The 144,179-nt window shown below is 42.5% G+C and overlaps 6 protein-coding genes across 7 annotated transcripts in view; 2 read left to right on the top strand and 4 right to left on the bottom strand.

The window, feature by feature from the left end:
* Window positions 1–30,606, bottom strand: part of LOC135520225 (OTU domain-containing protein 7B-like) — a 32,427-nt gene extending 1,821 nt beyond the window's left edge. Inside the window, 13 exon segments of the mRNA XM_064945624.1 lie at window positions 1–1,218; window positions 1,221–2,175; window positions 3,030–3,108; window positions 5,838–5,952; window positions 6,720–6,869; window positions 7,006–7,133; window positions 7,347–7,453; window positions 7,558–7,685; window positions 8,081–8,182; window positions 8,369–8,596; window positions 8,840–9,022; window positions 9,442–9,654; window positions 30,388–30,606. The exon segment at window positions 1–1,218 is cut by the window's left edge and continues 1,821 nt beyond it. Of these exon segments, the coding sequence (XP_064801696.1) occupies window positions 716–1,218; window positions 1,221–2,175; window positions 3,030–3,108; window positions 5,838–5,952; window positions 6,720–6,869; window positions 7,006–7,133; window positions 7,347–7,453; window positions 7,558–7,685; window positions 8,081–8,182; window positions 8,369–8,596; window positions 8,840–9,022; window positions 9,442–9,526 (2,763 nt within the window). The 5' untranslated portion in view covers window positions 9,527–9,654; window positions 30,388–30,606 and the 3' untranslated portion in view covers window positions 1–715.
* A 9,668-nt stretch (window positions 30,607–40,274) lies between these two features.
* Window positions 40,275–43,896, bottom strand: LOC135520224 (RNA-binding protein 8A-like). 2 transcript variants are annotated; one of them, XM_064945622.1, is made up of 6 exons: window positions 43,790–43,896; window positions 42,938–42,997; window positions 42,727–42,804; window positions 42,364–42,500; window positions 41,045–41,181; window positions 40,275–40,809 (listed from the first exon to the last, which is right to left on the bottom strand). In XM_064945622.1, the coding sequence occupies exons 1-6, from the start codon at window positions 43,854–43,856 to the stop codon at window positions 40,761–40,763; spliced, it is 528 nt and encodes a 175-aa protein (XP_064801694.1). In that variant the 5' UTR covers window positions 43,857–43,896; the 3' UTR covers window positions 40,275–40,760. The 2 variants fall into 2 exon arrangements, with proteins under 2 accessions (XP_064801694.1, XP_064801695.1); XM_064945623.1 differs by having other exon boundaries at window positions 43,796–43,893.
* Window positions 43,897–46,001: 2,105 nt separating this feature from the next.
* Window positions 46,002–47,691, top strand: LOC135520223 (type-4 ice-structuring protein LS-12-like). Its single transcript, XM_064945621.1, has 4 exons — window positions 46,002–46,105; window positions 46,459–46,527; window positions 46,829–46,946; window positions 47,285–47,691. Exons 2-4 carry the CDS (start codon window positions 46,482–46,484, stop codon window positions 47,556–47,558), a joined length of 438 nt encoding a protein of 145 aa, XP_064801693.1. The 5' UTR covers window positions 46,002–46,105; window positions 46,459–46,481; the 3' UTR covers window positions 47,559–47,691.
* Window positions 47,692–70,103: 22,412 nt separating this feature from the next.
* LOC135519679 (high affinity nerve growth factor receptor-like) lies at window positions 70,104–98,239 on the top strand. Its single transcript, XM_064944914.1, has 18 exons — window positions 70,104–70,116; window positions 73,793–74,033; window positions 77,635–77,709; window positions 78,278–78,349; window positions 83,319–83,387; window positions 83,742–83,896; window positions 84,156–84,298; window positions 84,602–84,740; window positions 89,212–89,544; window positions 89,741–89,761; window positions 90,017–90,075; window positions 90,204–90,306; window positions 91,236–91,388; window positions 91,548–91,678; window positions 91,794–91,966; window positions 95,005–95,260; window positions 95,502–95,660; window positions 98,054–98,239. Exons 1-18 carry the CDS (start codon window positions 70,104–70,106, stop codon window positions 98,237–98,239), a joined length of 2,481 nt encoding a protein of 826 aa, XP_064800986.1.
* Window positions 98,240–103,034: 4,795 nt separating this feature from the next.
* Window positions 103,035–116,739, bottom strand: LOC135520222 (membrane progestin receptor delta-like). The gene is given in 8 exon segments (XM_064945620.1): window positions 103,035–109,397; window positions 109,680–109,703; window positions 109,706–109,823; window positions 110,090–110,186; window positions 110,345–110,471; window positions 113,554–113,759; window positions 113,945–114,072; window positions 116,508–116,739. Coding segments are annotated over 8 exon segments (1,161 nt in total). The 5' UTR covers window positions 116,703–116,739; the 3' UTR covers window positions 103,035–109,131.
* A 9,423-nt stretch (window positions 116,740–126,162) lies between these two features.
* Window positions 126,163–140,607, bottom strand: LOC135520221 (nonsense-mediated mRNA decay factor SMG5-like). The gene is made up of 22 exons (XM_064945618.1): window positions 140,169–140,607; window positions 139,200–139,298; window positions 138,985–139,108; window positions 137,122–137,278; window positions 136,952–137,041; window positions 136,717–136,806; window positions 136,203–136,281; window positions 135,503–135,628; window positions 135,314–135,382; window positions 134,877–135,097; window positions 134,568–134,705; window positions 133,582–134,460; window positions 133,144–133,313; window positions 132,866–132,941; window positions 132,259–132,434; window positions 131,991–132,149; window positions 131,808–131,867; window positions 130,160–130,319; window positions 128,499–128,589; window positions 128,021–128,095; window positions 127,718–127,856; window positions 126,163–127,395 (listed from the first exon to the last, which is right to left on the bottom strand). Exons 1-22 carry the CDS (start codon window positions 140,231–140,233, stop codon window positions 127,312–127,314), a joined length of 3,327 nt encoding a protein of 1,108 aa, XP_064801690.1. The 5' UTR covers window positions 140,234–140,607; the 3' UTR covers window positions 126,163–127,311.
* Window positions 140,608–144,179: the final 3,572 nt, after the last annotated feature.

Here is a 144,179-nt window from a genome sequence, read left to right as displayed (position 1 = left end):
CTGTAACATAATACTGTAGTTTCAATTTGCATTACAAGAGCAAGGACCAACGCAAAAGAAACCCAACTACTCATCAGGAAAGAGCACTGTTCATTCCCAAGTCATACATGAGCACCCGGAAACAGTAATGCCCTGGGCTAGTCCGCCTGCATACATCTCTAACCCTCTGGTTGAAAAGACTAACAAGACATTGAAGGGTTGATTCGTATGTTAAAATACCACCAATTTACAGGGCCAAATATAGGTCGTCTCCACATATGGAGAAGAGTGATAATCAAGAAGTTTCTGGTTGTGCTTGTGCAGTGTTAGTTTGTGTGTGTAATGTAAATGTCGGTGTGCGTGTATCGCCTGCCATATACATTCTCTCCACCAGGAGGAGACAGCTGCAAGGCGACAAGGGGACAAAGTGGAGGAGAGCCTGCAGTTCTCACACACACACACACACATACAGCCTGCATAAGAGCCACAACAAATGTAAGAGATGTGCACAGTCCTATTGTCTAACGCTCGCCGCAGCCACAGCCACCTTCTCTCCAGTCTCTGAAGTCACTGCACTGATCCTGTCCAGGACGCTCTCCACACACAGTGTTGCCTTTAGAGAAGGAAGTGATGCGATAAGAGGGCCAGGCTCTGTATCGTCCTATAGCAAGAAACCTTATCCATCAGTTTCCTTGTGGTTGGTGGCCACAAAGCCAGTTCTGGTCAGTCCGTCTGTTCAGAACCTGTGGATGGCTGGCTCCGTCTCCCTCCTCTTCAGCTCCTCTCGGTAGCAGCAGGAGCAGTAGTTGCCCGTCTCGGGGTGTCCGTAGTAGTTGCAGCTGGGCGTCCGGCAGCGGCTGGACAGGCCTCCGGCGCTGCCCAGGGAGTAGTGTCTGACCGGGAGAGGCCCGCAGCGAGGAACATCCAGGGCAGCGCGCAAGTCCCGGAATCCGTTAGTGTAGCCCCCGCCTACAGGCTCTGAGGTGGGGTAGTCTGGAGGGTCGTGCTCGGGGAGGTATGAGGGTGAGAAAGAGGGGATGAGGCGAAAGGGGCTGAGGGGTGCCGGTGCCTGCGGGGGGTGGTACTGGGGGTGAGGGGGGCCCTGCGCCATGGGGCAGTGGCGGGGGAGGGTGGCATAGGAGGGCAGCCCGGGATAAGACGAGGCTGGGGAGCCACCTGCAAGCTGGCGCCGCGTCTCCATGTAGCCGTGCATGTGTGGGTGCTGAGTGAGCGGGGCCGGGAGGCCGGCTGGTCCATGAAGGTTGGCCGGGGGATGGGCACCACGCCGGAGTAGAGTGAGGGGTTGAATGAGGACGACTTGAGGTGGCTGAAGTTGGGCGGTGAGCTCTCAGCCGGCTCCTCTTTCGGTTCATAGGTGCGGTAGCCCACCTCTGTGCCTGCCGTTGCCTCCTTCTTGGGCTGCTGGATGCCGTTGGTGCTTCCTTTCCGCTCTGCATCTCTCCGCTGCTGCTCCTGCTCTACCCGGAAGCGCTCCTCAGCGTCAGACAGGTAGCGCTGGATCATCTCCTCCTGGAAGGGCTGGCGGTTGCTGGTGATGAGCAGGCCAGCGAAGATGAACTTCCTCTCGCCCTGCATGGCCGCCCGCAGGATACTCAGGCTCGCCTTCACGTCGGCACTGTACTTATACGGGTCACTCTCGCTGCTGCCACCGCCCGTGCCATTCTGACGTTCACTGCCCGACGACGGCGAGCCCTTCCCTGAGTCCTCAGAGGCGTGGGCCGAAGGCGAGCTGTCCTTGCTGCCCTTCCGCCCCCTCAGCGAACATTTCTTCTTCTCAGTGCCATCCTGCTTGGCCCCGCCGCCTCCTGCATTCTTCCCCGTCATCAGCCCGCCCACATTCTTTTTAAGCTTGCTGCCCAGGCTCTTGCCGAAGCTGCCCAGCTTGTTGGCCACAGAGTCAGCCCTTTTCTTGTCTTTGTCTTTCTCCTTCTTGGGCTTTTCCTTTCCCCCCGTACCCATCGTCAATGTTGCCGAGCTGTTACTGGACGAGCTGGAGGAGGAGCTGTTCTTAGTCGACACACCTCCACCTGCGCTGGCAGCCCCTGCTGTCGTCATTGCATCACCGTTGGAGCTGCTGCTGACCGACTCCTTGTCGGATTCTCCTGAGTCGGGAGGGGTGCGGGCATCCTCTCCTGCAGAGGCGGTGGGGGACTCGGGCTGAGCCAAAGGTGCCTGCTGAAAGAACAGACACACCGATGATGAATTATAGAGAAATAAAAAAGAAACAGGGAGCGGGTGTGAGTGTGTGATGCAGAGAGCAACAGAGAGATTAAGAGCAGGAGTGAGAGGTGCAGATGACTCTGTTCAGAAAGCTTTCTTGCCATTTCTATAGGAAAATATACATGCTATAATTGGAGAGGGTGGGACCTACAATGAAGATAATGATGACACTAGTTCACGCAATGGACAGTTATCAAAACGGTCCTCTCTGCCAAGCCCCATAACCGTGACAACCGAAGAGTTGTAACACCAACGTCCTCGTTTTTATTGGAAAGTCAGAATACCTCAGCTCTTCAACAGCGATCCGTCTATTGCTACTTCTCACTAGAGGTTAACGGTGAAATTGCCATGAGGTTGATATTCTTTCTAACTCCCAGCATTAGATTGGAATGCACGAAAAGGCCCCTCAAACCATTTAGTGTGAGGTCATTTTATGGGTGGTTTGTTTTCAACATGGGGATTGTGAAGCAGAGGGAATGACTGCCGACTAGAACAAAACAGAAAATTACAACCCACACAGTTATGTAACACAGTAAATAGCCTATCTACATTTTCATTTCAATTTAACCATCCATTACAACATGCTAAAAACGTAACCAGGTAGGTAACATATGATCTAAGCTTCACATTCAGGAACAATTTAGAGGGGGTGTTCAGGTATGCTATTGTTACAAAATTATCTGCAACCAGGGCTGAATTCAAACCGACAATTCAAATGGTCACAGTCTCCCATTGACATCAATGCATGACTGAGGGAAGTGTGTTAAGAGTTAGGATTCCCCCTTAGCGAATGAGAACACGAAAGATACCTCACAGGGCAGGGGCAGCCAGGTGACAGTCATGTAGCTGTGTAGCAGCTGGAGCTTTGCCTCCAGGGACAGGGTCACACTGAGGGAGGAAGACACAGGTCAAAGTTCAAAACGGAGGGTGAAATCGCCTTGTCGTGCCCCTAACAGTAACACCATGTTGGGTGAAACATTTAGAGAAAGGGCTGCTTCCCAGAATATTACATGCATCATTTAGAGAAAGGGAAATATGAACTAGGCTACATAAGTGATGTCTGGAAACATGACAGTTATTCAAACTAGGCTAATGACGTGGCATCTGTTCAAGTCTTGAGGCCCAAGCGGCTCACTTGAAACTATGTAACCTTTGATAATGGATAAATACTGTGTCAGAAATGTAGCCAACATGAATGCATAATTGTGTAGAGCTGAAATTCTAATTCCCCATACAAATTGTTCTATAATCCATTTGACAAACTATGTACAGTGCCTTCAGAAAGTATTCATACCCCTTGACTTATTCCACATTTTGTGCCTGAATTCAAAATGGATTAAATAATCTCACCCATCCACACAAAATACCCCAATGGTATACCCCACGTTTTTAGAAATGTTTGCTCATTTATTTCCGTAAAGTATTCACACCCGAGTCAATACATGTTAGAATCACCTTTGGCAGCGATTACATCCGTGAGTCTTTCTGGGTAGGTCTCTAAGAGCCTTGCACACCTGGATTGTACAATATTTGCACATTTTATTCGTTTATTCTTCAAGCTCTGTCAAGTTGGTTGTTGATCATTGATCGACAGCCTTTTTCAAGACTTGCCATAGATATTCAAGCTGATTTAAGTCAAAACTGTAACTGACATTCAATGTTATCTTGGTAAGCAGCTCCAGTGTATATTTGGCCTTGTTTTAGGTTATTGTCCTGCTAAAAGGTGAATTTGTCTACCAGTGTCTGTTGGAAAGCAAACTGAAGCAGTTTTTCCTCTAGGATTTTGCCTGTGCTTAGCTCTATTCTGTTTCTTTTTATCCTAAATAACTGAATAGTCCTTGCTGAATACCAGCATACCCATAACAGGATGCAGCCACCACCATGCTTGAAAATATGAAGAGCGGTACTCAGTGATGTGTTGTTGGATTTGCCCCAAACATAATGCTTCGAATTCAGGACATAAAGTTAATTTCTTTGCAGTTTTACTTTAGTGCCTTTTTGTAAACAGGATGCATGTTTTGGAATATTTGTATTATATATAGTCATCCTTCTTTTCACTCTGCCATTTAGTTTACTATATGGGAATAGTGCTGAGAAATTAAATACAAGTTATTTTTTGTTTTTTAAAAGAACTAATCGTGTTGTTGGTTCAATTATTTGAAATCCATTTTTCCCCGTGAGCTCAATGCGCACATTGCAGTTTCTCTAGAGATAAATCTGATCCAGCCTGAACTGTGCGATGTAGTAGTGAGTTGTAGTTTCCAGCAGACAAATATTTACATATTTTGGAACTTAAAAATGTGGTAATTAACTACAATGACCATAATCCATTGCACATCTACTTTTCCGGTCTTTCTTTTACACCTGCTACAGAAGAGACACGAATATTTGATCGTGATTGGACATAACTAGCGAAGCAACAGCTGCTTTCTATCTCTACCTGAAAATACAGGAGTCATAAAAGTATGCCTTTGAAGAACTAAAACAAATTGGTATTTTGTCAGACAGCAGCTCTACAGAGATGAGGACTTCAAATGAAATAAAGCCATAAAACAAATGTAATATTCACAACTGAAATATTATTAAAGTAATGTGAATAAATGATAAGCAGTAATGGACAGTCCACTACCATCATGGGACTTTTATTCATTGTTTTATTCAACTCAAATAATCAAGACGTGATTATTTTTATATAATCAAACCAAAACGACCTAAAAAAAAACACCAATCGCTCAGCACAATTGTGGAGTAACTACAATGTTGTTGATCCGTCCTCAGTTCTATCACAGCCATTAAACTTTAACTGTTTTAAAGTCACCATTGGCCTCCTAGTGAAATCCCTGAGCGGTTTCCTTCTTCTCTGGCAACGGAGAAGTCACTGGGTGTATTGACAAACCGTCCAAAGTGTAATTAATAACTTCACCATGCTCAAAAGGGGTATTCAATGTCTGCCTCTTTTTTTATAAAATTTTAAAAAAATGTATCTACCATAAGGCATTCTTCCTCGCAAGGCATTGAAAAATGTCCCTGGTCTTTGTGGTTGAATCTGTGTTTGAAATTCACTGCTCGACTAAGAGACCTTAAAGATAATTGTGTGGGGCACAGAGATGAGGTAGTCATTCAAAAATCATGTTAAACACTATTATTGCAACATGTTTCCTCCTGAACTTATTTAGGGTTGCCATAACAAAGGGGTTGAATACTTACTGGCCTAAGACATTTTAACTTTTCATTTTTTTAATTAATTAGTAAAAATGTATAAAAACATAATTCCGCTACAAAATGTGGAAAAAGTCAAGGAGTTTGAATGCTTTCTGAAGGCACTGTGTTAATTCCATTTAAGTTATTTTTGTACACCATTCCAGTTGAAACAACAGCAAATCTTAATCCTGTGGAATAAATATCCAGTTATTTTTATTTCAGGCTATTTCTGTATTCCCCCTTGTTCCAATCATAGAAGGCATTTAGAGCTAATCTCACTCTGACTGACGAGCATTTCTCTAATCTGGAGCAGGGGCCAATACAGGATATTAGGTCCTACGAGGACATTGTGACTGCGTGTGTTTTTGGAGGGGGTAATGCAGACCCAATTTGAAGTGTAATGAGTCAGATCATACCTTGCCAACATGACATTGTCCGTGTCATCCTTGCCCCATTCCCAGTCCTTCCCAGGGTCCACTGCAAAGTGTACAGGCAGCATTTTGTGTTCTGAGTCAGTGAGAGGGATCACAACTGTGGGGGAGAGGGAGCAAAAATGTTCAAAGTAAAATTAAAAGTATTCTTCAATCCAGCAATTGTCATTCAACTGATGCAAAGTACTAATTAAAGAGGGACCATAATGGCCAATTTCTATGCCTCATTAAGAATGCAACTGAAAAGACTAGATTCGTGTCTTGGAGGCGTACTTTGATGTTGGTCATGGGGTGAGTTCGTAAACACTGGCAATCTACTCCAATTAGTACTCTGGTTTGAGAGACCCAGAGTGCAGAATAATTGATGAATTTACAAATGACATACACCCAGTTGACATGTTTCAGTAAAGACTGGCTAAAAATTTTATTGCTACAGTCATTAACCCTTTTTGATAAGAGAAGTCTAACCAGCTTTTCTAGGGTGAGTAAAATGGTCAGAGGGAGGTGTTCTCTCATTTGTGTCTGGAAGTAACTAACAAGCTAGCCAACTTCTGTGTGAGTGCTTGACTGATGTTGTGAGATCAGAATGCTACTCTTCAGTCGGAGCGTCAAGTGAGTGATACTTTACAAACAAAACACTGTCAGTCAAGGGAATTACTTGAATCCAAAACCGAACCTTCAAATATTACAAAGAAATCAGATGTCACAGGTACCCCTGTTAGTCCATTTTGGGACTATGATTGATGTGCAGTTCCTCTAATTTCGACCTTGGTGAGGGAAAGTCTATTCATGTGGTCCACTTCACTATGAAACGTGTTGGTTTTGTTGTAATAGGTAGCTAAGAGGATGATGAACACGTAACATTACCTTGCTCTTTCGAGCCGTCCTTCTGCTCCATGGAGACGAGGGCAGAGAAGTGGGCCTGGTCGTACGCCAGCACTAAGGGCGAGCGATGGCACTTGGCCGCTGGCACCTCCAGGGGCAGATAGATCCCTCCGAATGGGATGGGGGCAAATGCTGGTGAGGGAAAGAAGGAGGAGGAGAACAACATTCAGCATAAAACATCACAATCAGTTACAACACTAAAGTTCATAAAGCACAGCTTATGGATGTAAGGCGGCCAAATTGGTAATATCAAAATGTGTCACCTTACCCTCTCCTCCAGAGTCCCTGAGCATGGTGTCTGCCACCACTACTATGGGCCTCCTCAAGACATGGGCCAGGACGAACACATGGAACTCCTCCAGACTCTCGTACACAGGCTCCTCTGATGACTCCGTCCTGCACATAGGAAACGAATGGGGTCAGATCAGGAAACACGCAGGAAGTGGCATAGGTAGCCACTATCTAACATGTTCCTCTTACTATCTTAGTCTTTGTTCCAAAACAGAGGCTCGTGATGGGCCATAACTCCATTTGGCATGCCTCAAACTTAATATAATAGTATACATACTTAACATAAATAATGCGAGAGGTGTCCGAGACAGGTCTTACCCATTGCTGCCATTGGTGCTGTAGTGTATCCTAGGTTCACTGGAGGCCAGTTTTAGCAGCTCATTCCACTCCTTCTGCCACTCCTCCTCTGTGTACACCAGACCAGACTGTGGACACACACACACACTTCAATACACTGAAATGGAAGTTTGGACTGTAAACAATCCCTTGGACTAAGTTTCACATGGCTCCAACCTAGTGAATTCCCCACCTCTTTGTTCTGCAGGGTCTGCTGCCACCTCCACCTGCGTCTCAGCGACTCCCTCTCCTGGCCGTGGTCCATCAGTGCATACAGAGACTTCCGCAGCATCAGGTCACGGTCATGAAAGCCCCACATACCTGCAAGGCCGTACAAGCACATCGTATAAACAACACCATCTCAAAGAAAGGAAAACCAGTGGTTACATCCAAACCTTACTCAAGGCAAATGGCAAGTTGTTTGATGTGGGAGTTTTGTTCTTAATTAGCCTAGTGTGCCATTATGGGCTGTAGCTTCAGGAATATCACAAATAAAGCCCAAATTCTAAGGATGGATTACAAGGCATTTTAGCTACAATGCTTAGACCTCAATTGGATCCTAATTAACTGCTCTGGGCTAAGCCTCTCCAGTAGGACACTGACGCTTAGCTATAATGTGTACCACAATTATTCAAGGCTCTCATCATTGATTGACATAGCCGAGTATGACCTAACACGTTAGATTTGGATCTTGTTTGAAAAGCTATGACACTCACCCAATGACGCTGCATGTAACAGGCAGTTTCCGTCCCCACTCGTCGCCAATGGCAATAGACTCTGACAGTTAGGTCCCACCCGTGTCCACCAATTGAGTCGGCCTTAATGTAAACAGAACACTTGCGGTTTCATTCACACTGAAAACAATTCAGCATGCATGTCTAGTACTGAGAAGCTATGGTGTAGACGGTCACCTACACGACACAATTAACAAAATTGCCTCAGAAGTGAATAAAGTATTTATTTGTAATTGGTGGCAGCAGTGGGACCCGTGCAGTTAAACTCACCGGCGTGCTCTAAGGCCACCATCATAGATTGCTCGATGAGGTCCCTCTCGATGAAGCCACGAAAGTCGTCCCGGTACACGGTGAGGTCGGGCAGCTGGAATGTGCACAGAGGCGTGTCCAGAAGGGGCTCACTACTACAGTTGCCCGTACTGGAGACGTGTGACCGTGCCAGGGACACAATGGTAGAGCTGGCATGGGAGATGCCTCTCGATAGACGCTTCTCTGTGGCTGCGGAGGGAGGTATCACAAGAAAGAAAGAGGTTAGTTGTGGGAAGGGGTAGGAAAGAGAAATTGGACAAGGGGAAAGTATACAAGGCTGACTTGAGAGAATTGACAAAAATAAAAAGTGAACTAACAAAACAAAAGGAGAGGGTTCTAGTTTATCACAATGAGGAGAACAAGAGGAAAACAGATAAGTGGTTGAAAATAAGTGACATTATGCCCAAAATATATATATATTTTTTTACTTACCACTGTTTTCACCTTGCAGCACCTCCTCTTGACGGTGAAGAAGGGGGCGCCCTACTCTGGCCATCTCCTTCTCCGGGCCTGGGTACGTCCTCTCCTCAGCAAAAGAGTACGACAGGTTCCCAGCATGCACTTGTCGCAGCTGTTCAAAGTCACTGAGGGCAGCGGTGAGATCCCAGTTCTTCCCTGCAAATGGAAAGGACAAGTCAAACCTGACCGAAAAAGCCAACACATTCTAGAAAGGTCAGATCCACTCAGTCATTAGTATAAATATTTACCATATGTCAGAACCATAGCGACTTATGTAAAGGCCACTGACACATTCCATTGCTTGAGTAAATATTTGAATTTTGAGCACGTCTTGTCTCTCACCACCGTATAGCTATTGCAGTGCATTACATTTTTTGAACCCATATTCTTACCTGCAACTTGTGCTGCTGCTATGCAACAAGAGTTGAGTCTCTTCTGGATTTAACTTCCTCCTTTTACATGATAGCTTACCTAACCAACAGCTCTAACTGGGAGGTGCACTGCTCAATGTATACCCCTCACTAGCAGTTGACCATAAAACCATCTATTTTACCCCAGAATGCCTTGCAACTCACCCTCTAGCAGGTCTCTGGCTAGTCCTGGTTCGGCTCCAGTGGAACGGACAAAGTCGGACAGGACTGCGTCCATATCCAAGGTCATGTGATCATGAATTTACAGGGCGGCATCAGGGTAGGAAAAAAAAAGACAGGGGATCCTCCCTCCTCGACAAGACCACTGGACCAAGGGGAAGGGGGACTCTTCAACTTGCCTTACACGTCCAGCCAAACCTAAATAGAATCAAAAAGAAGCAAAAACGGATGAAAATGTAAACCTGAATTGGCATCAAACTATGATCCATTTGTACAGCAGGCAGGTATTGTGAAATGTAACATTATAGGGCAAGGAAAAATGATTCAAGTGTGTTAAATGTAATCTTAACAGCTAACACACAAAAAAAAAGATGGACCATAAACCCACTGACCCTGTCATAGTGCCCATGTGGAAGCCTGTTTTTGTAAAGGGCAACACCTCTGTGGAAAATTATTTTCCAGTTGACCCTTCTGCCTGGCCATGTCTCACTCACCCATGACCACTAGTGGTAGGCTGCTCACAGAGCCGTTACACAAAGGTGTTCACATTTGCATTGAATCATGGCAACAAGATAACATGTTGGGATGACGCAGATGGGTCTCCTACACAGCACACTCCTTATAGCAAATCTTTACTTGTGCATTTGTGCACAGCCACAGATTCAGTTAACTGGCCGTCACTCCTATCACGATGGGCAATAAAGAATGCTTTACAAAAAGCACCACAGAAAAATGCTCATTGCAAAAAGTGCTAGCATTGAATTAGGGAACCTTGACAGCCCAATTATAAAGTTGGCAAACATTTAAGGCCAGACATAAGACAGAAAAGCTCTACACAAGGACATTATTGAACTCGCCTTCAGTTGGAGGCGAGCCTTCCCTTTAAGAAACCATTCTGACTATAAACATGGCTCAGTCAGTGAACCTCCAAACTACAGGGCACAAAGAAGTCTCAAACAATGACCAGGGTTTAGAAAAAGTCCAAAACTGCAGCATTCCATGGGTAATAGAAATCACATTACTGAAAAGAATCATTGCTGGATCAGGCAAAATGTAATTTTACTATGGTAAGTGTGATAGGTTTTCAGTGTAGAAAATAGCAATGACTCCCCCCAATCGAGACTGGGGAACAATACATTTTCTACAGATGGGCTATTGAAAGGAGAGATGCAGAGGGCAATCAATACAAGTGCAAGGATGACTGGAAATGTCCCTGACAGAAATAAGATGGGCTTCTAGTGTCAACATCTCAGTCCATAAGGTAGCCTAGTGTTTGGCTGTAAGCACTGTGCCAATGTGACCTATAATACATTTAGCAAATATATAAAAAACACAACATGCAAACTGTTGGTCCCATGTTTCATGGGCTGAAATAAAAATCCCAGAAAAGTTCCATACAAAAACCTTATTTCTCTAAGATTTTATGCACAAATGTGTTTACTTCACTGTTTGTGAGCATTTCCCCGTAGCCAAGATAATCCATCCACCCAGCAGGTGTGGCATATCAAGAACATAATGCCACACACTCAAGTTGAGGGAGCGTGCAATTAGCATGCTGACTGCAGGAATGTCCACAAGACCTGTTGCCTGAGAATTGAATGTTCATTTCTCTACCATAAGCTGCCTCCAATGTCGTTTTAGAAAATTTGGTAGTATGTGCAGCCAGCTTAACAACCGCAGGACCTCCACATTTGGCTTCTTCACTAGCAGGATCGCCTGACGGAGGTGCTGAAGAGCATTTCTGGCTGTAATAATGCCATTTTGTGGGGGGAAACCAATTCTGATTGACTGGGCCTGGCTCCCCATGGCTACACCCCCTGCCCAGTCATGTGAAATCCATAGACTGGGGCCAAATGTATTTATTTTCAATTGACTGATTTCCTTATATGATCTGTAACTCTGTAAAACCTTTGAAATGCTTGCATGTTGCGTTTTATATTTTTCATTCAGTATAGATATCTGAATTGAGATTATGCTCTCTTTGAGCATACACTGCCTAAAGCAGTAATTCAAATTCCTTTGGAACCCTAGTGTACATCTTAGAGTCTAAAACCCCATTTCCCTTCTATCCTCCTTAAATGGTCAAATGTTCCACCTCTCATGTTATGTATTTGAGATAGTGAAGTTCAAGCTTCAAGCTGTGACTGGACTACTGTCCTTGTTACCTGCAGTCATCTAGCCCCACCCATGCCTCAGTGAACTCTTCACCACCGCACCTGATGAATCATGAGTTCTCTTTCTTTCTTTTTTACACCCATACCTCTCTCGCTCTCTTGACCCAGCCTCACTCGCTCTCCCCTCCTTACAACAAAGGCACACTGGCAGGCAAGATAAGAAAGAAAGACCTTTTGTCCAGTTGCCTAAACCAGTGAATTTCCAGTGCCCTCATTCCAATTTCGGCCACAAAAAAAGAGAAAAAGACTTCCCTCTGCAGGGTCTCCAACACACTTGCGGTGTAGCAATTCACATCTCTTGTAATAGTCTTTTCCCAAAGCCGCTGTAACACACAGCTAGGAGCTGTGGATAGGGGCCAGCCTACCCTTCAACAAAACTATACAGTGCCTTTGGAAAATATTCAGACCCCTTGACTTTTCCACATTTTGCTACGTTACAGCCTTATTCTAAAATCGATTAAACATTTACATTTTACTCAATCTACACACAATACCCAATAATGACAAACCAAAACCAGGTTTTTAGAAATGTTTGCTAATGTATAAAATCTATTAAACTGAAATAACACATTAACATAAGTATTCAGACCCTTTACTCAGCACTTTTGGCAGTGATTGCAGCACTGAGTCTTCTTGATATGACGCTACAAGCTTGGCCCACATGTATTTTGGGAGTATCTAACACTCTTCTCTGCAGATCCTCTCAAGCGTTCAGGTTGAATTGGGGAGAGTTGCTGCACAGCTATTCTCAGCTCTCTCCAGAGATGTTGATCAGGTTCAAGTCCGGGCTCTGGCTACTCAAGCCACTTCTGCATTGTCTTGGCTGTGTGCTTAGGGTTGTTGTCCTGTTGGAAGATGAACCTTCCAACTCGATCTCCCAGTCCATGCCACTGAAAAATATCCCCACAGCATGGGGATATCCATGATGCACTGTAGGGATGGTGCCATGTTTCCTCCAGACGTGATGCTTGGCATTCAGGACAAAGAATTCAATCTTGGTTTCATCAAACCAGAGAATGTTGTTTCTCATGGTCTGAGAGTCTTTTGGTGCCTTTTGGCATACTCAAAGCAGGTTTTCATGTGCCTTTTAGAGCAGGGTGGCTTCCGTCTGGCCACTCTACCATAAAGGCCTGATTTGTGGAGGGCTACAGAGATGGTTGTCCTTCTGGAAGGTTTTCCCATCTGCACAGATGAACTCTGGAGCTCTGTCAGAATGACCATCGGATTCTTGGTCACAATCCCTGACCAAGGCCCTTCTCCCCTGACTGCTCAGTTTGACCGGGCGACTAGCTCTAGGAAGAGTCTTGGTGGTTCCAAACTTCTTCCATTTAAGAATGATGGAGGCCACTGTGTTCTTGTGGATCTTCAATGCTGCAGACATTTTTTGGTACCCTTCCCCAGATCTGTGCTTCGACACAATCCTGGCTCGGAGCTCTATGGACAATTTCTTCGGCATCATAGCTTGGTTTTTGCTCAGACATGCACTGTCAACTTTGGGACCTTATATATAGTCAGGTGTGTGCCCTTCCAAATCAATAGAATTTATCACAGGTGGACTGATGATCAATGGAAACAGGATGCACCTGAGCTCAATTTCGAGTCTCATAGCAAAGGTTCTGAATATTTACATATATAAAGGATTCTAAAAACCTGTTTTCACTTTGTCATCATTGGGTATTTTCAGTAGATTGCTAAGGATGTTTTTTTTTTTATATAAACAATTTTAGAATAAGACTAACGTAACAAAACGTGGAAAAAGGGGTCTGAATACTTTCAGAAGGCACTGTTGACAAGAGGCGGTGTGAGTATACTCAGAATTCAAAAGAGATAGGTGTTGACTTGAGTGGACAAGTACTTCTGGCCCTGGAGGTAAGTTAGTGTTTACACTAGTGAGAGAAGCAGAAGCCAGCAACACAATATCTTCCTAGGGCCTGGCTGCCATACAAAGCCTCTTGTTGTGTTGACTTTACTGCATCTCATAAAGATCATTTTATGACCTGATTGGTGTGAGACACTATTACACCAACTGCTGGGAGTTGAGCAAACTAAGTCCTGCAAATAATGATGTATCAACGGACAAGCTAGTGCCAATGCCTGGTAATGTGTCGCTCTGTGGACAGAATGTACGCTGACAGACCAGTGAAAGGACTTTGTTATTCCCAGCCTCTAACATCAACCATTCCTGTGGACGCACTCAGCTTCTGACGCATCAACCAGCAGGAGCTCCTGACAATGGGGTGAGGCGAGGTCCACAAAACTAGGGAAGGGTCCCACTAAATTATTAGTTGACAGCTGCTAGGGGTGATAAACCGACAAAGACAACAAATTAATGTCAATGTTGTGTCTGCAAGTATTGACAGCAACGTAAGCGATCCGGGGTTGAAACTGTCAGAATTTCCCAAAAATAGTTTCATTCAAGTTTAGGTTTTGTGAGAGACACACCTAAGCGATGGCCTGACTAGCATAATGGCCCTGTTGCCAGCAGAGAGCAGTCAGTTGTGTGTGCAGGCCGGCCATGCTTTTGTCTGAAAGGTTACATAATGGGAGCCGCTGCTAGCACGTGGGTGCTGAGCCTGGGAGAGGCCTGGATCACTGAAGCAGACATGGTCACCACAGCCTGCTGCAGCCATTGTGTGGGCCCCTGGAAGATTTATGAAGGTAAACAAAGGATGGAGAGACAACCTCCATTACAGTATAGGCTTCCAGCAGTGAAAAAACTGCAGGCTAACCAAAACAGAGACTTCCACGAGACTGAGAAGTCTAATTTAAGCATGTGAAGAACAGGCCTACTGCAAGTGATTTAGGAGAAATGAGAGTTGAGTGTAAGCACAGTCAATGCGGTGCTAATCTGACTTGGGCTACAGGTTAGTACAAAGTTAAATGTCAGCAACCCAGAATCTCTGGCCAGCTACTCCATTAGGTTCTGCGTGGAGGACGGGGAGATGTTGGACTAGTGCGAGAAACAGATCCTGTTTGGTAGCTTCCCACCCCAACCTCACTATCTCGCTTTGCAAGCCTATGGGCCAAATATACCCTCCTGTTCCAAAATAATGTATGGTCTGGTGTAGGTGAACCCTTTCAAAAATCGTGATTCTTCCAAATAAACCGAAATGCTTTGTCTCCAAATGCTTTGCCATGTCACATTGTGCATTCATGTAAGGTCACTTAATATGCCCTACAATACTTAAGTAGGCTTACACCAAGCCCTAGATGTGTTTTTTGCACTTGCTCCACTATAGGTCCATCACTTAGAAAACCTTGCCTATCAAGGCCTACAAGACATCCTGCTCCAACTTCCATCAAGCCTGGACAATAAATTAGGTACAGCTGTGCCAGGCACTCTCATGATAAATCTGCATAGCCTGTGGTAGTGCACATAGGGAGTATCAAGTATCCACAAGGCAGTCATAAACTGGTAGGCCTACTGCTAAGATGGATGTACAGGTCTGGAATGACCAATATTTCAGAATTTGTGACCTCTGCCAACCCTTTACATAGACGCAATCAGAACCTCGTTAAGCAAACAGACCCCATTTTGGGGCGACTATTAAAGGGAGTTCAACTTCCTGATTTGGCTTTGTTTAGCGACTTGGTCATTACATGCAACGGCCATGACTGAAGCCAAAGTAGAGTTGTCTTGGTGGGTGGTTTAATGTGGGTGTTTTCCCACGTGGCAGGCGTTTGTACATAACTTAAAACAGTTTAACCAGGTCGTGTCTTGACGTTGCCTAGGTTAGTTAGTGCTAGCCAACTTCTTTAGTCAATAAGCAGGCTGGTGTGAACTGTGGCAATGTTGGTTTGACATTGGATAGCCCATATCTGGGGCTAGTTAGGCACCGTCAATAGATTACACAATGTAAATGGGACAATATTTACATGTTGCACATCTTTTAGTTGTCTCATTTAATGCCTCAATATTTGTATATGCATTTTTATACAAAGTTAATTTGAGGTGAAGTCATTCAAATTGGGAGCTACTGACATTTTAAAATAATTGTCCCATGTAGGCCTACGTTATGTAATTTACTGATATCCCTATGGTGTTAGTTGGGGACTATCGAATGTCAAACCAAATTGACCATGGGCATTACGAAGGGGCTCGAGCAGCTACACGTACCTAATTGATGATTGCTTGGGTCCTGCCAGCTGTGTACAGGATTGAAATAAACTCAACCCAAGTAAAACTGATACAGTACCCTTTATTCTGTGACATACAATTTTTTCCTTTAGAATCTCAGTTTTGGACCAGATTGACTTTATGACCAAATTAATATGTGCTTTTTAGGGGAGCCTTTTTAAAGTGAGCCCTCTATGCATCCTTACAAAATGAGTGATCTGCACTTCCAGTGAAGGGGGAGCATGGTTGTTGCCTGTCACTAGTACACAGCAGAAGGACTTGCCATTTCATCTTTAGACCACTAAGTCATTCATCATGTGAAACATGAACCTCACTTTCCAGTCGAGAGGGAGAGTAGCTAGAGCCTGAGGCCCAATATGAAAACGGTAAGGCTAGCCACTATACCTGAAGAGACTCAGGCTTTACAATTATATTGTTCCATTATCATCAACATATAGCCTAAAGTCAGTATTTTCCAAAGATGGACAATTGGGTTGTTCAATTCCCATTTCATGCTCAAGATGGATGACCACACCTCGAAATGAATCAGTTCTATTTTAGTGTAATCAAAGTTTCCCTGTGATCTCAGTGAGTGTGTAACACCCTCACACCACTGCTAAAACATGAGTGATGATATAGAAGGGCTGATAAGACAACCGAGGCTGTGTGAGTTGCGCCAGCGATGATAAATGTTGCCCAGTGGTAGGCCCATACCACTGGGCTGGAGGAAAGGTGGAGAGGGGTTAGGAAATGGCACAGTAGTCCGAGGCACAGCAGCTCAGAGATGGCCATAAACGCTGGAACAACAGCTTAAGCTATTTGGTTTGACTGATTTATGAACTTTATGAAGTTGCATACTCGACCGTCGACTATAAATCAGATAAGCTACTACCGTACATGGAAAACTTTTAGAGCATTATGGCTAGCCTAATCATTGGAATAATTCTGATTAACCACAGCTTGCTTGCTTGAATAAATAAATAAATAGCAGCTCATATATATATATATATATATAGTTTAATAGTCCCAAGCCTTCCATGTTTTGTACTAATAGTCCCTCATTCTGAGCAAGTCAAATGTACCAGGGATCAGTCAGAATCAGGATCAATAGATCATTAAGTGACTAAACAGAGCACAGACACTTCACAACTAGAGGAAGTCAAACAATGTGGTGATTACTGACTGAAGCTGAGCCCACTTGCTCATTACATACTGCACCGCTACGTCTGAGGCGGCCGAGTTTGTCTGGCGGAGGAATGAAGTCAAATCAAGCCCATTTACCCAGTTCCTCCTGAGCTTCAGAACCCTGCAACTACAGCTAAGCATACCGCACAGCAGCAACGGTCTTGTTGTACAAGTCAGCATAACGCAGCTCAACTGAAGTAGCCTACTTCTTGCTTTGCATAGCTGCAGAAACGTAAAAAGGCAGGAGCCCTGGACAAAGAAGCCCAATCAAATATTACAGGTTACACACTGCAAGGCAACGAATCGCAGGACATCATAAGAGACATAGCTGCCCAACATAATGCTACGCAACGTAACACCATGGTAGTCAACACAATGCAAATCATTGAGTGCCCATTCAACACTGGCGCAGGAACACAGCAATGTCTGTGTCCAGTCAGGAGCCGAGAAGACACTACTGCCCATAAGCTCCAGTTCCACATGTTGCCTTTACGGGGGGGGAATACAAATTAAAATACTCCTGTTCTGCTAGCAAATTGGTGTGTTGCTAATTGTACCGTCAATGTTTTGTCCATTTGGTTGAGTAAATGTGCTTAGTTCAGGTGGCGAGACTAATGTCTCCGGTTTTCAATGCCTTCCAGCTCTTAGCCAAATCAATATACAACTGCTCAAAAAAAATAATATGGAACACTAAAATAACACATCCTAGATCTGAAAGAATGAAATGTTCTTATTAAATACTTTACATAGTTGAATGTGCTGACAACAAAAATCACAGAAAATTATCAATGGAAATCAAATTTGTCAACCCATGGAGGTCTGGATTTGGAGTCACACTCAAAAGAAAAGTGGGAGAAAAAAAACACACTACAGGCACACTACAGCTTTGATGTAATGTCCTTAAAACAAGTCAAAATGAGGCGCAGTGGTGTGTGTGGCCTCCACGTGCCTGTATGACCTCCCTACAACGCCTGGGCATGCTCCTGATGAGGTGGCGGATGGTCTCCTGAGGGAACTCCTCCCAGACCTGGACTAAAGCATCCGCCAACTCCTAAACAGTCTGGTGCAACGTGGCGCTGGTGGATGGTGCGAGACATGATGTCCCACATGTGCTCAATTGGATTCAGGTCTGGAGAACGGGCGGGCCAGTCCATAGCATCAATGCCTTCCTCTTGCAGGAACTGCTGACACACTCCAGCCACATGAGGCCTAGCATTGTCTTGCATTAGGAGGAACCCAGGGCCAACCGCACCAGCATAGGGAGTCTGAAGATCTGAGGATCATAGAGGGTCTGAGGATCTCATCTCAGTACCTAATGGCAGTCAGGCTACCTCTGGCGAGCACATGGAGGGCTGTGCGACCACCCAAAGAAATGCCACCCCACACCATGACTGACCCACCTCCAAACCGATCATGCTGGAGGATGTTGCAGGCAGCAGAACGTTCTCCACGGCATCTCCAGACTCTGTCACGTGCTCAGTGTGAACCTGCTTTCATCTGGGAAGAGCACAGGGTGCCAGTGGCGAATTTCCCAATCTTGGTGTTCTCTGGCAAATGCCAAACGTCCTGCACGGTGTTGGGCTGTAAGCACAAACCCCACCTGTGGACGTCGGGCCCTCATACCACCCTCATGGAGTCTGTTTCTGACCGTTTGAGCAGACATGTGCACATTTGTGGCCTGCTGGACGTCATTTTGCAGGGCTCTGGCAGTGCTCCTCCTGCTCCTCCTCGCACAAAGGCAGAGGTAGCGGTCCTGCTGCTGGGTTGTTTCCCTCCTACGGCCTCCTCCACATCTCCTGATGTACTGGCCTGTCTCCTGGTAGCGCGTCCATGCTCTGGACACTACGCTGACAGAGACAGCAAACCTTCTTGCCACAGCTCGCATTGATGTGCCATCCTGGATGAGCTGCACTACCTGAGCCACTTGTGTGGGTTGTAGACTCCGTCTCATGCTACCACTAGAGTGAAAGCATCGCCAGCATTCAAAAGTGACCAAAACATCAGCCAGGAAGCATAGGAACTGAGAAGTGGTCTGTGGTTACCACCTGCAGAACCACTCCTTTATTGGGGGTGTCTTGCTAATTGCCTATAATTTCCACCTGTTGTCTATTCCATTTGCACAACAGCATGTCAAATTTGTCAATCAGTGTTGCTTCCTAAGTGGACAGTTTGATTTCACAGAAGTGTGATTGACTTAGAGTTACATTGTGTTGTTTAAGTGTTCCTTTTATCTTTTTGAGCAGTGCATTTAATTGGATTTGGACCATTTTCCCTGGTCAAATAACATTTGTTTAAGTTGGTCATTGGAGATAAATCTATGAAATGCACAACTTAAGCCTGGAACATTTTCTGAGATGTCAGCCAATTGAACCATGAAAACCACTGACTTGAGTTTATTAGTGAAAACTTGGTTTTCCATAGCAAAACAAGCTTTAGTTCGGTGTCAATGGCACAAACAGCCATTCTGTTACCAAACTTTTCATCTTCTCTGTTCTCCCTTCTCCAAATACGGTAACAACACAGGTGCAAGAGTTTGGGGAAACAAAGGATTGTTACTGGTTTCCCCTTTGAATTAGGCCTGGTCTTTTGGTCATCTTCTATTCATTCATGAACTCGGAGATTCCAGTCTTGAACAAGGCTTGGACACCAGCTGAGGTAAGTAGTGTCACTGAATACAAAGACACTGCTCATGCGCTAACCAAAAGAGAAAGGGGGAGAAAGAAAGAGTTGATGTCAGAGATTCCATGGGATGACCACCCTCCAAGGGGGCATGTTGCTGGTGTCAGGGCTTAGAGATGTCCAGTCATCACCCAAAAATCTGGCCCTTTCACCCTTCCCAGGAATGGGAAGTTAAGGCCGGGAATTTTACTCAAATTCATCAACAACAACAAAAAAGTTACCTTATAACAGTGAACCTTTTTTTGTGGGATACACATAAGGCAATTCTAGGTCTTGCAGCATATTTTGGTTAAACTATCCCCAATTCAATATAATTGCAAGCCTCTGCCTGCACAGTGCATTCTTCCATCATATGTGCAGTGCACTCTTCTTATTGAGCCCACACTACTACACTCTCTGAGTCAAGGACTAAGTGCTTTCTGGTAAAATTTGATTACAATACTGGGCGGGGTGAATATATTTTATATGACATATGATTTTTTTGTTAACTAGTAAATAGTAGCCTACAGCAAAGTGTGTTTAAATCATTTGTAACTTGTTAACAATTTCTGCTAGTTAGTTTTTGCTACCATGTGGGTTTTAGCTTGCTTGAGCCTGCTAACTGAGGTGTGTTAACGCACCTGTTTCCATACAGGTTTCATTTTAAGACATTTATCTTACAAAGGAGGTATTTAATCTAACTGCTTAACTATTTATCTCTACATGAAATTGTATTTGGGGGTTTGTCTTTTTTTTCTAATATTTACAGGAAAATGCCAGGGGCACTATCTGATGTGTGGAAACATTTAATTGCAGCTAATGTAGACGGAATAGCTGTGTACATTTGCAAATACTGTGCCAAATCATATGTGAAGAATGCAACAACAGATGCAGAATCATCTGGCCAAGTGCATAAAGTTCCCTCAGCGCTCACAAAAAGCAACCTCTGATAAAAGTCCCTCTACTTCTATTCAAGGTGCAAATTATAAATCAGATACCTTATCAATAGCAAAAGCTCATAGTCCTCCTGGAATCAGAAGTTTTTTTGACTCAATGGAGGAATGCTGATGGATGTCTTGCTCAAGCTGTGTATGCAACTGGTGCACCTCTGGTGGTCACAGGCAATGTGTATTGGAAAGAGATTTCTGAATGGAGCGGTGTATGCTAGGCGAAGAACAACCAGACATGCTTTATCTACTAATTTGCTGGATGCAGAGTTCAACGGCTCAAGTGAAGGTCAAGCAAATCATAGAGAACGCAGTCTATAATGCAATCATCTCTGGTGGGTGGTCGAATGTTCTTGGGCAAGGAATAATTAACTACATCATCTCCACACCTAAACCAGTATTCTACAAGAGCACAGACACAAGGGACAACAGACACACCGGTCTCTACATTGCAGATGAGCTGAAAGCAGTCATCAATGACCTTGGACCACAGAAGGTATTTGCACTGGTGACAGACTATGCAGCGAACATGAAAGCTGCTTGGTCTATAGTGGAGGAGTCTTAACCTCACATCACACCCATTTGCTGTGCTGCCAATGTATTGAATCTGCTCCTCAAGGACATCATTGCACTGAAAACAATGGATACACTCTACAAGAGCCAAGGAAATGGTTAGTTATGTGAAGGGTCATCAAGTTATAGCAGCAATCTACCTCACCAAGCAAAGTGAGAAGAATAAGAGCACCACATTGAAGCTTCCCAGCAACACCCGTTGGGGTGGTGTTGTCATGTTTGACAGTCTCCTGGAGGGGAAGAAGTCTCTCCAGGAACTGTCCATATCACAGTCTGCTGATATGGACAGCCCCATCAAGAAGATCCTCCTGGATGATGTATTTTTGGAGAGAGTGGTAAGCAGCCTGAAACTCCTGAAACCTATAGCAGTAGCCATTACACGGATTGAGGCAGACAATGCCATCCTGTCTGATGTTCAGACTCCGCATGCAGATGTAAGAAGAAATCTGTACTGCCCTGCCCACTTCAGTTGCTCCAAGCAGAGGAAACTGCAGTTCTGAAATACATCAAAAAGCGTTAAGACTTCTGCTTGATGCCCATACACGCCCCAGTGTACATGTTGGACCCCAAGTATGCTGGCAAGAGCATCCTGTCTGGTGTAGAAATCAACAAGGCCTGTGGTGTCATCACTACCGTGTCTCACCACCTTGGCCTGGATGAAGGCAAGGTTCTGGCATAGTACACTTCCAAGCAAGGGCTTTGGGGTGGAAATGCAATATGGCAGTCGTGCCAACATATCTCATCAGCCACCTGGTGGAAGGGACTTTGTGGATCTGAGGCTCTTTCCCCTGTTGCCTCCATCATCCTCCAAAACCCAACAGCATCAGCCGCCTCAGAGCACAACTGGTCCTTATTTGGGAACACACACCAAAGCACGCAGCATGCGGCCCAATACAAGGGTGGACAAAATTGTGGACAAAATTGTGGCAAATTTGAGGCTTTTTGAGCCTGCAATGAGCCATCCCCAACAAGGCTGGAAAGTGAAGTGCAGATGAGGCCTCAGTCTGATGTTCAAGAGGTGGACATTGAGGTTTAGGAAGAAGACATGGAAACCTGAGAGTAAGACAACCAAAGCTTTAGTTTCTACACTCAATTTACAGATGTACGTTGAAAACGTTTTGGGGAGATGCGATGGCTCACTCAATATTCCCTTTTGTTGTTCAGTGAAATCATCCCATGTGAAGAGTCAAGTCATTTAATTTGAGTTCAATTTGTAAAAAAATATATATATATATTCTATTGGAAGTATTTAATAATTTGCAATTATGATAAGGTAAAATGTGTATGTCTCGATATGATAAATATATCCAATGCAAAAAAAAACATTACATTTAAATGGTATTAACATTCATTTGCATATATTTCCATATATTCCTGTTAATTCCCACAGAAAGTTTCCACCTCTGAATATTCCCCAAAATGTGAAACCCCCAACATCCCATCCGAAGGAGGCTATAAAACAAAGTGGCATCAAACATTGAATGGCATAAGGGGATCCCACGTGTTGTCTAAGCCTGCTGTAAGCATTCAGTGACGCTTGTTCCCAGTCTTCCCTCACTCCTTAAATACTCAAGCTTCTAATTCCATGTGATAGCAAACTGTCAACCCTGTAAATTGTAAAGTCTCCTTTTTTCACCGTACATTTGTACAGTTTGTTACCATAGCTAGAAATGCATACAGAATGCCAGCCCCTCATCTGCAAGGTGTCAAAATTACAACAGACTTTTCACAGCCTAAAAATACCACTCCATGAACCAAATATAGCACCTCCCCTCAGTGCAAAGTTTTTAAACAGCAGACAACTGAAAGAAAACAGGCGGGAAATAGACAAAACGTTCTGGCGAGCAAACAAGACAGCTAAGCTATGTCTGCAAGTGTCATGGCTCGGGAAGCTTGTCTACAAGGAACACAAAGCATCCATGATAGACTACTGCTCTTTCTCTCTGGTGTATCTGCTGAACTTCAATGGGAAAATGGGTTATGCCACCAATAAGGTGTGCAGTGTTCTCTGACACTGTAGGACTAGCTACTGCAGGCTTTTCACTAGCAACTGACAGTGTAGGCTAACTCCAGTAGGGTAAGAAGGTAGGGGGCCTGGTAGTCAGTCACTCTTTTTGGCAGCCAGAGGCCCGATTTCCTCTTGTTGACATGCACAGCGGCGTGGTAGCAACTGCCAAGTTCAAGCAGTTAAAATGGGCAGAGTAATAGTTTTCCAGAGAAACTGTTTATCAAGTGTCTTGAGAGCCGATGTCATGGCTAAGCCAAGCATTTTGTGGCCAAGGTCTCAACAAAGTTTCATTTACCCACAAACTGTCTTTCTCAAGTGAGGAAAAGGATGTCTCGGTTCACAATTGGTGGTGTGGGTCATGTGCATGGAGTATTTCTGAGCAGCCTGTTCTCTCCTCTCCTGCCACCATGCTCCATTGGGCACTTTATTAGAGCTGCCCAGTACCTGGCTTCAGAGGTAACCCTGCCCTGTGCCCAGGGTCTGTCGTTGTAGTCACACCCAGTCATCAACAGTCAAGCGGTGCTAATTAACAGCCACTCATAGCAGACGGCTTCAGATGGGGATGTGGGGTGCCGAGGCAGCAGCCAACAGTACTGACACCTCCGACCAGTGCTGTGTGCCATGCAGTGCCGTGCCATGCTGTGTCATGCCACACCGTGAACGGTGGTGCTGACCCATGCCATATTGTGCCTTGCTGTGCCATGTAGCAACGTAAGAGGACACACGGGTAGTTCACAGAGAATGGTTGCAGAAAGGGAGCAACAGGACAATTTACGAGGGCATGTTTCATTTGTGTGTGTTTTGTAATGAGACTAGGCCTACACTTTGTGCCCATCTGCATACATGTCAATGCTCTTCAATGCTGTGGATAATCAAAATAATAGAGCTTGATTCTGTCAGCTGCAGTGAGCGAGCAGAGCGCTGCTATGTCAATGAAGGACTGCGGCACAGAGATATGCAGCAGAAGTGTTTTCGTTGGACTCAGGGAACAATCTGCCCTGGTTTCAGTATTCCCGGAGCACTGCCAACCTAAACTCAGCACACCGTGGGCGGGAACTCCTCATACAGCACAAGCAGATTTTTATTGATGTCTTGTCTTTGTGCAGAAATGCCAGCTTCTGCATCATCTGCACAGCTAGCCTATTTGGATGAAATTTGCAATCAATATGAAATTAAGCAGTAAGACACGAGAGGGTGTGGTATATGCCCAATACACATAGCTATGGGCTGTTCTCAGACACGACGCATCGCAGAGTGCCTGGACACAGCCCTTAGCGTGGTATATTGGCCATATACCACAAACCCCCAAGGTGCCTTATTGCTATTATAAACCGGTTATAAACGCAATTAAAGCAGTAAAACTAAACACTGTCATACCCGTGGTATGCGGTCTGATATACCCCGGCTCTCAGCCAATCAGCATTCAGGCCTCTAAACACCCAGTTTATAAAAACAACTAAAACCCTATGGACAGTAAAACCTGAGGGCAGTAAGAGGAATGAGCCTGAATTCAAACATTTGTACCAACATTTGCTTTCCCCAGTAGCTCAATATGCAAAGGCCATCAATGTCTTGTGGATGCCAATGAGACTTCACAAAACAATGAGCTAGGGCTTACATAACTCACATTTAAAAGGGTGGGAGTTCGCTTTTGCAGTAATTTATGCATTACTCCTTCACGCATATCAGACATTTCTTAGAAGCAAACCTGCATCTTTGGCTGCACTGCTCTGTGGAAACAACCACAAGACTAAGCAATGACAGTACACATCCTGACCATGTTACAAAACTTGTAAAGTCTTAAAGTAAAAAGTCTTAAAGTAAAAATACCATGAAACATTTATGGTATATATATATATATTTATTTTTTTAAGGAGTTAACAATAGCCTTCTTGTAGAAAAACACTGAAAACAAAAAGGTCTATATTTGCAATTGTTTAAAGACATACCATTATGATCAGAATGGGCAATATTGAACTTGATATCTTGAATGTTATATATTAATGCAGAGTTGCGCTTATGGATCTCAAGTCAGAATACCATCAGCCCAAATTGAATTGTAAATGGTCTATTTTGCAGTTATAGAATTAGCCTTGCACTCTGAAAACACACATAAAATAACTTATTTTCAACATCAGGTAGGCCATCCTATGTATGTGCAAGGCCTACCGAACCTGTATGCAGTCCGTGGCTAGGCTAACGGCAGTGGTTAAACGAGCATTAGCAGCAACAGGCCTGGGCACTAATGCTCATGCAAATCCCCACGTGGTGCTGGCTTGGCAGTCAACGCAGTGAGGTGGCTTTACACGCCCAGGGCGAGAGGCTCCTCTCCTTCGGGGACAGGATTACTGCGGTCCTGGATCTAGAGTGGGAAGGACTGCTGTTGTGTAGTAACGGCATGGTGAGGAGCCAGCAGCCATGTGATCTTACCATGGCTTTCTTCCGTGTAGAGGGCCCAGTCAAGGGGGATTGTGGAGCTTTTGTTTTACATGAGAGAGCAAAAGCATAGCCTTGGTCTCCATTTACCCCTCTATTAGGCTTTACCCATCAACTGTTTGACCCAGTTGGCCCATCCGTAGAGCGATGCTGAGATAATATTGGGATGCTTCAGAATGGAAGAATCGGGGCGCATGTGTCCCATTGTTTTATATCAGTCGAAATCAATGTATTCAACATCCTACAAATCAGTGATGCATCTGTGAAAAGAGTTGGCATAGCAAAGTTGAGTACAAAAACACATAAAATTATAAAATAACCAGTCAGAGTATCCCAAAGCATTGGGCACACTCACCCAGTCTCTGGTTGAACACAAAGGAAGTAGGTACTAGGTAGGGCCGAGGTGCAATTGCTGATGCTTGGTTTTGAAGGCCTCGCCACCCTGACACAAACAGCCCTGGGCCCTGGCTGCTGTGTCAAAGGGCTGGCAGGCATCCAGGCATGCAGGGGAGGGTGGGCTGAACAGGGTTTTATGAGTCGCTGTCTGTGTGCACAGCCTCTCAGAGACAAGCTTCCTATTGATTGCCCCTCTGCTGAGGAATCATGGGGATGTTCTTTTCTTCCAAAGCACATCTGGTACATTCTTGTTTTGACCATGCTGTATGCTGGCAAACAAGGATGCAGGGGTGCATGGTGGTGGAATTCTAGATGTCATGGTGATAAAGTCTTATGAAAATGTATGGAGTAGACTATATGTGCTGTGTAAAGGAGTAAATTGTGACCAACAGAGATAATCCGAAGAATAAATCTTTGCCTAGTTAGAGAATTTATTCAGAGGCTAGCAGGATGTTTCCATTCATGTTAACGTTTACATTACATTTGACATTTTAGCAGACACTTATCCAGAGTGACTTAAAGTTAGTGCATTCATCTTAAGGTAGCTAGGTGAGATACATACAGTATCACAGTCATTGTAAGCAACAAGGCCCAAGCAATCTCGGTTAACCCAGAACTAAAGTCTTGCGGAATTGGTCAGCTGCTCAATTAAGTTCTCCCAACATGATGAAATGCCCATGTAGGCCACCTCTAACCTGTTATTTTCTGGAGTCCAGGTTAACTTTGGTAACCAAAGGTCTGACCTTCCTGATGAAAGCAATGAAATGCCTATGTTGCAATGAAATGCCTCTGTTGGCTAGAACATTAAGCGGTAAACAACTAGGGTTGAAGGGGTGATTCCTGCATGCCTACTAAAAGCCTAGATATGCATTGCATTCCCTTCCCTGTAGCATATGGTCGTGGTAGGACAAATTACAATCCTTGAACACAGACTAGATAGAGGCAATAAGACATGCATGGTCATGCAGTTGTCCCACTAACCTGGAGAAGCACTCAACTATTTACTTATTAATCTGACCTTGTTTGCGGGGGTAGAGGGATCCTATGGAGATAGTTTTAATCTACATGGGCCTGGCACTGAAGCTGACACTGGATCCTTGAAACACACTCTTACTGAACAGCTGTTTGGGGGAGCCCAGCGAGAGACCACTAAAATTGTATCTCTAGATTAGGCATTGCTGCGGAAGCAGGGTTCCACACTGAAATATAATATTCAGTCTCTACTACCACACAGAGGCAGTCAAGATGGCTAAAGCCAAACACAATGGTAGGCTAAATGGCTCTGTGTGAGAGATAGAAGGTTTCGGCCTAACTCCACTTCACGTAGGTAGGGCTTGATCATTTATAAACTGTACAGTGACACACCATTTAGACTAGAGCTTGGAGAGTGCTAGCTGTAGAGAGTGGAAAGAGGGAAAGGATCCTGAAGGACAAATGGATGGACTCTGGGGGTTTTTCTCCAAAGAACTGTCCGAATAAGACTTGAGTGCTCACAAAGGAACTGCACACAGATCAGTCATGTGTGGATGACTTCACTGTGTGTCTCACACAGGCTAACGGACACCAATAAATTAGCCAAGCACACCCTGAAAACTTCCACAATGCTCAACTGGTGATAAAACCAAAGCGAATTATGACGTCAATAGGATAATCCCTTGCCTTGATGGATTATGGCGATAATGCTCTCTGTCATCAGTGTCATGTTTCTCCCACCTGTGATTTAGCCAGCCATCCTGTTTGACATAGTGTAGTGTTTATACATTGCAGGGCTTCTTTAGAGGCAAAAAAACAAACCATTTGAATGTTGGTGGAGAAGCATGAAAAGTTGCAAATTAAGCTATGAAGCACAGATTTGCCATGATTCATTGTCAAGAGTCAAAGGGCTCTACGCAAAACAATTAGTGATCACTGTCAAACAAATGCCATCCGAACACCATTTTGTTCTATGTGATAATGTCGTTTTTAATAGTTTTTTTGTGTAATGTTGGGGATTACCCTGGGGGTCGGTGTGGGGCTACACCAGTGCCATGATTACTGTATATATGTGATAACCTTTGTATGCCTGCAATGCGCAATGATGGAAAAGTACTGGGTAAATGGAGATGTCCTGCGTTAGTTCTCAGGCTGAGAATTGTCTGCACCTGCTGATAGTCACCCAGCCTCAAGGCCGAGATAGTAAAGTGAGAATCCACAGTCTAGACATGTTTTTCTCATCTTAGATACTTTATATCTAATCCAATGCAACAATATTAAGATATGATTGACGATAGGGTCTGTGGTCGCCTGTTTCGCCACACAGATCTTTACTATAGACTACTGAGGTACTCTGTATGTGAATCTCTGTTTGCAATTGCATTTTATTACTAAATAGTTTTATACCAAGGTTCCTGTGTCAGCTATCTGGAAGACTGATTGTTAAAGGAAACTGACATCACCCCATGCAAAGGACCACCCAACACAAACATAGTTGATATTTACTGCTGGATAATTGACAAAAAACAGTCATTCACAGTGTCTTAGTTGTACTAGAGAATCTCAATATCACAGAGGGACACTATACAGGCTCCCCAAAAGATGACCTCAGGTGTTCTGTGTGACGCTGCATGGATCAATGCGTTCCTTGAAAAAGGAAAGACTTGCGTAACAATGCAAACTTGCACTCACACCCTAGCAGTCTGCTCACTGAGGAACACTCCTCTTGCCATTTAGCCCTTCCAGTTTGCCTTTCCAGCATCCCCCTGCATTGCCATTGAAATGTGTAGAGGTAGGAAGGATAGATGCATTTCTTCCTCCCACTGCAAAAATATATCCCTCAGAATTCCACTGTGCTTGTGCGCTCCCTCTGAATTCTACTTGTACTAATATAAAGGCATTTGCTGCATTTGTCCCTTTTGTTCTCTCTCTCTCCTCAAGTGGTAGGCTCGATCAACTAATGTTTTAATGCAAATGGTCACAACTTGAATGACACCACAATCACATGGTCGTAAGTGAAAATGTCCTGCCAAATCACATAACAAATCCCAAAATGATGCTTCATCTGTTACATGCATCATGTTATAATGCATAGTGTACTTATAGTGGGAGCAAGACAAGCATGGGTTCAGGTTCAAGTGCATACAAACAGCAGTCAGAAAGCTACAGGGAAGGTAGAGTTGATAAGGGTTAGTCTTCCTCATTTTCTAACAATGTGCCTTCTTTACATAATGAAAAAGAGAAAAGGCCCTGTATGCCTAAGCAGTGAAGAGCCTGTCGCTCTGTCCTACTTTTATGTTGCAGGTTGTCTGCCTATACTAGACTACAAGCAAACAAACTAAATTGTAAATAAAGAGCTGAATAATTCAAGTGTAATGATACCCTTTCATTGTAGTGGTGTTGGCAATGGCGCAACGCATAGTTTACATAATGACGAGAGGTCTTTAAATAAACCCACTGTGGAGCTGTCAAAGCCTATGTCACTGGTTTCAATCATCCAGGGAAAAATATATTAGTGACCTAAGAGTGTCATTGAAATGTATTATCAATGTTTTACAATTAACTAAGCAATAGCCTAAATACGGGCAGGTATTAAACTCTCTGGGGTAAATAACTATAAAGCAGGAGTCCTTTGCATTGATTTAACGTTAACTTTAAACGTTAATTATAGCAAGCAACAGGGCTACGACTTGCTGAATATTTCACCAACAATTGACCGGCAGAGGCCTCCCGTTTGAAGTTGCTCATTCCTCAAATGGATTCATAGGCCTAACGTTAGATGGGGAGAGGATGATACCAGGAGAGAGTAGAATGGCTAACTAGTCAGCTCACTCAACATACCGTTAGTTAGCCCAATAATGTAACCTCAAAGGATCCGACTGATGTGTGTGTATATCGTCTATGAATGGGCTAACGGTTAGTTAGCTAACTAAGCATAGTACATTTTCGTCCTATCCTTTCCTGGCTAACTAGGCAGGTGAGCAATAGAGAGAACTAGCCAGCTAGTTAATGTTAGCAAAGTTGTCCTGAACGTCGTTAACTAACGTTAGCTAGCAAGGCATAGTAACCGAATCGACATTGTTAACGCGACTCGAATTAAATTGGAAGCTAACGTTATAGCTAGCTATCCCGTTAATAAGTTACGGTAACAAGTCTAGCTAGCTTGCTAGCTAGGTTGTAGCTAAATTAGTTAGCTAGCTGGGCTGACTAGCTAACATCAGCTAGGTAACTTAGTTAGCTAGTTGGTCAATCGAACCAGCTCCGTTTCATGTTTTAGCCGTCTAGGAGTCTCCCACTTAAAACTGACCATTTAATGAGTTAACGAGCTAGTTCCTTCCAACTCATTAGAAATGTTCATATAAAGCCAGCTACGGGTCGTCCTGTCTAAAATGTTTCCAGTTAGCTATAATGTTACAAGCTAAAGTCGCTAGCTAGCTAGCAGTTGAGTGTCCCTTGTCTGCTTACCTTGAGCGGCCTCGCAGACATTTCTTTCATCGTCCCATAATGGTCATCCCTCTTGACAAATACTGTGAAAACCTCCACCTTTATTAGACCAGTTTTTCCTGACTTTGAGCTAATCCAGAGGTTGCAGTCTACTGTAAATCCAAAACAGGACTCAACGACAAAGTAGTTTCTTACTTACAACAACAACAATGTCAACCAAGGCGCTTCTGAGTCGAGCCAGCTGAGGTAGCCAAATTATGTCGCCTGCCAATCGCAAAACAGACAGAAGTTGACTGCCAATCTAAAACACCAATGACCACACGATACTTTTTGACTGAACTGTCCCAGTGTAGCTAACGTCAAATGGAAACGGGAGAGGGGGAAACCTTCATACCCGATTGGCTGCAGAGAAAAGAGAGGCAGGCAATCGATTCAAGGCTATGGATGGGACGGGAACTGTTCCTTCGATGAGGTCATCTGGGTGATGTTGCTAATGTGCAAACTTGTGCCTTCAGAAAGTATTCATACCCCTTGACCTATTCCACATTTTGTTGTGGTACAGCATGAACTCAAAACGGATGACATTTACATTTTTCTCACCCATCTACACACAATACCCAATAATGACAATTTCTAAAAACTGTTTTTAGAAATGTGTTTGCACATGTATTGAAAATGAAATACATTCATATCTAATTTACATAAGTATTCACACCCCTTTTCTATGACACTCCAAATTGAGCTCAGGTGCATCTAATTTCCTTTGATTGTCCTTGAGATATCACTACAACTTGATTGGAGTCTACCTGTAGCCAATTCAATTGTTTGGACATAATTTAGAAAGAAACACCCCTGTCTGTATATGGTCTCACAGTGGACAGTGAATGTCAGAAGATTTTGAGACAAGACAAGGGTTTCCACCGGGCGCTGAGTCGAGATGACCTGTAAGATGGTGGACAGGAAAGAAAGGAGGAAAGTGGAACATATTATGAGTAAATATGGAGTGGGGGATTTCACAAGCCTTCTGGAAGATATGATGACGGAGAAGATGGCGGGTGAAGAAGAAAAAAAGGAGAAAGGTGTAACATGTTTTGAGTGAATATGGAATAGAGGATCACACAGAACTTTTGGAAGAGCTATAGAAGGAAATTGAACGTGACAAGAGTGAGGATTAATTCAATGTGGTGGCAGGTGCAGTGGTAACCGCCGAAAAGGAAGTGAGTGTAGAGGGAAACGATGTTGTGAGGAAGGTTGCCATCAAGTGGAAAAAGAGGGGTATGTGTTCTGGTAGCTCGGAGATGGAACCTGACGAGTGAGGGTGAAGCACCTGCGGCGAAATTCGTTCCTCGTCCCGATGATGACAGGGATGGTTCTGTTCCAGTGGGAGTGAGATTTGTGGAGAGAATGGATCCTTGTATTCTAGATGATCCATATGTGGTGTCAGGTTGGGTGTAGAAGAGGTTGGTGAAAGTAACTCGAAGTGGACTTTATTATGTTTCTTCTTTCCAGGAGCCGGCGCCCTGGACTACGGTACTAGGGACAATAACTGTGACTTGCTTTGCTCTTCAGAGCAGGGCACCGTTGAAAGGAGTGATAACGTGGGTAGTATTAAGTGTTGAGGAAGATCAGCTTTAATGGAAGATTCCTAGTGTCTGTGACGCCCGTCGTTTGGTGCGACGCAGACCCGGTGGAGAGCATGGGGAAACAGAAGACGTTGCCTGACCTGCTGAGTTTTGAGGCAGAGTCTTTGCCTGACAAGGTCAAGTTAGGATGTGTTAGAGCTTTTATTCCAAAAATAGTACAGTGTTTTAGGTGACAAGCTAATGGTCATGTTGCAGCAGTGTATAGGAGGGAGATTCCTAGATGTAAGAAGTGTGCAGTAGGTAATGAGATAAAGGAATGTGACGTATCGGTGGAGAAAGTAATGTGTGTAAGCTGTGGGGGTGCCCATGGGGCTGGTGATCGGATGTGTCCGGTGAGAGAAAGATAGGTTGAGGTTGCCAGGTTCAGAGTAGTACAGACTGTGTGTGTGCACGCTGAAGCAGCAAAAACAGTGGTAGAGGAAGATGGGTACAGGGTGAGGGATACTGAAAGGACCCAATCGAGAGAGGGCTGGGAATAATATGTGCTTCAGTAAGGTGGGTTTTTTAGCATTCATAGCCATGGTTGTCAACTGTACTGCATAAATGGAACATAAGTCACATAAAATAGTTGTGTGGTGGCAGCTGCAGAGAAGTACTTGGGATAACAACCTCTCCCTCATTGTGATCAAGACAAAGGAGATGATTGTGGACTACTGGAAAAGGAGGACCGAGCACGCCCCCATTCTCATCGAGGGGGCTGCAGTGGAGCAGGTTGAGAGCTTCAAGTTCCTTGCTGTCCACATCACCAACAAACTAGAATGGTCCAAACACACCAAGACAGTCGTGAAGAGGGCACAACAAAGCATATTCCCCCCTCAGGAAACTAAAAAGATTTGTCATGGGTCCTCAGATCCTCAAAAGGTTCTACAGCTGCTACATCGAGCGCATCCTGACTGGTTGCATCACTGCCTGGTACGGCAACTGCCCAGCCTCCGACCGCAAGGCACTACAGAGGGTAGTGCGTACGGCCTAGTACATCACTGGGGCTAAGATGCTTGGCTACCAGGACCTCCTATACCTAGAGGTGTCAGAGGAAGGCCCTAAGAATTGTCAAAGACTTCAGCCACCCCAGTCATACACTGTTCTCTCTTCTACCGCATGGCAAGCGGTATCGGAGTGCCAAGTCTAGGACCAAAACGCTTCACAACAGCTTTTACCCCCAAGCCATAAGACTCCTGAACAGCTAATCAAATGTCTACCTGGACTATGCATTGTGTCCTGCCACCACCCCAAATTTCTTTACTTATCTATTGTTTACCTAATATATGTTGGTTAAGGGCTTGTAAGTAAGCATTTCACTGTAAGATCTACACCTGTTGTATTTGGAGAACGTGACAAATAAACTTTGATTTGATTGTGATGTATTACTGCTGAAGATTTGCAGGGGGTATTGAGTGGTAGTGTACTGTTCTCCCAGGCTGTTGGCCTCTAGCAAAGATCAGATATGGTTAAGTAGAGGAATAGGGTGGTGTTGTTTTTAGTGAGGGTTAAAATTGGCAGGGTAATTTTCATTTTTTCCCAATCTGTATTACCGGACGTTCATGTAGGTAGTCTGAGACTGGCCCCACACTCCAGTACTGTAGGTGGCGGTGTATGCACCTAAAAGTTGGATGCGACCTGCCAACCCAATCCCAAAGACGAAGAAGAAGCGCAAATCAGAGCAGTAACTGTACCATAAAGTTCAAGGAACTGTCTGTAGATGTCCAACATAGAATTGTGATGAGGCCAGTGGCGACCCGTCATTCTTGGCAGGTGAGTTAATAAAGCTGCATACAAACATGGTATCTTTTTTGCTTTCTTGAGTAAGGCAGCTCCCAAATACAGGTGTTTCAGCCGAGCTCAGTGCTTTCTGTGATGGTGAAGCAGCCAGAGGAAAATACGAAGTGTAGGAGTTGGTAATGTTCTCTAGTTGCGCCGTGTTTGGCTCAGTGTTCTGTCACTCATGGGGATACCATGTCGCTGCAAAATCTACAGGTGGAGCTCAAATATTCAAGCCCCTTGGTTGCTGCCATAGAGTTACATTAGAAGTGCCCATCCAAGAAGGCTCAAGGTCATTGGCCAGAGATACAATTATGTCAAATAAAGTTATATCTACCGTAGCTTTGATTGGACTGATCATGTCAACATCATACTTTCAAAATCTTAGCTAGCAGTCATCATCATGAATCAAGTCGACAATCTACTAGCAAATCCTTTTCAATCCTTGTCATATGAAGAGAAATAATGAAGAGAAATTATAGATAAAATGTATCGGTGCTCATCGGCCATTGGACATAAACACTACACAACAAGTTTGAAATCGTGAATTCAACAATGAGTGGTTTGGGAGGAATCAGTGGCTAACTGCAAGCATTGCAAAGAAATCACTAGCCTGCTATTCATGGGAGTGGGTGTGTGGTCCAAGTCTGGGTTTAAGGGTCTCTTTTCCAAGCTTAAAATTATAAACATTCAACATTGGCCATGCTGTCAATCCAGCAAAACAACTGCAAACTCTCAACTGGAAACTCGGAAGAAAATGAGTACAGACTGGAAAAATACGTTTTGAACGGTCATCCAACTCGAAATTGCAAGTCGGGAACTCCGGCCTCTTTCTAGAGCTCTGACCTGAAGATCACTGACATCATGTTTCAACCTTGTTGTCTTGAAAGCACCATAAATCCAGAGAATGCCAGATATTGATGACAAAGTTTGATGACAAAATTTGCCCACGATGGACTGCCGCGCCACCTTCCTGTTCAAGTGAGCACAGCACAACAAGGTGAGTCCAAAAATATCTTATATGCTGCTGCTTAAGTGATGTAATATGCCAGGGAGATATGTATACTGTAGCTAAGAAAGTAATACTAAGTGTATTTTGTGTAGTAAGCTGTTAGTAGCCCATGTGCCCCACCCTAATAATTTGGTACCTTTTCCCGTCATAACGTAGCCTACTGTTCAGACTTGTTGCTGCACATTTTTTCTATAGCCTGTTTTATAGAAATGTCATCGATTAGTGTAAGAGCTTTCATTGTCTGCTTATATGCCCCCCTTTATTTATCCTACGGTTCTGGCTTGGTGTACAGGGAGAATAGGGCCCATATGCTGAATTCGGTCACTGTACATTTAAAAGTGCTGAACAAATAGTTATATCGACGACGTCCGTCCTAGCTCACTCATTAATGTCTTAATCGAAATGACGGATTGCTTCTTATCCCCTCGTCGTCCCCTTATGCCATAGTTTGTACTTCTCTATTGTGAGTAGAAACCACAATTTATTTAAGCAAGTCAGCCATATCAGATATGTTTTTTTAAAGGCAGTAAATAAGGCTGAATGAACTGTTTCACTGCCAGACATGGCTCCACTGATAGCCAGGTGTAGAAGTGGTAAGGTGTTGGGACCCTGCTGTTGGGACCCTGCTGTTGGGACTCTACTGTTGGGACTCTGCTGTTGGGACTCTGGTGCTGGGACTCTGCTGTTGGCCCTAACAGTTTGTGGGCACCGTTAGTCATCATTACAGTGCAATTAATGTATTGTTTAGTGTTGTGTAGTGGCTTTGCTGTCATACATCTAAGTGGTTTGCCCCACAAAGATTGACAAGGATAAAGCATATAAATGGGGATGGGTATAAAACAACAGTGGTCTCCATCATTGGAAATGGAACAAATATGGAAACTACCCAGACTCTGCCTAGATCAGGCCGTCAGACCAGACTGAGCAACCTGACAGAACTACAGAGTTCATTGGCTGAGATGGGAGAACCTGCCAGAAGGACAACCTTCTCTACAGTACTTCACCAATCTGGTCTTTATGGGAGAGCGGTCAGATGGAAAGCACTCCTGAGAAAAAGACACATGACAGCACGCCAGGGGCCTCATTAATATACTGTGCATACTGTATGTACAAAATTTGCAAACCTCCATGCAAACTTGGAAAGTAAGTATTTTGTGCAAATGTGGGATATGATGAAAAGCTTTAAAAAAAAAAGGGGTTTAACCGATTAACAAGAAAGCAACCATTCTTGTTTTAGATTTTATTTTTAGAATCTAAAATGATTATATATCAATATGGTCCTTATTTATTTTATTTTCACAACCATTGAAAAGATATTCCTCACTTTTTCTGGCCATGATGGGTTCATATTCCCGTAGGACCCATACAACAAATTACCATGTGCATCTCTGATTTAATTTGACCAAGTAGCCTAGTAAATATATAGGCTATATGTATTTCAAGTTTTGCAATATCATAGGCAGTGCGGTTTATAATGCCGGTATACAGTTGAATTTAATATTTTACATTGAAGTAGGCCTATGTATCAAGTTTATATTGTGCAGAAGAACATTGAAAGGCCTTTCTTTCTTGCTCTTTCCCAACGATGCAGTAATGAATATCAATATTAGGCCTTCTATATAACATAAATAAAAAAGTAAACTAGAACAAAAACACAAGAGTTCGGCCTATATTATTTAGGTTTGGTGGAAAAGTCGATGCAAAACGTTGTTGAAATCCAACGATCTGCTGACAGGTCCACGACAATTTGCCATGGTTTTCACTTTAAGAAACGCATACATTCCTTTTCCAGATACAGCATAAATTACTGATAAAGATTAAAACATTCTGCCAACACAGTAAATAGGCCGATAGTTTATGTAACAGACTGTATTTGACAGTATGGGCTGCAGTATTGCTGTGCCGTTTCATCTTACCAATGCTAGTTCACGCAGGCAGTTTTATTATAAAGGAAACATGCCTATGTATGATGTGTGCCAAGTTTATAAATGTCAATATTTGTATCTGCACTGACTTTTCAAAAATGGAGCAAGCACATATTTAGTGTGAAATTTACATAACTGTAATGAGGCCCCTGGAGTTTGAAAAAAAGGCACTCGGAAAGACTGAGATCATAAGACAAATTGAACTTTGACCTGAATGCAAAGCACTATGTCTGGAGAAAACCAGGCACAGGTCATCACCTGTCTAACACCATCCCTACCGTGAAGCATGGTGGTAGCATCATCAAGCTGTGGGGATGTTTTTCAGTGGCAGGGACTAGGGGACTGGTTAGGGTAGAGGGAACAATGAATGAAGCCAAATACAGGCAAATCCTTGATGAGAACCTGCTTCAGAGTGCAAATGACCTTAGACTGGGGCAAAGATTTGCATCTCAACAGGACAATGAACCTAACTACACAGCCAAAGCAATGCTGGATTGGCTAAAGAACAAGAATGTGAGTTCTAGAGTGGCCCAGCCAAAACCTAAACGTGGATCCCATTGAAAGTCTTGAAGACTGCTGTTCACCGCCACTCCCCATTTAACTTAACAGAGCTGGAGAAAATCTGCAAGGAAGAGTGGGAGAAAATCCATTCTAGATGTGCAAATCTGATAGACATACCCAAGACAACTCAAAGATGTAATCGCCACCAAAGGTGCTTCAACAAACTATTGACCAGGGGAGTGAATACTTAAATTAGCAAAGATTTCTAAAACATGTCTCCAATTTGTCATTATGGGGTATTGTGTACAGATGGGTGAGGAGAAAAAAAGTATTATTTTGAATTCAGGCTGTAACAAAATGTGGAATAACTCGAAGGGGTATGAATACTTTCTGAAGGCAGTGTACCTGTACATTTCATTATCTTGCATAAAGGTTGATAGGTTTATATACATATACTGTACATACATACCCCATAGGAGGCTGCTGGGGGGAGAATGGCTCATAATAATGGACGGAACGGAGCAAATTGAATGACAAACACCTGGAAACCATGTGTTTGATACCATTCCACTAATTCTGCTCCAGTAATTATCACAAGTGCCACCAACCTCCTGTGAAAAACTTAAGCAATAAGGCACGAGGGGGTGTGGTATATGGCCAATATACCACACCCCCCCGAGGTGCCTCATTGCTATTATAAACTGGTTACCAATGTAATTAGAGCAGTTAAAAATAAAGGTTTTGTCATACCCATGGTATACCACAGCTGTCAGCCAATCAGAATTCAGGGCTCGAACCACCCAGTTTCTAAATATACATACACTGCTCAAAAAAATAAAGGGAACACTAAAATAACACATCCTAGATCTGAATGAATGAAATATTCTTATTAAATACTTTTTTCTTTACATAGTTGAATGTGCTGACAACAAAATCACACAAAAATTATCAATGGAAATCAAGTTTATCAACCCATGGAGGTCTGGATTTGGAGTCACACTCAAAATTAAAGTGGAAAACCACACTACAGGCTGATCCAACTTTGATGTAATGTTCTTAAAACAAGTCAAAATGAGGCTCAGTAGTGTGTGGCCTCCACGTGCCTGTATGACCTCCCTCGAACGCCTGGGCATGCTCCTGATGAGGTGGCGGATGGTCTCCTGAGGGATCTCCTCCCAGACCTGGACTAAAGCATCCGCCAACTCCTGGACAGTCTGTGGTGCAACGTGGCGTTGGTGGATGGAGCGAGACATGATGTCCCAGATGTGCTCAATTGGATTCAGGTCTGGGGAATGGGCGGGCCAGTCCATAGCATCAACGCCTTCCTCTTGCAGGAACTGCTGACACACTCCAGCCACATGAGGTCTAGCATTGTCTTGCATTAGGAGGAACCCAGGGCCAACCACACCAGCATATGGTCTCACAAGCGGTCTGAGGATCTCATCTCGGTACCTAATGGCAGTCAGGCTACCTCTGGCGAGCACATGGAGGGCTGTGCAGCCCCCCAAAGAAATGCCACCCTACACCATGACTGACCCACCACCAAACCGGTCATGCTGGAGGATGTTGCAGGCAGCAGAACGTTCTCCATGGCGTCTCCAGACTCTGTCACGTGCTCAGTGTGAACCTGCTTTCATCTGGGCGCCAGTGGCGCCAATCTTGGTGTTCTCTGGCAAATGCCAAACGTCCTGCACGGTGTTGGGCTGTAAGCACAACCCCCACCTGTGGACGTCGGGCCCTCATGCATGCCACCCTCATGGAGTCTGTTTCTGACCGTTTGAGCAGACACGTGCACATTTGTGGCCTGCTGGAGGTCATTTAGCAGGGATCTGGCAGTGCTCCTCCTTGCACAAAGGCGGAGGTAGCGGTCCTGCTGCTGGGTTGTTGCCCTCCTCCACATCTCCTGGTAGCGCCTCCATGCTCTGGACACAGCAAACCTTCTTGCCACAGCTCGCATTGATGTGCCATCCTGGATGAGCTGCACTACCTGAGCCACTTGTGTGGGTTGTAAACTCAGTCTCATGCTACCACTAGAGTGAAAGCACCGCCAGCATTCAAGTGACCAAAACATCAGCCAGGAAGCATAGGAACTGAGAAGTGGTCTGTGGTCACCCCCTGCAGAACCACTCCTTTATTGGGGGTGTCTTGCTAATTGCCTATAATTTCCACCTGTTGTCTATTCCATTTGCACAACAGCATGTGAAATTTGTCAATCAGTGTTGCTTCAGTTTGATTTCACACAAGTGTGATTGACTTGGAGTTACATTGTTGTTTAAGTGTTCCCTTTATTTTTTTGAGCAGTGTACAAACTGAACAAAAGTAAACTCAACATTCAATGACTTACAGTTCATCTAAGGACATCAGTTAAAATAAATAAATTAGACTCATCTATGAATTTCACATGAGAATACAGATTTTATTTAACCTTTAACGAGGCAAGTCAGTTTAAGAACATATGCTTATTTACAATGACTGCCTACCCCGGACAACGCTGGGCCAATTGTGCACCACCCTATGGGACTCCCAATCACAGCCAGATGCTATACAGCCTGGATTCGAACAAGGGACTGTAGTAACGCCTACACATATGTTGGTCACATATCTTTTAAAAAAATAGGTTGACACACTGCCAAATTATCTAACAACAACATTGGAGCAGCTTATGGTAGAAATTAACATTAAATTGTATGGCAACATTCTTGCAGTCAGCATGCTAATTGCACACTACCTAAACTTGAGACATCTGTGGCATTGTGTTGTGTGACATAACTGCATATTTTAGAGTGACCTTCTGTCCCCAGCACAAGGTGCATCCGTGTAATGATCATACTGTTTAATCAGCTTCTTGATACACCCCACCTGTCAGGTGGATGGATTATCTTAGCAAGAAAAATATTGTGCATAACATTTGCGAGAAATACATTGTGCAAATGGACAGTTTCTGGGATCTTTAAATTCAGATCATGGAACCAACACTTTACATGTTGCGTTTATACTTTTGTTCAGTGTACACACAAATATAGAGAAATTAAAACATTTGTAACAAAACAATGACCATGGCACACACGATTCACTTAAATGTTTTATTCCCATGTAATACATTAAAAAAAGGCCACACAAATGCCCAGATTTCCAAAAGCATCTTAAGGCTAAGTTCATCATGAAAACCAAGGATCCTATGGTTCTAACAATGAACTTAGCCTTAATATGTTTTTGGAAAACATGGCCCAGAACATAACCAAATTAAACCTTGAAACAGAATAGAGGGATCCATAAGAAAACACATACCACTACTTTAAAAGTTTGTTGTTGATGCAAAAAAAGTTTCACTGATCAGTGTATTTGGTGCTTGTTTCAGTAAAAAAAGAAAAAAAAAAAAAAAAGGCAGCCCTGTCATTTTGCTGGAACAACTAATAATTTTGGCTCTAACGCACACTTGTCAGGGCCATTTGCAATTAAACAGTTAATTACCATAGACATCAGTAACGTTAACGCTATTACAGAACGCAAATGTAAGAAAATAAAAATAACCCTTTCAAGAGCAGGTGTGGGGAATCAACGTCGTCTCCTGTCTGGACTCCTGCTGCGTCTCCGTCCACCACTCCTGTGGGGAACAGAGGGAGGGTTAACTCAAATCATTTACAACATGTCAAATTTACACTTGAAATCAGTCATTTCTCTTTTTTCCACCCTTTCAAGTCATGCCTCTGCATCCATTCTGTTCCCCTCTACATATTAGACCCAAACAAGTCATCTTATACTTGAAATGGGTTTATGTTTCAAGTGTTCGCACAGCTCAAAACCCCTACAGTTACCCTCCACAGTAGACTACCACTCACCTCCTCTTGCTCTTGGGTGGTCCTCTGACAAAGCCCCAGTCCACACTGATAGGCTGGCCCATCATGTCCTGGCCATTCAACCCTTCCATGGCTGCCTGGGCTTCTTTGTATGTCTCATACTCCACCAGCGCATAACCCTGTGAAAGGAATTAATGAGCAAATCCATGAGAAAGTCCAATTCTAGTCTTAATATTACGACGAGAAGGGCTTACCCTTCTTGTCGTAACGGTCGCAGGTCAACACGAGTACCTGTCAACCCAGACTAAAAAGAACAGGAAAACATACTGCAATACAGAAATGGCAGGTGTTGCTGTATTCCTAATTATCCCACAATGTAAAACAGCAGATCGAGGTGATCGAAATGCAGCTAGTTTTTAATTAAACAGGCTTTTGCGTTGCCATGCTAGGTAGCTAATGCAGCCCATTGGATTCCCTGAACGTGTGATGCCTAAGGTTGAGATGTGCAGCGGCAGGAAGTGTTGTGGAATTCAATGTCCTGCTTTATTCCAACCACACCATACTTAATAACCAGTTAATGACTGTACAGATACTGGAATGGCAAAAATGGATGAGGAGAATGCTGGTCAAATCCTAAATTAAACAGTGCTTCAATTGATTAAAAACAATAACACAATTTCAGTGATGGAAAAAGTACTCAATTGTCATACGTGGGGAAAAAGCAAAGATATCTTAATAGAAAATGACCCAAGTAAAAGTTACCCAGTAAAACACTACTTCAGTAAGTCTAAACATCTCTTGTTTTAAATGCACACTAGTGGAAAAAGTACATAATTATCATACTTCAGTAAAAGTAAATGCTATACATCAAGACTGCACTTTTTCTCTCTCGGAGCAAACAAGACTTAATTTACAAATGCACATAGCTTTAGTGAGTTCGCCAGATGAGGCGGTAGTGGTGACGCGTTATTATTGATAGCTGTGTGCATTGGACCATAAGTCAGTCCAGCTTGAGCATTCGAAATGTAGCAAATACTTGTGTCAAGAAAAATGTACATATTTTCTTTAGGAATGTAGTGGAGTAAAAGTGGTCAAATATAAAGACACCGCCCAAAAACCCACTTTACACCACCCTATAATTTTGTCTGCTTTGCAGTAAAGTAACAATTTCAACAAAAACACACATTGTCATTTGCCCATGTTCAGTGTAATGCTGCCACATTGTGGCTTAAGAGCAGTGCACAACAAATTACACAATTATAAAACTCAAGATTAGCCAGGCAAATTAACCCTGGCAAAACTGGCCAAGCAACAAAACCCAAATTAATATGTACTGTGTAGACATGGGGATTCGGCCTAACCTTGAGGTAACCTGTTCTTCGGTCCAGGTTCAGATGTAGGTTCTTGATCTCTCCAAACTCTGCAAACTTGTCATGGATGTCCTCCTCAGTTGCCTCTTCATGTACCCCAGTCACGAAAAGGATCCAACCCTCCACAGCTGAGAGAATCAAAAAACAAACATGTCTGTGTTAATTAAATAACTGCCTCTTTGGTTAACTTGGGCTACCACCTGCTATAACACAATATTTAAATTAAACTCGTATTATTATGAGCATTTTAAAACTTGGAGTGATGTACAAAAACACAGTTTCAAATCACCCCCCCTCCCCATTCAGAAGTGACTGACAAAAGAATGTCCACACTAAATTCATTATGGCACTTACATCTCTGAGGACCTGGCTCGTCTCCATCCTGCTCCACTGTATCATAGTCCTCTCTCACTCTGGACCTCGCTCCCTCCTCTAGCACAGCAGAGAACAAAGGGAATCATGCATCCCACCCCAAACATACAATTGTACACTCTCATACACTATTGAAAAATCGGAGAAGCAGAATACAGCCAGGTTAGGAATCAGAACTGCAGTGGTAACTCACCTGAACCAAAACCTCGTCCCTTTCTCCTCTTTGCCTTCTCTTTTAACTTGTGGATGCTGTCTGGGGAATGAAGACATTACAGACACACATTAGTGAACTGAAAGTACAGACACTGACTTAGCTAGAGCATACCTAACTAATGAATAGCCCAACGCGTTTTAAGACAGCTAGCTACAGTAGCTAACACGACAGAAATAAATATCTAATAACTACGTTAGTTGACAAGTTATTACCTTGACCTCACAGTTGACAAACAAATGAATTAGCTAGCTTGGTCACATACAAGTTGAAAGGGTGTTAGCTAACGTTAATGTTAGCTATCATACGTTAATTTTAGAATGGTGCAACGTTAGCTAGTAAATTAGCTGAGCTAGTTTAGCTAACGTTCAGTAGCTCACACGCGCATCACCATCGGGTTACAATAGTCGACAGAAGAAATGCTGATTATGTAGTTGGTGAGTTATTAACACTGATCTCGCAGTTTCCAAATAAATTAACTGCCTACCTAGCTACTACTTGTGTTAGCCAGATAGCTTGCTATTGCGTTAGCGCAACCTACTCGCCATCTTTTAACAATGCCAAACAAACATTCATTGCAGTAACTGAAAGAGTGGCAACTGTTCACATTCACTAGCTAACACCTATTTTTTCAAACGACATTAAGCACAATTCAAAAAGGTATTACACTACATAAGCCAACCAGCATGTTTGAATGGTTGCAACTAGGCCCAACAGTCAACACGCATCCACGATTTACGGATACTATTCACTCAGTTCGTCGAAAACTCCCCAAATACGCTATATTAGCGAGTCCATAGCAAGCACACAGAACTACTGTTTCATAAATTTTACCATCACCATCCTCATCCATAGCAAAGTCCTCGCCTCCCGCTTCATGAAGATCTAGTACGTCCGCCATGTTGTTAGCTCCTGTTTTTTTTGCGCTAATGCGCGTGAACGTTGATGATATCCGGGAAGTATCCCTGCCTGGTGTGTATTCATTAGTTGGTTTACGATTTCAAAACGTTTCGTCTTTTGTTAAACGTTTTGCAACGGAAATTAGAGTTTCTATATGACAAATGCAGGTTGGTCCCTTTCTGTTTGTTTGGTTTGTTTCCCTTTGGTTTCTAGAGTAAACAGTAAACGGTTTATGTTAACGGAATCCGACTAATGAATAGACATACCCCTGTTTATCAGAGACGCTATAGAAAGCGTATAAATATAATCCAATATATTATAACTAGAAATGTGAAATAAATTAATACATTGGTATGGGCGTGTATTGTTCACATCGAATTATTTGTGTCAGTTAGTTTCAATTTATTAGTTGAATTTCACTGATTTAAATGGCAGGTAGCCGAGCGGTTACGAGTATTGGGCCAGTAAATTAGCTGACTGGCTGAACAAATTTCGTTGTGCTCTTGAGCAAGGCACTTAACCCCCAATTGCTCTTGTAAGTCGCACTGTGTAAGAGCATCTGCTGAATGACTTAAATGTAAATTATTTGAGCAGGCACAGCACCTTGGGAAAAGGTCATCATAAAAAGTCATACATCACATAACCTTGTGATGTTAGGTTACTTGGCTAGAGGTGAGTTAAGCTGACTGCGTCCATGATCCACCAAGCTGCCAGATGCCTAGAGAGAGAGAGAGATCTTCCTCAACAAAATAGGCTATGCCTTTCTGTAAAAAAAAGTTGCTGAAAGTACCTCAGCACAATCTTTTCCCATTCCCTGTGGTGAATCATAGACTCCATACAAAGAAAGATGCAGAGATGGAAAAATAATGAAAGAACTTGGAAATACAAAAAGTACTTTATCCACGAGTCGGAGGGTAATATTTATGAGAAATTGCTCAATCAACATCTAGGGTACATGTCACATTGGGATCTCTGGTCCAGCCAATTTAATTTGCTGAGATAATTACATTCCTAGGAGAGATTCAAAATAATGAATGAAGTCATATTACATATTTTCTCTCTTAATGATGGGTCTTTCTATATTCATTCATGCAATGTGCAATTTATTTACAGTATGTCAGAGGATCATTCTTGCTGTATGTATGAATGATAATATGTATCATCATTACTTTAGATTACCCAGTAGAGAAAAAAAATCCAACAGTACAGAAAAAACTGGACATTGACCACATTAAACTATTAAGCATGCGACTATAGGAGCACATGCCAGTATCTATGTTCTCAATCTACAAAACTGAATAGGAAATGTCAGCTCTTTTGCTGACTCTAACTGATTGTAACCAAACCATAAAACAATGAAATTACCATTAGTTTCACATTATTACTGAAATAGATGTCCTCAGCAATAACAAGTTCATATACAAGCAATGTATCTACTATTCCCCTGATGTGATGGGTTTATCTGAGGCCCTCTATGTTTCTGGCTGATACTGTAACACTAGTAATGTGCAGTGAGGCAATGGCTGATGGAACGTCCAACCTGGAAAGTAGAAAAGGTGTTGTCAGTCATGTTACCATCAGTCTTTTTCTAATGTGCGTTTAATGGCTGTGTAATAAAGACTTGCTCTTCAGAAGAGGTCAATTCAAATTGAAGTCAGTCAATTCAGGAAGTGATTTGAATTTAAAATCCCCAAACCTTTTGACATAAACAGCATCCCCTTTTCAGTTTATTGAGAACTCATTGACAACAGAGGCCCTTTTTCAATTGTTGTGAATTGGAATTTCCTTTTACTGGTATTAGCCAGACTAGAACTTATAGCCTTCAATTCGAATGGACCCCAACCCTGGTTAACACGCACACTACCAAGCTTTTCTCATTTGTGTTGCTGAGAGTTACTTTCCCAAAATCGACGTTATTTTTCTATAAAAATGCTAGCTCTGCCAATCCTTAAGAAAATAAGTTAATAAAACCCCAAAACATATGAGGGAAAATGAAATTATGCAACTTAAGCACCTTATCTCGAACCCAATCAGTACCCACACTTGGACTTTGTGTCTTTATTGGGACAGGCACCACATCAAGGTTCATCAGCCAACGCTACACATTTGCACATTCCACCTCAGGTCACTCCCTTACATCTTGTAGCCAATAAGATTTGGGCCAGGCCCCTTTAGTCCAGCAGGAGCTATAAAAAAAACTTGGCCCCAGACACAAGGTACCGTTAGGTCCAAGAACCCCCAGAAGTAAAGGTAAGTCTTCCATGGTTTTCTCTGTCTGATCCCAATGCCTCAGTATATTGGTTTAACGCTTAAAGATTAGCCTCATATTTATTGTGTGTCTTTTTGTTAGTGTAGTAACCTCAAGAGAGATACATCAAAGTACTGTAGAGTTTTCATTATGACTACATGGTTAAATATGTGGCCAATTTCTACTGCGATCTTAATGTGGTCAGAGTTTCATCACATTTACCTGGTTTCACCAAGGATAAGTGCAACTTCTGAAGGTGAACAGAATATCTTTTGAGTGTCAATCGTCATGTAGTGTACGATGTTGCATCTGAAACTCCCTGTTGTCGTCCTAATCCTCGTCTCCTCTTCTGTAGATCCACCTTGCCCATCAGCAATCATGAAATTCTCTCTCGTCGCTGCCCTTGTTGTTGTGCTGGCCATTGGTAAGAATCCATTACATAAATTGTTCCGCAACAAAGAAAAATCTTTATGACTTTCTATCTTATCTGCATATATACTTAATACTACTCATGAATAGTAATTGAGTAACACATAACTGATAAACAAGGTAATTCAGAGGATAAATATTTATTTGAAAATCAAGCCCTTTACTCCTCTGCTAATCTATAACCTCTTTAATCATAACTACATCCATCCTTGTTTTCAGACTGAATTAATACTGTGCGTTATAAACACAATACTGTGTGTGTAACTAAGTGTGTTTTCTGTGTGTGCGTATGACAGGCTGTGAGTCCGGTTCCCTGGTGAAGCGTGACATCCCTGCTGAGATCGAGACTCTCACAAAGTACTTCCAGGACGCCATTGAGACAGTGAAGTCTCATGAGCTGATCAGCCAGGCTCAGTACGTCACTGACCACCACACTCTTCCAATATAATATAAAATAATAGAATACTTCTCTTGAGGAGGGATTCAATTGCAGATCAACAAAATAAGTACCATCAACTCTGTATGGAGTTGAATCTCTTCACGTTTAAGATATGAAGTCATTCTAAATAGAACACTCATTCAAATTGTTACTATTCATTTTATTTATTCGTAACATTGTACTTGACAGGGATATTACATCTTAAACATGTCTGTTTTCACATCAGTACCATACAGTCGGCTTTAAAGCTAGCTGCTCCCTGAACCTACAGCTGTTGGAAAACGTCTCTCTAAGTGTGTCTCTCTACCCATAGGGGTTACCTGGAGGAGGGTAAGACTCAGATCACACCTCTGACCGACAAGATCCAGGAGCATGCTGAGAAGATCCAGGAGCAGATGAAGCCCTTCGTCAGTGACATCGAGAAGCAGGTGCGTCCCCTGGCTGATAACCTTCAGGCCCAGTTCATGCCTCTGGTCGACAAGATGCAGGCCCAATTCAAGCCTCTGGCTGATGACCTGCAGGCCCAGATGGAGCAGCTCTTCCAGACCGTGGTTGACCAAACCAAGGCTCTCCTCCCCCCCCAGTAAAGCTAACGTACCTTAGAAAGGAAAAACCATCTCCACTCTGTCTGTTTCACCTGGGTCAAGTCCAGCTCACTCCTTCTCTTGACATCATCTTGAAATTATGCTGAAATTTCACCAATAAAGGGCTTGAAAGGGGGCCATTTTGTCTGTGATTTTTTAGAGCGTTGGACTAGTAACCGGAAGGTTGCAAGTTCAAACCCCTGAGCTGACAAGGTACAAATCTGTCGTTCTGCCCCTGAACAGGCAGTTAACCCACCGTTCCTAGGCTGTCATTGAAGATAAGAATTTGTTCTTAACTGACTTGCCTAGTTAAATAAAGGTAAAAAAAATAAATAATTAAAAACATGGGCACATTGCAGATTAAATTAATACACTGTGTACTGCTCTGTAATTTAATTAAGGTTAAAGGTCAAATTATGGGGTTGAAATTAGATACATTTCTGGGCGGAATTTGATGGGAAGTGCTTATTGAAGTGCAAGTTAATATTTGTTTTTGATATACTGACCTTTGGGCCACTCTATCATATAGCCTATAAGCAGAGTTGGGTAGTTTACTTACTAAATATAATCTGTTTCAGTTACTAGTTACCTGTCCAAAATTGTAATCAGTAATTTTGGATTACCCATACTCAGTAATGTAATCGTATTAATTTCAGTTACTTTTAGATTACTTTCCCCTTAAGAGGCATTAGAAGCCAAAAAGGATCCATCAAACGCATTTGGTGTGTCATCATAGTGGTCTCTAATTTGTGGTCAGTCTCGCTCAGGTGGAACGAACTAAATTTGCCCTTTTTTTCAAGGCTGAATTGAATGTCATTGAGGAAAGGAAAAGTGTTAATGTATTTTGTCGCAAGCAAGTAATCCAAGAAGTAATCATCTAGTTTTTCAAAGTATCTGTAACCTGATTACACAATTTTAGCTGGAACTACTTTTTTTGTAATCAGATTACATGTACATGATTACATGCAATTAGTTTCTCCCCAACCTTGCCTAGGAGCCTGAGTTGTTAATATTCTTAAATAGTCGTTTGTATTGGATGGAGTTTAGCATCTGCTAAATTTAGATTGTTATATTAAGATATATTCATGTCATTGATTGTAACCTTGTCATACTACACACACTCATTAATGCATAGAATATAATGTCTTAAAGATGACAATGAAAATCTGATCTGACTGACTAGATAAGTGGGGAAGTAGTATTGCTTGTCCTTTGTCTTGATGATATCATAGTTATGTTGAATTGCCTGGGCAATAGAGACATGCAGGGACTACAAAGTGCATAGAAAAGGAAAAGGTTACACAAAGTCAGAAAAAGTCACTAACATACAGTCACGATTACACATTTAATAGGCTATAACTGATTTACACTGTGGACAGGGACTTGAGCCAAGCCCCTAGATGTCGCGGAAACCATCATCTATGATCTGATCCATGCACTCACGGCAGAAGTGGTGTCCACAGGGATGGCGCCAAAGTCTCCAGTGTTGAATGAGACCGCAACGCTGACAGCCGCGCAGCATAGTTGTGTATCCGAGAAGCCTAACATGAATGACTTCCGAGGAATAGCCTACCACGTAACTGAAGGGGGTCAAAATAATAATATATATATTTGTATAGTGCAATTCATAGGCCTAATCATCATCACGACATTGCCATTACATTCTTAAACTCTAATCCCACGGAGCTCGACAGTTTGTAGTCCTAAAAAACAGAAATGATTTACATCTGGTTCGTTCAGCCAGTACTATGGGCAAAATTAATGGGGAAAGTATAGGGTTTTGGAACAAATGCCGAACATAAGGTATGTGGTTAAAACAGGTTTATGAGATTTTATACGTTTTGTTCTATGAGGTATCAGTCAGTTATCATGAACTTTATGAATTACAAATCCTTTATGTGCGTTATGTTTTTTGAAGTTACATACATTTTTAAAAATTCACAAAAAGTGATGTAAACTGATTAAGATGACCTCGTAGAACATAACTGTATAACATCTCCTCAGCCTGTGTTTACCACAGATCTTATTTTCGGTGTTTATCCAAAAACCCTACAAAAACTCCATTCATTTTCCCTTAGGCTTTGTTCAACGAATCATGGCAGAGTTAATGCATACAAAAATAATTCATCACTGTTGCTTTCTATATCACCACCACCACCTTCTTCTTCATCATCATCGTCGTCGTCGTAAACAAATGCTCTCCTTTCAACCAATCAGCGTGCCGGAATGGACATTTGGGACGCTGGTCCCTCCCACTTCAGGTAGACTAGACGAGAGTGTTGTCCGTGCATCCATAATGTAAGTTTATGGTTCCATATTCATCATCATTGATACAATAGCCTAAATAAAAATGGTTGCAGTTTTAGACGGAAAGTTTATTGAAGTTTACCTAATTTAAATTTGGTGTAGGCCTACCTGTCTTTCGAATTTTGTCCTCTCAACTGGCAGCGCAGGAAGATGGAAAACATCACTCTCAAAAATCTCTGCAGTCCCTTCCATACCCTCATTGCTTTGGAAAATCAATGTAAAAGGGTGAACGGGTCTGAAAATGAACGAGACAAAGAGTTAAGGAATGAGGCAGTGGTGTTTGTTCAGCCCAGGCTACAGCTTCGCAGATATTGTAACTTGAATTTAGGCCTGCCTACATACATATATCTCCATTTTAAATAGCCAACAAAAAAAACGACAGTACATCATAATGGAGAGATGGTTGCAATCTGGAGAAAGTTGTACATCCTTTAAAAATAACTATTAAATAAGTGTTGATATGGGACCTGCATATGAGGGTTTTTTGTCTCAAAGCAATGAGGTAGACCATGACTTGCTGTCAATTTTGACACATAACAACAAAATCACTAGTCTTCCACACAGCTATGGACCCTTAAGATGAGAGGCTGCATGATTTATTGGTTTTAGGAGACAAAACTCACATAGAGATACATTGGGTGTGCTGTAGCAACCCATAGAATCAAATAATCATTCATCAAGTCAACGTTGAGTCTGATTTGGGAATGAATAATATGTGTACTCTCCTTATCGTCTCATTATTAGCATGATGGCAGTGCATCTAAGTGTAAACAATAAGTAGGCCTATGCCCCCCTTGAATACGCTATGCTCAGTAATTTGATAGCATGATCTCATCTCGCTTCACTTTACTGTACCCTTGCCTATTCAGTTGCCAGGCTACAAGATGTACTCAAGGTGGCCTCCTTTAGCTAATGTTTAAAGGACTGAATCATATTTTCAGGGAACCTCAGCCTCCTTCTAGCTGAACTAATCTCTATACATCACAACAACCTTCAGGCTGAAGGCTAAAGGCATTTGAACGAGGTAATGCCAGTTCTAGGTGACCTTCTCCTTGTAATAGAAGATTTAATGAAGACAACTTATCAAGTGCCCTTACTTGCAATCAAAGAAGCGCATGACAGAAAGTAAAAAATTAAAATTACATAAGTTTTATACCGCTGCTCATTTTGATATGGCCAGATGTCTTGTCAGTTCTGCAATGTTGCCTCCTTGTAGTGAACATAAAATAACATTTATGAACCATATTAAACTTAATTCAAATCTCGACTATGGGGTAACCAGGGATTGCCTCTGAGCTGTTTGTATAACATATGTCCACCATATGTCTGTCTGACTTCTGTACTCATAACATAAACGTATCAGTCAACATCAGATATCAAATGTTCTAGCGACCACTGTTACGAAGCAGCAGCAGCAGTAGAGATGTTTATCAGACCATTAACTAATGACTGCATGTCTCATCGTGGTGCATCACATCATTTTTCATAAACTCACCGAACATTTTAGAACTGCATTTGGTAACACAGGCTTCATATCAGAGGGTTATGAAGGCGTATGAGGGACATGATGCTTAACAGATGTTATTTCCGTAGTGTTAAAGAGACAGTTGGTGGTGTTGCCACCTTGCTCTACAGCCTCTAAGACCCTGGGGTGGTAGTGGAAGGACAAGGCCAGGGTGATGTAGATGGGCACACCAGCTGGATGGAGAGCCAGTGATAAGCCCCAGCGATAACTGGGTATCAGGGCACACTGTGTGCCACAAAGGTTGGCACATGCAGTTACTGCCCTGTAGTTAGGCATAGAGAGAACCCCTAAAGATAAGCTGTGTCTTTGAGGTTCCCTTTGAATTGATCTGTTTCAATAACGTGTGCATAAAGTTGGATTTGAATTGTATTTTTTGAGCTCCAATTCAGTTTTTTTATACTGGAAATATAGACATGAATAGCATAACAAAAGCAAATGGTCATGTTTGTGCAATGATGTGATGATTAATCCATTTATTTGACTATGTTCTGTCAATTATGAATAACTATTAGAATCACAACAACATGTATTTTCTTCCCTTAACTCTTGTTGTTGCCCACTGAATATTTGGAACATCAAGGTATTGTGTAGTATTGTGTAGTATTGTGTAGTATATTCTATTATTCCCCCCCAAACATCTCTTACTGTAGACTGGTGAGGGATTTGGAAAAAGACTCCCTTGCGGTGCAAAATTCATTTCCAGAATGTCGAGGGTATTTGTAATCACGCAGCTGACCAAATTACACAATATTTACATTCTGGGTTAACCAAGATAAATGTTTTAGGCATCTGAAGTCTGTTTGTGAGGTATGAAATATTGTGTGACATTTGTAGCTGGTATGTGGCCGTTATGTTACTGACTCCAATAACACATGTATTGATATTTACACATTAAACACATGTAGTTAATGCCTAAAAACTATTTTAGCTATTTCAAAGTTATTGCCTATTCTATACTGGCATAGGCTCTAATCTAATGCATATTCTCCTCTGCATATTAAAGGCTATACTGCATGTGCATTATATTTATAGGGGTTTCCATCATATGTACAGGTCCTGCATGGTTAGTTGAGTAACTCGATTGTCACGGACATGACAGGAAACACAGTTACAGTCAATGTTGTGCCCAGTTTGAGCCTGTATAACAAAAATAAATAGATTGGTATAATTTCACTACACAAGGAGTGTTTTGTGTGTGTGTGTGCGTGTGTGTGTGTGAGTGTGTGTGTGTGCCTTTGATAACATGCTCTGTGTGTCTATAGTCTTTAGGAAAATGTTATGCCCATGATGTCCATGCACTCTTCCTTAATAATCAAAGGAGAGCAAGTTAGACATGCAGATTTTTATCTAACAAATCCAATGAGAATAAGCTGAAGGATACTAGATAACCCAGAAGCATATAGTGCATAGAGATATAATGCACTGGCTCAGAGACAAACCATAATTGACTTTGATTATGCAGGTAGAGAGCAGGTTAACATGATCAAATGTACCATTTAAAATCATGACATGTCAAGATCATAAATCATACATACATCTGTATGCACCCACATAATGACAGGACTACATTCTGCCCATTAGCAAAATGGAAGGTACTCACCATGTTTCAATTTAGGCACCTAGAAGGGTCATCCAGACGGGCTTGATCTGCGTGTGGAAAACAACGAACCCTGACAGAAAAGAAACGGTGGGCTATTATGGGAGCCTGAAAAGCACTTAAGAATTGGACAAAAATGTTAGAAAAGAGAGGAATATAAGAAAGCACTACATGGAAGTCACACTTCAAGATGGTTTTGGGCTGTAAAAAGTGGGGGCCAATCCAATATCTACAGTTCCAAACGCCTTGTCTTTAAGAAGAGTGCTGTATGCTTTGGTCTCTAAGGAGTAAGGACACAGGCTGTCTCAATGGGCAGTGGGGAATACTGATGGATATGTTTTTGCTGGCATGGGTTATGTTTTTTTACTCAAAGCTGACAGACAGACAACCCCCATGCACACAGGTGCTAGCCTATTCAAGGGAATTGTGTAAAAATGACATCACTGAAAATCTGCTCTGAAAGCCTTTCAACATAAAAGTCCTTCCTTCCACTTTGAGTTGCTCTACAGTACATTATTGTCTTTCTTTCTTTCTTTAATAATGTAATGCAATACTATACAGTACATATGTAGCAGCATTATATATTTTCACATATATATAGTCACCATGCAAAAATGCAGAATATTTGTTTTCACAGTAGTTGCCATTTTCTGTGAATTTCTTCAGAAACAAATGACCAAATGAAACATATTTTTCCCAATTGTCTGATCCTCCTGTTATTTTCGGTCTCTTCAATGTTGAAATACCACTTTGTGAAATTACAGTACCATTTTGAAAAGTAGACGCAGGCAGCCAGCAATGTAGAAATAGAATGAATAGAACAAGGCTGGTAGCTCTAAACCTGGTCAACTCAAGGGTAGACTTGCAATGACTGCCTGGTATTGTGATGCAATAATTCCCATGGTAATTTGTAATGTTCTATGAACTGATGCTGGATTGCCATAGTAATCTAGAATGTTCATTTAAATTATGCTGACTGATGAGGCTCATGCAATGGAATGTATTTGTTGTAATGTCAGTTGAGTTGACTCAACAAATGACAGCATAGATTGAAAGGTACACTTCCTGTTTTTACTTCCTGGCATGGGTCTAGGTTGAAGATGACAAAGGTTAAGACAAGATGGTTCTAATATCTATTTGCAACAATGGGGCCAGCTACTGTATGCTAGTAAACAACGGTCTGGTAGCCTAGCGGTTAAAGCTTCTGGGCCAGTAACAGAAAGGTAACAGTAACAGAAAGGTCGTTGGTTTGCATTTCTTAGCCGACATGGTGAAAAATCTGTTAATGTGCCCTTGAGCAAGGTATTTAACCCAACTTTTTTAACCCTATTTGGCAAAAAATATATATATAATAAAATAAAGTCATAACTTGTCCTCCTAACCTTTTATATTCAACCTAGGCATGGGTATACTCAAAAGGGCTGCCAGTCCACCGGTTATTCCATAATTGACTTGAATAGGGATGTGCGTTCTGTTCATTCTATTTCTATGGCTGGCAATTCATGTGCAAAGCCTCAGCAACAATGGAGTGCTGGCCTTGGTGATGGTTGCTAGGCAATGGAGGAAATACAATGGCCTCCTTGGAAACCAAAGGCCCTTAAGTGGACTAAAAGGAATGAAATCACACAAAAAAATATATTGATGAGGAAAACAGTGATGCTGTGCACCTTAGAGAAGACATAGAACAACATATTGCTGTGTTGTAGCACATAGGGAGACAGGAAATAGTAGGTACCCCTGAAACGTACGTTGGACTTGAATTCTAGTTCCACGCAGAGCCTTATGGCTTTGGTTCCATGTTGGCTAGACTTATCAATCAATCAATCAAACATACTAATCAATATAATAATCATTAAATGTCCGACTTGTTCTTGTGTTCTGTTTGTCTGTGATTCATGTAAGATGTCTCTTGTTTGACTAACATTTCTTAGTCTAGATGTGGTTACTGTAATAACAACAATCACAGTACAAATAGGGGCTAGCCGTGTAAGTTTACACAAAATATGGAGTTTGTTGTCACTGTTGTGTAATCGGTTACTTCCTCTATCAGATCACATCTGACCTTTACACGATCAAGACATTCTGTGTAAGATGAGGACTGGATGAACCAATTGATCCACATACAACACATTTAATGATCCTTGTGTATTTTAGACAGGCATTGACAAAGTGTACATGCGAAGGGGCTGAGGCTAGAGTGTAGCAGGCTTTACACATATAGATGTTGGGTTTGGCTACAAAATGGAAGCAAATTAGAGAGCGGTCTTAAAAACAGCAGCAGTACACTTGGGCTTGACAATAGTGCTTCTGCTGTACAATATTGTTCTTTTGTGTGGCTAGATGAAACAGGTGCACTTTGCAAGTGGTTGACAGCGGGAAAAGAGAATTCCTAGCCTGTATTTTTAAGAGCTAGTTTGTTAGGAGCTCGTCCGAATAATGAAAATATGGGTAGTTCTCTCATTTAATGAAGGTTTATGCAACTGCAGAATAAACGTATTATATGTCCATTGTCATGAATATATCGAGATGCCTCAATTGCAATCAAACATGAATTATTATCACACAACAAAGCCAACAGGGTTTGATCAAAAGGAGCTTAGGTGGTGAGCTAGGCAGGAGGCGTGGCAATGGGTGTGGTTGCAATTGTAAAGGTAATTTCCTGCGATTTAACATATTCTGCCTTGGAGCTGAAAGTATTTTTCTGTTTTAAATCAAATTGCATTTCTAAGCATTTTTGCCATGGCTAATGCTGTGTTCTTATGCTCAAACAAAATAACAAAATCTATACTCCTAAATTCATAGTTTTGGGAATTTTCGATTCTCCCTGAATGTCTAGCTTTCATTTCGATGAGTTAGCTCTCAAAGACTATATAATGCAATATATATAGGTCCATTATCGTTTCTACATACATTATATCTGTTTTTAGTCGCTTAAGTTTACACTGAAAGTGTTTTTCCATCTCAATGTTTTTCTTCTAAAAGCAGTGTTTGGACCTAGACGGCTCGGAAAAAAACACTTAGGTGGCTCGCCCAATCATTTTCTATGCAGAAAAATCCCTGTCCAGTGTGAAAAAAGTAAAACAATTAAAATTAGATTTCAAGTTCCGATGACTAAATTGTTTTTTAGTCCACAACCAGACTGCATTATATGCACTGCACATTTGACACCTAACGTGATAAATTGTAGACATCTGTAGCCATTAACAAGGTAAACACACTAAAATGAAGGAACCCACTGACCTTCTAAGACCAAACCATAAACTCAACTCAAAGATTCTAAGAGCCATGATGTCCTATTTCTCTGAAAATGCTCCTCCTCCTCTCAAATGAAACGTCATCTCTCCCCCAGCTCTGTGCAGTCTGTTGTGGAGAAACTGAAGCACCCACTCCAAAACAACACTATTATTTGCTCCTCCTGGGGCCGACCCCTGAAGTGTTCTACTCAGTTAGAACTCCTAATGCAGATTCCATTTCAGTAGCTATTAGGCATCCTCCCTATCTACCAGACCTGCCTATTGGAAATACATTCTGCCCCCCCCCCCCATCCCTCCATCCCACCCCTGGGATGCCCTGCAAACTGCTTATTCAAAAATCACATAAATATATGTAATGACATTTCGGAGGCAAAGAGGCCTGTGTGGTTTTTAATTCATATTTAATGGCTGTCAGGCTAAATAGCGGGCCCACTATCCTAAATGGGAGCTGCTCTGCCACTCCCCTCCACTTAGGACTGATAGTTGTCTGCTTTGCTGCTCCTCGTGGCGCTCTCTCTTCCATCCTTGTTCTCTAGTTGAAACAGAGTAGTACACTCTTAGAAAAAACGATTACAAAAGTGTTCTTCGGCTGTCCCCATAGGAGAACCCGTTTTGGTTCCAAGTAAAAACCCTTTCCGGTTCCAGGTAGAACTCTTTTGTGTTCCATGTAGAACCAAAATGGTTCTACCTGGAACCAAAAAGGGTTCTTCATAGGGTTCTCCTGTGGGGACAGCTGAAAAACCCTTTAAGGTTCAAGATATAACCTTTTTTCTGTAGCATGTTCCCTTACTTAGGTTGTTAAAAACAGCCATCTGAGTAGATCAGCCTGAGAAGTGAGGATGGCAAAAATGACCATTGTAACTGAAAAATGACCGTTGTAACTGATTCTATACTACTGATAGGACAGTTGAATAAACGTGACCATCCTCAGACAATGTAAAAGTGTACTTCATAACATCATAGAAAATATACACAAATAACTCAATGTGCAGACAGTCTGTGGAAGAAAAACATCTCCCCAAAATAGTTTTTCTTTATTTAACTAGGCAAGTCAGTTAAGAACAAATTCCTATTTACAATGACAGCTTACCGTGCCAATTCTTACCGGCCAATTCTGCTCCGCCCTATGGTACTCTCAATCACGGTCAGTTGTGATACAGCCTGGAATTAAACCAGGGTATGTAGTGATGCCTCTAGCACTGAGATGCAGTATCTTAGACCGCTGTGCCACTTGCTGAAGACAAATACAAGAAGACAGCAGGAAATAATCGGTAGCAAATTTTTAGATGTCCAGATAATGTACCTATTCTGACGACATTGACAAATAGAAGTAGGCCTACATTACTTTGCTCACAGCTAATGACTGATCAGTGCAACAATACACACTGTGAAATAAAACGGTACCCAAAAGCCAAGAATAGCATTAAGTCATCACAAACAAAGAGGAGGGGTGGGTTAAAAAAACATAATCATAATCACTACTACAAATATTGATGCCCGTCCAGCTTCTTCTTTTTTTTCCAGAGTTGGGCTGAAATGTAAATAAATCTATCAGGGCAAGGAGCTGGAGGCTCGTGTTACCACTACTAACAGTCAAGAGCCTTTTCATGCTGCCCAGGAGGGCCATTCCTGTAACGCAGGCACACTAGAGAGGCCCACAAATCATCTCTCTCTCTCTCTACTTCTCTCTCGTCTTTCTCTCACTCTACCCTCTGTCTCTTGCTTTCTCACTTTCCGTTTCTCTCGCTCTCCTCTTTCATCCCTTTTTTGTTTCTATTCAGTTCTTGTTTGTATTAATCTTCACCGCATTCCCGGCCCATGCCCCTTCTACTATCTTATTCTCCTCCTCTTTCTTCACTCTCTCTTTATACTCTCCACTCTTACACAGCTGCTTACATGTCTGAGAATAACACAATGGACCAAAGACAAGCATAAGAAATGTAGTATTGTGTAGTACACATGCATGTAGAAAGACGGGCTCGGGGTTGTGCTCTGACCCTCATCATATACTATTCTCTTATCATCATATCCCTTATCTCAACAAACAGGTTGAAGCTGATCATTGATGAGCGATGATACTATCTCTGTCCCTGATCAATGCTGGGCTCAGCCTCTATCGATCTGTCTGCATGGAGGGATAGAGCTTTTCTAGTTCTGACCCACACAGGCCAAGTGGGTCACATGGGTCGCGACCACTGTTTGGACAGATCCTAGTAGAGTTTAATAACCATGGCAGAACAACAACACACAATAGGGAAGGGTCATGTCAATGTTCATTCAATATGTTTCTTCATTATTTCTTCAGCAGATGGTGAGATATAATTTTCTTTAACATTGACCTACAAACTGAAGAGCTTTGAGAAAACATCAAGACTGTGATAATACGTCACATTTTATATTTTATAAGAAATTGTGCAAGATATGACTTTATCTGATTTCATTTATGTGGAGCAGTCAGTCCTCAGCTTTACACAGTAGTAGTGTCCTAAGTACTCATAGATGAGGGGTAGCGCTTCCCTTTTTTGGCCCAATTCCAAACCACACCCTAGCCCCTATTCCAGACCCTTGGTAATTCCCTCCTGTCAGATCCATGACAGGGAATCAACATGGGGCCCTAAGGGTATGGGGCTGGAGATCGGTTTGGTATTGGGGCTTTATCTCTGACATCTCCTGTCTCAGGATCAGTTAGTAGCACACTCAACAGTCATACACTTGCTGTTCCCATTGCCGAGTCCAGGTGCCTTTTTTCTGTATTGCTTTCTTTCTATGATTGTCTTTGTTTTTCACTCTGGCAGATCTCCATCTGATGTTTGGAGTTGACTTAGCTCCTGAATCAGAGCATCAATCAACGGTAATTACTGTCAGGCTTCCGGTAGGCCAACCCTCACACCCATATGGACCCAGTCTATCCATCCTGGCCAGTTGGCAGCTTTATAGGCTGGGGCCTGTGTGAAAGTGGGACTCTAACAATGAAACACATTTGACATGTGATTGAGGCATTGAGCCCCAGGGTTTGGCACTCCATTCAACGCCTCACTGCCAGAGCCAATTTACAGTATTCACAGTCTGCCACTCATTTTGTCTACTGTGGATTATCTGCTGTCTGCTTATTCCTCTATTATAGTGTCATCACTATCAGAGTGTATGAGTGATTCCATAGATAGAACCATTCATAATGAATCAATGATAAGGCAAAAGAGAGTTTGAACAGGTGCTTTATAATATACATCATGCTGAATGATTCATCAATATTCTCCGTTCTTATGTTGATCAGAAGCCTCATTGTATCGTGATAGGGTTGATGGAACTACACGAGTGCATGGGATGTGTGTTTTTGTCAAGACCAGGAGAAAGCAATGTGAAGCCTCAGTGGGCGGCCATCCCAGGTGACTCCAGTCTGTTCCTGCCAGTTCCATAAGGATGCTTGGTGCGTAACTTGGAATGAGCTGCATGTGCATTCATGAGTACTGTAGGTCTCACCTTGTGTCTTATTCAGTTATAGAGTGTGCTGCTGCTCACCCCAGGGCACAACTATCCAGATAAAATACATTAGTAATGATGCTCACAAAGATAGAGGTGGAGATCTGGGCCGAGGAATCAATAGAATGAGGGGCAAATGCATAACAAACTTTAAGGAGAGCACTTATGTCTAATTGAATATATACAGTAACTATCAGAGGGGTCCGGTGGGTTGTGATTTTGCTAGGTTAAAAAATATTAGGGAATAGGTTAAAAGTATATATAGCAGGACAAAAACACAATATTGGATTGAGATGGAAATACTTTAGATGGTAAGATTATCAGTGTTTGATTACTTCTTTCTTGGGACATAACAGGTCTCTCTTGTGAAATAGATTTTCAATGTGAAACGGAACATCTGTATGAATAAATGATAAATGATTTGGTTAGCAAAAATGTATTTTCAGAATAGATTAGAATGGGTTGAAAACATCTGTGTTGATTTGAAAGAAGCACCGAGGTTCATCAGCGAGAGGAACATATTGTCTGTCGATGGGAGACAATTGGCCTTGGACCTAAAAATGTGAGTTTATATCAAATAAAATGTAATTGTATTTGTCACATGCTTTGTAAAAAAACAGGTGTAGACTAACAGTGAAATGCTTACTTTACCAACAATCCAGAGAGGATGAAAACAGAGAAATAATAGGAAAGTAAAACATGTATTAATAAATACACAATGAGTAATGACAATTTAGCTATATACACGGGGTACCAGTACCAGAGTCGATATGTAGGGGTAAGAGGTAATTGAGGTAGATATGTACATATAACTAGGATTATTACCTGATCATCTACCTACACTCAAAGCCCACCCAAATATGTTATCTTCCGTTTTTTTAATTTGGTGTCAGCTACCAACTTTGTGTCAGTACACAATACATTTTTTTCACTGCAAATTCACTTTACTGTTGGTAAAAAATGGGGGTAAAAACTGTTGAGAAGCCTTTTGGTCCTAGACTTGGCACTCCGGTACCGCTTGCCATGTGGTAGTGGAGAGAACAGCCTATGACTGGGGTGGCTGGGATCTTTGACAATTTTTATGGCCTTCCTCTGACACTGCCTGGTGTAGAGGTCCTGGATGGCAGGCAGCTTAGTCCCAGTGATGTACTGGGCTGTACACACTACCCTCTGTAGTGCCTTGCGGTTGGAGGCCGAGCAATTGCCATCCCAGGCAGTGATGCAGCCAGTCAGGATGTTCTCAATGTTGCAGCTGTAGAACCTTTTGAGGATCTCTCGAAACAAAATCTTTTTAGTTTCCTGGGGGGAATAGGCTTTGTTGTGCCCTCTTCCTGACTGTCTTGGTGTGTTTGGACCATTCTAGTTTGTTGGTGATGTGGCAACCAAGAAACTTGAAGCCCCAACCTGCTCTACTACAGCCCCGTTGATGAGAATGGGGGCGTGCTCGGTCCTCCTTTTCCTGTAGTCCACAATCATCTCCTTAGTCTTGGTTACGTTGAGGGATAGGTTGTTATTCTGGCACCACCCGGCCAGGTCTCTGACCTCCTCCCTATAGGCTGTCTCGTCATTGTCAGTTATCAGGCCTAGCCCTGTTGTGTCATCTGCAAACTTAATGATAGTGTTGGAGTAGTGCCTGGCCATACATTCGTGGGAGTACAGGAGGGGACTGAGCACGCACCCCTGGGGGGCTCCAGTGTTAAGGATCAGCGTGGTAGATGTGTTACTACCTACCCTCACCACCTGGGGGCGGCCCGTCAGGAAGTTCAGGATCCAGTTGCAGAGGGAGGTTTTTAGTCCCAGGATCCTTAGCTTAGCGATGAGCTTTGAGGGTACTATGGTGTTGAACGCTGAGCTGTAGTCAATGAATAGCATTCTCAGATCCCTTATCTCGCTTGATCCTTGTACTGATGTATATAACATGAATAAGAGGGATCAAAGCAACGACTTGTACAGACAATGGCCATTTATTATAATTTTTCAATCTGCTAATGGAGTTATAACTTTATGTTTATCCCTGTTAACATTTGAATATTAGCTGTGAATAACGTCATAGGTAAGAGGGAGAGAAAGAGGATTGGAGAAGGGGCTGGAGAGAGTGAAAGTGAGAAAGAAAACAGTAAGGGATTTTTGTTCAAAGTTTTGATAAATTGTATATTCCATCTATTGTACCTTAGTCCAAACATTAAACCTGGGCCTGTGCTGTATGTCCAAGAGGTGCCAGAGACAAATAATGAATGATACAGAGCAACAAATGTGTGAAGCAGAGACAGAGAGAGACAATGGAATGAGAGAGAAAACTAGAACGAGAGAGAGATAGAGGGAGAGAGGGAGAAAGCGAAAGGGAAAGAGAGGGGGGAGCGACAAATAGAGGGAAGAAAGAGAGAATAGCGAGACGTGTGTTCATTAGTCCTGGAGCTAACTGCTCCTCTCTCATATAGCTCCTTGAGTTTCAGCTCATCTGCATGAGACAGCCAGGGCCTCTGCTGTCCCTGGTCGGCCAGAGCCCTGGTCTTAATGAGAGGGAGAGGGGGATTTGGGTTACACTCCCCCTTACCTTGCCCTGCTCCAGCCTGGGTATCGATCCTGGGTTTACCCATGTGAGTTTCACTCATACACATACTGGCGAGGGCAGGGCACTACTGTCTGGCTGGGTGGGTGTTGATGTTGGGCCGCTACCATGGAGAGATGCAAATGGAAAATAAGATAATATGGCTAGGATAGAGAGAGGAAGAAAAAAGAGGAGAGGAGTGATGAATTTGAGACGGCTACACCCATCGATCGAAGGAGAGACTTTGTCCAACCAGAGCAGTGATGTCGATGGTGTTGTTCCCACTACCCTCAGATCTGGAGATAAAGATATAACCATGTTTTCAGACACCATGTCTCAGGCTGTGCATTCTGATCTAACAGTAAGATACTGGCAATGAGGCTTCACATAACAACCTGGGGAAAAACAATCAATAACAATAATTTCTTAAGAGGAATGAAATGAAAATTTAAATTGGATTCTTGTAGGAGCAAGGACAGGACATACAGTATCTGGGTAGGATGTCCCTGAAGGAAGTTTTAGAATAGAACAATCCCTTCCCCTGTTGATCAAACCAAGGACGCATTTCACAAGCTACACAGGGGAGACAGATTGTGGGCATTCTATAAAACCTAGTCAGAGGAGGGAGAGGAGAATACAAGTGGAATTGAGAGTGGGTGGTCTAGTACTGAAGGTAATGAAGTACTGTCCAGGGCACTTTCACAACCTAAGTGCAGTTATGCTGCCTTTCTCTGAGTTTTCTCTGTTCCACTCAACCAGTAGCATTAAGCAATTTAAAATCCTACCCTATATGCTGCTTCAGTGTAATTACTCATTAGTGCCAATCAAAAATCCATATGCTCCATTTTCCTTTTCAGAATCCTGCATTTCAAGCTCCTCGTATCAAGGATAGGGTTGGAAAACTACCAGTAATTTACCAAAGTTATCAGAATTGTCTGTCATTTTGGAAATGAACATACTTTTTGGCAACCTATGGAAATCTTGGTAATTTAAACTTGAATAACTTTTAAAAAATCATATAAAAATAAAAATGTTCTAAATCTTGCGTCCATATTGTCCATGAGTTTCTAGTCTATATGTTTCAAGAGAATATAGCGTAATTAATGAAAAAAAGCATCTAATCAACAATGACAACAGTTTGGCCCCAAAAGATTTACAACGAAGACATATAGACATAAATAAATCAAAGTGTGTTAAAATATAAAGGATATCCAACGCTGAAACCCTCATATTGAACACAAACCGTATTCATTAAGTTGATGGGTTGGATTTAGGATACTATTTTACAGCATATTTATTTATCTTATTTTATTGTTTTGTACCTTTTACATGTTATTCACATGTTGTTTACATGTAATTACCTAAACTCCTTAAAAATTTCCCCAAATTCTGTACTTCTGTACTGGTATATTTCTAAAGTTTTGCAACCCTAATTGAGGAAGAAAAAAGGAACATATGGACAATTTACTGTCAATGTCTTGGCTGGAAGGCCTAAGCTACGCCCTCTCAGGTTTCTTTGCCTGACATCTGTGCGATGCTACACTGTTATTGGCCATTTTGTTGGTGGACTGTATGTGAGTGGGTCAATGTACAGCAACTGTAGTGTAGCAATGTAGGCTGGACATGGGCACTGTGTGCATTAACCACTCTCTGTGTAAAAGCCTTTCCTTGTACCTGGTCCAAAATAGCTTTTACTCACTCTCTCTCTTTACTCTGCGCTCACTCTCTAGCTCCCTTCCTCACGCGCTCCAGCTATAGGACATTAAAATGAAGTGGATTGGCTGTTGTTTTAACGTTTGACAGGTATAGCCTCTCTTAGCCTACTCTCTCCGCTCTCGATCTTTCTCCCTCTCTTTCTCTGTTTCTCCCCTTCTCTCTCTCTTTCTTTCTCTCTCGCTCTCCCTTTCTCTATCTCTCTGCCCTACATTTCAACAGCCGTGAATTCATCTGTGCTTCGGTAAAGTTTCAGAGTATGTATGGGATTGCTTTAATAACCCAGGAGAGATCAAGATATAATAATGGATTACAGATGCATATTAATAGTTAATATACTGTATATTGCCATACCTTTCATTGCTTTTAATTATTGTTGCTTATGGTTATGTCTTGGATCGTGGCTATTCATTTGAGTTTCAAGACAACGTGTCATTCCACTCAATTAGCTAATGCTTCCCAAAGAATATGCAAAAGCTTTGGTAAAACTCTCATTTACATGAGAGCACTTAATTAGCAGGTGTGAGCCTGTGAGGCTTTCAAGGAGCAAGCATTTCATAATGTAATTGAATCTAATGGAACAGTAATTTGTAGAATAATGGTAAAAAGCTAGAGGGAGAAAGAGTGTGTGAGAGAGACAGAGTGGGGCTGTTCAGGGTTGGTCTAACTACACATGGTTTCATGGATAAGGTGATGGTTGGTCTAGACCTGGGTCCAAACCTACAATATGCACCACAGTGACCAAGTCCATTTTGAATGAGTGATGTCCAAACCACTGTGGTTATGTTTGACATGACAGGAGGAAGATGGATTCATGGGAGTGAAGGCAGCCATTAATACATATTTGACCATCGATCTTCATGATGCATGAACATAGTAATTTAATCTAATAGTATATTATAAAAAAATATGTAGGTTATTATAAAAAATACATGTAGGTTATTAATAACCTTTTCTTCCCTAAAAGTGACCACCTATTTCAAATTGATAAGAAAATGAGGAAGAAACCTCTTCCACTTTTTATAAATGGAAATTAATATACACTACTGAGATTAATAAAATGAGTTCAAACAGGTCAATGACAGACCCAGGAACAAACATTTGTTGTTACGACGTCCCCAGAACGTTCTGAAATGGTCGCCAAAAGTTGTCAGGATGTTGTGTCATGGACCACTGTATTTCCCTCGTTCCAGGCGTGTCTCGTGGACGTTCCCGGGATGTTTTTAGGACGTTCGCAGGACCTTGTATCATGATCCCCTGGAAGTCTTTCCTTCGTTTACTACAGTATGAAGGGACCAATCAGAGAAATTGGTCTGACAAACATGCAAATAACGGCTCACTACAACAATGCGCACTACAACAGTGGTGTGCAGAACGGCATCTTGGAATGCACAACTCGTCCGCCCTTGTCACGGATGGGCTATAGTCCGGCACAGTGGACTCATTATAATACCCATAAAACCTAGAGGTAAAACCCGGTAATGGTTCCAATCGTTTTACCCCATTAATTTTTACATCTGGGAATTTTGGAACTACTTCATATAAGGTCTGTGTTTTGTGCAGGCTTACCCTGGTGTGACATTTTGATAGCCATGTAATTCTCTCTCGGACAAGGTGAGTTTTCTCAATATATTCCCCTCAATTTACTCTCAAAAATTCGAAATGCTAATTAGAAACAGAGAAGACCTCAGCAAGACTACAGATTCCTGAAGGAAGCTCCAAAGCTCCTGCACGTCATCTCTAGCCGACACTGTCAGCTACCGTTCAACAGCAAAATCAGAGACCTTTTTGCCCAATGAACTTATGTGCCCATCCATGAACTGAAGTCCCATTTTCTCTGTCTTAGCTAGCCACTAACTACACTTTCGCTAGCTAGTTAGCAGAGCAGTAGATCAAATAAATTCTACTTTGCCTAGATTATTGTTTGTACAGTATGTCGACTTATGTGTCTATTTCAGACCTTAGGGCATTTTTCAAGGATGAGCATAAGAGCATTAAAAGGGGAGAAGACCACTATAAGTCTGGCCATGTGGAGAAGAGCAGCTATTGTGAGAGACAACTTACCGGTTTGGTCAGGGCCAGCATGAGGGCTCAAGTTTATCCTGTGTCTGTGAGTTTAGCTATTAAGTTAAGTTTGAGCATCTTAGCAATCCAATGTGTTCTATACACCTGTCAACATTCTACATTTAACATTACATTTAAGTCATTTAGCAGACGCTCTTATCCAGAGCGACTTACAAAATTCTACAACGAAAGAGCCACCTAATCAGTGATGAAATCATTGTCACACCCTGACCATAGTTTGCTTTGTATGTTTCTATGTTTTGTTTGGTCAGGGTGTGATCTGAGTGGGCATTCTATGTTGTGTGTCTAGTTTGTCTGTTTCTGTGTTTGGTCTGATATGGTTCTCAATCAGAGGCAGGTGTTAGTCATTGTCTCTGATTGGGAACCATATTTAGGTAGCCTGTTTGGTGTTGGGTGTTGTGGGTGATTGTTCCTGTCTCTCTGTTTGCACCAGATAGGGCTGTTTAGGTTTTCTCGCGTTTAATGTTTTTGTTAGTCTATTCATGTATAGTTTTCTTTATTAAAGAACCATGAATAGAAACCACGCTGCATTTTGGTCCTCCTCTCCTTCAACTCAAGAGAACCGTTACAATCATTAACCAGGTTACCCCGGATACCAGACTTCGATGAGTGATAACTCAGTTCTAGAATGTTGTCATTGATGGAAGAAAAAGCTATTGATATTCAAAATTGACTTTGTCTAGACATCTAGTCTGTATTATAGTTTCATAACCAGAGGCAAATCTTCAAAGGCACAGTATTTACAGTTGAAGTCGGAAGTTTACATACACTTATGTTGGAGTCATTTTCAACCACTCCACAAATTTCTTGTTAACAAACTATAGTTTTGGCAAGTCGGTTAGGACATCTACTTTGTGCATGACTGCAACGACTGTAAGTCATTTTCCAACAGTTGTTGACATACAGATTATATCACTTAAAATTCACTGTATCACAATTCCAGTAGGTCAGAAGTTTCCATACATTAAGTTGACTGTGACTTTAAACAGCTTGGAAAATTCAAGAAAATTTCTGATAGCTTCTGATAGGCTAATTTACATCATTTGAGTCAATTGGAGGTGTACCTGTGGATGTATTACAAGGCCTACCATCAAACTCAGTGCCTCTTTGCTTGATATCATGGGAAAATCAAAAGAAATCAGCCAAGACCTCAGAAAAAAATTGTAGACCTCCACAAGTCTGGTTCATCCTTTGGAGAAATTTCCAAACGCTTGAAGGTACCACTTTCATCTGCACAACCAACAGCACACAAGTATTAACACCATGGGACCACGCAGCTGTCATTACCGCTCAGGAAGGAGACATGTTCTGTCTCCTAGAGATGAACGTACTTTGGTGCGAAAAGTGCAAATCAATCCCAGAACAACAGCAAAGAATCTTGTGAAGATGCTGGAGGAAACAAGTACAAAAGTATCTATATCCACAATAAATAAAAAAGTCCTATATCGACATAACCTGAAAGGCTGCTCAGCAAGGAAGAAGCCACTCCTTCAAAACCGCCATAAAAAAGCCAGACTACGGTTTGCAACTGCAAATGGGGACAAAGATCGTACTTTTTGGAGAAATGTTCTCTGGTCTGATGAATCAAAAATAGAACTGTTTAGCCATAATGACCATCATCATGTTTGGAGGAAAAGGGGGAGGCTTGCAAGCCGAAGAACACCATCCCAACCGTGAAGCACAGGGGTGGCAGCATCATGTTGTGGGGGTGCTTTGCTGCAGGAGGGACTGGTCCACTTCACAAAATAGATGGCATCATAAGGTAGGAAAATTATGTGGATATATTGAAGCATCATCTCATTACATCAGTCAGGAAGTTAAAGCTTGGTTGCAAATGGGTCTTCCAAATGGACAATGACACCAAGCATACTACCAAAGTTGTGTCAAAATGGCTTAAGGACAACTAAGTCAAGGTATTGGAGTGGCCATCACAAAGCCCTGACCTCAAGCCCATAGAAAATCTGTGGGCAGAACTGAAAAAGTGTGTGCGATTAAGGAGGCCTACAAACTTGACTCAGTTACACCAGCTCTGTCAGGAGGAATTGGCCGAAATTCACCCAACGTATTGTGAGAAGGTTGTGGAAGGCTACCCGAAACGTTTGACCCAAGTTAAACAATTTAACAGCAATGCTACCACATTTACATTTACAGCGACTTACAAATTCACCTTCTGACATCAGTGGAACAGCCACTTTACAATAGTGCATCTAAATCATTTAAGGGGGGGGTGAGAAGGATTGCTTTATCCTATCCTAGGTATTCCTTGAAGAGGTGGGGTTTCAGGTGTCTCCGGAAGGTGGTGATTGACTCCGCTGTCCTGGCGTCGTGAGGGAGTTTGTTCCACCATTGGGGGGCCAGAGCAGCGAACAGTTTTGACTACCAAATACTAATGGAGTGTATGTAAACTTCTGACCCACTGGGAATGTGATGAAAGTAATAAAAGCTGAAATAAATCATTCTCTCTACTATTATTCTGACATTTCATATTCTTAAAATAAAGTGGTGATCCTAACTGACATAAAACAGTGCATTTTTACTGGGATTAAATGTCAGAAATGGTGAAAAACTGAGTTTAAATGTATTAGACTAAGGTGTATGTAAACTTCTGACTTCAACTGTATTAATTCAAGGGGTACATGCATTCACACAGTCTTGATTTATAGGATCCCACTATATGATTGATATGTCAAGTGATAAAATCCCAAGTTATCAATGAAAGCTTTATGGAAAAAAATGCACAAAATGACAGTTTTTTAAAATTTCTACAGCTGTAATGTCATCAATCAAATCAAACTTTATTTATATAGCACATTTCTTACATCTAGTGCTGAAATGAGGTGTTCATAGTCATTGGATGGGGTGTTGTCTGTAAAGTGGGGCTCAGATAACGAAGAGGAGGACATCAAGTAATTCAAAATGGCTACAGGGATGGATGTGCATGAGTCAGGTCTTTAAGTCACAGGGTCTGGGATCCTGGGTGCCTCAGTGGATGGTCTGGTGGGCATCACAGCAGTAGTGGAGGTCAAGTGCATGGTGCAAGGTACAAGGGACCTTACCATTGAAGAGGCAGTGAAGTCAAGTAGGGAGGGTCTTACATCCTCGGTGAAGACCATCCTTACTTGCAACAGGTCCAAGGTCAACTCCACATCACTGGAAGGGACACCTGCTTATTTCGTTGCGTGGACCACCAAGCCTCCATCACTATCCCCATCCAGCGTGACGACTTCTGACAGACTCGTAATGATCCTCCTGTCAGTACCTAGTTTTCAGGGTATATTCCACATAGTTCATACACACATGCACTAGGCTCCCAGAATAGGTTATATTACATACAGGTTTTGCTCAAAACAGCCAACTAAAGTAATGTAGTTAACATAAGTTTAATAAATAAGGCTGGTCTGTGTTCATCTTGAAACAGTCATTATGCTAGCCTATGCTGGTTTTCTTTTTACTTGTAAGGAAGGTAATGTGCATTGAACAACTACAGCTGGTGGGTATCTAGCTAATTTTCATAAGAACCTAGCTAACTACAGATCTTTGTCCTAACCAAAATGGATTGTTAGCAGCTAGCAAACAGGGCTTACCTTATCACATGGCTCCAGCGACACCTCTCGCTTACAGAGGATGGAAAACGGTCAAATGCACGTGTGCTTATCGGAGTAGTGGTTACAATCCGTTACATAGCACAGAACCATCCTTGCTTCCGATCGACAGAGAGACCCTAAGGTTAGCTAGTTCGCTACAAAGGCCAGAGAGTAATTAAAAGGTCATTTGAAAATGCTAAACAAGAATACACACGAGAAACACTATTAATTATTTACACAAGAAACTAAACAGGCTATAATATCTACTTGCTAGGATACTTGCTACTTGTCGAAGAGTTTGCATTGAGAGATGATGTCAAAGCTTGCGTCAAGATGTGTAGTTCTGTATGCTAGCCACATTGGAGGCTAATTAGCATTTCAATTTGTGGGGTAATTACAGGCAAATATATTGATAAATGTTACCTGGTCCGAGAGAGATTTGCATGGATATCAAAATGTCACGCCAGGGTAAACACGAAACACTGACCTTATATGAAGTAGTTCTAAAATCACCAACGAAAAAATGATTGGAACCAGTTCTGGGTTTTACCGCTAGGTTTTATGGGTATTATGACTCATACTGTGGTACTCAATTGCAGCAGATGACCACACAGGGTCCCAATCCTATCAGCTAAAAACAAGAAGAAGCGACTCCAGCGGGCACATGATCACCAGCACTGGACAATTGAGGAGTGAAAAAACATTGCCTGGTCCGACAAAATCCCAGGTCCTGTTGCATCATGCTGATGGCAGAGTCAGGATTTGGTGTAAAGCAGCATAGGTTTATGGCCCCATCATACCTGGTGTCAATGGTACAGGCTGATGGTGGTGGTGTAGTGGTGTGGGGATTGTTTTCCTGGCACACATTAGGTCCCTTGATTCCAATTGAGCAATGTTTCCTTGCCCCAAAGATTTTAGGCTGTTCTGAAGGCCAAGGTAGGTCTGACCTAGTACGAGATGGGTGTAACCTAATAAACAGGGCCAGTGAGCGTATATTTCCACACTATGAGGTTGGAATAATATTGTGAAAATTATGATGATACCCTTTAAGTGTAAGAGCTGTTTGAAAAGGCCACCCTTACATTTCTGCCTGTTTTGGTGGGATGGAGTTTTGGCTTTCCATGGTGACATCACCATGTGGTAAATGAGTTAATATATCAATGAGAAAGATAATTCCAAACCTCTCTGCCAATAACAGCTAGTTTTCAGTTTCCCCCTTCCCACTCAGACCACTCCCAGACCGTCCTAGTGTAACAGTACAACTTTAGTCCGTCCCCTCGCCCATACCCGGGCGCGAACCAGGGACCCTCTGCACACATCAACAACAGTCACCCTCGTAAGCATAACTTTAGACCGACCCATACTCCGTTACCCATCGCCCACAAAAGCCGCGGCCCTTGCAGAGCCCACTACTTCAAGGTCTCAGAGCAAGTGACGTCACCGATTGAAACGCTCCGCTAACTAAGCTTACACATCACCCCCTTTTGACAGCAACCAGTGATCCGGGTCAACAGCATCAATGTAACAGTATAACGACCGTCCCCTCACCCATACCCGGGCGCCAACCTGGGACCCTCTGCACACATCAACAACAGTCACCCACGAAGCATCGGTTACTCATCGCTCCACAAAAGCCGCGGCCCTTGCAGAGCAAGACCTACTACTTTAAGGTCTCAGAGCAAGTGACGTCACCGATTGAAACGCTATTTAGCGCGCACCGCTAACTAAGCTAGCCGTTTCACATCCGTTACACTAGCAAAATTATTGATTGAGAAATTGTTGCTCCTTTTTGACCATTTTAATTTGAAAACAAAAGGTATTTAATTGTTACCCATTGTTAATAGTTACCCAGAAATGATTTGATATTGAGATTAAAACGGCTGCATTGGAGCTTTAATGTTCCTAGAACGTTTTCAGAACTTCAGTTAGATAACATCTCACTGAAACCTAAAAGGGATCCAACGGGAATGTTACCTAATATCCTTAGGATGTCCTCTGTGATGCTTTGAGGTCCTTGATGAGGTTTCAGCATGGTGAATATTGGTGATTTGTCCTTAATTTGATTACCCGTTGTTCTGATTGGCTGCTTTATTCAGTATACCCTGCACTGCCCTTGATTATTGGAGACTTCCTATCCCTACCTCCATCATAGATTTGGAACATTAGCTCAAACAGAAATAAGAAACTATATGTATTCTCTATATTTTCTTATGTTCAGAGAACATGGAATATGATGCATAAGCATTCCTTTGCATAAGCATTCCTCATTTCAATGCAAACAGACATGTACGCTGCCACACAAACTGCCACTTAAAAGAAAATAAACCAAACAACTGTTGAAAAACATTAACTCATTTAATTAAGTTTCACTTGAAGTCTTCTTCACTTTGGTATCAATCCATGCATTAATAATGGTTGGTACAAAGCATTCTGTATGCTCAATGTCATATTTCACACATCAAACACTATGCTACACATTTATCTACTCCACTAGAACACTTCCGTGGTGAAGAAGCTTCTTGCCTTCCCATCTTACAAGCTGAGCTCAGTAAAAGTATGGAGAGTAGGGAGGAAGTACTGAGCCATCACTATCTCCTGACTACTGCAGCAGAAATGGCAATTCAGCTTATAGCTGGTAATTGTGGTCAGGACACTATGACCTTATTCATGTGCATGGTGACTAAGAGGGATGGGGGTGGGGCATACTATTTGTCTCTGGGGTAAGAACTGGCTCTGTCTCATAGACGAGATGGAGGGCCACAAGTAATGCTAATTCTACATGATGTTTCTGCGCGATTGCAGTGAGCTATTTTAGCCTTCCTTGAGTAACATTCTGACGAGAAATATTTGAGCCATGATGTCATCTTTACAAAAGATATTCCGACATGAGGTTTACAGCTAATCATGCTAACCCTGTCTTATGACTATGTCACAGGGTAGAAAAGTGACAGGTTCTGGGTCTGGGTTGAGCAGGCAGTGTGAAAGCAGAGGCAAACAACAAAAGTAACGGTTCAACCCATTTGTTTTAAGGATTGGTGTTTGCCAAGGTTTCAGCACACAGTTTTTCAATTCAATTCGGATTTCATCACCTCCATATTTCATTTACATAAACATCCTTTTCTCTTACGTTTAGCTTAAAATCCATGTTAGTTAAAACCATCATACAACTTACAAACCAAACAAAAAGGGACACAAGCAGCAACACAAGCCAGCAGGCAGGAGTCCATTATCACTTATCATACAGCACACAGTACATTTGCCATGTGCTCTAATGAAACATTTCAGCCTTAAGCTCTGTTGCAACATGGATCCACCATGCCTCTGGGCTGCATCACTTTCTGTGGGAGTCCGCCTGGAACACAAAAACAAGGGGGTTTTAATACACAATTAAAAATCACATTATACATTAATCGTCCAATAGGAATGCTTGATTATTACACATTGTTACATAAAGTAATGTAACAATTACCCCTTTGTAAATGAATGAAATAATTACATGAAATAATAACCCTGTCAAAAAGTGATTGACCGCCTCATAGCCTGTTGTGTTGACTAGGGTTTCCTAGTATTGTATCTTCCCCGATTTGTCCACAACCACCACTAAATCCCTTATTAGCTCTGATCTCACAAACCTACAAGGGAAGTAACCTCATTCATAAACCCATGCAGATAGATGGATTTATCATTTGCAACCATCTTCACTGCATGAGACTGGTTGGTACCCAAGAGTCCTGACTTCTTAGTTGTCTCACACCTGCAACCACTGGTGGGACAGGAGACATCTCACTCAGAAGCAGAAGATCATATCACCATCATCCCATCTCATCTCTTTGTCTGGTGACAGTGGCTCTCCCACACAGTCAACTAATGGCCTGCCTTGCCCCTCCCTCCAAGAGAGAGAAAGAGAGAGAATGAGAGAGAGAGAGACAGAGAGAGAGAGGGAGAAGGGGGTGACGGTGGGGAAGCTGAGCCTACCAGCATCCCCAGGGTCCCTTGCCTGCCTTGCTCCTGCTGCTAGCTGCTCCTGTGGCTCAGTACCAGAGTCTCCTGGCTGGGATCACAACCCTGCGAGTCAGCCCAGAGAAGATCTGCTGTGTGTGGAACCTCCCAGTCTATTCTCCTGTTTAGTCCTACTCTGTCTCAGTCTGCACTGACAACTCTCTGAGCTGCTCTTCCACCATCTCCATCATCATGGCTGTGGGTTCTGCTCCATGGGCAGCCCCACTGGCCCTGGTACTACTGGCTATCACCCTGGCGGTGCCAGCCCTGGGAGGGTGCCCATCCGCCTGCCGGTGCTCCTTCGCCATGCTACAGTGCCTGGAGCCCAATGGCATTGCCACTATACCCACGTTGGCACTACAGGAGAGCGAGAACGTCACGGAAATGTGAGTGCAGTTGGTTGCATGGATGGTTGGTTGGTTGGTTGATTGGTTCTGCTGGGTTTGTTGTGTGTGTTTGTCAAGTGCTCATGTTTTGCTTATCTATCTGTTGGCTCCGTCTTGGATGGGGATGTCTGGTAGTGTAATGAGTTCGGTTGGCATAATGGTTAATCCATTGCTTTGCTGATCTGATGTTGGTTGCGTGACCGGCTTGAGCTGTTTGAAACAATGCTGGGCACGGAACAACAAATACATGTCTTAATAGGAGATGGTGAATATAGTCCAGTATAGAGTTTAATCAAGGTGATTGGTTTCCATTCATTTTCATGGAGAGTTACTTGACCCTATGGATTGAGTACATTTTGTATAGCCACCGGCCTTCAGTGTGTGTTAGTATGGTGATGAGCTGGTTAGATAACGGACTTCATTTGAAATGGTGTTCTTGCTTTGATGATTGCTTTTGCAAATTAGATTGGTAAAAGACACTCTGTGCAGGCACTTCTTGTGAAGTTTCATAGGACTGTTAATACAATTATTAAAGATGAAAAGTCCATGAGATTCAAAGAGTATGTATCAAAGTATTCAGAGATGATCCGTCTTACATCTTATCAGAGACTTCTACTCCTAGTCCTCTTTCCATGATTTGTACAACTGGAGTTTCTCAATTTCTGTTTCCAGTGAACAAATTCCATTCCATGAACTTATGAAATTGAACTCCCCCGTTTTGAGTTGGGGTTACAGAGGCTGTTTGATCTTGTGTCCGGTGGTTTTGCACGGGCTGTACTGGGGCGCGATGCGCTGTAAGAGAACACTGTCGATAAGAGCAGAGTTGGTGTTAGTGGAGTGATCAGGTCTGTGGGATTTTGTTGATATTGACACTGCTTCACTGATACTCTGCCTTGCTGACTGCAAACAGACTCTTCCACATCATGCATCATAGAGGCACTATAGCAGCAAGATGTTCAGATACATACATCCTTGCCTGGTGAGGGTCATCCTCACAAACCCATTGAGAACATGTGGTTGTGCAGGAGGCTTGTGGTTCCCGAAGGACTATTAACCAACAGATTATACATACTTAAGTAAAACTGCATAGAAGAGACACATATAATATTTTAAAGGGTACACAGTACACTCCACTTAAAGAGGCGCTACGGGATCCAGATTCATATGGCATGAATTGGATTTGTTACACATCACACGACTTGCACCATTCAGATGATATCCCACAAAATGGATGACATAGGACACAATTGGATGATGTCGTACGCACAAAAACAGGGACCACTTTTAGCTCATGAGCACCACTTTCAAAACTGGCTGAAAATATTCAAAAGTTGGAAAATTGATCTTTAAGCAATTATCTGTTACTTTACAGTACACAGCTCTATCCACTCTTTTCAGAGAATTGGAAAATGGCTGTTATACTTAGGCTATACAGTACTGAAAATGGAACACAGAACTAAATGCTGTTTGCTGTAATCTCATACGGTTCTGTCTTTGTTCCTCTCTACTGCTCTCAACAATTAACACTCAATCTAGCTCGTTAAGGGAGAGACTGGCATGTCCAGCTAGTACTGAACTTTCTCCCTCTATGCCTCTACTCCTCTCTCTCTCTCTCTGTATATATATATATATATATATATATATATATATATATATATATATATATATATATCAGTACCTGTGGCTTAACTTGTTACTTAGAACTCCAGCAGAGTTCTAAGCAATTCAATTAATAACCAAGAGCTGCTCTTTCGGCATGTGTTTCAGGGGAACAAACAAGAAACCATTAACTGTGGAACAGTGGCCCAAATTCATCATGCACTAAGTTATAAATTAAATTTTGCCAATTGTCAGCGGATGCCCGTCTGAGAACGCTAGATGAAATATGACCCACTTGGCTCAATCCAATAAGCATGGGGGCGATTGGTGATTCTCATTCCACCTGTCCTGCAATTACATTACTGCTCCGTGGGTGAAATAAATATCTGTGTTGCGTAGTGACAGACTGAATCAGTAGTGCCTCACTGTTAGAGAAGGAAATATTTGGTGATGGAGATGTTTGGGGCACTGCCCAGCGGGCAAAACTGGCTGCAATGATGTCTGGCTGATGTCTTTAGTGATGTCATGGTCAGGTTGTATACTGACTGTAAAAAGGACATTTTTAGTGATCAGAAAGAGAGGTCTTCACCTGGTTGTAATCTGGTTATCGGTTGTCATGTCAACCAGATACCAATGAAAATATATGACACATTTTCCAGGTGTTGAAAAAGGGTTGGGTACTGTTTTTTTAAGCTATCATATTTGGCTATACTGTATGTGAAAAAGCTTGGATTTTTTCTTGATAAAATTGTTGAAGTAGAGGGAAATGTTTCCACCTTGGTCCTTTTTTGCTGCTTTACTTGTGGTTATTGATACAGTAATATCATAAATATCATATATAACAGTCCATATAAAATGTACCATTTCTGGCCACGTCGTTTACAAATGTAGGATCTTAACCTGTTGCAGGATAACCTTTTTGCAATGCAGGAGGTTTAAAAAGGCTTCTGACATTTGTAATCACATTTAGACATTTCAGACTTGATTTTCCCTTATGAAAAATGTATCAACCCCCACAAAAATGTCCAATAATTATAATCTGCATAATAATTCACATTTCCTTTTTGCTGCAAGAGGATTTTCCTGCTGTAACAAACTAGCTCAAATTATGATCCTACATCTGTACAGTACACTCTTAGAAAAAAAAGATTCCAAAGGGATTCTTCGGCTGTCCCATAGGAGAAGCCTTTTGATTTTCATGTAGAACCCTCTGTGTAGTGGTTCTACACGGAACCGCAAAAAGGGTTTTACCTGGAACCAGAAAGGGTTCTTCAAAGGGTTATACTGTATACTATGGGGACAGACAAATAACCCTTTTATGTTCTAGATAGCATATTTTTGTTCTAAGATGGAATATACAAAGAGGTTCAAGATACTGTAGTTCAAGAGTAGGGCAAAGTGACCTTGTGTTAAATGAGTGTTGAGTTGACATACTGTCCTCTCGTTAAATAATAGGTGCGTCTGGAAATGTGGAAAATGAGTCATTGAAGAGAATTTACCATTAGCAATGTCAAATGAGTGTCTTGCAAGAAGGCAAATGGTTTTTCCAAGTCTTCTCTACAGTAGATTTAGTTTTCTTAGCATCTGCGTTGGTCTGGTTATGCTATCAGTTGTCAGGCTCTAGCCCATAAAGGCCCATGGTTTGGACAATGCACTCATGAATTTCACTATGAAATATAACACTCAGTGCTGTACTGTGTCAATTCAGTACATTTTTAGGGCTTTCATCACATTTAATACATGTACAATCTTTTGTATTGGTCATTACATTAACTGTCCTGCTCTGCCTGGATTGCTGTGGGTAAAAATTATTGATAACAATAAAGATAATTTTCTGTTCAAGCATTTTGTTTTGTTGCTTATAATAAGCCTATGAAGCTCATTGTTCCTCGACAGTATTTTAGTATTTTACTTTTCAGTAGATTTTTTTTGTTGCTTAAATTTTTTTTCACTCAAATCAACTCTGAATGTCATTGTATTTCTTTTTTGTTTCTTTACCCAGTTACATTGAAAATCAAGCCGACCTGGAGAACATTACAGAAGTAGACCTTACCAACTATAGAGAGTTGAAGAATCTGTGAGTTACCCTGCATAATATGTAATATGTACAGAATTTCTCGAATGTTGTATGATAATATGTTTGTAGATGTCTGTTGGTATTACTGCATGAAATACATACATATGCGAAATGTGCTACAATACACCTAACAGTTGATTTGATTGACTTGGCTTTAAATGTTTGGTTGGTCCTGTCATTGATGGAGGGGTCTTCTCCACACTCCACCCTCCCTATTCACCCACTCCAATACACCCTCTACCTTGTTATAGCAATCTGCAGTACTAAACTTTACAACTCAACGTTTCATTTCCTTTATGGCTCTTTCAATCAAGGGGGTAAACCTCCTGTGTTGCACATTAGCCATTATTCTGAGCAGAGACCTGCAGTCCTGTGCAGTAATTTCATTTCAATCCTTCTTCTGATTACCGTATTCAAAGAAAGGAAATGGTCTGGAGCTAGCTAACACAGCTAATACAGACTGGCTAACTTACGCACTATGGATTTACTGTGGCTAACTAGTAGCATAATCAGTGATTCCCACTTCCTGTTCTGTCTTTTGTTTGTCTGCCGTGTTTCTACCCCCCAGCACGGTCACGTTCTGCAGGCTGGCGTACATCTCGGCTAATGCTTTCCAACACAACCTCAAGCTCCAATATGTGTAAGTGTCCTTGGCTTTACAGAGGGATTGTCTTTCCTTGTCATGTCTCGACCCATGCTTGGGTCAGGCTCTTTGTTGCTGTCAATTAAGGGGAAGTCTCCCGGGCCTTGAGATCTTGAGTTTATTATTCAAAAAAATATAAAAACTGCAGAACAATAGATTTAGGCCGGAATACAAATTCAAATTACTGAAATGTAATCATAATTAATTTGATACCATTTTATTCAACAGTAACACTGTGTAATTTATTTAGGCACAGAATGCATTGGTGTAGTATCAGAGGCTCAACAGTAGTGGGTCATGTGGGACAGATTTTGACCTCTGATCTAACAACGTGTTAAATTTGTTTTACAAGAAACATGCCATTTCAATTGAAAGTTAACAGGATTGGGTTGACACAATGTAGACCAACCTGTTTTTACAAGTGTAGTCACAATCAACGTACAACATATTGGACCACGTTTAGTATATTGAAATGAATTGGATTCCACTTGTTGGAAAGTTTGAATCAACTATATTAGAAAAACAAACACTGATGGATGAATCATAGATTACTTTTCTGATGTTTGTGTTTCTAACACTGTGATCCAAACTTTCTCACAAATGGAATCCTTCAACTACCTTCTAAAGACACATTGTACAGCACACTAGAAACTAGCAAACTAGCGTTAGTGTTGCACGTATGTAGTGTTGGTGGAGTAGTGAACTACATTGTACAACTAGTAATTTAACTACATTTTGCACTTGGTTGTAGATTAACTACAGTTGAAGTCGGAAGTTTACATACAACTTAGCCAACTACATTTCAACTCAGTTTTTCACAATTCCTAACATTTAATCCAAGTAAAAAGTCTCTGTCTTAGGTCAGTTAGGATCACCACTTTATTTTAAGAATGTGAAATGTCAGAATAATAGCAGAGAGAATGATTTATTTCAGCTTTATTTCTTTCATCACGTTCCCAGTGGGTCAGAAGTTTACATACACTCAATTAGTATTTGGTAGCATTGCCTTCAAATTGTTTTACTTGGGTCAAACGTTTCAGGTAGCCTTCCACAAGCTTCCCACAATAAGTCGGGTGAATTTTGGCCCATTCCTCCTGACAGAGCTGGTGTAACTGAGTCAGGTTTGTAGGCCTCCTTGCTCACACACACTTTTTCAGTTCTAGCCACAGATTTTCTATAGGGTTGAGGTCAGGGCTTTGTTATGGCCAATCCAATACCTTGACTCTGTTGTCCTTAAGTCATTTTGCCACAACTGTGGAAGTATGCTTGGTGTCATTGTCCATTTGGAAGACCCATTTGCAACCAAGCTTTAACTTCCTGACTGATGTAATGAGATGATGCTTCAATATATCCACATAATTTTCCTACCTCATGATGCCATTAATTTTGTGAAGTGCACCAGTCCCTCCTGCAGCAAAGCACCCCCACAACATGATGCTGCCACCCTGTGCTTCACGGTTGGGATGGTGTTCTTCGGCTTGCAAGCCTCCCCCTTTTTCCTCCAAACATAACGATAGTCATTATGGCCAAACAGCTCTATTTTTGTTTCATCAGACCAGAGGACATTTCTCCAAAAAGTACGGTCTTTGTCCCCATGTGCAGTTGCAAACTGTAGTCTGGCTTTTTTTAATGGCGGTTTTGGAGCAGTCTTCTTTGTTCTGGGATTGATTTTCACTTTTCACACCAAAGTACATTTGTCTCTAGGAGACAGAACGCGTCTCCTTCCTGAGCGGTATGACTGCTGCGTGGTCCCATGGTGTTTATACTTGCGTACTATTGTTTGTACAGAAGAACGTGGTACCTTCAGGCATTTGGAAATTGCTCCCAAGGATGAGTCAGACTTGTGGAGGACTACAATTTTTTTCTGAGGTCTTGGCTGATTTCTTTTAATTTTCCCATGATGTCAAGCAAAGAGGCACTGAGTTTGAAGGTAGGCCTTGAAATACATTCACAGGTACATCTCCAGTTGACTCAAATGATGTAAATCAGAAGCTTCTAATGCTATCACATAACTTTCTGGAATTTTCCAAGCTGTTTAAAGGCACAGTCAACTCACAGTCAGTGTATGTAAACTTCTGACCCACTGGAATTGTGATACAGTGAATTATAAGTGAAATAAAATATCTGTATGTAAACAATTGTTGGAAACATTACTAGTGTCATCCACAAAGTAGATGTCCAAACTGACTTGCCAAAACTATAGTTTGTTAACAAGAAATGTGTGGAGTGGTTGAAAAACAAGTTTTAATGACTCCAACCTAAGTTTTTTTTTATCATGTAGCGGTGTAGCTACTGGAAATACACACTCCTTTTTTAAAATAAAATAAAATATGGTTGAAGTAGGCAAGAATTGACTTACTTTTTCGTCATCAGACCTGCCTAATTGTCACACAAAACATCATTTTTGTTTTCAATAGGATAAAACAACTGACTCCAGATTGATCTGTTCTTGCAAATTGCAGTCTATGACATTTCAGGTTTAGATATGTTAATTTTCACATAAAGTAGTTTGGATGAAGTGAACTGCTTTTTCAAAGTAACTTTAGTTAAACAAACTATATTTTTCTTGACGGTAGCTTTAGTGTAGCTTAACTTCTTACAGTGTGAGGTAATTGGTAGCTTCCCCAATACTGCCCGTATCCATGCCAATCATCCCTCCGTCAGTAGCTGACCCTTGTCTCCACCATCTTGTCATCATTATCTTACTAAACATGTGTGACATGTCCGATGTTGTTTATCTGAAAGACAGGCGGTTTGGGAGGAGGAGGAGGGGGTGTAGAGGGAAGGGTACTGAATGGGGTTCAGGGATGGTGGGGGGGGGGGGTCTGATGAAATCGGAGAAGACTTCCACCAGTCACCATTTACTCGCTCACTTTGGTGGATTATCGACAACTGCTGCATAATAAATACACTCCACTAAGGGTCCATTATCGCTTAATCAATATTTCGAGGACGGGGGTTGTGGGGTGTAACAGATGTGTCTCTTAGATTGGGAGCGCCACCCAAAATGGGAGAGAAGGAGGGGCTCTTGATACTATACTTGGGGGGCAATTTCTCAAGACATACCAGGATATTTTCTCCTCCACCCCCTTCCTTGTTCCTTAAGATATTTAGGTGTGGTATATGGTCAATATACCACGGCTAAGGGTTGTTCTTATGCACGACGCAACGCAACGCGGAGTGGTATATTGGCCATAACCCACAAACCCCTGAGGTGCCTTATTGCTATTATAAACTGCTTACCAACGTAACTAGAGCAGTAAAAATAAATGTTTTTTCATACCCATGGTATACGGTCTGATATACCACGGCTGCCAGCCAATCAGCATTCACAGCTCGAACCACCCAGTTCATAAATGAAGATACTGTGCGTGAGCACAGCTAGGAGCAGCTGCCATTCCCGGCCATCCTCCCTTCCCTTGTGGCCCGCGAGGAATCGAGCTGGTAATAGATAAGCCCCAATGGCTAACCCATCTGACATGAACTTTTGGGAGCAAGGAAAACAAATAATTGAACCCCTGCTGGCCCCCATTGGCCCTGCCAGTGTGAATATGTATCGGTTGCAGGAGGTGCCTCCCCAGTGTGGTCTGCTGTCATCTTCTGAGAGGTTTTATTTACACCCTCTGCCAGCACAGAAGCATTTCAGAGCAGTCATGGTGATCTGCAGCACGTTTAAAAAGATACACTAGGGATACATAGGGAACAACATATCTATGCCTCAGAAATACATTTTCTTTACAATAAAGTGCAGCACATCTGAATGTAGAGTAGGTCTATGAAAGCTACATCTGCCAATCGCCCACAATATTATTTATTTTTTGTTGTTGAATTTTTACCCCTTTTTCGTGGGTATCCAATTGTTTAGCTGCTACTATCTTGTCTCATCGCTACAACTCCCGTACGGGCTCGGGAGAGACGAAGGTTGAAAGTCATGCGTCCTCCGATACACAACCCAACCAAGCCGCACTGCTTCTTAACACAGCGCCATCCAAACTGGAAGCCAGCCGCACCAATGTGTCGAGGAAACACCGTGCAACCTTGGTTAGCGCGCACTGAGCCCAACCCGCCACAGGAGTCACTGGTGCGCAATGAGACAAGGATTTCTCTACCAGCCAAACCCGGGTGACGCTAGGCCAATTGTGCATCGCCCCACGGACCTCCCAGTCGTGGCCGGTTACGACAGAGCCTGGGCGCGAACCCAGAGAAGTGTTTGGGCTAATCACCTAATGTACAGAACGGAGAGACAACAGCGAGAGGTGCGCCAAAGATGTTTGTGAATGTAGCACTTGATGTAAAAGACTTGCCTGGGTAATTAAGCAGAGTACATCTGGAGGCACCAATGTGTCCACGCAGAGAGTAATTCTAAGCAGGTCCGCATTGTTCTGCACTGAGTGATCATATCTTGGGATTAGTTCAGTATGATTTATTTCAACAACATTAAAACATACATTTTTACAAAACCATCTCTCCAGATGAAAGTTTATTTACTTCATCCCAAAAATGATTATAGATAACGCAAAAAAAAGTATATTATAGACATGGATTTTTTTGTCCTCGTTATGGCAGCATCTGAGAAAACAACATGTGTCAGACACACGGTGGAACAGAAAAACTCATTTGAATAGATATAGCAAATACATGTGTGAACATAACAAACAGAAAGGCTGTAATGACTGCTGATTGTTTGTGTGTGAATGTGAGGACTCTTAATACGCTGGACACCTAAAGAAGAGCATATGGAAACAGTGCAAAAACAAAACGATCCCTTTTATACCGGTAATTGTTTTAAATATTGAGTTGTTTGCCGTGCACAGACCATTCTTATGCAAAACTCAATGGGTGAAAGGAGGGGGGGGGATCATAGGCTCAACAACAAATTGTATAATGCTGTATTTAAATGTTTTGCCATTTATATGCTGAATGTCCTGTTGAATGGATGTTGATGTAGCCTTATTGTATCACACAGAAACCTGGCATCTAACTCCCTGGAGCATATCAGTTGGAAGGTGTTCCATTTTCTTCCCCTGCTCAACCTGTGAGTAAAACACCCATCAGAACACCACTTCTGTACTCTCTTCAACTCGTCAACCTGTGACTGAAATATCAACTCAAAGATGGTCACTTTGTATGAGCAACATAGACCCCTTTCACTCTGTTTTTGAACTGATTGCAGAGAATTTTCAACACATATTTCACTGATGAATTATTTTCCATGTTGAGTTTTTACTCTCTATTCACTCCCCTCTTTCTTAAATTCTAGAATGTTCTATTTGCGTCTTTGATAATAACTACCTTGAATACTTTGTATAGTCCTTTAGAAAGAAGGAGATTTCACGATTGGGAGAACTTTCAGATTTAACAGACCAATTTTCTCTGTGTTCCCTTTCAGGGTTTTGAGGGACAACCCCCTTGAGTGCTCCTGTGATATCCATTGGCTGCAGCAATGGCAGCTTAACGACCACAGTGACCTTGACAACCAACCGCTACACTGCCTCTCCAATGACCATGCCCGACGGTTGGACTCCTTAGTGATGGAGAATTGCAGTGAGTTGAATTGCTAGATTTTTACTCAGTTCAGAGATTAAAAAAATGTTTTTACTTTATTATTACTAAGTAATATATGCATGAATAGCATATACACGTATAGTTCAATCACTGTAGAAATAGTCTGACAAGGCTTTATTAGACTTTATTGCATTAGTGGCATTGCTGATTGGATTACTATTGAACACCATTATCAATATTAAGTACCCCAGTCCAGACCATAGATTTTCCAACCCATTCTTGGTCCATTGTTTTGCAGCTGTACCGGATGTCGCCATTGTCCATGCCAACACCAAGGTCCAGGAGGGGGGCAACCTGACATTTGTGTGTCAGGTGACAGGAGTGCCCGTGCCTGTAGTGAGGTGGCGCACGAACAAACTGCTATCTCGTTATACTGTACAGGTACTGAGTGATGATGTCACCTGGACATACTGATTGGGGAAAACCAGCTAGAATCAGATATCGCACAATGCACTTTTTGTTCCCCTTAATATGTCTAACATCTGTTAAAAGACAAACTCGAGTAACATGATCAGAGTCACATTTGAAGGAAATATTCAGAACTACAAATAAAATAGTATTATGGTGTATTTATGTTTCCTTATTGTGTACATTGTCATAACCCTTCAGACTCTCCTTGCATCTCAGATGTCTCCATGATTGTTGTGAACCCCTGTTGTCCTCTGCGTCTTGTTCCACCTGCAGGAGAGGTTCTGGGGCTCCACTTTGGAGCTGGAGCTGCAGCTGTGGAACATGTCCTCAGAAGACAACCTGCACAACTTGACCTGTGAGGCAGAGAACCGGGCCGGGCCTGGGGAAGAGAAAGTGACGTTGGACATTGAATGTAAGTGCCAATGAACTATTAAAGCTGTAATGGTGTTGAAAGCTGAAAGACTCAGTGAGAGCTGTCATACTGCAATGAAAGCAGGAGAGGTAGAGAAAAATGGTGTCAATTTTCCTCTCGCAGCAATGTGTATAGCCAGAGATTTTTCCCCCAGAATGAAATACTTAGTATTAATAATTGTGGCAAAAAGTAAGCCCACCTTGTCACTTTGCTTTAACATTCCACAGGTCTTTCATTTTGATTATTATAATCAGCTGTCACTCAATAATACATTAGTACAGCGGCAATTTTAGCATGTAAATCTTGGTAGAGCAATTTTTTTAATAAAAAAAAAAATTAAGCATACCAGCAAAGCCACTACACAACAGTAAACAATACATTACTTTCACTATAACGGTGACAAACGGTACCAACAAAATGTCTTCTGTCCAAACAGCAGAATTTTCTTTCCAGCGCAATGGAGTGAATCCTTACCGCACTACACCTGGCTATCAGCAGAGCCTTGTCTGGCAGCAAGATAATTCATTCAGCCTCATTTACTGACTTTTTAAAACCATAGCTGTTATGGCTGACTTGCTTAAAACTAATGTGGTTTCTACTGACAACTGAGATGTACAAACTACGGCATAAGGGAACGACAAGCGGATAAGAGGCAATCCATAAATTCGATTAAATTTGACTTTTGAAATGTACAGCGACAGAATTCAGAACATGGGTAGTTCTTAGAGTATTCTCTCTGTACAACAACTCAGAACAGTAGGATACATAAATGGGGCACATATATATACAGTGCATTCTAAAAGTATTCAGACATCTTTACTTTTTCCACATTTTGTTACGTTACAGCCTTAGTCTAAAATTGACTTTACTCATCAATCTACACACAATATTTTACAGAGGGGCGGAAGCTCTGGACAGAGGGGCAGGGGCTCTGGGCTGAGGGGCTCTGGCGCCTCTGGGCTGAGGGGCTCTGGCGCCTCTGGGCTGACTGGCGGCACTGGCGGCCCCTGGCTGACTGGCGGCACTGGCGGCCCCTGGCTGACTTCTGACCCACTGGGAATGTGATGAAAGAAATAAAAGATTAAATAAATCATTATCTCTAATATTATTCTGACATTTCACACAGGGAATTTTTAATTGGATTAAATGTCAGGAATTGTGAAAAACGGAGTTTAAATGTATTTGACTAAGATGTATGTAAACTTCTGACTTCAACTGTACATATATATACAGTACCAGTCAAAAGTTTGGAACACACCTACTCATTCCAGAGTTTTTCTTTATTTTTACTATTTTCTACATTTAGAATAATAGTGAAGACATCTTAAGTATGAAAAAACACATGGAATCATGTAGTAACCAAGAAATTGTTAAACAAATCCAAATATATTTTATATTTGAGATTCTTCAAATTAGCCACCCTTTGCCTTGATGACAGCTTTGCACACCCTTATCATTTTCTCAACCAGCTTCATGAGGTAATCACCTGGAATTCCTTTCAATGAACAGGTGTGCCTTGTTTAAGGTTCATTTGTGAAATTTCTTTCCTTCTTAATACGTTTAAGCAAATCAGTTGTGTTGTGGCAAGGTAGGGGTGGTATATAGAAGATACCCCTATTTGCTAAAAGACCAAGTCCGTATTATGGCAAGAACAGCTCAAATAAGCAAAGAGAAACAACAGTCCATCATTACTTTAAGACATGTAGGTCAGTCAATACGGAACATTTCAAAAACGTTTAAAGTTTCTTCAAGGGCAGTCGCAAAACCCATCAAGCGCAATGATGAAACTGGCTCTCATGAGGACCACCAAAGGAAAGGAAGACCCAGAGTTACCTCTGCTGCAGATGATAATTTCATTAGTTACCAACCTCAGAAATTGCAGCCCAAATAAATGCTTCACAGAGCTCAAGTAACAGACACATCTCAACATCAACTGTTCAGAGGAGACTGTGTGAATCAGGCCTTCATGGTCGAATTGCTGCAAAGCAACCACTACTAAATGACACCAATAAGAAGAAGAGACTTGCATTGGCCAAGAACCACGAGCAATGGACAATAGACTGGTGGAAATCTGTCCAAATTTGAGATTTCTGGTTCCAACCTCCGTGTCTTTGTGAGATGCAGAGTAGGTGAACAGATGATCTCCTCGTGTGTGGTTCCTACCATTAAGCATTGATGAGGAGGTGTAATGGTGTAGGGATGCTTTGCTGGTGACACTGTCTTTGATTTACTTAGAATTTAAGGAATACTTAACCAGCATGGCTACCACACCATTCTGCATTGATACACCTTCCCATCTGGTTTGGGCTTAGTGAGACTTTGACTTGTTTTTCAACAGGACAATGATCCAACACACCTCCAGGCTGTGTATGAACAATTTGACCAAGAAGAGGGATGGAGTTCTGCATCAGATGACCTGGCCTCCACAATCACCCGACATCAACCCAATTGAGATGGTTTGGGATGAGTTGGACAGCAGAGTGAAGGAAAAGCAGCCAACAAGTGCTCAGCATATATGGGAATTCCTTCAAGACTGTTGGGAAAGCATTCCGGGTGAAGCTGGTTGAGAGAATTCCAAGAGTGTGCAAAGCTGTCATCCAAGCAAAGGATGGCTACTTTGAATAATCTCAAATCTAAACTATATTTTGCATATTTGTTTATCACGTTTTTGGTTATTACATGATTCCATGTGTTATTTCATAGTTTTGACTATTATTCTACAATGTAGAAAATAGTAAAAATAAAGAAAAACCCTTGAAGGAGTAGGTGTGTCCAAACTTTTGACTAGTACTGTATATGTATATATTTCTTTGTTAAACAGGTGGGGCTCAAAACTGGTGACTCTGCCCCACCTTCCCTGAATGATGGATAGCCACTGCATTAGTTATACATCACTGTAACGTTACATTAGTGATGCATTATTTTTATTGTCCCATTTTTCTCATGTATCAACCATACATGGACAAAGACCTCAAACAGATGACAGAACAAAACAGACATCTGATTATAGAAGATACATTATACTGTCAGAGACTGTGGTTTTGCCTTAGCCCAGCTTTTCTACTGAAAAATATCTGAATTGCAGCAAACTGTGGTCCCACAGAAGAGAGTGCGTCAATGCATTAGCAATACATTACAGAAAATATTGGCCAAACAATATAATTTCACCAACTCAGTGACACTCATTGGAAAATAAAGCCCAAAAAGACTTGCAGCCAAGTGCATGAGCATCGAGGGACAGTTAATGAATGTAGGGAGGAAAATAGGTTGATAAGCGTGGTAATATTCGATAAGAGCCCTGGCTAATGGACTTCTCCCTCCTACTCCGGAACACAGAATTGGTCCGGAGTGATTGGCAGCCTGTAAGTGCGTTAGCGCGGCTAATCTATCAACATCAGTCCCCCTGGTGGATGGACACTCATTAACCGCTACCCTTTAATTACCCTTAATTAGCTCCCCGATCAGTAGGGTGTTTACAGCCAGGGCTCTGCTCTGCTGAGTGGCTGGTCTGACCACTTCCTGGGATTCAAGCGATTGGTGCTGCAGAGGCAGCATCCTTTCAGTAATATATATCAAATTAACTTGCTTGGGAAAAGGTTTTTCAAAATGAAAATATAGACTACACCCTAGAAATCGATAGCAAGAATCAATCAAACAAATATAATCTACGAAGAAAACGTTGAACGGTTAACTATAATTTAGTCTTTCATTTCAGACAGAGTTCAACAAAACTCATATTGTGCTCTTTTCTAACCCACAATAAAGAAATGGACATTAAATCATACCTGATGGGTTGTGGTAATTGTGCTGAGTGTGCAAATTTTTGCCCATCCATGACTGTCTTTAGCATCCCTTTTCAGAGATAATCTAGAGGAAAGAGACAAATGCCTTGGTATCCCCTTAGCACAGCATTTTCTGCAGTAGGGTCATAGGTTAAAAGCAGTGGAATGGTCGGTGGAAATTGTCAGAGAGAGGGGTCTCTCTGCATTAGCATAGTCTTCGATCTAAAGAAGCCATTTCCTGTAGCTTCTTGTCGGCTCCGTGCTTCCAGGTAGCTCTTGTGGTTAGGGGCCCTAACAAAACCTGGATTCATTATTCATACCAGGTCAACAGGTTGACAGTGTAGATGGAGAACATCGATTCATGGAAATGCATAGGAGGAACCTATAGGTCACTTGGATGAGGCTGTACCTTCTATTGACCAACCAATAACTTTGTCTGAAACAGGTTGGATGTGGTAAACTGAAAATTCAGCACAAATAAATAATTTATGTGTAGATAACTAGGGTTATAGCTTTGTGTATAATTATTTCAGCTAAACGTGATCTCATTCTAATATCATGTTCAATAATTTACACACATTTATTGTAAACATTTTTGAGGTTCTGAATTAAGAAATAGCCTTTGTTTCACCTTGTCTCCTTACCCATTCACACAACCTAACGGACCACATCTCATGTCTTCCATCCAGTTCCAGCCAAAATCATATTCCTACACAACGCCGAGCAACAGCACCACTGGTGTTTCCCCTTTAAGGTGGACGGGAACCCTGAGCCAACCATCCGCTGGCTTTTCAACGGCTCCGACCTGACCGAGGGTCGTTACACCTACACGCAGTTCATTCCCGACTCGGACGACGGCTCTGTGAAGCACGGTTGTCTATTTCTCAACAAGCCCACCCACCTGAACAACGGCCTCTACACCATCATTGTGGGGAACAGACTGGGCGTGGACCAAGCCACGGCCACAGGAAAGTTCATGGACAACCCCTTTGACCCCTTTGATCCTGAGGGCATCATCCCAGGTGATTGTCTGAAATGAAAGGTCATAGAATTAGGAATTATAATAATAATAGTAATTTAATAGGATCTCTATGATACTGACCCTCACTATTCACCAACTTGTGTTATATTAGATACAGTCTCATGTGCTTGATTGTACAGTATGTACTGTGTATTTAGTTTAAATTTGTCATCCTCTCCTCTTTTTCTTCATGCCAGTCCTTGAAGAAAGTGATCCACGTAAGCCTCTTGAATGTTATTTTGACAGCGATTATTACCTGGTAGAAACAGAACTTCCTAAACTGTACTTAACCAGAACAAAAAATAGTTATCACGAGTAGTAGAGTGTAAATTACCCAGGATTTTGCTTTCATATACTCCACTTTTCTTTTAATACACTGTGTGTCAGTGTCTTGTATACTTTATATGTGTGGTTATCATGGCGATTTATGAGCAACGCTCCATCATTAATGATTCCCTTTCTGCTCCCTCCAGTTCCCACCAACAAATCTAATGAGGATGTCACTGAGAACCTGGAGAACAGAGTGTTTGGGGTGAGACGCCGTTCAATGGGTCTGAAACATAGTAATAATATAACATACACTATGGAAAGCTAATGTTTTAGCAAATATTATGTTATGCTATGCCAAGCTATGTTGATGCTAATTCTGTTTATGTGCAGGTGTCGGTGGCAGTGGGTCTGGCTGTGTTTGCTTGCACCTTCCTCCTCATTATGGTACTGGTCATCAACAAGTGTGGCCAGCAGTCCAAGTTTGGTATTCACCGTAAGTGACACACTCTATAATGTGCTGTGTTTCAAATACCACAGTAGTGTCTGTTATTTTGCACAAAGTATAATCTCCTATGCTCACAGGGGTAATAGTAAGCAACACGTTACCTTGGTTTTCATAGAAGACAGCTATGAAACAACCTGAGATGGGTTTGCTGTTCTCAAAACCCCTCAATTGTTAGAAATTGTTAGAAAGTGAAGGGTTGAGACTAATTGCTCCCTGTCTGAAATTCAATAAGAGACAACCCCAGGAGAGCCCCATCTGAAAGCCCCAACCCCATCTGAAAACCCCAACCCCATCTGAAAACGCATATCCATTCCAAACTGAAACAAGCAAAAGCCAGCGACAATGCCAACTCATTTTTTTCATTATCACTTTGGAATGGCCAATAGTTCCGCAGCAAGCATTGTATTCCTTTCTGAAAGTGATTCACATGAGGCCAGGCAATATAGGGTTTCCTCCAGGCTGTAACTTTGCACACTGTCAGCCCAACAGCTCGGTTAGAGTGCCTTAATTACAGCCGTGAACAGTGTCAGGAGCCCCTAGCTGCAGCGTTGGCCATTAAAGAAGACTGATGGAGGCCAGCTAGGCATGATAGGTCCTCTCGGACCCCCCCAGAAAGTGCCTAAGTGGACCTGATTGCCTAAGTGGGCCCCCCTACTGGCCAACTCGTTTCCCCTCGCTTGCTGCCATCCACCATTTTCTATCAGGGGCTCTGGGGGTTCTGTGGTTTTCTCGTTGAGTGGGTTTTGTTAATACTGTCTGCAGAAAATACAGTAGTTGCTTATTGTTCTGAGGTCCACTTTCCAACATTTTCTTTGTTGCTGAACAATGCATCCATAAACTGCTAAAAAATAAATGGATGTATCACATTCATGTCTCTCTCTCTCTCTCTCTCTCTCTCTCTCTCTCTCTCTCTCTAGGTTCATCTGTCTTGGGAACAGAGGATGATCTTGCTGTTTCACTGCGTTTCATGAACTTAGGGGCGAGCCCTCCTTCCACTGATGACTCTGGGATGTCCAGCTTTGTGGAGAACCCCCAGTACTTCTGTGGCATTTTCAAAGACAAAGACATGTGTGAGTGTAATCGGAATACAACTAGGGAGTGGACGTGTGCTAACTTCATTATGATTGCATTTAATATGCTGTGTCTACCATGTTTTCCCATAGATAAAGTTGATAATCCTACACTGTTTTACAAGGCCCAATGTTGAAAGCCTTTCTCTGTGTGTACAGGTGTGCAGCACATCAAAAGACAGGACATAGTTCTGAAGTGGGAACTGGGTGAGGGGGCGTTTGGCAAAGTCTACCTGGCAGAGTGTGCCAACCTCAGTCCGGACAGTGACAAAATGCTGGTGGCCATCAAGGTATGCATGAGACGGCCATCCATGGCCACACTTTCAGAGGTGCATTACATTAAGTTTAGACCTCCTAAACATGACGATGCCATATCCTCCCATGGCTGTGTTTCTCTGTGGTCAGACTCTGAAGGATGCCAACGAGTCGACCCGGCAGGACTTCCAGAGAGAGGCTGAGCTGCTCACAGTCCTCCAGCACCAGAACATTGTTCGCTTCTATGGAGTGTGTACAGATGGCGATCCATTGGCGATGGTGTTTGAATACATGAGACATGGAGACCTCAACCGCTTCCTCAGGTATGGAAAAGAAACACAATCACATACTTAAACCCCACAGGGATAACCTCCATGCCTACCTTCCCCTGTTAACCTTTATTCCTTAGCTTCAGCATGGTAACTATTTAGAAGCTGAGGGTTTTGTTCTGACATCACTGCATAGTTGTGTCCACTGCTCTTCAGCAAAGCCACTTAATTTATCTTGATGAGCCACGCAAATACAACTGTTTCTATGCCAAGCCACACTTGTAGACACCATCGTCCTCACCGCTCTGCAGTGTTGTGTTCCCAAGACAACAACCCACTTGGGGTGGACCACATGGACCAATAGTGTGTTGCAGTGGTTAAGGACACTTCGTTGTGGGAGTGCCAAATCATTTCTGTGATCTGGGACGACTGAATGTGTGATCTTAGATGCATTTTGGATACCATATAATTGACGATGTCCACGTCGACTGCAGAACCTATCGTAGCCCGTCGACACTCTGTAGTTCTAAAGGCAAGTCTGCGCCAACATGGGTGCGGGAGAGATGTTCACTGAGCACTCAGATAGAGCATCATGTTGATACTGTAGATGACCGCTCATGCTGCACCTGGGACGTACTCTGAGACACCATTGAAACAGACATAGACAGTGTATGTCTGCCACTGCCAGGTGTCCAGTGGATCCAGACTGGGAATGGAGACTCGATGCGCACACAGACACAGCCCACACTATCCATATTCATGGATTGATGGAAATCGCATTTCCAAGCAGACAGAATGGATGTGTGTCTCTTGGCCTATGAGGCAGCTGCTCGTCTACCCTACCACCTGCCTGTTAAACTAATAGTGAAAGAATAGATAACTTCCTGCATGTGACACATTTCTATTAGGATTGATGGACACATCGAGGAGCTTATTGGGAGTGAGCTACAAGTCAGAGTGGGTGGGGTGGATGTGATATTGAGAGAAACTGTGGAACGTTTGAAGAATACAGCTAGAATAAGGCTAACCAAATTATTCCAAATGAATGCAAGGCGTATAACAAGCCTTATGTTTCTTATTAACCATCTTGTTAAGTTGTTTTGTTATGGCTTGGTCTCTAGCTGACGGCCTCTATTACACTTAAAGGATCTCATATACAGTGGGGAGAACAAGTATTTGATACACTGACGATTTTGCAGGTTTTCCTACTTACAAAGCCTGTAGAGGTCTGTCATTTTTATCATAGGTACACTTCAACTGTGAGAGACGGAATCTAAAACAAAAATCCAGAAAATCACATTGTATGATTTTTAAGTAATTAATTAGCATTTTATTGCATGACATAAGTATGTGATAAATCAGAAAAGCAGAACTTTGGTACATAAACCTTTGTTTGCAATGACAGAGATCATACGTTTCCTGTAGTTCTTGCTCACACTGCAGCAGGGATTTTGGCCCACTCCTCCATACAGACCTTCTCCAGATCCTTCAGGTTTCGAGGCTGTCGCTTGGCAATACGGACTTTCAGCTCCCTCCAAAGATGTTCTATTGCGTTCAGGTCTGGAGACTGGCTAGGCCACTCCAGGACCTTGAGATGCTTCTTGCGGAGCCACTCCTTAGTTGCCCTGGCTGTGTGTTTCAGGTCGCTGTCATGTTGGAAGACCCAGCCATGACCCATCTTCAATGCTCTTACTGAGGGAAGGAGGTTGTAGGCCAAGATCTCGTGATACATGGCACCATCCATCCTTCCCTCAATACGGTGCAGTCGTCCTGTCCCCTTTGCAAAAAACCATCCCCAAAGAATGATGTTTCCACCTCCATGCTTCATGGTTGGGATGGTGTTCTTGGGGTTGTACTCATCCTTCTTCTTCCTCCAAACACGGCCAAAAAGCTCTATTTTTGTCTCATCAGACCACATGACCTTCTCTCATTGCTCCTCTGGATCATCCAGATGGTCATTGGCAAACCTCAGATGGGCCTGGACATGTGCTGGCTTGAGCAGGGGGACCTTGATTGCGCTGCAGGATTTTAATCCATGACGGCGTAGTGTGTTACTAATGGTTTTCTTTGAGACTGTGGTCCCAGCTCTCTTCAGGTCATTGAACAGGTCCTGCTGTGTAGTTCTGGGCTGATCCCTCACCTTCCTCATTGATGCCCCATGAGGTGAGATCTTGCATGGAGACCCAGACCGAGGGTGATTGACCGTCATCTTGAACTTCTTTCATTTTCTAATAATTGCACCAACAGTTGTTTCCTTCTCACCAAGCTGCTTGCCTATTGTCCTGTAGCCCATCCTAGCCTTGTGTACGTTTACAATTTTATCCCTGATGTCCTTACACAGCTCGCTGGTCTTGGCCATTGTGGAGAGGTTGGAGTCTGTTTGATTGAGTGTGTGGACAGGTGTCTTTTATACAGGTAACGAGTTCAAACAGGTGCAGTTAATACAGGTAATGGGTGGAGAACAGGAGGGCTTCTTAAATAAAAAACTAACAGATCTGTGAGAGCCAGAATTCTTACTGGTTGCTAGGTGATCAAATACTTATGTCATGCAATAAAATACAAATTAATTACTTAAAAATCATACAATGTGATTTTCTGGATTTTTGTTTTAGATTCCGTCTCTCACAGTTGAAGTGTACCTATGATAAAAATGACAGACCTCTACATGCTTTGTAAGTAGGAAAACCTGCAAAATCGTCAGTGTATCAAATACTTGTTCTCCCCACTGTATGTCCAACATGTTCCATCTGCAGATTGCATGCAGTAATCATCCATCTGGTTACTATATGTTGATATTGCATCGCTAGGTTGGTGCAAAAGTTCATGCGTCGAAGGACCAATCCAAAGCTTAAATTTATCGAACTGGGCCCATATCACAAAGTGTCTCAGAGTAGGAGCGCTGATCCAGGATCAGGTCTCCAGGTCCATATATTCATTATGATCAAAAAGGCTTTATGATCCTATATTAACACTATTCTGAGACTCGGTGAATAAGGGTCCTTATTGACGTCAGCCAAAGTATGTCTCATGCCGTTCACCTAAAAGCCTGTAAAACTCTAAAGGTCGTGACCTCTCCTCCTCCTGTCCACCAGGGCGCACGGTCCAGACGCCCATATCCTGGAGGAGGTGAAGATGCCCCCGCTGGGCCAGCTCACTCTTCCCCAGATGCTGAACATCGCCGCCCAGATTGCCTCAGGCATGGTCTACCTGGCCTCCCTTCACTTTGTGCACCGGGACCTGGCCACACGAAACTGCCTGGTGGGAGATATGGGAGAGGGTCTGATGGTCAAGATAGGAGACTTTGGCATGTCCCGGGACATCTACAGCACAGACTACTACAGGGTAAAGGTGGAAGTAGTGAAATACTTTTTTAGGGTGGGGATTTGTCATCTAACATTTCATTGTCATGTAACATTTCACAAAATAGTATATCCAACTCTATGTACAAAAAAATACATATTGATATTATCAATGTATAGGCTTATCACATATGAAGTAGCATGGTACATCTGAGAATCATAATCATTGTCATATTAATTAGAATTCTATAAATGTACAATTGAATGACCATTGACCTTACTCCTGTCAGGTGGGTGGGCGTACGATGCTTCCTATTCGCTGGATGCCCCCAGAAAGCATCATGTACAGGAAGTTCACCACGGAGAGTGATATCTGGAGCTTTGGAGTGGTCCTCTGGGAGATCTTCACCTATGGGAAACAGCCCTGGTACCAGCTCTCCAACAGCGAGGTAAGGAACTGGGCACTGGGTAGGAAGCAACTTGGGGTTGGCAGATTGCCTAGTGGTTAGAGCATTGGGCCAGGTAGCCTGGCGGTTAGAGTGTTGGGCCAGTAACCAAAAGGTTGCTGGATTAAATCCCTGAGCTGACAAGGTAAAAATATGTTGTTCTGCCACAGGGCAAGGCAGTTAACCCACAATTCCCTGGGTGCTGTGGATGTCGAGTATGGCAGCCCCCCGCACCTCTCTGATTCAGAGGGGTTGGGTTAAATGCGGAAGATGCATTCATTTGTACAACTGACTAGGTATCCCCCTTTTCCTGAAAGAGTGCTCGTTTGAATCCCTGAGCTGGCAAGGTGAAGAATCTGTTGATATGCCGCTGAGCAACGCTCATTTCTCCAGGTGTTGTTCATAGTGGCAGATCCAGGCTGTGACCCTATTCTCTGATGGTGTCTCAGGGAGAGCGGGATATGCAAAAACACATTTCCAATTCACACGTGAAATAGGACAAATATAAGCACCTACCTTTTTCTCGTGGCATCTTTGTATTGGTGATCAAAACCTTCTAAATTCATAGTAATAATTAAGTAGATATAACTCTGCTGTCTAGTTGTGTTGAGTAATGGAACAGTGTCCAGGCAAAGTGTAAATACTGTACCACATCATCATTCAGCCAGTGGATAGAGGGTGTTTGATCATAGAGGGAGACGAGAGCACTAGGATTTCCCGTCTGCTATACAGTCAATCAATGACTTCATAGTAATCATGATGGGCCCAGTCCAACCCTTTTCGGTTGCAACCCAAGAAGTGGACTCTGTCCTGACCGCAACTGCACCATTATGGACTAGAACCCTCTTCCTTTCAAGTGGAGGGTAGATCACTTTTCCCTTCCACTCAATTCTAATCTCATTGGCTCTCATCTTTGCCCAGGGCCAATGACGTTTAACCTTGTTAACTTAATCCTTCCCGGCCAATGATGGACGTGTGTAATTATCATGTCGTCTAATTAGGGAAGGCAGGGATAAATCATCCCAAACACTCCGTCTACTGTAGGTCTGAGATAAGTAGACGGGCGGCCATCTTGGAAAGTCACTATACATTTTTGTTCACATAAGGTTCTGAGAACCTTATGTTTCTTAGAGCTCGGTGAGAGTGTGGTTGTCCTATGGTTATTATGCATACAACCTTCCCACAACTTTCTGGGAATGGTGCAGGATAGTTGCTTTGAAACATTCTCTGCACATTTAAGAGACTTGACAAAAAACATTATATTCTTGGTGTTTCATTACTTTAACAGAACGTTTCCTAAAAGATAGACTAAAATTACAAAAATTATTCCATGTATAAGTAAAAATAAGTATAAGTATAAGTATAAGTAAAAAAACATGGCATGCAGCTCCATCCTGGTAGTGCAGTGGACTTATTCCATGGCTGAAGAACAGAAGATCATAGGTTTGAATCTCACTGACACTGTGCCACAATAAAAAATAAATATGTTTACATGATTAATGCCTAAGCAAATTAATTTCCATGTGTCCTATCTGTGCTTGGAGTTCAAAACAATGATTCTAAGCTAGCAGTCTTATTGGAACTCGGAACGTTATCTAAATACCTTCAAATAACCGTTCTCAGAACGTTAATAAAACCTCAGAGGAAACTTTCAGGAAACTATAGTATAATGTTTTCAGAACCTAAAAATGAACGTTCCCAGGACAGGAAAAATTATCACTTCAAATCTCAGAACGTTTGAAATACATTCCGCGTTACTGGTCAGGAAATGTATGGCTTCGTTCCCAGAAACAATGGGAACCCAAAAACGCACATTCCCACAACTTCCAAGGAACCAAATGTGCTAGTTGGGTATTATAGTATGATGAGGTTCCGTGCTGACAGGTCTCTTCAGTTCATTGGATTAGGTCAGGGATATTGAACTCTTTAAAGGGGTTAAGTCGCTGGCTCTTTATGTGATGTGTGGCCAAGGGCAGTCCTTGAATGTGAATCGACATAGCGGAATTCAGACCTTGACAGTGATAAATGCATCGAGTCATGCCAAGTGTGAATTTGACCATTTCTGATGAATACTGTTCCATTGTTTTGCAAGATCACCAGTTTATTAGAGGCAACATCTTTGGTTCTCACAGAACGTTCTCCAGAATTGTACAGAAGTTGTCGACTCATCTTGACAACTCCACTTATTGTTCTTATCTAAGTGTCTTCACCTTAAGCTCTCTAGGGTAGCTTGAGCTTGTCTGGTCAAATTAATGAAAAGTGATGATCATGAAAACATTCAAACCCTGGGGTAATAGCCCCAGATAAAGAGGCGTAGCAAAAACCTAGAGTTGCTGGAGCTAGCAGACCTTCTAATTCTAACCCCCCTCCCTATGCCTCTATTTGAACCCCCACAGGCTATCGAGTGCATTACACAGGGCCGGGAGCTGGAGAGACCACGCACTTGCCCCAAGGAGGTACACGGCCTGATGCAGGGCTGCTGGCAGAGGGAGCCCCAGCAGAGACTGGTCATCAAGGACATCCACAGCCGCCTCCTGGCCCTGGTTAAGAGCCCCCCTATCTATCTGGACATCCTGGGGTAGAGGCTAGGAGTTCTGTGGCTGAGGCTGGGGCAGTGTTCAGGCAAGGGGAAGTAGGGGAACTTACGGTCAGGAATGACGGGTATTGGGAAGGGGTGGAAGTCAGGTAAAGGACTGTGCTATGGCAATCCTGAACCTAAGCATTGCTGTCATTTACGTCTATGGATCTTAACCACACCGACACCCCCTCTGATTGGATATTTGGTCAGGTTGGACTTTGCTAGGATCTGTTCTGATAGGGACCATTGGGATGAAGAGAGTAAGGTGAAGTTGCTAATAGACGCTGATATTGGGTATTTTTTGGGCCACTAATAGTTACAGATAGGATTGGGGGAGGGGAAGCTGATCCCAGATCTGTACCTCAGAGAAACTTTACCCTGGAGCGATGGGAAGACTATGGGGATGGGGGTTACTTCCTACTTCCTGGTCCATGCTGCTTCAGCTCGCCTCGTCTCATGACGACCCAGCCCCAACTCTGTTTGCCGCTGGCTGGGAGCGGGAGGAAGAAGATGAGCCAGCGAAGACCTGTGTTTACTGTGAGTGTTTTATTGTGTAACTGAAAGGGTGTCGTCCTGATGAATGGTTTTGCATGATTGGAGAAATCCAGACTATACAGTGCCTTTGGGAATGCATTCAGCCCCCTTGACTTTTTCCACATGTTACGTTACAGCCTTATTCTAAAATGTACTAAATAGTCCCTCAGTCTGAACACAATACCCCATTATGACAAAGCAAAAATAGGTTTTCGGGAACTTTTTGCAAATTTATTACAAATAAAAAACGGAAATATCACATTTCCATAAGTATTCAGACTCTTTACTCGGTACTTTGTTGAAGCACCTTTGGCAGCGATTACAGCATTGAGTCTTCTTGGGTGTGATGCTACAAGCATATTTGGGGAGTTTCTCCCATTCTTCTCTGCATATCCTCTCAAGATCTGTCAGGTTGGATGGGGAGCATTGCTGCACAGCTATTTTCAGGTCTCTCCAGTGATGTTCGATTGGGTTCAAGTCCGGGCTCTCAAGGACATTCAGAGACTCGTCCCAAAGTCACTGCTGCGTTGTCTTGGCTGTGTGCTTGGGGTCGTTGTCCTGTTGGAAGGTGAACCTTCGCCTCAGTCTGAGGTCCTGAGCACTCTGGAGCAGGTTATCATTAAGGATCCCATTGTACTTTGCTCCATTCATTTTTGCCTCAATCCTGACAGGTTTCCCAGTCCCTGCCGCTGCAAAACATCCCCATAGCAGAATGCTGCCACCACCATGCTTCGCTGTAGGGATGGTGCCAGGTTTCCTCCAGTTGTGAAGCTTGGCATTCAGGCCAAAGAGTTCAATCTTGGTTTCATCAGACCAGAGAATCTGGTTTCTTATGGTCTGAGAGTCTTTAGGTGCCTTTTGGCAAACTCCAAACGAGCTGTCATGTTCCTTTTACTGAGGAGTGGCTTCCGTTTGGCCACTCTACCATAAAGGCCTGATTGGTGGAGTGCTGTAGAGATGGTTGTCCTTTTGGAAGGTTCTCCCATCTCCACAGAGGAACTCTTGAGCTCTGTCAGAATGATCATCGGGTTCTTGGTCACCTCCCTGACCAAGGCCCTTCTCCCCTGATTGCTCAGTTGGCCGGGCGGCCAGTTCTAGGAAGAGCCTTGGTGGTTCTAAACTTCTTCCATTTAAGAATGATGGAGACCACTGTGTTCTTGGACCTTCAATGCTGTAGAAATGTTTTGGTACCCTTCCCCAGATCTGTGCCTCGACACAATCCTGTCTCTGAGTTCTACGGACAATTCCTTCGACCTCATGGCTTGGTTTTTGTTCAGACATGCATTGTCAACAGTGACATGCATCGTCAATCTTATATAGACAGGTGTGTGCCTTTCCAAATTGTAGAATCCAATCAACTTGTAGAAACATCTCAAGGATGTTCAATGGAAACAGGATGCACCTGAGCTCAATTTCGAGTCTCATAGCAAAGGGTCTGAATACTTATGTAAAAAAAGAAGGTATTTCTGTTTTAAATTTTTCATACATTTGCTAAAAGAAAAATGTAAAAAATGTTTTCGCTTCGTCATTATGGGGTATTGTGTGTAAATTGTTGGGAATTTGTATTTATTTAATCAATTTTAGAACAAGGCTGTAACGTAACAAAATGTGGAAAAAGTCAAGGGGTCTGAATACTTTCCGGGATTTACTGTTGCCTGAGAATATGGAAAAGTTGAAATACTTTAGTGAAGTTTAAGGGGCTCAGTGATTTTCAACCCCGAGCATACTTTTCATAGGTGAAATTTCAAACATTCTTCCACAATTTTGATAATAAGAGCTTTACCATTATAACCATTCTGTATTGTAACAGTATGAAGCCATCTTCCATTTTCAAGCTGTGTGATATAATAACAGGAGTGAAAGTGATTTCAAGAGAGGCCTATTGTGCCAAGTCAATTGCACTAATCAGAAAGCTTTCTATTGTTAGGTAGTTATGTTAGATCTATCATTTTTCATATGCATAACCCAGACCATAGTAAAGAAACTGCATACAAAGTCTGTGTTCTTCATGGCTATCACTTGCATTGTATTGGGATATCAATTATCAATTAGCATTTTGCAATATGAACTAAAAGTAAATGGTCATTAAGAGATGCTCCTTATCAATCTAATCTTATTTGGTAACCCAATTCATTTATAATCCAAAACCCAACCATCATCTGGATTGAAAATGTCTGAATACAGTAATGTGTATGTGTGTGTGTGTGTGTGTGTGTGTGTGTGTGTGTGTGTGTGTGTGTGTGTGTGTGTGTGTGTGTGTGTGTGTGTGTGTGTGTGTGTGCGCAATGGTAAGTTTGACCAGACGTCGTCTACTGTTGATATTGTTCACTACATTTGGTTATAGCAAAAGGAATACAGTACAATGTTTTGCATTTCTCCGCCTACTAATTCAAATCCGGATGTACAATATTATATTTACAAACATTATATAGTAGAGTTGTATAGTTATTCTTTTGACTTAATTCATTATTTATCTAATGTATTACTCTGTTTAAAATGTCTTACCGTGTATGCAATCCTTTTCTGTCAGAGGACAAAACAAAGAGGACTAATTGTAAAATAGGAATATTTTTTGAAAAAACAGCTGGGGAACTTCTACTAAAGGGCAGGAAGGTGTTTTTCCTAACATGCTATTCTTAAATGTTTTGCATTTAAATACCGTAGAATGATTTCTCTGTCCAAGGCCAGTGAGTATACTCCAAATAAAAACATGTGTACGCAGTGCAAGACTATAGCTCATCGGTTCAGGTACAGTTACATAGCTTTCATAGGAAATAGCCATGTTAACATGCCTTATAGTGACCCCCAAAGCATTTAACATCAGCCTTTAACATCCAAGCAAGCTGCTGAAATCCAGTAAGGGACACGATGGTAGAGAGAGATTCATGCGAAATGGTTTCACATGTAACAGATGGATAACAATGATCGAGCCTTCGGGAGGAGAGTGACAGATGGAGTTGAAATAGAGACCGTGATACAACCTATAAACCACAACAAGGTCTACTCTCCCTTTTAACCTTTCAGCAGGCGTTTTACAAGACTAGTAAAACAATTGGGACAACATGGAATGTAAATATGTAAATCTACTTTATGGATGTTTAAAAAATTGTCATGTTCAAATATTGTTACCCCAGCACTTTGTATATCGTCTGCCCACGAATTAAACAACCATCTGGTTCAAGAGATCAGTTTCCAATTGTATACCGTCTTACAGTACACATTTTTAAAATGTTTCTGAGGATGAACAAATATAGACTAATTGTACCTAATCGTGTTAGCCTGCAAAAGCATCTTTCATTGTGTGGAGGTCCATAATCAATTACCTGAATTACACACAGCAGTACTTTCTCTCTGGAAGTCTCACCAGACACATCAGTTACTGGAAGAATAAAGTTTTATATTACCTTACATCACCCCCCAAACAAACAAACACACTTTGGATATATTACAGCAGCCTCTCTTCACCTGACACTTTTTTTCTCTCTCCCTCCCTTTTCTCCACATCCACTCCCTTAGGAGTGCTAATGGGTTGTGAGTAATGTTATATTGCTGGCTCTCTCCCTCTCCTTAGTGTATTGGAAATGAAAACACTTGTTAGGAAACAGTGGTCCAGCATGAGCCTATCACATCTTACAGGCAAAGACGGGACTATACCTTCAACCCGCTATAGAGATATACTTTCCACTGCCCATCTCCTTCCAGGGCTGGAGCCAAGCGAGTCTGCCTCAACTATCTCAACTCCCTCATTAACACTCCTCCCCTTTTAAGACCCTTAGAGAGGAGTGATAGAGAGCCTCTATTCCCCATCTGAAGTGCACAGACCGAGATCTCAGCATCTTCCCCATTGACAGATAGAAAATAAGAACCTCAAATTGCCTCAAAACAAGATAAGCAACATTTTATTGTATGTTACCACAATTTGGTAGAATGTGGCAAAAATAACTATATTTTCCACTCTCTTAGATGAGGTGGGCTCAGCTTGGCAACAAGAGATTCGCCACATACTTGTTGGCTACACAAGCAAAACAAATGATCCTTGTACAATCATGCCCCCTACTGCTCACATTCATACATACACCAATACGTTGTTTTCCGTCTTGCAGTAGAAGTAGAACAGTGGTTGTTTTACAGTCGATCATTGCTCAGTGAAAGGTTGTCATCTAGTGTATTTGAAAATAACTGCAGTACTCCCCTATGTGACCCAACATTTCAACTGATACAGTTGTTATACACAGTTGACAGACAAACACATTAATGCTGTCAAATATGTGGTAAGTCATTTTTATTAGAGAAATTATTCCAGTGATGAATACACTCTAATAAGGCAGCATTGATACAATTTTAGTAACAAGGAAATGTTGTTTTTTTGTGTTTTTTCCCCTCAGGAACTATATTAAGTTCTCCACACAAAACACAGCACATATGCTAAATTAAAATAAAGGTTGAATTAAAGGTTGTCAGAAAGGACAATGGGCACAGACATTCATTCAAACCGCTTCTTTCCTCTTTGCTAAAACCTAGCACTCTTCAGTAGTCACTGGAAGTTCCTTGGTGTGTGGTTCTCTGTGTCATCCAACCAAATCTTTGCATAACTTCCTATTTTACTTACTGTAACATGTCATTCAATATGAACACACTATGAGAAATCATCATTGTAGCTTCATGAAAGGGATCGCCGTAAACAAACAGACGCATTTGAACTAATAGGTCACCACTTTTTCCCAGCGATAATCTAGTTAAAAATCGAAAGTAGATTTCAATGACAAAAGCATGACAGAATGTTTAGAAATTTAGCACCGAAGACAGCGTTTTCCACCAACTGCAGATATATTCAGCACTACAATATGTCAATTCAGATACAGTTATGGTCGATATGGTCGGCCACACGCTAGTCACAACCCACTTCCAAGAAACAAGTCGTAAGACGATGAAAGCACCATACCAAAATCAATAGTGGAAAACTGAGTAGTATAATGATGAGGAAAAGGGCAAACATATAGATCTATCTGTGTTCAATAAACTAACCCCTGGAAACAAAAAATGGTTTTCAAACAATAGGGCACTCGTTGGAGTAAAATGAAGTGCGTCTATGTGTGTATGTGCGCGTGTGTGCATTTGTGTGTGTGCCTACACTGCCTGTACACTCTGCTCGACCTGCAACACAGTCCATTTCCCTCACTGATCACAATATCACTTTATATTCCCTCATAACCACCCAAAGCCTTTAGGGGAGACTGAGGTTGGTTGTCACACGTTTTACTCTGGTGTGTATATATAACAAGACTCCTTCAACATTAATAGAAAGACCAAGGTCTTGGGTTGAAATAGGGATCCTATTAGTATGTCTTATTCCAGCATGGAGTAATAAGCCATCAAACACACTCTGTCCACTTGTGACAACCAGCCCCATCGCAGGGTTGGTTGTCACACAGTATAAGGTTCACAGGAGGTTGGTGGCACCTAAATTGGGGAGGACGGGCTCGTGGTAATGGCTGAAGTGGAATCAGTGGAATGGTATCAAATACCCCAAACACATAGTTTACATGCGGTTGAAGTCATTCCATTTGCTCTGTTCCAGCCATTATTATGTGCCGTCCACCCCTAGGCAGACTCCGCTGATGGGGTTGGTTGTCACAATGTTGGCTAGTAGTTCTTTCCATTTGTAACAGGAAATGAAGCAATATAGTATACAGCATCTTAGAAATAGCCATGCCTTTCTTTGATCGAATGATATTCCTCGCAAAATTCAGCATTTTATGCCTTGAGAACAACATATGACATTTTGAGTCAATTTGTGTGTGCGTGTGTTTGCACACATGTGTAGATGTGTCGGTGTGTGACAGAAAAAGTGTTTGGGAGAGAAAGGCAACAAACCCAGATAGCAGAGAAACCTCTGGCCAATGGATGTACACGCTATGAATAGGGAGATGCAGTTTAGACATTGTTTGCTAATTGGCATCTCACAGATGTTTTTAGACTACATAAACTATGTAGAACTGCAGAATGTATATGTCGGCCAGGCATTCATATTCTATTTTCATGTCTCTGCAACATCTTCCCAATGTGCAAGTTTACATACACCTTAGCCAAATGCATTTGAACTCAGTTTGTCACAATTCCTGACATTTAATCCTAGTAAAAATTCCCTGTCTTAGGTCAGTCAGGCTCACCACTTTATTTTAAGAATGTGAAATGTCAGAATAATAGTAGAGATAATGATTTATTTCAGCTTTTATTACTTTCATCACATTCCCAGTGGGCCAGAGGTTTACATGCACTCAATTAGTATTTGGTAGCATTGCCTTTAAATTGTTTAACTTGGGTCAAACACTTCAGGTAGCCTTCCACAAGCTTCCCACAATAAGTTGGGTGAATTTTGGCCCATTCCTTCTGACAGAGCTGGTGTAACTGAGTCAGGTTTGTAGGCCTCCTTGCTCGCACACACTTTTTCAGTTCTGACCACAGATTTTCTATAGGATTGAGGTCAGGGCTTTGTGATGGCCATTCCAATACCTTGACTCTGTTGTCCTTAAGCCATTTTTCCACAACTTTGGAAGTATGCTTGGGGTCATTGTTCATTTGAAGACACATTTGTGACGGAGCTTTAACTTCCTGACTGATGTCTTGAGATGTTTCTTCAATACATCTACAATTTTCCACCCTCATGATGCCATCTATTTTGTGAAGTGCACCAGTCCCTCCTGCAGCAAAGCACCCCCACAACATGATGCTGCCACCCCCATGCTTCACGGTTGGGATGGTGTTCTTTGGCTTGCAAGCCTCCCCCTTTTTCCTCCAAACATAACGATGGTCATTATGGCCAAACAGTTCTATTTTTGTTTTATCAGACCAGAGGACATTTCTCCAAAAAGTACAATCTTTGTCCCCATGTGCAGTTGCAAACTGTAGTCTGGCTTTTTTATGGCAGTTTTGGAGCAGTGGCTTCTTCCTTGCTGAGCAGCCTTTCAGGTTATGTCAATATAGGACTCATTTCACTGTGGATATAGATACTTTTGTACCTGTTTCCTCCAGCATCTTCACAAGGTTCTTTGCTGTTGTTCTGGAATTGATTTGCACTTTTCGCACCAAAGTACGTTCATCTCTAGGAGACAGAATGCATCTCCTTCTTGAGCGGTATGGCGGCTGCGTGGACCCATGGTGTTTATATTTGGGTACTATTGTTTGTACATATGAAAGTGGTACCTTCAGGCATTTGGAAATTGCTCCCAAGGATGAGTCAGACTTGTGGAGGACTACAATTTTTTTCTGAGGTCTTGGCTGATTTCTTTTAATTTTCCCATGATGTCAAGCAAAGAGGCACTGAGTTTGAAGATAGGCCTTGAAATACATCCACAGGTACATCTCCAATTGACTCAAATTATGTCAATTCGCCTATCAAAAGCTTCTAAAGCCATGACATAATTTTCTGGAATTTTCCAAGCTGTTTAAAGGCACAGTCAACTTAGTGTATGTAAACCTCTGACCCACTGGAATTGTGATACAGTGAAATATATGTGAAATATTCTGTCTGTCAACAACAATTGTTGGAAAAATGACTTGTGCCATGCACAAAGTAGATGTCCTAACCGACTTGCCAAAACTATAGTTTGTTAACAGAAAATTTGTGGAATGGTTGAAAAACGAGTTTTAATGATTTCAACTGTATATTATTCCCAACACATTTTGATATGCCAGCCAAAGGTGTTATTTGGGACGGGAGGTTTATAGGAACAGCACCCAATGCTAATTAGGATGATAGTTACCACATGGTTTAGGAATGTAGCTCTCCCTATAATTTCTTTTTTTTACATGTATACTCCCATAATTCAAACATTTATTTTAAAAAATACTGACATCTTTTTTATATTTTTTTAAACTTTCATCTATGAAAAAAAATCCCCTCACCTTTTGATATGATGACATAAATTAACCAGATGGATTAGTTCTTTCAAAGAATTCACACATTTTAATCTAAAAATGATTACACAGCACCCTCTAGTTTGGGAGTTATAAGCACTGTGACAACCAACCCTGGTCTCCCCTACATACTGGACACAGAGCTACATGATAAAATAATGACATGTGTGTTAGGTCTAGCGTGGTACATGTAAGAGCTATTATGTCAAGAAATGATTATATGATGTTGGGGATGTAATTAATCATTTTTCCTCATCTAAAACATTTACAAAAATAATAATGTAAATATGCAGGTAATTCCCAGAAAAAAAGGAAACACTTGAGTAAATGAGGGATACAAAGTATATTGAAAGCATGTGCTTCCACACAGGTGTGCTTCCTGCGTTAATTAAGCACTTAATATCCCATCATGCTTAGGGTCATGTATAAAAATGCCCAGTTTCCCATTGTTTTGCTACCATAGCAAGAAGAGATTTCAGTGACTTTGAAAGAGGGGTCTCAAAGGAGCATAAGGGTTTTAAAGGGTGTGTGTGTGTGTCTCCGTCACCAGATCTCAACCCAACTGAACACTTATGGGAGAATCTGGAGCGGCACCGAAGACAGCGTTTTCCACCACCATCAACATAACACCAAATAATGGAACTTCTCATGGAAGAATGGTGTCGCATCCCTCCAATAGAGTTCCAGACACTTGTAGAATCTATGCCAAGGCATAGAAGCTGTTCTGGTGGCTCGTGGTGGCCCAAAACCCTATTAAGACACTTTACATTGGTGTTTCCTTTATTTTGGCTGTACATTACCTGTACATATGCTTCACACTTTACAACTGAACGGAAACAGTAGGTGCTGTTATATATACTTCAAGGAATAAATACTCAAGAGATACCACACTCTTTTTCGAGGATACATGTAAACAATAGCCACTGACAATGTTATACCAGCATGGGGTGAGTGGTGTATTGGTTTGCCATAAACCTGCAATGACCACCACGATACCACATGAATACGACACTGCCAAGACCCTTTGACCTCCACTGACCACATCCCCATTCCTGGGAGGCGAGGTGACATCACTCATTCAGTTCTGTTGTGCACCATCATCTAAGATTTCTTCCATCAGATAGCTGTTATAAACAGGGTCATTTGGAATGTCCTAGAATTTCAGTAATTCTCGGACATTTAAACAGCACGTAGTGTTTCAAAAAAATGCATCCAATGACCATTACTGTATGTTGTAGAAGTAAAAAAGAAGAGTACTCCAAAGAACAATTCAAGTGACTGGTCATTCACAGGAACACAAACTGCGAAGAACCATGAAGTTTCCATGGAAACATACCTCTGTAAAATGTCACCTGTTTTTTAATCATAGACATGGTACAGTGCTGTAGCTTTCAGGTACACACTTAGAAAGAAAGGGTTCCAAAAGGGTTCTTCGGCTGTCCCCATAGGAGAACCCTTTTTGGTTTCAGGTAGAACTCTTTTGGGTTCTATGTAGAACCCTCTGTGGAAAGGGTTCTACAAGGAACTCAAAAGGGTTCTAGCTGGAACCAAAAAGGGTTCTTTAAAGGATTCTCCAATGGGAGCAGTCGAAGAACCCTTTTAGGTCCTAGATAGCACCTTTTTTAGTGTAGACGTTTAGAGCAGGTTAATCTGAATGAGCACTACACTGGTCTGTAAATCTATTAAAGTCATAGTGGAGATTTAAATGAGATGGTATTGAATATTAAAACAAAATGGTGGAATCATACTAAGTAGTCCAGTTAGTGAGAGTACAGATTATTTTAGAAGTCATGAGAATCATGTAATGGATAGTCATAATTTATATTAAATATGGGTTTTGAGATGTTCTAATAATGGCTTACAAATATATAGGACATTTGAAAAACAGTAGCTAAATACTTATATATTAATATGAAAATTCCCTGCAAATTTACAGTTAAAGATTTTTCCAGTTTGAGATTTACACAAACCAGAAATAATATTTACGAGTACTTAGGTAACATTTGGGTCAATATATATATATATATATAAAAAAGGCACTTTTATGTGTTGTTAAACATCACATATGCTTCATACAACCCAGATCCTTTCAAGTATAAATGAAAAGAAGAAGTGAAATGATACTTTAACTCAAAATACCTCCAAAACTTTTAACATTATACAATGATACTGAATAACTGAAAGGCTTCATAAAAATAGCTGGGTATTCGGCTTCAAACAGTGAACACATTAATAAATTCCTAAACAAACCTTATAATGACATTAGAATAACATGTAGAAAAACCATCCTGTGATAATAATCCAATGGGTTTATACAAATACTACCTGGTTTTAAAAGGTAGAATATAACTTATGGTTATTATTTCCAAAGTTCACGACTGGTAGAATGATTTAGCCAAACCTTTTCATCTGAACATACTGGGTGGTCACTGGTTGTGGGGAGTGTCACTGTTCCTTGCGTTTCGTGGGTGGCGTCAGTGGGTGTTTGGCACTGTGGTGAGGGTTCCACAGCAGAGGTGCACTGAAGATGCCAATGATGCCTAGGTTGAGGATGATGCCGAGGGCCAGTGCCCCCAGGGTACTCAGGAAGGAGGGTACGGCCGCCTGGGCGATGAGCCACGCCCTGCGTGAGGTCATATCTGCTAGCACCGCCTCCATCTGGAAGTGGGTACCCACCACGGCACAGATGTGGAAAAGCTGGTGACTGTGACCTGAGTGAGGAGAGAGAGAGAGAGAGAGAGATCAATGAGAGAGAGTCATTAGAAATGCTTGAATTTGATCATACTGCAGTGAGCAAGGATTTACCAGGTTTGCTCAAAGAATTGTCACTGTTCAAATATTTGCCTACAGTACCATAACGGATACAGTAGAAATTATACCGCTATGTGCCAACAATAACTGGCCACAGGCCAGACTAGCTAAAGCTTGCTCAATAACTGATATAACCTTCCAATTCCAGTTGCCATGGTAACCGAGCGCTGGTGTGGACGTACCAAAGTAGTCGAAGCGCCCGGGGCCAGCCTCTCTGGGAGGTGTGAGGCAAACAGGAAGCAGGTGAGGAAGGCAAAGAGGAGGTGGTAACAGTGACTGGGCAGGGCCTCACTGTGACAGCAGCTGCCCCCGCAGCACAGCAGCAGCTACACACACACATATACAAACCCACATAAGATCATTGGCACAAACAGCGGCCAAGAGATTAAAAGATTTAACAGCATGTGGTCAAATCTTTATTTATTCTACACAAAATCAGCTTCTAAGTTAATGAGCCAAAAGTCCTGGTCAAAGTATTAAAGAGAGGCATTAATCAGATCTAAACTGTGACATAACAAACAGAATGCAACCCAATTACCGTACAAGCAGACTTTCTGTGAACTCTGTCTACACCTTTTCAAAATAAACTCACTCTGTAAAATAGAGGGATGTTGTCAAAGATGAATGGAAAGACAAATGCCCCTGTCCGGAGAATTTTACTCCGGTGTGGAAACTGCATCTCCAGGAATCTATGGAAAAAAAGAAAGAGTTAAGTTAATGGTTTCAACGACCAGGAGAGTGATGCAGAAAAGTTACAATGGTTTCAACGACCAGGAGAGAAGTTACAATGGTTTCAATGACCAGGAGAGTGATGCATCATGGGTAGGAGACCGTTTTGGCTGCTTACCTAGAATAGCAGGACAGGCTGGTGCAGAATAGTGTGTTGCAGATGGCGATGGGCACAAAGTGTTGGTGCAGCCAGCTGTTGACCCAGCAGTCAGGCATCACATAGGAGCTATAAGTTATGGCACAACCTGAACACAAACACAAAAACACTGAAAGGTTAAAAAAAAACAAAAAAAACATACAATATCTGAAACTAAATCTACCATGCATTTCCCTACCATACACTTAATTATAAATTGCAACGCTCATAACATATCAATTAGGCTCTAATAACCTACTAATGAAACGTTGGCCTTGCACTTGCTGTAAATATGCTTCAAAACCAGTTTTAATCCCAATGATGTACATCCAATAAATCTAGAGGCTTTTTTTAAATAAGCTTGGCTGCAGAACACCACCTACACCACCTAACTTAACATTTGCAATTCTTATCCCAGAAACTTTTGGACATTTAGGGCTGGGTATGTTTTGGCAGTAAGGAGAATTGTGGTAGAATAAGGAGCATATTGCATGGGCCTCATATCCATTAATATGGATTTGAAAATAAACTTTGTCTTTTACTTTGAAAAAGTGTATGTTTGAAAGAGAGGGACAAGTCTATCACACACACCCATACAAGCAAACACACACCCAAGAAAGGCACACGTATTCACAAGCAGAACGCAAATACCCAAGTAAGTGAATTGGTTGAGCAAGCATGTGGAAACAGACATGAATCCATGGAAAATGTACATGTGAAGCTGTAGAGCAGTGGTATGCACACATCCATAGAAACCTTTCCCAGATGCTGGATCCGAGAGGAAAAGATAGGCTGATATTTTAATCTATGCTGTTTGTTGACCTAAATCTGACAGTGCAATCTGGTGCAGCATGCTTTCTGTTTGTAAACGAAAAACAAACATTATTCCAAGGTGAAAGGATTGTAAAATAAAACAAACTCTGATTTCACTGTTGGTATTGAGCTGTCGAACTCGTTTACATAGTGCTTTACTCAGCTTATATGTACAGTTGAAGTCAGAAGTTTACATACATTTATTTTGGAGCCATTAAAACACATTTTTCAACCACTCCACAAATGTCTTGTTAACAGACTATAGTTTTGGCAAGATGGTTAGGACATCTACTTTGTGCATGACACATGAATTTTTCCAACAATTGTTGACAGACAGATTATTTCACTTATAATTAACTGTATCACAATTCCAGTGTGTCAGAAGTTTACATACACTAAGTTGACTGTGCCTTTAAACAGTTGGAAAATTAGAGAAAATGTTGTCTTAGCTTTAGAAGCTTCTGATAGGCTAATTGACATAAATTGAGTCAATTGGAGGTGTACCTGTGGATGTATTTCAAGACATACCTTCAAACTCAGTGCCTCTTTGCTTGACATTATGGGAAAATCAAAAGAACTCACCCAAGACCTCCAAACGCCTGAAGGTATTACGTTCATCTGTACAAACAATAGTACCCAAGTATAAACACCATGGGACCACGCAGCCGTCATACCGCTCAGGAAGGAGACGCGTTCTGTCTCCTAGAGATGAACGTACTTTGGTGCGAAAAGTGCAAATCAATTCCAGAACAACAGCAAAGGACCTTGTGAAGATGCTGGAGGAAGCAAGTACAAAATTATCTATATCCACAGTAAAAGGAGTCCTATATCAACATAACCTGAAAGGCCGATCAGCAAGGAAGAATCCACTGCTCCAAAACCTCCATAAAAAAGCCAGACTACGGTTTGCAACTGCACATGGGGACAAAGATCGTACTTTTTGGAGAAATGGCCTCTGGTCTGATGAAACAAAAATAGAGCTGTTTGGCCATAATGACCATCGTTATGTTTGGAGGAAAAAGGGGGAGGCTTGCAAGCCAAAGAACACCATCCCAACCGTGAAGCACGGGGGTGGCAGCATCATGTTGTGGGGGAGCTTTGCTGCAGGAGGGACTTCACAAAATAGATGGAATCATGATGGAAAATTACATGGATATATTGAAACAACATCTCATTACATCAGTCAGGAAGTTAAAGCTTGGTCACAAATGGGTCTTCCAAATGGACAATAATCCCAAGCATACTTCCAAAGTTGTGGCAAAATGGCTTAAGAACAACATAGTCAAGGTATTGGAGTGGCCATCACAAAGCCCTGACCTCAATCCTATAGAACATTTTTGGGCAGAACTGAAAAAGTGTGTGTGAGCAAGGAGGCCTACAAACCTGACTCAGTTCCACCAGCTCTGTCAGAAGGAATGGGACAAAATTCACCCAACTTATTGTGGGAAGCTTGTATAAGGCGACCCGAAACATTTGATACAAGTTAAACAATTTAAAGGCAATGCTACCAAATACTAATTGAGTGTATGTAAACTTCTGACCCACTGGGAATGTGATGAAATAAATAAAAGCTGAAATAAATCACTCTACTATTATTTTGACATTTCACATTCTTAAAATAAAGTGGTGATCCCAATATACCTAATACAGGGAATTTTACTAGGATTAAATGTCAGGAATTGTGAAAAACTGAGTTTAAATGTATTTGGCTAAAGTGTATGTAAACTTCTGACTTCAACTGTATATACTGTATTCTATTCTACTGTATTTTAGTCAATGCCACTCCGACATTGCTCGTCCAATTTTTTAAAAACATTTCTTAATTACATTCTTTTACTTTTAGATTTGTGTGTATTGTTGTGAATTGTTAGATACCACCGCACTGTTGGAGCAAGGAACACAAGCATTTCCCCTACACCCGCAATAACATCTGCTAAATATGTGTATATGACCAATAACATTTGATTTGATACTTGAACAAGACATGTATGAGTAGCTTTTGTGGGCCAAAAACTTTAATTAAAGTGAATCTGACAAGCCCAGACAGCAAAGAAACACGACACACACTGCGCCAAATAAAACATACAAACAATCAAGTAACCACACAAACAAAGGTTACAAATGTGGGAAGTAGTATATACAGTTCTAATTGTGCAACTGATTACCCAAGTTCACAGAGACTTTTTGGAACTTGAAAGATGGCATGTACCCTGTGGGATTGCACCAGTTCAGATTAGGGGAAGCAGTAGCCTATAGTGAGAGTTGGCAGTCTTGGTACTGGAGGAAATGTAACCAGAAAGAAATAACTAAAGGTAAAAGAAGCACTAATAGTCTAACTGTGAAGTGCAGACAGTCAGACTTCATGCAGCGGGCCTTACCCAGGCTGTAGAGGCTGAGGGCGCCGTAGTCGAAGAAGTAGCAGATGTGGCGTGCCTCGGGGGACATAGTGCTGAAGGTGTGGGCACAGCTGGAGGTGAAGGGGTACACGCAGATTAGCAGCATGTACACCAGCAGCGGCCAGGTGTAGCTCTCCGACAGGAAGTTCAGTGTGGAGCACAGGACACTGAAGCGCCACAGGAAGTACCTGGGATATGAGACGTGTCGCAACACCATCAGTTGTGATCAGAAGACTTGATATGAAGACAGGAAGACAATCTGGTACGTATGTTTTCCAGTCAAAACCAGCCCGAATTGTTACAGAATACCTCCCGCCATCTATGGATCTGATCTCCTTGTCTTCATTCAGAGTGTTTGCATTGGTGTACATACCATGTGGGCAGGAAGTGGGTCCAGATGTTCACGGTCTCATTGGTCATCTGGAAGCTGCTAAGGATGCAGTCCAGGGCGGAGCTTTGGGGGTGACGATATCCCGAGATGATGCCATCCTCCCGGAACACCTGAAGGCAAAACACTGTGATCCACAGTACACAGGCGACTATAGAGATTATCTAACAAACAACTGGAGGACATCAAGACCTGTCCTCCTCATCTGGTACATCTGGGCCTGTATTTCAAAAAGTGTCTTAGAGCAGGAATGCTGATCAACACTTACATTGGCATTTTAGTATTTTAGCAGACACTCTTATCCAGTGTGGCTTACAGTTGCATTCATCTTAAGATAGCATTCACCGTAAAAGAGCTAGGTGGGAGAACCACATATCTCAGTCATAGTAAGTACTTTTTTTAGTAGCTATCAGCAAAGTCAGTGCTAGTAGAGGGGAAAAGTCAAGTGCGAGTGTTAGTCTACCTTTAGATTCTGTGGCATAGAGAAAGTTAAGATATCAGATTGGGGAGGTGATATTAATAATACTCTGAGTAAAAGGGAATGTTTTGGGATTTTCACCCTCCAGACATTATTTCCTAAAGGACTTAATGATGAAATGCCTATGTACGTTATGTTGTGAATTTGAACATGAATTATGTGCCTATTTAAGATTACTCTGATGTTTTTAGTACGAAGTTCCCAATGACTAATGAAAACTTGCTATGTCCTCGTGGTCCTTGTGGTTTTACAGACGTGTTTAATACGTCTTATTTATACACTTTTGTAATATTTATGAAATGCATATTGTTATATTTGGTGGCACTTGTTTGTTTTTCCTGCGCCTCCAACCCCCTTCAATGTGTGGAACGGATGTGGGTGGGGCCAGGTCTACATAAGGGTGCACATTTTTTTTTTACTCACAAAAGCTCTGACGAAGGACGTGAGGCCGATACGTAAGCTTATTAAAGATCAGTGATACTATCAAGAGCAGTGTGCGGTTTCCTTTTTCCTTCATCTTGTTCAATTGTTGCCATGCACCTGCAAATAAGATCGCTCAGATGTGCGAGTGCATTTTGAATTTTGAGTGTTAGTTCACGAAAGGCAATCTTTAATTATTTTTTTATTTACAAAAAATGTGTGTGTGTGTGTGGGGGGGGGGGGTGCTGTGGGATTATTTAAGATACTCTTTGAAGAGGTAGGGTTTCAGATGTTTTCGTAAAATGGTTCCAGTAGAAAGAAGAGCTTTGACTGGGCTGAGCGGCATCTGCCCTCATGTAGGGGTGGGAGGGCCAAGAGACCAGAGTTGACAGAACCGAGTCCTCGGGTTGGGGTGTAGGTTGCAGGTTTTGCAGGTTTTTGATGGCACAAGCGGGGAGTCCAACCAACAGCGAGTTGCAGTAGTCCAGACGGGAGATTGATTAGGACCTGCACCGCTTTCTGTGTGAGATAGGGTCATACTCTACTAACACTGTAGAGCATGAACCTGCAGGAGCAAGTCACTGCTTTGATGTTTGCAGAGAACAACAGGGTGTTGTCCAGGGTCACGTCAAGGTTATTTGCACTCTGGGAGGGGGACACCGTGGAGTTGTCAATCGTGATAGAGTGGTCTTGGAGCGAGGGCAGGCATTCCCCTGGAGGAAGAGGAGCTCTGTCTTGTCAAGGATGAGCTTGAGGTGGGCCGACATCCAAGCTGAGATATCTGCCAAGTGATTTGGTGTATAGAGAGAAGACAAGAGAGGGACTAGAACCGAGCCCTGGGTGACACCAATAGTTAGGGTACATGATGCAAACACAGTCACCTGGTAGGAGCGGCCTGCCAGGTAGGATGCAATCCAAGAGAGTGCAGAGTCTGAGACGCCCAGCCCTGAGAGGGTGGAGAGGAGGATTGATGGTTCACGGTGTCGAAGGCAGTGGATAGATCTAGGAGGATGCGAATAGAGGAGAGAAAGTCAGCTTTGGCAGTGCATAGAGAAGTCTTGGTTGAGTGACCCGTTGAGTGACCCGTCTTGAAGCCTGACAGGTTAGGATAAAGAAGATGGTTCTGAGAGAGATAGTGAAAGAGTTGGTCAGAGACAGCACGCTCAAGTGTTTTGGAAAGAAAAGACAGAAGGGATACAGGTCTGTAGTTCTTGACATCAGAGTGTTGGCTTCTTGAGGAGGGGAGCGACTCAGGCCATTTTGAAGTCAGAGGGGACACAGCCAGTGGTCAGGGATGAGTTGATGAGGGAAGTAAGGAATGGGAGGTCCCCAGAGATGGTATGGGGAAGGGAGGAGGGGATGGGGTCGAGCGGGCAGGTTGTCGGGCGTCACTTCATAATTTAATAGGCAAAACTGATCCTTTATCAGCACTGCTACTCTGAGACACTTTGTGAATACGGCCCCGGGTGAAGATGGAGCAAGGACTGGGTTGAACATAAGTGCAAAAATCCCTCTGGGAACTATGTGACACAATCCTGATCTCGACACCATATCCTATATTTAGAAAAACATGAACATTTAGTCAGTGAAACCTCTGGAGGTTTATGAAATGGTTGTGAAAGGTTTCTCTTTCAGTCTGGCCACTCTTACCTTGGGGACTTGGTGGATGTCAAAGAGCTGGGGGAGTTTGATGCTAAGCATGTCTGTGGGCAGTCTGATGGCCCCCCTCCCTCTCTGGCAGGCCTCCCTGAGCCTGGCCCTGCATCCCTGGCAGAGGACACACCAGACTGGGCAGTCAAATGCTGGGGCCTGTGCCCCCACTCCAGGCCCTGGTTCCCATTGCATACAGCGGTCCCAGCCCCAGCCCTGGGCCCAGCCCCCACCACCGTTGTCCACCCCACCCCCCCACCACAAAGTAAACACTGCAGAGAGATAAAGGGAAGAAAATGTCTGTTAGATATAATTCTCTAGAAATTACACTGACATACACTCAGATATATTGTGTGAGGACTGTTACATACCCATCAGAACAAAAAATGTGTTTACATATCACACATGATATGCTGTATGTGAATCGGTTGGGGAATAGTCCACTCTGTTTCCACTTGATTTCAAGTTACAAACCAATACAAAAATATTCAATAGAATGTTCATTTGGTTCCATCAAAACGAGTATTTCTTCTTTTGTCATAAAGTCCTTGTTGACTGGACTCTTCCATTGTGTCAACCTTCTCTAGACGTCCCCAGACATGGTTAGCATTGTCACATTATTATTATTGTTTTTAATTAAACCTTTATTTAACTAGGAAAGTCAGTTAAGAACAAATTCCCCGGCAAAACCCAGAAGACGTCCTATGGGACTCCCAATCACAGCCAGATGTGATGCAGCCTGAATCCAAACCAGGTACTGCAGTGACGCCTCTTGCACTGAGATGCAGTGTCTTATGGTGGGCTGTTAGCTAACAAACCTAGCATGACAATAACATGTTTATGCTATGTAGTACTCCTAGAGGGCTCCTTCTGTTCAGATAGCATGGGAGATAGTCAATAAGAGCCTTGTGTTTGTGAACCCAGCAACTCAAACCATGTTCAATGTTGCAGGCATGCTTTGCTTGCCATTTTTCAGCTGGCAAAATAACAACAAAAATGCTAGTTTTGATGCAAATCTGTCTCCATCTATTGAGAAAGTTTCATTTTGCCCTACTTACTGATATTTAAATCTCTCATCATATCTCCCTGTCTCTAAATCAATGGTATTTCAGATATGCTAAATGGAAATACACAGTGAACAAAATATTAGGAATATGTTACACCCCCTGTTGCCCTCAGAACATCCTCAATTTGTCAGGGCATGGACTCTACAAGGTGTTGAAAGCTTTCCTGGCTCATATTGACTCCAACCCTTCCCACAGTTGTGACATGTTGGCTGGGTGTCCTTTGGGTCGTGGACCATTGTTCATACACACGGGAAACTGTTGAGCGTGAAAAACCCAGCAGCATTGCAGTTCTTGACACACTCAAACCGGTGTGTCTGGTACCTCTACCCTGTTCAAAAGCACTCAAATCTTTTGTCTTGCCCATTCACCCTCTGAATGGCACACATACACAATCCATGTTTCAATTGTATCAAGGCTTAAAAATCATTCTTTAACCTGTCTCCTCTCCTTTATATACACTGATTGAAGTGGATTTAACAAGTGACATCAATAAGGGATCATAGCTTTCACCTGGATTCACCTGGTCAGTCTATGTCATGGAAAGAGTGGGTGTTCCTAATGTTTTGTACACAGTGAATATCATATCAATATGTGCAACCTACTAACAAAGCTTATTGTGAAATAGACACTAATTACTTGGGTTGCAATGTCATACAGAATTCAATATTGTCACGCCCTGAACTTAGAGAGCTTTTTATGTCTCTATTTTGGTTTGGTCAGGGTGTGATTTGGGTGGGCATTCTATGTTCATTTTTCTATGTTTTGTATTTCTTTGTTTTGGCCGTGTATGGTTCTCAATCAGGGAGAGCTGTCTATCGTGGTCTCTGATTGGGAACCATACTTAGGCAGCCCTTTTCCCACCTGTGATGGTGGGTAGTTGTCTTTGTTTGTTGGCACTATAGCTTCACGGTTGTGTTTGTGTTGTTTATTGTTGGCGTCATATAAATAAAGGAATATGTACACCCACCATCCTGCACCTTGGTCCTCTTCATTCAACGGCCGTGACAAATATCATTCAAATTGAAGAGGCAGTAATTGGGAGCACTCTAGACTTCGAAGTGACTTGAGTGAATCTGTGAGGAACAGGAAATTAGTGATGTGCAGGTCACAAATTATTATTTTTGAGCAACCTTTTTTACTGACTTGAGTCATGATACATTTTTCAGAGTGACTCGTTCCTTTTAGTCGTTAGTTTGATCTGCTCTGCTGGCCACGATGAGTCCTACGGCAGGATTAATACCCGTTTCTCCAGCTCAGCGGTCCCAGAGATGTGCTACAACCACCAACTGTCTATCATATGTGCACGCACGAAAATAGATCATGCAGCATAGAGAAGAATACATGTTAAGAACTGGTATTTGATCTCATGGTGTAATAATGAATGTGATTAATTGATTATTGAAAGCTATACAGCTTTGTAGAAGCCTAAACAGCCTGCCTCTGTTCAACAAAATCGAGGAAGAATCATTTTGGGGCCTGCAGCAGTGCTTATCTCCCTCTCTCGGCAGGCAAATCATTCCGCAAAGAGTCGTTCACAATCTAGTCTGGTTGTATGCCTAGATATCACAAATGTACATTGTTTGAAGCACACTTTAGTAAGTCACAAATGACAGCTCCAAAAAGCCCCTTATGGTGAACGAGAGGCTTGTAGAATCATGAGCCGGTCAAGTTTGTAGTTAATCATTGGCCGGTAGGGGGTCTTGCGCGCTCTGGGCATGACTAAATAAAAATAATGAAATGAGTCGAAAGAGTCCTACTTTTGACTGAACGAAAAAAGTAAAAAGCTTTGAACTTCCCATCACTACAGGAAATATTAAGTGATAGCCACTGAGGCACACACAAACAGCGGAACATGTGCTGAACAAGCAAACAGGATGGATTGTATGCAATAATATGACATGATAATCAACTGACTTTCACAGCTTCTTTTCTGTTCATGGCACTTTGCTGAAGAAATTGACTTCACAAAATTAAAAAGGGTTCTTCAAAGGGTTTTCCTATGGGGACAGCCAAAGAACCCTTTTAGGCTCTTGATAGCACCTTTTCCTCTAAGAGTGTATGTTAAAGAGCACCATCAAACTAAAATCCGCTCCAGCCATTATCACAAGCCCGTCCTCCCGAATTAAGGTGCCACAAACCTCCTGTGACCACCATCCATACGGCATTCTTTGTGAGAGTACAGTTACTACAACAGCCTCATATAAGTCCTATGCTAAGGCTCAGAATGGAAGTTGCTTTGGTCTGATGGTTTGTCAGAGTCAGGGCACTTATCTCAGTGTTGGTTGGGTGAAATATTACCTGGAGGTTGCCCTGACATTAGGGTGCATACCTCAGGCTCTGTGATGTGACAGTGTGTGAGAGGGGACAGGACACTGCATGGTGGCCCAGCTGCAGGCCTTATCACATTTGCTGGGACAAAGTGTGCTTTGTGACTGAGGCCCTGTCAGGAGAGAGCAGGGCCAAGGGCCGACTGTTACAGACTGTCCTGGGCTCTATGAAAATGAGTAGCAATTCTGCTCAATACACACACATGCTGAACTGGAAGTTCTTATTCATGGAAATGTGCACACACACATGCAAACGCGCACACACACACACACACAGAAAGCGAGACAAGACAATAGCTTGTGTCTGTGACATTGAACCATGCTAGTGAGGTCACTGGGTTCAGGGCTGAGAACAGAGGGTGAATAATTTGCATGCATGATAATCATATCAATGAAAGTGGGGTGATGAGGTGCCAATGATTTGGATAAATACAAGGATGTGCGTATCAGTGTGTGGTTTGCAAAGCGTGCCGCTGGTTTCAATAAGCAAAGTCTTCATTTAAAACATACACTGAGTGTACAAAACATTAGGAACACATCTCCCAAGGCAGTAAAAAAGGTTGTTAAAAAAATTATAATTTGTGTCACTGGTTAAATCCACTTCAATCAGTGTAGATGAAGGGGAGAAGACAGGTTAAAGGAGGATTTTTAAGCCTTAAGACAATTGAGACATGGATTGTGTATGTGTGCCATTCAGAGGGTATGGTAGTAATTGCCAGGAGCAACACTGCTGTTTTTTTCCACACTCAACAGTTTCCTGTGTGTATCAAGAATGGTCCACCACCCAAAGGATATCCAGACAACTTGACACAGCTGTGGGAAGCATTGGGGTGCAGGGTAGCCTAGTGGTTAGAGCGTAAGACTAGTAACTGCAAGGTTGCAAGTTCAAAACCCCAAGCTGACAAGGTACAAATCTGTCGTTCTGCCCCTGAACAGGCAGTTAACCTACTGTTCCTAGGCCGTCATTGTAAATAAGAATTTGTTCTTAATTGACTTACCTACTTAAATAAAAGTAAAAAAATTGGAGTCGATATGAGCTAGCATCCCTGTGGAATGCTTTCGACACCTTGTAAAGTCCAAGCCCACATGAATTGAGCTTGTTCGAGGGCAGAAGGGGTGCAACTCAATATTAGTAATGTGCTCCTAATGTTTTGGACACAGAGATGACACCGTCTCCATTTTTTGGGGGGGAGGGGCTGGGGGGGGGTTTGTGTGCTCCTTGGGATGGCACTACCTGTATGCACACATAATTATTCTGCTAATTGAGTTATCCCAAGAAGCAAGTTCATGTTGTAAATTTGGTCTTGATGAAGACCGGTCTATCTGATTCGATCTCATGACAATGAGCGCCCTGCAATGAGTGCATAGATGATAGTTTTCAGCTTACATTTAAAAAACTCTGCACGTTCTGTCACAACCAGTAAAACAACTTATGAATAACACAGATGTATAGCCTGGAATCTAAAACAATGGTGAAACTGAGCATGTCAGTTTGGAGTCCTGGGTGTGTCTAACAGTGTGCGGTCCTTTCCGATTCAAATTTCGTTCTCCATCCACAGGAGGTTGGGGAGGACGGGCTCGTGGTAATGGCTGGAGCGGAATCAGCGGAATGGTATCAAACACATGGTTTCTATGCATTTGATGCCATTCCATTTGTGCCATCACAGACATTATTATGACCCGTTTCCCCCTCATCATCCTCCACTGTCTCCATCAACTAATAGAATGGGAATTCTGTTGGTCTATTTCTGTTGTCGTCGAATAACGGGAGGTTTTGGAGGTGTTGCTCATGGGCCTCTGTGATGCCAACCACTTCTCATGTGCTCACTTCCACCCAATCTCAACTACACCACCCACTCACAAGGCTGTTCTGCACAGTAGCAACATATTTCTCTTCTGAATAATGTATTGGCAAGGACTTGATCATTCGTGACTTTCTATCTAAAATACTATACAATTGTGCAAAATAGTAACACGAATGTGAGAAGTAGGTTAAACCCTCAGTCAGAGGTGTTTGTTTAAGTTTCAGTGAGTGTCCGACTTTGTTTGTTTGTGTGCAAGAGCATGGTAATGGTTGCCACATACAGCAAACAAGGGGAAAACAAGCACTTTAAATAGAGTGACTGCCAGTGGCCATCCTCAGTTCCCCTACCATCGTGTTTCAAAATGTGCAAATATTCAAATTTCTTCCCCTCTGTCCTCCCTCTCTCCTCTCCACCTCCCCTTTACCCCACCTCTTCTGAATACGCAGATTCTCTCCCTCTTTCTGTTCCACTCTCTTGCCCAACTCCTGAATTCTGAAATTCTTTCCCTGGCTCGTGATCTCGTCACATGACCTTCCTCAATAGATGACTTTATAACTCGGGAGCTGAAGATAATAAGTCTACGCAGGGAGCATGTTGACATGGGCACATGTCCGTTTTATGCAAACAAGAACAGGGCACATCATTCGCCCCATAGAACATTGCATTTATCATCTATAGCTGCATGATTCTGTACAGTGTGTACTGGAAATGGAACATGGAAGACATCACCTCAACACACACACAATATGACTGACGGTCAAGTGTACCCTGAACCACAGGATTCACCGGTTCATGTCCGTACTGTACTGCAGAAGGTATGAATCCATCAAATAACTCCATGTATAGCTGAACCAACTATCAGACCCTCCCATTGACCCAGATGGAGTACTCATTAACGCGGTCTGTTAAGGACTTTAAATGCACACTATGACACTATTATAGGCTAGTGATAAATGGATTTGAATATCATCTGTTATGTTCAGTAAGAGTAAGACCTGTGTTTTCTTAAATGCATCCTTCCTCTCGTGTCGCTTCTTTCCTGTAATCACTGACCCAACATGAATAAATTGTTGAAAGCGTAACAGAGCCTTTGCTTGCACCAATCTACAAACTGATGAATGACTCTCTCACAGTGCATTTGACATGATTTAAACAGGGTCACACGGTTCCTTGCTGCAGGTGTGGTGTCAACCAGTAATATCACTTATGATCATCTGTGATTAACCATAAGAACATAGTGTCACATGGAACAAGTTACAACTTGTCATTGCAAAAGAGTGGCATTAACAGCAGACCAGACCAATCAGACATGAAGGGAAGAGATCTACATATGGTCTATGAAATGTTTAACTCATATTGCCTGGGTAGGGCGAGGTAGCTGTCCTACCGGTCTCTCGCCGTACCATTGTAGAGGAGCAAACTAACACCCTGCACCAGAGGCAGGGCAGAGGGTGAAACTCAATTCATTGCTCTGAAGTTGTCTACAACATGAACATGGCAAAAGAAAGAATAAATGCTAAGTGCATAGTTTTATGAGAGAAACAAGATCCAACAATTGGACACCGTTTCTCAAAGAGCACTCAATCGTATATCCTATTCAAATTAATGTGCCGTTTTATAGGAATGTACAATGCCTGCAGTCACATTCATATGACATTAATACTGGGGAAATGGTAAAGGCAGACACAACAATCACAGACAAACAGATAAATGAGCAGTTATGTTCAGTTATGGCACAGGCTGAAAAGACAATCTCATAGAGAAACTTTCTGGTGAGAGATTGGGATCTATTTTTTCCCCCAAGAGAATAACACTTACAGTGGATGTCGGGCATGTGGAGTGCGAATATTCAAAAAAAAAGAGCCGCGATGTGGCAGGTAGCCTAGTGGTTCGAGCGTTGGGTTAGTAACCGAAAGGTTGCTGGATCGAATCCACGAGCAGACAAGATTAACAGCTGTCGTTCTGATCCCTAAACAAGGCAGTTAACCCACTGTTCCCAGGAAGGCCGTCGTAAATAAGAATTTGTACTCAACTGACTTGCGTCATAAAAAATATATATAATGTGAAATCATGGAAGGATTGCCTCGCTGAACTATAGGCGGTGTCTGGTCTATCCTAGCAGATTTCTACACAGCACCTGCCCAGAAGAAGAATGAAGGACGTTCATTCGCGCGCTCACGTGGACAGAAAACATTATCTGTCCTGCCATCCAGAAATTACAAGACCAAGAATGTTCCCCCGTGCGCGTTTTTACCGTATGTTGTCTTTCCAAGAAAGAGGAGTACTGGATCTCCAATCTGTTTTCATGAACTATTTGGTCTTAATTTTCATATCGGATAGCTTATCACATTGTAAGAAAATCGTCATAGGCAAATTGCCTTTTGTTCGGGCGCAATGGAGGCCTGTCTGTCACACTTCTGACAATAAAACACCTACACACTAATGACAGGCTACACTGCCAATTTCATCAATACAAATTGAATATGAATACAAAAAGTGAAATTATATTTTAAGTGACAAGATACATAGGCTACTTAATAATATAATTTGCATAATAGCTGAAAAGTCTGGTTCTGTGGAGACATTTTCCGAGAGAACATTTTTAGGATTTCCAGTTCCGGACAAACTCGAGGCGCACACACAAACGCACGCGCGCACAGGTACAAAATAAACACATCCAGTAGCCTACACACGCGATAGGTTGTTACATTGTAACAAGCACACTACCGCATAGGAAAGAGAAAGAAACAAAGTCAAACCTTTCAGCTTTATATTGGCGGTGAGCTCATTAGCGCAAATCTTCACTGGAGCTATGTAGTCACTGACCAAAATGAACAATTGTTGCTTGTAATAAACTATAGTCCCATCGTAAATCCGGTTATCCTGACCATTGGCGGCTGGTGTAAATCTGTATAAACGGTCTATGTCCTGCATTCCTTCACAGGCGAATAAAAACACCGCAAACCCGTAGCCCCAATGTCGAAATCCCACCCTCCGCACACAGCGACGTTTTGATTGGATGGGGACAAGAAAGAAACATTGTTATGGAGAATCAGGAGACAAGGCAGAGAGCAAGCCTTAAGGCATCCCATATCGTCGCATAATTCTATTTTACATGCAGACAGTTATATAACATTTTCTTAGTCAAAATGCCACATTTCAAAGTTTTTCACATTACATAATATTTGAAACAGCTCCAAAGACTATTGGGTGATATCAACGGTGATGATTTTTATCTGTAGCCTTTTCAATACCATGATCATTTGGGCAAAGTTTAAATTCTTCAGAAATTCTCACTCAGTAAGTCAAGGCTGGCAGGTCACTTCATAATATTCTAACTGAACCAAATCTACATGAAAAGCAGGGCCTATTTTCCATGGACTGAGGCACATTGACAAAACGCTTTGTTAGGACTTTTTATCCTCCCTCAGCACCCCCAGGGCCAGACTACCACATTTGGGGTCAAGGGGGCCACGGGGCACTGACCTCTGCCAAAATGTGCATTAACACATTTTGCCACGGTGCAGAGAAAAACAAAATGCTGTTTCCTAATGCTATTCTACAGTCATAATAATTACTTTTTTAAAGTGAATTCCCTGCAATTCTACACTTTTTGCCACAGGGCAGAGAAAAAAAATGTGCTGCCATGAGACTGAGAACATTTTGCAGTTTTAAAGCCAATTCCTAAAATTCTACACATTTTTTGCTATCATTACTTCACCTTAAGATGCTTTAGGGAAACCAGGCCCTGGACTGTTCATTTCACCATCACCAGAAAGTGGGCCAGCCCTGTGCTGTGCCAACCATCTTCTGTTGGGGTGGCGCTGACCCCGCTGCCAGGGGATTAGTCTCGCTCTGCCATTCCATGCAGAATGGTGGGCATTAGGCCCAGGCAGCCAGGGTAGTGAGGGGCACGAGACCTCACAACAGAAGAGAGCAGGATAGATGGTACACAGAGTCCTACTCACAGGACCGAGACTGATGGATGAGCCAGGCTGCACTGAACAGGTTCAGAAGTTTGAGAGCAAAGTGGAACAGAACTACCATATTTCAATAGGTAAGAGTGTTTTGAAACAAACCTATAAATTGAAAAACATTAAATGTGTTCCAAACAGCAAGCGGTACCAGAGCGGTAAGGCTAGGTCCAAAAGGCTTCTCAATAGCTTCTACCCCCAAACTAGAAGTCTTCTGAACAGCTAATCAAATGGCTACCCCGACTATTTGATACACACCATTTCATTTTAAATGTTGGTCAGTCGTCGTCTCTGGATTAATTCTTCAATTTACGGAAACAATGGCTATTATTGTCATTAGTGTGCAGTCATGAGTATGTTCAGTTCAAATAGTTTGCTTTCCCAATTCAGAGAGTCCTGTGCCTTGTCATGAATTGTGTAAAGCTCTGAAAATGTTGCCACTGTAAATGGTTTCTGCAAGAGAGTGAAAATAAGAAAATACATTTTAAAATTAGTTCATTTTATTGTTCAATGCGTGGCCACACACATATACAGAGTTCCTTTGCACTGTGCATGATGGGACAGTTAGTGATGATGGTAGATGGGATATATATGGAGTTCACAAGGGTCAAAACACAAACACCTTGTACCGCCACATTGGAACAGCCGCAAGCCCCGGACTCCATAATATCTAACAGCACAAAGCTGACCCACCCGAGTCTACCTCTTCCTAAAACGGCACCATGACACAAAAGTCAGGACTATTTCTTTGAGAACAGAAGGATTAGCAGACTGGTTTAGGAAAACTATACAAGACAACCCCATCCCTCCCCCTGCTCTTCATTCCTGTGTGTATTCAGCACAGCTTACAAAAACGCAAAATAAAGTATATTTGGGTACAAAAATAAAATCCAAATTAAAACAATACCAGGGCACAACCTGTCATTATTCCTCATCTTACACAGATAACACAATACATTAGTCACGGGACACAAAAAGTACACCGCAAAAAAACTGATAGGAAAGAAAACAATCCTGGAGAAGTGTACGTCCATTGACCTGAACTCTATGAGCTACGAGACTCCGATGTGTCGATAGCCTCAAGGCTTGGCACGCTAGAGATGTGTTCTCTTTCTGGGATTTACCCCACACCTTACCAGACCAGACCCAGCTAGCCATAGGGCTGACATAGTCCCACCTTCACAACAGAGGGAAAGGAGGAAACGGGAAACACTGCTCTATACGTCTAAACCAATGGATTTAACTGAGCATGAATGTGTATGAGTGGTTCTCTCTCGACATGTAATGTACTCGTTTCTATCATAAACAGTATATGCCTGGTTATGTGAACCAGGGGCACTTTATGTGTGTAGCATCCCCACTTAAATTCTCACCAACCTCTGGGATCGCTTCTTTATGTTTGGGGGTCTTCTGCTGTTTCTTATTGCCCCCTTTGCCCATGTGTCTCGATTTTTCTTTCCTTCAACTGCTTTACTTTTCCACCCTCTCTCTCATTCCCCCCCCTCACTTCCTTTCCTAGAGTTGATTTTCCTTGGAGACGCAGATACAGACAGAGCAACAGAGTGGGAGAGAGAGTGGGAGTGAGTGTGTGATCAGCTGTCCGCCATGCCGACCTCGCCCGCTCAACGCTCTCAGCCAATCTCCTTCCACTGACGGTAGAACTCCACAATGTTCTTCAGCTCCATGCCTGCTGTCGCCACTGCCTGGATGGCAGACTGTTTCCAAGGAGACACAGACAATGGAGGGTAAGACGTCAACTCTTCTAACACCAATGAACATACAACGTATGGTAAAATATCACAGAAGGATGAATGGGGGAGGTCAAACATGCCAAACTTCTCTTAGAAAGAACTCTGGTTCTCCACAAAGACCTACACCATGGTAAAATGGCGGTATTTTATAACAGGGAAATATTAATAGCAATACTGTACAACCCAAGGGATACACTGTAGTCAGACCAGCTGTCCATACCAACAGTGGTTGCTGGAGAGCCTAAAGAACTGAGTGAGTGAGTGATTGTATTTGTGATGTGTATACCTTCATGGGTGCAGAGCGGGTACACAGCTCCTCCACTGAGTGACCGGTGAGAATAGTGACCATACCAGCCGTGTCTTCGTCTCCGTTGCTCTGGGAGACGGTCAGCTGACGACAGCTGTCCACAGTCTTGTATAGATGCCTAGAAATCAGGACACATAAGGAAACAGTTAACACTGGGAAGGTGTTTTACCGCTGGTAGATAGCTTTCATAAATCTTACCACTTTTGAAGCATTTGTATAAGAATGCTAAGTATTGAGAGGTGGCCATATGAAGAGACTGCAGAAAGACTAATGGAGGCTCACCAGGCTTCAATGTCCTGGCGTTTCAGCTTGTCCCTCTCAAAACTCCTCCCCGACTCCTTCTGGCAACGTATGTACCTGAGGTAGAGGGGGACAGAAGAGGGGTTTACAACATCAAGTGTCTTTGTCCATATGGGTCGCAGCCTATTCTTAGTTTACTGTATCACAGATTCAGAGTGGGTTATGGTTAGAAACATTGTTTTGTTAAGATCTGAAGTAGTAAGGACAACAGCCAGCTCATTTGAAAATTGGTTACGTGAGACATACATTGATATAAAAGGACTTGTGTATCATTGGCTCTAGCGTTTCACACCGGATAAAGGCTAAGCATATTGAAAATCACCCTTATCTTTTCATTCAGAGAACTGTCGACTCTACATATCTCTTTTAATGTGATGGGGTGGCAGATTGTGGTTGTCATATATTAAATGTGGCCCACTATATTACCATACGTCACACTTGAGGGTTGAGACAGACATACCTGTTGCCTTTACGGAACTCTGACTCCAGGAAGCGGATACCGTCCCTCGCTCCGGCATTCTCCTTCTTCAGGTGGTCAAGGCCATCAATCACTGAGGCAGATAACAGTCAACCATCATGTTTTAACTTTGGTATCTATTAATTTCATACTCTAACTAGAAAGACAAACTCAGCTTCAGTCGTCCCCTCGGTAACTTACAAAACATAGCCAGCAAATAGCCAATTGTCGAAACAATATAGCAGGGCTATTCAACTGGCTGCCAACCAGACAGACAGATCTGGCCCGTTTATGAATTTAGAATGGCCTTCTGATCAATTCAGATTTCTTTTATCCTGCAAAAAAAATCTGATGTTTAGAGCCAAAATTAGCCTTTGTTCAATATTCTCCAAATGGGAGAATCTGTTTCCCTGTTGTCCCACCCATTAAGTGCTGTCAAAGAATAAATCACCCAACATACCAGTTAGCCAATCAGAGCTCGCCTATCGGCTCTTCCCAGCAGACGAGATCACTACACTGCCTGATACACTAGAACATGCTTTTTGCTTAACTCAGCAGTGAGTTAACACCACAGACATCAACTTTATCCAATCAACATCTAGCCTGCAACATCGCTTGTTTTCGTGGTCTGCTGAGCATCATGATCTACTTTTACATAATGATGCTCGGTAGCTAAGCACGGGTAATAACGCTCTCAAGAGAGCAGCATGTGTTAGCTTAGGGAGGAGATAGTTGCTTTTCTCCGTGATTGACGCCACAAGAAAGCCAACACATATCTAGTGAAAATGCTTGATGAACAGGCCGTAGCAGATGTTTGTTTTTCATCTTCAATCACTTGAATGGATTTAATTTGGGAGTGCAGGGGAGGGATAAAACAGTTGACATGATTGAAAAAAAGTCAATACATTTTGTTTTCTCTTTGATTTCCCTACACTACGCAACTATATTCAGTCATCAGTACAGATCACTACCGTGATGACCGAGTTTTTAGATAAACTGAAAGCTAACTTTGCAACAAGATTTGAGGAGTTTAAGTCCCCACATAGGTGGTGCAGTTTGTTATAGGGACCCATTCTCTACTGATGCAGGGGGAAAGACCTCCCCGCAATAAGTTAGTCGACAGATATGACATGAATAAAAAGGTTTCCAAGTTAAACTGAAAAGAACGAAATGAAAAAGAAATGGAAAATAGAACAGAATATGATGCTGGTCAACTGATATGCCATGCATAAAAGGTTTCCAAAGAGTAAACAAAAACAAAATATGAAGTTGTCGCTAAAACAGACAGGAAAGTAGAAATGAATGTGATGCAGGTCAACTGTGTTATAAGTACAAATGTGTTCCATTATTTAAACAATTTCATCCACTGAATTAGGCTCACCCTAAAGCACTTAAAATTAACTTTTAGCGACATTTAATTTGACTAAATGTGCTTTATAAGAATAATCCCATGTATAAAATATCTGGCCCCCCTGTAAATAACCATTTTCAAATCTGGACCCCATGTAGTTCAATAACCCGGCAATATATTTATCACCATTTTATCTCCATGTAATTCTGGAGAAAAACCTCTAAATAATGACTGCACTCAAACAGACGTATCCACAGCCATGCAGTCCAACACTGGGTTTATTCACCCAGGCAGGGCATGGGGCTGTGCTCACCTGTGCGGGGGATGATGATGATGAAGCAGCCACTGCCAGCCAGATGTCTGAGGAGGTTGAGGTGCTGGCACAGGGCGGCAGAGTCGGGTACCAGGTACGGAGACATGGAGGACTGGGTCTTGGGCTGCTGCAGGCTGCCCTCTAGCTGAGACACCTCCAACTGCAGGGCAGACACATGACAAACTGCTTATTTTGATGGGATGTTGAGGGGATTATTCAGTGCCCTTCGTAATTATTGGGACAGTGAAGCATTTCATCTTCTTTTGCCTCTATAACCCAAACATTTAGACTTTAAATCAAATCTATGAACTTTTTACTACTATAATACACAAGTGAATTTGTCCCAAAATTTGTGCAAAAAGTGGTGTCGTTTCTAAAATGGTTCATCCGATATGGATGAAAATACCCTCAAATTAAAGCTGACAGTCTGCACTTTAACCTCAGTCATTGTTTGATTTCAAATCCAAACTCTTGGAGTATAGAGCCAAAAGAAAAAAATGCTTCACCTTCACAATAATTACAGAGGGCACTGAACATGTACATTCTTTTTCCCCCCCTTTCCGTGGTATCCAATTGTTAGTAGCTCCTATCTTGTCTCATCACTACAACTCCCGTACGGGCTCGGGAGAGACGACGGTTGAAAGTCATGCATCCTCCGATACACAACCCAACCAACCCGCACTGCTTCTTAACACAGCGCCATCCAACCCGGAAGCCAGCCGCACCAATGTGTTGGAACCTGGCAACCTTGGTTAGCGTGCACTGCGCCCGGCCCGCCACAGGAGTCGCTGGTGCGCGGTGAGACAAGGATATCCCTACCGGCCAATCCCTCCCTAACCCGGACGACGCTATGCCAATTGTGCGTCGCCCCACGGACCTCCCGGTCGCGGCAGGTTACGACAGAGCCTGGATGCGAACCCAGAGTCTCTGGTGACACAGCCCTTAACCACTGCGCCACCCGGGAGGCCCTGAACATGTACATTCAACATTAAGTAATATACTTCAATGGCATCACCTTAACTATCATCGGCTGAAATCGAATGAATTTCACTTCAAGGTTTTGGGTGCGAAAGTAAATTAAGACATATACACTTAGTATACCAAACATTAGGAAAACCTTCCTAATATTGAGTTACACCCCCCCCCCTTTTGCATTCAGAATAGCCTCAATTCGTCAGGGCGTGGACTCTATAAGGTGTCAAAAGCGTTCTACACGGATGCTAGCACATGTTGACACTAATGCTTCCCACAGTTGTGTCAAGTTGGCTGGTGGACCATTGTTGATACACACAGGAAACTGCTGAGTGAAAAACCAAGCAATATTGCAGTTCTTGACATAAACCGGTGCCCCTGCCACTTATCATACCCCGTTCAAAGGCACTTAAATATTTTGTCTTGCCCATTCACCCTCTGAAGGCTTAAAAATCCTTCTTTAACCGGTCTCCTCCCCTTCATCTACACTGATTGAAGTGGATATAACAAGTGACATCAATAAAGGATCATAGCTTTCACCAGGATTCACCTGGTCAGTCTACAGTACGTCATGGAAATGGAATGTTCCTAATGTGTTGTACACTCAGTATAGTCTCGGATAGCTAGATTGACAGTGTTTGATTTATGATAGAATGGAATGTTCCAGAAGACAGACCTGTAGGCGGAGCTGAGCCATGTCTCTCATCAGGCGGTTTCGTCGTGCCTCCTCCTCTGCCTGGACTCACAAACCGTGTTGAAATAGATAATACTTTGCAGTTATTTGAGCTGCACAAGTGAAACAAAAACTGAAAGAGTGACCGCTGCTTTAGTCTCATTGGTTCATTCAACTGCCGCTCACCATGCGGAACTGGGCCTTGGCCTGCTGCACCAGGTTGTCCTGCTCTGATTGGCTGATGCTGGTGAAGATGCCCGCCTCCGGGTTGAAGTGCAGTACGTTGCATTGGAGATTGGTGAGGAAGTGGCCAAAGCTGCGGATGCAGCAAACACGCACCACACACTAAGACGGGGAGAGAAAGAGAGCGAGAGAGAGCGAGTGAGATAGTAAAGTAGAGAGAGGGCAGAAAAACAGTGAGGGTGTGAGTCTAAGGGAAGCTAGGTGTGTGTACCTCCTGTACGGGGCTGAGGGAAGGTCTGGGGCGGTTGTAGTCGAGGTGGCGGTGGGCCAGGTTGAGGGCAGGTAGGTGTCGCAGGGCCAGGTCCTCAGGCAGCAGCAGGGACTGGACCAGGCCAGGCTGCTCACACTCACTCAGCAACTCCGTCACCTCAGTGTTCAGACCCAGCTCTAAAATACACACAAAGAGAAAGCAAGACAGAGCGCGAGATTAAGACGTGCCTTCTCGTCACGTGCTCTACAGAATGAGACACACATTTGGAATTTCATTTATGAGAACATGGGTTAAAATAACCAAAGGAGAGGAAATGAACAGATGGAACGAGAAATATAATGTGAGAGGGAGAGAGGAATTTGGCCAACTCAAGCCTCCACAACGGGCTCCCGAGTGGCACAGCGGTAAGACACTGCATCTCAATGCTAAAGGAGTCACTACAGACCCTGGTTCAATTCCAGTATCACACCCAGCCGTGATTGGGAGTCCCATAGGGCGGCACACATTTGGCCAAGCGTCGTTATGGTTTGGCAGTCATTGTAAATAAGAATTTGTTCTTAACCAACTTGCCTAGTTAAATAAAGGTTAAATTAAAAATGTAACTCACCTGCTTCCAGCATCTTGCTCCCGTCAGGCAGCAGGTTGAGTAGCACAGACAGTCTGTTCCATAGGCTCTGAGAACTCTACAGACAGAGTAAAGGAATTACATTGAGTGGAAGACGGACAGTGAAACAAACACCAACAATGATGAAGACTATAAACCCTTGCCCTAAGTCAGCTGATACAAAGACTAACTTGTATTTGACCAATTTGATGCAAATTAGATTTGTCAATGCATACTGTTTGTAAGTGCTTCTAGGTTAGTGAAAAATCTACCCCCTTTACCTGTGCACACATGAGGATAATGTCAGTGTTGGTTCTCAGCCAATCCACAAACACCTTGACCACCTGGATGAGCCCCTGATTGGTCAGAATCTCCAGTCTCTCAGACAGGGTCTTCTCGCTGTGTACTGATTGGTTGCTGTGCACGCTACACTCTGAATCGGAATCCACCTCTACAGGGTATGGACAAAAATAAATAAACATGTGTTTAATCTACACCCCAGTTTTCTTAGGGGTACCTCAGATGTACTGTTAGAAAAGGGCATATTTTAGCAATGTGCTGTTACTCAATGGAGTCATTGGGAAAGACTAAAAAGAGACTAGAAGTAAATAATTATATTGGTATATTACATATAAATCTTTAAAGTCATCATATCCTGCACTATACAAAAACCACATAGTAATCAACACAGCGTCAATGTGTGTGGGCAGGTTACTGACCATTGTCGATGGTTCCGTTGGCAGTGCCGGGGCCAGCGTCGCAGGGTGAGTCCCCCGGGGGAGGAGGGGTCTCCTGGGAGGGGGTGGTGGAGGCGGCGTCTGGATCAGTGGGGTTGGGTGTGGAGTTGGTGGCGGAGCTGTGGGGCCTCAGCAGCACGTTGCTGAAGGTGGGCGCCAGGCGGAAGCAGCGCTTGGCCTGGAACAGCTGGGATGACATGGCCTGGAGGTTACTGCTGATACTGGGGTCGCTGGGCAGGAGTGGGCCATTGGTGGCCGGAGGGGTGTCCCCGTCCTCCCTGGGATCGGCTTGCTCCTCCTCCTCATCATCGTCTTCAGGCTGCACCTCACCCCGAGGAGGTGTGTCCAAGTTCTCCGGAGTTTCCGAGTCCTCTATATCCTCCAAGTCGGAGCGGGACTCCTGGCTGTTCATGTCCGAGTCAGTCTCCACGTCGAAGGCCGTGCTCCCCTCCTCGTCTTCCTCCGAGGCACTCTCCCAGGTCCCCTCTGTCGGGTGCTCCCTCCTGCTCTTGCTCTCCTTTCCCAACGTGGAGGGGGTGAGTGAGGGTCCCGAGGCGCCGTCCCCAGAGTCGGTGCAGCCCCTCTGTTCTTCTTCCTCCTCTTCGTCGCTCTCGAAACCCTCGCTCAGGTCGCTCTCATCTTCTTTGCGGGTGGCGCAGCGACGGCGGCGCATCATGGAGAGGCGGGCGTACTTCTTTTGCTTCTGTTTCTCCTCCTCTGCCTTCCGCTCACCGACGCCTGCTTTCTGGGCCACGGTGCTCCGGTGGCCCACCTCGTCCTCCTCATGGTCTAGGGAACCATTCTGCAGGGGCCTCTCTTCCGAGGTCAACGGGTCAGACGGGTCTCTCAACTCAGAGTCGTCTAGGAGCAAACAAATGTCATTATTATTCCATTCGTTTTTCAGAGAATTAACTGAGAACATGAGTAGTGTCTAGGCATCATGAGGTAAAGCTGGGAGTAGTTCTCACCTGTGTTGTCGTTCTGCAGCGGGGGCACCTGGCTCTCCCCCTCCTCCAGCTCAGCCTGCAGGCGGATGTTGACATGGTTCACCAGGTGGGAGAAGAGGGCCAGCGTGAAGGCTATTGACGCACTGTACTGCTTTGACCCTACACAAACAAGTCAACATGTCAACTTTGCAATACAACAAAACACCATATCCCCTTATTTCTCCCTTGCAGTATGTCACTATCCTCGCATGCCTACTGACAACAACCATTGAGCGTAATGTTTGAAAAGCAATTTGCGAAAAAATATATGACATCTATATTCTTACAGACCTCCCCGCTTCAGGCTGTGCACCACCATGAGGCAGGTGACCACCATCTTGAAGACAAGGGCGTCGGGGAGCAGGGCGCAGGGCGATTCGTGGTCCTCATGCTCCTCCTCGCTGGGGGAAGTGGCTTCGTGGCCGTGTGGCGGCGAGGGCAGGTAGAACAGCACCAGGTTAAAATCCTCCAGCACCGACTGACACAGAGAGGTCAACTCTGTCTCCAGCAGACTACTCACAGGGAGGAAGAGAGAAATGGTAAGACATTACAAACACGGTACCCAACAGACAATAGAAAGCCCTTTGAAACTGAGCAAAGGGGGTCATAAAAATTCAATCAATTGTTATTATCATCATCAGATAGCTGTGTCATATATGGACCAAATGTTGAGGTTCCTATTGAGATAAATGACTAGGGCCTAAATGGTGAATAGTGAACGTCCTAACCTGTTCTTGGGCTGCAGTAGACTCTGCAGGTACATGAAGCTCACTAGAAGTTGCTTGATGTCCTTGGATCTGGAGAGAAAACCGTTGAGGAAACAGTAAGGATCTCAAAGAGGACCATCTCAATTCATGTTCAATGCTGACTTAGTGATTTGTCATTTCAGGGCTGTGGTCTGAGGAAACCAGACTGACCTTTGCCGTGAGGGAGACAGCTTCTTCATCTCCTGTTTCTTCACCTGGTGGTACATCTTAGCTGCTTTATCAAACAGACGCTTCAAATTCCCATAGGCCCCTTCGAAGGGAGTCTCCGACTGTATACTGTTCAAACACAGGAACATGGAGGAGAAAACCATGGTAAGTACTTTGTGGTAGGGGTGTGACGATACCAGTATCGCAATATTTTTTCCCATGGCAATGAAAACACAAAGCAGACCCAACTCTGTGGTCCTTTAAAAACCTGCTGTATGTAAAATATTGTGTGCTATAGCTTGGAAAATAATTGTGACTGGATGACAAATGTTTCTTTCCAACATCAGGGCTGTTTTCCTAAAGAAGTTCAAATCTGCTTCGTGTTTTGTATCCTTTCCACTACTAACGAGTATTGCAATACTGGTATCGTCCATGTACCACTTGGTTGTGAGTCTTTTTTTTACGAGTTCTGGCTCTGAAGTTGGCAGCTTTCTCCTAACAGACTGGTTTCAGAACCTCTTCCATTTCAAAACATGTCTCCTATTTAAAGCCTACTGAATGTGATCCAAATATGAAATGTTGCAATGAAGATATTTCTCCCCAGCAGAACAATAGCACAGCTAGAGCATAGTCTACAGACCAGTCATAGATAAGACTGTGGATGTGCTGCAGTAAATCTAGACGTGTTGAAGTCACCTCTCACCAGCGTAGGTAGTAATAGGTGGCCTCCACGTTGTAGAATTTACTCCCCGCCAGTGTACCTAACTGATTGAAAGGCATTCCTGAAAACAAAACATCAAACACTTGTCAGTATCATGGCACACTAAAGACATCGCTTTCCTTTAGCAGTGGCCATTTAATGTTGACTTTCAGTTCGACTGATGAAGCCCTCTCAAAAAGACAGAACGTTTCAAATGTGGATCAGTGATTTCTTGAGACTGAATGGCCTCTCCTGGCCCGCTAACAGTTACTGAATTCCCCCTTCCTGGCCCAAATGGCCCGCTAACAGTTCAGCTAGATCACTGTGAGCTGCGTAAAGCTTTGACCAGTCATATAATAAAGCTCAAATCAATAAGTGCTGTGTGAGTTCATCACTATGTGGGCAATATAACAAGAGTGATTCATTTATAGGTGGTGGTGTGGTGTGAGTAAACCGGTTAGTGTAAAAAACGGAGGTTAATGTGCTGTGAAAAGTTAACACCTTGTTGTCAACTCACCTACGTGTGGAGTGACAGACAGGGCCTGGTGGTAGAACCGCTCTGCCAGCTGCTCAGCCTCCACCCCAGCCAATTCGTTCTGGTAACGGGCTGCAGAAAACATTCAAACAACCTCCTGTAAACCTCTCCTGTACATTCAAATCAATGTGATTTGGATTTGGGGAATGCAATTCCATGGCCATACAAATAAGGTTGTCTCAAATATCTTTGGTGAGATAGATTAAGTTTGTATTACCTAGATCTCCCAGGTACACCAGGCAGCGATGGCAGGCCATTTGGGCCCACTCCATCTCCTTAAGGGTGGCTGATACCGGCTTCTTCCGACCTACAATAACAAATACAATCATTTATACACTGTCAATCACAGATACTGCTGACCTGAGTGTGTGTGTGTGTATGTCTCACCGATGAGGGGGTCGGTGACATGGGTCCAGTCGATGCAGTCCTGCATTTCCAGCTGGTAGTGGGACTGGATGTAGAGCAGCAGGTGCTGGAAGAAGCCCACACCGGCTATCAGGTGAGTCCTGTAGGCACATTCCAGGGCACTGCGACTGTGGATGTGCTGCAGAAGACATGGTGATATAAGACGGGGTCAGTTAATAAGAAGAGATTAGAAATAAAAGGGTTGTGTGTGGGGCATGTCTGAAAGCTCAGCAGTCACTGTATCAATCAAATGTATTTATAAAGCCCTTCTTACATCAGCTGATGTCAAAGTGCTGTACAGAAACCCAGCCTAAAACCACAAACAGCAAGTAATTCAGGTGTAGAAGCACTATTGGCCAGAGTCATAAAATTTCCCCAATAACTAAAGGGTGTTTTCCCACATGGTCCCTTTTAGCAAATTTTTTAGAACTCAGTGCGGTTTGCATACTTTTTTGTGCCGTGTTAACACTACAAAGGGAACTCCGACCCCTTAAAAGAGCACCCGAAGCGAACTGAGACCGTCTCCAGAGGATGTCGGAGTTCTGTTCACTTGAATTCCGTGCTCCGGTTCCATTTTTTAGGGCAATGCTCCCCAGGTTTGCTTGTGATTACAAACACTATTGCAACACTGCCATAACCCCTCACATTGGTGCCACAAGTGAGAAGATTATGTGCATGTTCGCGGAAAAATGTGCCGTTTTTGGATATTGATTAGCGATTGTCAAGAACACACAGACATTCCAAAATGTGTGGAGTTTTTAGTTCAGATTATTTGTTTGCAATATGTGATCTATAAGAGAGTTTCATAAACTATTTGATTGTGGGGTTTGAAGTGCGAGAAGACAATATATTTGGTGAGAATCACAACACAAGGTCCAAATCTATTCTAGCTCTTAAAGGGGCGGCAGCCTACATTGGGTGTACAATTTTCAATTACAGCATTATTTTATCCGCAGTTATTCATTAAAATATACATTTTTTTTAACAACAACTAGGCAAGTCAGTTAAGAACAAAATTCTTATTTACAGTGACAGCCTACCAAAAGGCCTCCTGCGTGGACAGGGACTGGCATTAAAAATATAGAACACACATCACAACAGCCACCACAACAGTACATAAAGAGAGAACTAAGACAACCACATAGCATGGTAGCAACACATGACAACACAGTATAGTAGCAACACCACTTGACAACATACATCCCTCAAAGCAGCCACAAATGTAAGTAAGTGTCCATGATTGAGTCTTTGAAGAGATTGAGATAAAACTATCCAGTTTGAGTGTTTTTTGCAGCTCGGTCCAGTCACTAGCTGCAGCGAACTGAAAAGAGGAGCGATCCAGGGATGTGTGCACTTTGGGGACCTTTAACAGAATGTGACTGGTAGAATGGGTGTTGTATGTGGAGGATGAGGACTGCAGTAGATCTCAGATAGGGGGGAGTGAGGGTTTTATAAATAAGCATCAACCAGTGGGTCTTGCGACAGGTATACAGGGATGACCAGTTTACAGAGGAGTATAGAGCACAGTAATACGTACTATAAGGAGCATTGGTGGCAAATCTGATTGAGGAATGGAAATGGCTTGTTCGAGAGTGCATTGAGTGAATGTTGGAAAACATATCTTGATTCCTTTCTAAATATAGCAATCTGAATGCAAAGAGGACTTGGACCACAACATGGATAAAGTGAACTGGCAAAAAAGTTGAGTCCTCATTCAAAGGCAAGGGAAGTCTGAATACAAAGAGAACATAGTTCTATAGCTTATTTTTTACCACAAAGTTAAAGAGGACGGGGACTGGTTATTTTAAAGAGGACTAGATGGGAAAACACCCTTAAATGCTATACCTTCTTGTTGGTCTTGATGACCTGGATGACCTCGTAGTATACCTTCCTCCACAGAAGCTCCTCAGCCTTGCGACCATAGTCCACAGGGTGGAGAAACATCAGCTTCACACACAGCTCCCTCAACCTGGGCACAGAAGATGGATGAGGTTGGGGTTAGTGTTTTGCATTTTGCCTTAGTGTTTAGGGCAAAGGTTGGAGTAGAGTAAAATGCTTACTTGTTGCGAAGGCTGATGTTTTCAGGCTTGAAGACCTCCCTGTGCGATGACTTGCTGCCAATGATGACATCCAGCTTGCGTACCGACTCAACCACTGCCCTGAGCACGCAAGATACAGTTATTATGGCATGTGAATCACTGCCAATGGCCATTGGAGGAATGAGCAAACTCATTCTTATCAATGTAGGGAGCTAATGTTAGCTAGCTATAACTGGAAACTATCAAATGTCATGTCTCACACTGAGATAATGGCTGACATTACAGCTACCTAACTAGGTAGGTAAATCTAAAGAGGCTTGTGAAATATGGTGTTTCTCCCTAACTAGGCCAGGCTATGCATGTTAAAAGTAGCCAGTCGACATTATTCATGTGGTGATGTTCTGCAAGACGCTTCTCGTTATCGTAGCTGTTAAATAACGAACTCGCGAGGTAGCTAGCTAGCAAACAAGGTAGGCCTATCAGGTAACTAGTACTGTGACAATACTGACCGCTGAAACTATCGCAACTAGTTAACAAACTAAAGTTATTAAGAGAGCAAGTTGGCACAGGAATAAGTTAGCTAGCTAATAGCACAGTAACTTGTTACTGTACTGTTACTGTTCAGTTGTTTAGAAGCTAACGTTGGATAGCTAATTAGCTATCCGCTCCATAAGTTCCCACTGTGCTACATCTGGTTATTTAAAACCCATATTATCGAAAATGTCCGACTACTTGGTAAAAATGTCATTGTCCTTCGACGAAGAACAGTTAACTAGCTAACGTTAGCTGATTCAAGTCACATACAGACAGGTGACTGGATAGTTAGCTAACTAGCAAGTTGAATAGATGGCTAGCTAGTTAGCAAACTAGCTAAGGTTAGCTATCCATTTATTTCACTATTGTTAGCTAGCTAATGTACAACAAAACAAAAAAATAAATTTAAAAAAACTAGCCAATGTAATGTTTCCCAGCAAAAGGCATTTAACTCACCTGTATAGCCGCTTGATGAGGAGGACTTTTGCCTCTGGCTCGCTATCCTGCCCAGGTCCACTCATGTTAGCATCTGGTGCCAAGAGTCACACGCTCCAGTCCAACAGAGTCTGCGTTCCCTCTTCAACCCCACTCTTGTCAGGGTTGCTCCGGACTTGCCTCACCGGCAGTGACAACTGTGTTGACTAGCTAGCTAGCAGCTCTCTCCTCTCCCGCTAGCGTATTTTATGTCGCTTGGCAATCCCCCCCACACTGCCCATCCGTTCGGAACCCGTTTAGGAGAGGGAATAGCACAATATTTTTGTTAATTCCCGGTCAGCTATCACACTCCGATGGGTTCCTAGTGTTATTCCCCGTTTCAGACATTGCTTCGAGTAAGAGAGCGGCCATTAAACAGCGACCGCCTGAACAGCGCGAGACTTCTCATGAAACGTTCGCGCGGGACCGTCACTAGTTACCACAGCTACAAAGTCATGACCTCCGCCATGTATACAATTTCTCTTAATTAAAACATTAAGACTTAACCCTAACCTTTACCACACGGCTAACCGTATGCATAACCCCTACCTTAAATTATGACCAAAAATAAAAAAATAATACTAATATTTTTGGTTGTAGAATCTAGTGAGCACCTAGCTAGATTGCCAGACAGCAAGTCATTATGATTCATTTGTTTGTGTAGGTTTGTGATCCCTGGCAATGTAAAACGTTGGTATATTTATATTTGTGATTAGGGCTGCATGGCACAATAATCGGGTAATCAATGGTTATTGATGAAGACTGTCATGACAATGAAATAAGAGTCATAACCAATTTACATTAGGCATTCAGCAGACACTCTTATTCAGAGCGAGTTACAGTTAGTGCATTTATCGTACCTCTTTCCAGCAGTCAAATGACCTAGTGGCCTCAAGGGTGGAATGTTATTCATATTTTTTCATAATTAATTTTTTTTAAACATGAAAATCTGGTGTTTCTATGTCAAACAATTTTGTTTTATTTCAGTCTTCTGTGATGTACAGTATATAAAGTGTAATTTTGGGATGCAAACTTAAAATTGAATACATTTCAACTCTGTATCGGACATGGTATAGCAGTCTTCTTTTTTTAAGCCCATAACCATGTGTGAGGTGTATACTTTTGTTTCAAGGTAGATTTGTTTAAAACCAACAAGAAACACTGTGTGACCCTGATTATGCCCACTGCAGTAATAAGATAGCGAGGTTGGAAAACCACATATCACAGTCATAGTAGGTACATTTTTCCTCAATAAAGTACCTATCAGAAAAGTCAGTTAGTAAGAGGGAAAAGAGTTAAGTGTTTGTTCAAAAAGGCTGTTTTTTTTACACTGAATAAAAATATAAACGCAACATCCAAAGTGTTGGTCTGATGTTTCATGAGCTGATATACAATATATGCACAAAAAGCTTATTTCTATCAAATGTTATGCACAAATTTGTTTACATCCCTGTAAGTGAGCATTTCTCCTTTGTTAAAATAATCCAACCACCTGAATAATCACTACACAGGTGCAACTTGTGCTGGGGACAATAAAAGGCCAAGTGTTGAGAGAGAAGCAATTGGTATGCTAACAACAGGAATGTCCACCAAAGCTGTTGTCAGAGAATTTAATGTTAATTTCTCTACCATAAGCTGCCTCCAATGTTACCATTCATCCACCACCATCACCTCATGTTTCAGCATGATAAAGCACAGCCCCATGTCGCAAGGATTTGTTCACACTTCCTGGTACCTGAAAATGTCCCAGTTCTTACATGGCCTGCATACTCACCAAAAATGTCCCCCATTGAGTATGTTCTGGATGCTCTGGATCAATGTGTTCCCGCCAATATCCAGCAAATTTGCACAGCCATTGAAGAGGAGTGGGACAACATTCCACAGGCCATAATCAACAGCCTGATCAACTCTATAAGAAGGACATGTGTCGCACTGCATGAGACAAATGGTGGTCACACCAGATACTGACTGGTTGTCTGATCGACACCCCTACCTTATTTTTAAGGTATTTGTGACCAACTGATGCATATCTGTATTCCGAGTCATGTGAAATCCATAGATTAGGGCTTAATGAAAGTATTTCAACTGACTGATTTCCTTATATGAACTGTAACTCAATAAAATACTTGAAATTGTTGCATTTTGCTTTTATATTTTTGTTCAGCATACAGTTGAAGTCAGAAGTTTACATACACCTTAGCCATATACATTTAAACTCCGTTTTTCACAACTCCTGACATTTAATCCCAGTAAAAATTCCCTGTCTAAGGTCAGTTAGGATCACCACTTTATTTTAAGAATGTGAAATGTCTGAATATTAGTAGAGGGCATGATTTAATTCAGCTTTTATCTCTTTCATCACATTCCCAGTGTGTCAGAAGTTAACATACTCAATTAGTATTTGGTAGCATTGCCTTTAAATTGGCCCATTCCTCCTGACAGAGCTGGTGTAACTGAGGCAGGTTTATAGGCCTCCTTGCTCACACACGTTTTTTTCATGCTTTTTCAGTTCTGCCCACAAATTTTCTACACGTTGAGGTCAGGGCTTTGTGATGGCCACTCCAATACCTTGTCCTTAAGCCATTTTGCCACAACTTTGGAAGTATGCTTGGGGTCATTGTCCATTTGGAAGACGCATTTGCGACCAAGCTTTAACTTCCTGACTGATGTAATGAGATGTTGCTTCAATATATCCACATAATTTTCCACCCTCATGATGCCATCTATTTTGTGAAGTGCACCAGTCCCTCTTGCAGCAAATACCCCCACAACATGATGCTGCCACCCCCGTGCTTCCCGGTTGGGATGGTGTTCTTCGGCTTGCAAGCCTCCCCTTTTTCCTCCAAACATAACTATGGTCATTATGGCCAAACAGTTCTATTTTTGTTTTATCAGACCAGAGGACATTTCTCCAAAAAGTATGATCTTTGTCCTATGAGCAGTTGCAATCCGTAGTCTGGCTTTTTTATGGCGGTTTTGGAGCAGTGGCTTCTTCCTTGCTGAGCGGCCTTTCAGGTTATGTTGATATAGGACTTGTTTTACTGTGGATATAGATACATTTGTACCTGTTTCCTCCAGCATCTTCACAAGATCCTTTACTGTTGTTCTGGGATTGATTTGCACTTTTCACACCAAAGTACGTTCATCTCTAGGAGACAGAACGCGTCTCCTTCCTGATCGGTATGACGGCTGCGTGGTCCCATGGTGTTTATACTTGCGTACTATTGTTTATACCGATGAACATGGTACTTTCAGGCATTTAGAAATTGTTCCCAAGAGTGAACCAGACTTGTGGAGGTCTGCAATTTTTTCTGAGGTCTTGGCTGATTTCTTTTGATTTTCCATTGATGTCAAGCAGAGGCACTGAGTTTGAAGGTAGACCTTGAAATACATCCACAGGTACATCTCCAATTGACTCAAATGATGCCAATTAGAATATTCTAAAGCCATGACATCATTTTCTGGAATTTTCCAAGCTGTTGGGCTGACCGGGAGCTGCCGTCCCATAGGGGTGATTTGGATGGTCACCCCATAGGAGTGATTTGGATGAATACTGAATATTCTGGGTTTATGCTTTCGATAAAAAAAGAGGCTAAAAGTAAATGTTTCTCATTGGTTTTTGATTGCTAGACAAGGCGATCACCGAAGGGTCACCTGATCCAGCGTGAACGCCATCATCACATCTATTTCAACAGAGAAAGGTAAGAGCTGTTCATTAATGCTGTTCATTGAGAGTTTGAATCGGCTTGAACTTCTTATTTTGTAGCTAAATGAGCTATCTGTTTTTCCGCGTAGATTTAAGCGTTAGGGATTAAATTAGGCTACTTTGCTGGTTGGCTATGGCTCTGTAATTTGATAACGTAGTGTGCTGGGGTGCGTTTTTCATGAACCGACACACCAGGTAGGCAGTGATTGCATTCATTTTAAACTGGTCTGCAACACTAAATGCATAACGTTGGCATAAGTGTAACATACTGTACACTTTAGCCTCTA

The sequence above is a fragment of the Oncorhynchus masou genome, chromosome 29, assembly GCF_036934945.1.
Source record: "Oncorhynchus masou masou isolate Uvic2021 chromosome 29, UVic_Omas_1.1, whole genome shotgun sequence".
In the NCBI taxonomy this organism is placed as follows: Eukaryota; Metazoa; Chordata; class Actinopteri; order Salmoniformes; family Salmonidae; genus Oncorhynchus; species Oncorhynchus masou.
The sequence above is the reverse complement of the archived record's forward strand: the minus strand, read 5'-3'. Positions and strand labels throughout refer to the sequence as shown.

Excerpts from the sequence above, each read along its gene's own strand:
- LOC135520224 (XM_064945622.1), bottom strand. The coding sequence starts at position 43,856 with ATGGCGGACGTACTAGATCTTCATGAAGCGGGAGGCGAGGACTTTGCT. Across the intron at positions 42,998-43,789 it reads TATGGATGAGGATGGTGATG|ACAGCATCCACAAGTTAAAA; the intron begins GTAAAATTTATG and ends TTCATTCCCCAG. Across the intron at positions 40,810-41,044 it reads CCACCCAAGAGCAAGAGGAG|GAGTGGTGGACGGAGACGCA; the intron begins GTGAGTGGTAGT and ends TGTTCCCCACAG.
- LOC135520223 (XM_064945621.1), top strand. The coding sequence starts at position 46,482 with ATGAAATTCTCTCTCGTCGCTGCCCTTGTTGTTGTGCTGGCCATTG. Across the intron at positions 46,528-46,828 it reads TGTTGTTGTGCTGGCCATTG|GCTGTGAGTCCGGTTCCCTG; the intron begins GTAAGAATCCAT and ends TGCGTATGACAG. Across the intron at positions 46,947-47,284 it reads GAGCTGATCAGCCAGGCTCA|GGGTTACCTGGAGGAGGGTA; the intron begins GTACGTCACTGA and ends CTCTACCCATAG.
- LOC135519679 (XM_064944914.1), top strand. Across the intron at positions 89,762-90,016 it reads CCTTGAAGAAAGTGATCCAC|TTCCCACCAACAAATCTAAT; the intron begins GTAAGCCTCTTG and ends TGCTCCCTCCAG. Across the intron at positions 90,307-91,235 it reads GTCCAAGTTTGGTATTCACC|GTTCATCTGTCTTGGGAACA; the intron begins GTAAGTGACACA and ends CTCTCTCTCTAG.
- LOC135520221 (XM_064945618.1), bottom strand. The coding sequence starts at position 140,233 with ATGAGTGGACCTGGGCAGGATAGCGAGCCAGAGGCAAAAGTCCTCCTC. Across the intron at positions 135,383-135,502 it reads CTGTCTCCCTCACGGCAAAG|ATCCAAGGACATCAAGCAAC; the intron begins GTCAGTCTGGTT and ends TTTTCTCTCCAG. Across the intron at positions 134,461-134,567 it reads GCTGCAGAACGACAACACAG|ACGACTCTGAGTTGAGAGAC; the intron begins GTGAGAACTACT and ends GTTTGCTCCTAG.